The following is a 144,179-nucleotide window of genomic DNA, read 5'->3' as shown; positions in this document are numbered from 1 at the left end:
AGGATCCATCATTCTTAATATAGTGTTAAACAAACTGTGCTACCCAGTGTTGTGTCTAAAGAACTAGAATCTAGATACAAAACAATTGACAGTGACTTAACGAGTGCAGTACGTGTGAGTGTTGCATGACGCTTGGTGCTTAGTATTATGGGCTATGCTGGGTTTTATTTCTGCCACTATTAAATCATGCTATAGACATGGATATGAATGTATTTGATGACTAAATACACCTTCTTCTTATTTATTTTTTTAACTTTAGCGGGAGGAACATATGGAACTCCACATCAATAACATGTGCAAGAGAAGCAACAGCACTCTTGGTTTCCTCAGACGCAACCTAAGGAAATGCCCGCCACACATAAAGACGTTGGCTTATAAGACCTATGTAAGACCTACTCTTGAATACTCCTCCACAGTCTGGGACCCTCACACCAAGGAACTCATCAACCAAATCGAGATGGTACAACGACGCGCAGCCCGTTTTGTTACCGCAAACTACGCACAACAAAGCAGTGTTGCCCTCATGCTTCAACAACTGCAGTGGAGATCCCTCTTTGAACGACGAGCCCAAACAAAGTTCCAGATGATGCTCTACAAGATCATGAACGGTTTTGTAGCCATTCCAGCTGCACCTCCTTACATGTATCCTGCATCGGGTACCAGAGGTCATGATCTCCAACTGAGACAGCACCACTGCCGGATCCAAACCTACCAGCATAGCTTTTTCCCAAGTGTGGTCCCGCTATGGAACAGCCTACCAGCTGCAGCAGTAACGGCTCCTTCTGTTGAAGCCTTCAAGAGCTGCCTCACTCAATTTACGATAGTCCACCAGAATATTGGTTTTTACTTGCACGTTAGTTAGTTTCATGTTAATTTCTGCACCTCCACATGCGTGTTTCTGTGACGGCACTACCCTTTTTGTACTCAAGTGCGACAATACTCTGCAAGAGGGATGCACTAACTTGGAAGAAGAAGAAGAAGAACTCTAGGCTAGGCCTCACTCCAGACCCAGCCATGTTCTAGATGCACCCTCCTGCCGGGTTCGACGTTCCACATCAAGATCACAGAGACTCCAACCCCAAGCACCTTCTGATCCGGAGATTCTCCCGCCTGAAACCCCTTGCAAACGGGAGACTCCAACTTGATGTGCGCAAAGTTCCTTGTGGCTGGGGTCCAGTTCTCTAGGGGTCTAGATGCTATCTCATGCTATCTATGGCTTATTTTTCAACATGCGATGACACTAAGTAAGAAATCATTTCAAGCGGGAGAAATTAAATCTCAAGAGGGAGAATAGGAGATTTTGCAAAAATAGGCTTTCGGCGGGAGATCTCCCGTCGAAAGCGGGAGAGTTGGAGTCTCTGTAGACAGAAAGATCCGTCTGTCCGGAGGACTCTGATATTTTGCCATTACGCTGTCCTCCGTATACGGAGGGGATCCGTGAAGCCAGACGCAGTCTCCACGGAACATTCCCCGACGGACAGATACAGACCGATCTTTCGGTCAAGAGTCTCTGTTGAGATCATACTGTAGAACTAGAAAGGGACCAAAAGGTTCGACTTGCACAGACACTCGGTTTTATTGTACATAAACAGAGACATGTGGCTAAATCGTGATATCGGTCCCCTCTTGTTCTGCGTGTGCGTCTTCACTATGTACAAAGTCTAGCTTTAGGACTATGGAGGTTGAAAGCCAGTGAGTCACCGGCTATGACGAAATGAATGGCGGTGAATGGTAAACGTAAAACACAGCCTGTCAACGTAAAACACAGCCTGTCAACGTAAAACACAGCCTGTCAACGTAAAACACAGCCTGTCAACGTAAAACACAGCCTGTCGCGTCGTCACATTCAAACTGCAGAAACATACACTATGAATCTATTAGCCAATCACATGCGAGGTAGTTTCTACGTGTTTGTTTTACTAAAACACGTACCTCGCGTGTGATTGGCTTAGCAATTGTTACAGATTCAAAATGGCGACTTACTGCTCGCGAACGGCGATGTTGCGATATCGATAAAATTTCTGCATTATAACCGAGGTTATGTGAGTATTTCGATCGCACAATGTGAGAAATTTATCCCAAATATTGCTGCATAATGTGTCATGTCATGTCATACTTGTTTGAATGTAAAAAAGCTGTCTGAAATTTGGTTTATCGTAACGTTTGATCTGTGCGCGACTGCTCCACACAGGAGCCGCAATCATTGACTTCGGTCTGTATACGGAGGGGATCCGTGAAGCCAGACGCAGTCTCCGCGGAACATTCCCCGACGGACAGATACAGACCGATCTTTCGGTCAATATGGAGTGGTGCCTGGTCAATGCTGGTGGACTATTTCACGATAATGCCAGACATGTGCAACCTTGTCACTTTGGCACATCCATTGATACATGGCACGATTTGCATCCCAGTATAGCTTCCTTGGAGCTGCGATTGGGATTACTGCAACAAGTAAATTTAAAGTTAATTCCAAATGCCCGATTCTGCTGGTTGCGCATAACGTACAATTCAACACGTGGGACCACACTTTCACAAACGCGATGACATAATTTACTAAACACGAACACTGACTCGACCCTAGTCTAGATCGTTAGTTAGATCGACGTACACAACTACTTTTGGCTTTAAGAACGTCTAAGTCTAGCCGTAGAACAAAAGAACACTGCGCTCCCCCTCCCCCCAAAAAATAATAATAATGACCGAAGAAATACATTATCTTACCCTCGACTGTACCCGTGAACGATAATCTTCTGCTTTCATTCACCTTCTCTCAGCCATAAATATTGCACCATAACAATAACATCATTGATAACATCATCACGTTTACTATAAAAGGCTCCCTCTCTCGAGCTCTTCCTGACATGACAGCAGGCAAAGATAGCTGCAGAGATGCAAGCCAGCCGGTCATTATAGGGGATGTCTTCATACGGGCCGCGTCACTTGGGAATAAACTTCAGAGCCATAAGCCTAATGTTCTCTTAACTGAGAATAATGATACATATAATAATAAAAATCCCGTCTTGATAGATATTTAAGCTCTTCCTAATAATGTTAACAAAATCAATGGTAAACGCTGTCTGAAAAAGGGTATGATAAATCCATCGCAAAATCTAGGGTGTATACAATATTCTTATACCACTTTTTTTTTTCTGTGTGTGATATAATAAATGTGTATGAAATATTTTTGTTAATGACATTAATATTATTCCTCATATTCTTCGTAAATTGCACTTGCTATTCTAACGCTGTCACTGTCACTGTCCAATGTGACAGTACAATGTATGTAAATAAATGTAGGCCTAAATATAACACACTGTGCAAGAAGTAAGGAGGCGGTCTTAACCAGAAGAAGAAGAAAAAGAAAAAGAAGAAGGAGGAGGAGGAGAAGAAGAAGAAGAGGAAGAAGACGGCTATTCGTATTTTTCGTTTTCAGTTTAAAAGGAATCATTCGCAGATTGAAGCCCGATTGAAATGGTAATTAAGTGTGTATAAGTTCAATGTCACTTGAAAGTCATCTTGATTCATTATCCTGCAGTACAATGACAGCATATTACTGTGGTGTGCCCCGCTGCAGACGTGAGCAATGAGGCGATGTTCTGTGCAACCGGGGGCTGGCCAATTGGGGGGGGGGGGGGCACTTTTTCAGAAAATATAAAGGCGTGACCTTTATTTTTTGGGGGGGGGGGGGTGTCAGCCGATTTGGGGAGGGAAGTAGGGAGCAAAAAATTTTAAAACCTTCTTTTTTTTTTCTAGCGTAACATTAGTGGCGGCGTAGTTCCAAAAGTTCGTTATTCCAAAATGAAACAAGGGTTGTTATTCTGAAAACTGAATAATCTGTGGCGAAAGAGAGAGTAGAGTGAGAGAGAGAGAGAGAGAGGGAGAGAGAGAGAGAGAGAGAGGGGGGGGGGGGTCGCGATCGTTCATGGCGAGTTTAGAAGGGGCTGATCAATCATGACCAGGGCCTATAGGGGAACACACATCAAGGTCCTTTCAACGGAATTATATTTAATGATCAGCACACGCAAGTGTGATTTCTTTCCCCCTGACATTGAGGGGTTTGTTATTTAGGGGTTTGTTTTCCATCATTGTGACTATTTACTATTTTTGTTGCCATGGCAAAGTCCATTGTTTCTTTTTTATGATATCATTCGTGCATATACTTTATATTGTATTTGAAAAAAAAAATCCTTTATCAGACGAGTGTAAAAAAAATGAAAAAATTGTATCAGTTTGGATTATGTCAGCTTTTTCTTTTATTCTATTTATACTATATATACTATTGAATTGAATTGAATTATGTCTCGCTTGTTTATGTCTTGTTTATGAGCCATGCGGATGCATGGCTCAGTAGAAGGGGGGGGGGCATTCCGCGAGGATCGAGGAAAAGAAAATACCTCTTTTTTCATCAGTAACACACTACTATTACAAATTATGGTTGTATTTCAGTTCATCAATAAGTACGTATACTAGTATCGTGTGTGCTTGTGTGTGCTTTTATCAAAGAGATTATAATCTCTTTGGCTTTTATACATGTTTGTGAGTGAACTATATGTGTCTTTGGCTTTTATACATGTTTGTGAGTGAACTATATGTGTGTGGTGTGGGTGTACGTGTATTCTTTTCATTCAATTTTCCTTCAATTCTTTTCTTTAAAAAAAAGGCACAACAAAGTATTTTGTCACTGACTTAAGTTTATTTTATTTTCTGATCAACAAACCTCCAGAATAACGACTCTTCGGAATAACCCCACAATAATGTTCGGATTATAAACGAACCCTTTTTCAGTTTCGAATTACCGAACAACGGGCAGTCTGTCGGTCTCATGTATAGCATGATAAGGTTCCTGTTCGAAGTCCACTCACTAGCAGTGCGTCAATGGAAAAACAAAGGAGGGGGTGGACTAGGAACCGAAGCGACAAGTGTAATTTTCTGTCCATTCTTCCTGTAATAAATCATTTTATTGCTTTCAACAACTGATAACATGAATAAGGGGTGTAATAAATTAGGTACTACTATCCCAGTATGATAGTCCAAGAAAGGATATCGACTTCTTGAGCCAACTGATTGGTATTGATGTAAAAAGTGTTGGTCATTAGTTGTCCCTACTCTCGGTGTAAAAGTTGTTAGCTTTGTACAATGGCGGACTTTGATATAATCTTTGTAAAGGGTTCAAGTTTTAGTTGCGAACGTTTTCTAAAGCAACTATCGAATTTCATTCTACGTGTTCATAGACAATTGATATACCGCGGTGTTAGGTTGACTGTTGAGAATGTAAACATTACGTGAGTCATTAGCTTTGGAATCACATCCTCTGTGTAACACGATGCGATACATCCTTGTGGGTCACGTGATTGGTATGAATTTCGCTTTGACCGGAACTATTTCTTAGTACACGTGCCAATAATCAATCTGACACGTGCTTTTTAAGTGCCCAATTAGGGCATAGAAAAAAAAAATTCTTTTCATTTTATTTACTCATTTTCATTTTCAACAACACAAAATTCTAGTGTACAAAAATAAATCAGGAAAAGGAAGAGGAACATTCATAGGCCCTATTCTTCATTTTGAAATAGGCCTATACTGTATACACATGTAAGATAAATTGTGAAGCCTATGTAATATGCATGCTATTTACTAAATGATGTTGACAATTTTGAAAATGGAGGGGAGGCTATCGAGCTTGTAATATGCATTACCATAAAAGCATTACTAATATAAGGTATATACAGAAAATGTTATAGGCCCATTATGTGCGGGCAGAGAAACACGCGGTTACAAGCTTTGCACACTGCATGGATGACACCCGAATTGTGTTGGACGAATCGTATTAATCAAAGAAATCAGGTTAAAAGGTTTGGATGATTGAAAATTTCAAATAGTTCTCAATAGTTCTCTGAAGACCAAGCAAAAGAACTTAACAGAAATCAGTTCAGATTAGATTTAAAGGGATGGTATCGTTTTGGTTTAGATGGGGCTTTAGGATGGGGCTTCAGGATAAAAGGTGGGTCCCACCTTTTATTATACTTGGTGCAAATTCAGTATTGTCATCACGGGAATTCCCAAATTCAGGAAAAGCAGATGTAAAAACAAAATGGGTGTAAGTGGTTCTTGTTAATGACAAGTGACATTGTTTGGAATGACGGTTTGGATACTTATACATCGATTTTTTTTTAACATGTTGGAAAAAATATGAGGTAGAATTTGATATCCTATAGCCTGTATTGGTCTATAGTGCTCACGGAATAAATAAAAAAAGTTCTGCATCTTATTTTCAGGAAAATCACACATTAGAAATAACCAAACCGAAAATTGGCAATAAAATGTGAATGATACAAGAACACTAAAGTAATGTTGTCGTCTCAAATAGGTTTTTTTTTGTATTTGTTTTTTTTTTTTCACTTTGATTTTGCATTTGTCTTGGGGTATTTTTCTGGGGAACAAATGTCATGGAAGATTTTGTTTCAATATTGGACCCAGAAAATTGGCGGATTGCCTTTGTGTTGGAAATCTAATTGCAAGAAAAATGATATATTAGGAATATGCAGAAGGAGAAAAATACCTGACTTTTATATTGACCTTTTCTGTTCATGGTCTGAGTTAAAGTACATAGATATGTTTAATGTTAATGATATAAAGAAAGAAGTTGTTTGGAATGACAGGAATATTAGAGATATGAAAATGAAATGTTATGTTTCCAGAGTTGGATAAAGGAAAATGTTATTACAGTGAAACAGATTATAAATGATGGGCAATGGAAAGACGTTACATCCATAAATGAAACCGTCCGAGATAGGCAGCTGCTCGCCTCATTTGAATTGTCTAAGTTGAAAAAAGCATTTCCCAGGTTTTGGTTGGACAAGTTACGTAATAACATACAGACTCCTGTACTGCTGAAAAAAGAAGAATTTGATGCTATTGAGCTGTCAACAGGTGATAAAATCAGTGTAGAGAAAACGTCAGCTAAACATTATTATGCATAAGAAAAAACAAGAACCTTCGTGTTTGTACTTCTGGCAAGGTTATTTGGATTTACCATGTGATTTTGATTGGAAAAAGGTATTGCAATATAAGTTTCATCAGATTAATGATAATAGAATAAAGCAATTTAATTTCAAGTTTTTTCATCGAATATTGCCCAGTAAAGACAATTTGTTTAAATGGGAAATTTTGAATGATAATTTGTGTATTATATATAATTGTAAAGAAACCACTTGTCATTTTTTTGCTGTAATGTAAAAAAAAAAAATCAAAATGTATTGGAAAGTGGTCTCGGTTTTAATTCGAAATATTTTCGATCTTGTAATTGATATCAATGAAAACGACCTTTAGTCATTATTCTCGGATATGATATAGGTAACAAAAAGATGAAATTAGTAAGTTTTTTTTTTGAAGTATGCCCAATTCATTGTCTACAGGAATTATGTCAGAGAACGTAATGAAAGAAACAAATGTTTGTTCAATGTACACCATTTAGTAGAAGATTTGAAAACGGAATTAAGATTTTATATCAGTTTGAAGCGCAACCAAACAAGATTCGATGATTCAATTCAATTCAATTCAATTCATTTATTTTTCATTCTTCTTTTTTCAACAAAACATAAAGCATGATAAATTTGGAATTACTTCATTAACATAAACATTCGACTTTGCAAAAGATAAATGATACAGATAAACAAAAGAATGCATACTGGCAAAAAAGTACAAAGTTATGCTTCAGTTGAGAAAAAAAAAACTGAGAGGTCCACTAAAAGGCAAGCTTGTATGTTGTGAACCACTCAAAAAATGAAAAAACTTATGAATTACTTATTTACAAATACTTATCACAGATATGATTTACGACAGAACAGAACAAGACAGGAGAAATGCAAAAGACATGACACGACTTGACAAAAAAGACGGAAAGAATGGAGAGAGAGAAAGGAAAAGAAAAAAAATGATATTGGATTAAGAAGAATACGCAACTACTTTGGTTGGTATCATTGATGCACTATCTTCCTGTCAAAATGATTGCATGTATCCAAAAGGCATTCAACATACAAAATTGTACTTGCGGATAAAGTGATTGTAAATATGTGAAGAAGAGTTATGTGGAAAATAAAGTACCTCGGATGAGGAAAATAGAAAAAAATAATTGTCTTGGGGAGAATTAAAGTTGTTACATCATCTCTCTGCAATAAACCATAAGTAATATCATACAAGTTTTATAAGGTGATAATTTCTGCAGTAAAACTACCTCTGGCCTTGATGGGGACAATGCAAAATGGCGATTATCATACTAAATAAGGTGATAATTGGTTTGAAGGAAGTCTATTCTAAACACGATTTACATGATACTTTTGCATTTCGCTCTCATAATGACTATACATAATTACCAACTGTGACTGAAATATTGATTATCTAGCGGTTCTGACTAAACATTTTCTCTGCAGTGATCACGTACATCACACTATTTCTACGTAGGCCTAAGTGCATAAGGTTTATAGATGTAAAACACGATCAGGAAGAAGAAGATGAAGAAGAAGAAGAAGAAGAAAACGTATTATGCGCTGTATGATATCGAAACAGCCCGCGGATTGATATGTATAGCGCGTGAAGTAAATCGGTCCCCCGCAATGTGCATATAGACATAAACCTCGGAATAATGAGCACACAAAATATTAAACACGACACAGGTTTCTGATAAGTAGTTCGTCGCTTTTCGACAAGTCACTATTGGCGCATGCCAGGATAGCATTCTCCTCTGTTCTCTCTTTCATCGGGTCTGTAAACACCTCATTCTATCATCTCCGCATTTTCCTTTCTTTTTTGATTTTTTTAAAATAATTTGAATTTGGATTGCATGTCTGATTTAGCGTCATTATGTTCACCATATAACTCTATAAATTGACATTCGATTCCGACAATTTGAACTGTGACAGGAAATATTGTGGATGGCGACAATCCATGTCATTTGGACCTAGAGTAGGATCACACTGTGCTAATAGGTTAATGATTGAATACTCGGTTAAACTCTTTCAGGAAGAGTTATCACTTTGTGACATCAACATATCCGATTTATACCACATGCAAGCCTATATAAAAGAAGGATTTTATTCAGTATTTGAATTAGGCAGACATTTCCTAAACTGATGTGGTGTACTCACGCTTATCATAAATCTTGTGATACCGTACAGGTGGAGTGATCCTCATCATGGATCTACAAGCTTACTGCATTCTGGGATTTCTGCTATCTAGTGCGTTTATGAAAGGTAAGTGAAGTGTCTGTGTGGTCATACTTCCGTGAGGGGTCGTCCCACTAGACCGACACCCACGAGTCATACAGCCCACGAGTTCGACATTGAAAACAGGTCCATGAGTTATACAGCTCACGAGTCATACAGCCCATGAGTTCGACACTAGGCAAATAAAGCCCATGAGTTCGACACAAATTAAAAACAGCCCACGAGTTCGACAGATACAACACGCGGGTAATGTTTCGGTCTCGTGGGCCTTGTTGGATTAGTGTCGAACTCATGGGCTGTATGACTCGTGGATTGTATGACTTGTGAGCTGTATGACTCCTGGGTGTCGGTCTCGTGACGTGCGCCCCTTCCGCGATCCATTGTATGCATAGTTTTCCTTTATGAATTCCTGCACAATTTGAATGTTATGCAAACGCATACAAACATGTAATTTTGCAGTGTGTTCATACTTCCGTGATGTATGCACGGCAGAGGCTTCAAACATTCCCTTTGTTAATTTCAAGTTATGAATACACACCACTAAACTGTAAATAACGAAATATTACTTCTCCTCCACAGCCGACGCTACAGTCACCCTGACAGTAAATACCAACGAGCTGCGAGCCAACCGAGAAGCTACGGCGACATGCTCCACTCAATACGTGGAGGCCTCGGCAGCACTATCGTGGTACTTGGATGGTGTCCAACAAACTCAAGGAATATCAATGACGATAACACAAAGGACTCAATATGTCTACATTAACTAGAAAAAACTCATCAATAATATAATATTACAAAATACGCTCAATGCATGCAAAAACTGAACTTATTCAGTCTAAACTTACTACAAGTGAATATAGTCGCGAACCTTTTTCCTTGTATGTTACATTGACACAAGAAACAGTGACATAATCATCCGTCAATTTCTTCCCAATGACACACATTAAAGTTATGGGCTTTTCCATAACGCTGTGTCTTTCTAATATCAATCTACATGAGATAACCAACAAACAATCCACTTAATGGCATTAAAAGGCCCTTTAATATGTTATTTTGGGGGATATCGTAACATGATAAAATGGCTACCATCATACTAACAATACACGAAATTCATAATGAACACCTCAGTGTCTTCTTGCATGGTATTTGACTATAATAAGATGTTTTGAATTCCTTTCTGATCCTTATTATTATTCTTTGTTATTGTTTCTGTCGCCAACAGGGAGCCTTAATTCGTACATCCAGGACAATCAGAAATAACGAAGGAATGAAAACAGAAAAAAACCTAACATAATATTATGTGACCTTGGAAGGGGACGGGATGTTGATGCATAACATTTGTAAAAATGGAAAAGTACTGAAAACATACACAAACATTGCAAAAAAATTGATGAGAAATAACAGATATATAATCAATATTTATATCACAAAATCAAGTTTCTTCATAAGAGACATCTCTGACCTTTCACCTACTTAGACGACAATCTCTCTTGTTCCCAATGTATTTCTTTTGAAAATCAGTTGGCATCTACGATACTCTTGATATAGACTAAAGGAATAAAACAGCTATCAGGTTGTGGTAACGTATTTTTACACGAGATGTAATTTTAGCTGATACCAGAGAGTCAAAACTCAAATTGAGGTTCAATACGCGACTGACACAAATAGACGACAACTTACCTTTTTCAACGGACTCCCTAAGGACGATAGAGAAAACTGCTGAAAATGCACATTGCTATTCTCATCAACGTTTTGTCCGTCATAAGGTAGCGATGACGTTATACTAAGCTCTATAGGGTATTTTGGTCCCTTCTAAGCTTATCTGTTGGCATAATAATCATGTTGAAATTGCGGATTTGGGCTTTCTTTTCTTCCATGCTCGCTTCGGAAAGATTCATGAGTCTGAACACGTGCGAGGTTTTCACAAACGGAAATGGAGTATTATATATGATATGGTCTAACCAAAATTCAAAAGACACCAGAGTGGGAGAAAAGTTAACTACATTGTAGTTTAATAGTATTATTATGAAATAATACGTTATACCTTTACTGTGTTGCTACGGATGACAATCAATATGAATTAACAGAAAAGGGTTATAAATCTTATGCCATATCTATTCACCATCCAGTTTCATTTGTATATTCAATAAGATGGAGATATCGGTTTGAGGAAGTGCTTGGCATTGAATCTGTTACGAGTCTTGGGTCTGTTTACACTTGCAATTGGCAGACGGATGTACACTCTCGCCTTGGTTTTGGATGGCTTACATAAAACCTCGCCTATCGATTTACTACGGAATGAAGCCGCGTTTTATTTCCGTCAACTGATTTTCAACACTCGCAGAACAAGTCTATTTGTGACAGAGGTAAGAATTACTCTGAATGTCTGAGGCAGATACATCATATAATGTGAGTGTGTCCTAAAATTTCTGAAAATAGTAAGTGGCAGAAAGCTAGGATGTGCACATCGGACGCCCTAGGAATGTTAGTGCATCCGACATAAAGTAATCACCGATAAAAACTTCTTTGGGAATATGAGCTCAAATTTGGTTTTTCTCTGAATAATGTATTGCATATAGTACACTATTCACTATAACAGGATAAAATTGGTAGATTAGAAGCGAAAGGGATCAATTTGATGTCTTCTTTCTTCCCTCATCTTATATCCAGATAAAATCAATTGAAGACTAAACTAAATCGGTATTAATCAAAGTCAAAGATGATCACATGCCTTATTCATCATAATGACATAGACCTCATTATTGATTCGCATTCAGACAGTCAGTACTCAAGTGGTCATTGCAATATGTGTGCAGTTTATGCTACAGCAAAAGAAACGCACTTTTTTTCAGGAAATAATATAGGGTAGTATACTAAATTAGCGAAATCAGTGATGTCATTGTCAAGTTAGATCAAGACTTTGAAGATGAATAAAATTAAGTCATTAAAATTTCATGTACCGGGTTAAATGACATTTATATACCTGATAAGTTTGCAGATTGTGGGAATAATTTGTTTGCTATACCTTGACAGCAGATTGGCAGAAAATGATGTAAAGGAGCCGGCATACCTAGGTATGTTAGTTATATCAGTTGGGAACACTGCATCAATTCCTGCAACGGCGGACGACGTGAGTACAGAGCGATTTGAGGAAGTGTTCTGTTTTTAGATAAAACAAAATTTCTTCTAACAGTATACATGCTCAAGGTTACTGACTTTCGCTTTTAATAATTCATATGTCCTTAACGGCAAACATAAAGCCTTATTTTCTGAACAAACTGTAAAACTGCTTTATTGACAACGTCTGACGAGAGCAGGTTCTCATAATGCCTGATATATACCTCATTTTGTGGTAGTGTACAAAACAACGAAAATAGTAGTATTGTTTGAACTAAATGTTAATCCACATGTTTTATTTCGACATGTCAGGTGAAAAGTGAACAAGAAATCTATGCAGTTTAGGTTGTGTTTGAAATATTACAATAATATTGTACATGTCTTGTGGCAACAGACAGGAATAAAAAAGAAATGAACGATCTTATCAAACTCTCAAGTTCTTTCTATCGAACTACATATGTACTAACATTGTCCATCACATAATCGTATCACTGATGTACCTTCACGGTCTTCCACAGTAAGGCTCGTCAACGGAGCCACATCATCTGAGGGTCGGGTGGAGATATACTGTAACGGTGCTTGGGGGACGGTGTGTGATGATTACTGGGATATCAAAGACGCCCAGGTTGTGTGTAGACAGCTAGGATTCCAGTCGGCTTCTCAGGCTTTCGGCAGAGCATACTTTGGGCAAGGTTCAGGAAGTATCTTTCTGGACAACGTGCATTGCCGCGGGGATGAGACCTACCTAGGAGACTGTGACCATCGTGCATGGGGATGCAACAACTGCGATCCTGGCGAAGACGCAGGTGTCAGATGTGTGGGCAGAGGTCGTAAGTACACATTTTACCCAATTTATCAACGACTTCTAGTTTGTGTGTTCATTGTTATTCTGTTTCGTCTTTAGGTCATTGCCTTCAGTCCAGGTCGATGGAATTGATTTTAATGTGTAATATCTATATTCAACAGTGACGTATTTGCAGTAAGCTATACTCTTCGCCAAAAGCCTAACGGGAACCACATCACAGAACATCTAGTAATCTAGTTATTGTATTTACACTTTTCCGAGAATTTATGCTTTCTGTTCATTGTCAAATATACTACTTAGTTTTAGAAAGATATATAACAGAACAAATAACATTACCGGTCACGGTTACATACGAGTTGGGGATCGATGCCGATAATGAAATTTAAGTTTAGATGCAGTCAGGTTTTTCAAAGGCTTAGGCATTAAGTCCAAGCACTATACATATACCAGAGAAATAACGATAAATTTAAAATGAGGGAATATGTATAGTGACAAGTCATACAAAGTTCTGAGACGCACACATCTTGTGATATCGGCCTACCAATACATATGAATATATATATATATATATATATATATATATATATATATAATATGCATATATATTATGGATGTATTATGCAGATTTTCGTGTTCATCCGTTATTTAGAATTTGTGAGAATTTAGTTAGATTTCTGGAAAAGACTTTTAATTAGGCGCTAGCGTCATTTTGTAGTAAAAATTGGGCACCATACCTTCAATCTCAGATGCTGTAAAGAAAAATCCATTTCCCAATCCAACTTAATTGATCTTGACCTTCGAATTTATATACAAAAAAAAAATGACTGTAGGATTATCAGACATATAGCAATTCTAGCAACAAATTTACAACAAAAAAATTGCCTAATGTACGGAATCAGTTTATTCTAAAGTCTTTGCAAATTTTGGAATGGAATTAAACGCTTGATTTATGAATATTTCATCGACATGCAAGCTAATTCTCAAAATAATGCGCAGATTAGTAGCATCAGCACGGTAGCCTAATTTCCATAATATAAAAGGAATAAAGTAATAACACATTTACGTAGGACTGTGTTGGCAAAGCTTAATGAGAAACGCAGGTTTTAGACGAGCATCTTCATTATCGCCTTAAACAAAACTCTGAAATCTTAAATCTGTGTAATACAAATGTGTTTGAGGTTCTCAGGAGAAATACATACTTAGTGGACCGGCGTCTGGTAGAGTAACTACAGAAAGACTGTTTGCACCAAGAAAAACAAAGAGAAATGTGGTATTGTAACTGCTGTTGAAGCTGAAAATATAGTGAAATAAAATGGTTCTGCTAAGATAAGTGCTTTGGCTTTTCCGGGAGTGTTTTTTGCCAACTTTTATACCGAGGACGTTTGTATTACAGACAACTTCCATAATGAGTCACAATTAACTTATATTTGTGTGTTCTTCAAATAAACTGTTGGTATTGACAGCATGATATATACCCATTTCTGCATGGAGTTCTGGTCTATTATTGATAATGGACTACGAATAATTTGACATATATTATATGTATATCTTGGAAATTTCCACGTGTTAGACTTCGAATATTATTTTAAGTAGAAGAACGCCATTTGTTGTTCCAACAAGGTTTTTTGGTTCTTGGTTGTTGCATGCAGGCACGATGTGTCATTGTCCAAGATTTATAGTGACTTGTTAGCCCCTATCCACTGGGCTTTCTTTTTTTAAGATACAGAATTCACGTTGTTTTAAAGACTACGTTGATCACTTTGAGAGAATACATTGAGACATTAGAAGATGAGTAAAAAAGAAAGATATTGAAAAGTGAAATAAACAAGGGAAAAGAAAATATCGCTGATAATAACCAAATGATACTAAACCAAATAAGCCAAAATAAATGTATGCGATACATTAACATTATCGACATTTATAATTCTGCAATAGTGGCAAGAAATTAAAATTTTAAACCGTTTTGAACAGAAGTCCTCACCCCGGGGCACACACAATATTTGGGAGACCGTGATTTGCTACAAAATGAGTACCATTGACGTTTCAGCAATTCAAAATATACAATGCAATAGTTAATATTTTTAGTTCATCTTCACGTTTGTCTGTAGCATACAATTTCAACGGAAGAACCTCAGTGTACACGGATTACAAATACAAAGTATATGATATCCGCAGCCAGCTTACCTTCACACCCACCTCGGACTCCAAGATTCTACAGTGTCTGACCAACAACAATCTTACCTCCGCTGCTATTCAAGTAAAGTGTAAGTATCGTCACTCGCTTTGTCATTGAATATACGAATCACATACTTCACAGACATCTACAAAACATAACACATCTTGCATGATTATCTTACTGCTATGATTATGACAAACAATGATTACAGTAAGTTTTTTTCTGTAAAGGGTGATATCAAATGACATCCAACTAGTTTATCATCAATGTTACAGTCATAGACTACAAGTTCTATTATTATTCTTATTCATATCCTTCTTGTTATTTTTATTATTATCATTCTTATCAATCAATCTCCTTTATTGTCTTTCATCAGTTTGAAAAGTTATCTTTTCTCGAATACAATGGACAAGGCATAAAGAGAAACAACATCTGAATAGGAAATAAATCTCGTCACAATCAGTACGTCGATATGGTGTTTCATGTAATAACCCAATGTGTCATGATCATACTCACATGAATTGAAAATTCACAACTCTTTGTTCGCTTTAACCAACTCTAGCTATCTGCTTTTAATCTTTCACTTATGTATGTATCAAGATATGAAAGGATGAGTCGTGCTATACCGAAGTTGAATACTGATTAAACAGTTGTTGATATACTTTTCTTGAATCCTTATATTAGTTGCTATCATAAGTAAAATTGAAGTAAAGAAGTGGAGAGTCCTAGAACTCAACAATTTAGGCCAACATTTGATTTTTTTAGTCAGTTGACATTTAGTCTTGCACGACGTATCTTCACAAACAAAGCTCCTTGGCATGTATTTATTTTGAATTATCACATTGCAGAAGACATTGAACAAAATTTACCTTGGCTTCATTCGTGCGTAATCATGTTCTCAACAATCTAAATGAAATTATCTAAACAAAGAATGCGTGTTACAGTGATCGATATTTCCGTTCCGTTAACTATGTTCGTCTTGGGCAAACAGCTGCTCCTGAGGGGAACATCATAGCGATCCAATTCGTAGATCGTCCAACGGAGGGCGAGCGAGGATCTGTCATCGTCACGTGTCAGGTGGACGACGACGATCAACCCTTTCCTCCCCTCAACGAATTCGTCATCGAAACCGAAAATGGAAGAGTGTCGTCATCATCGTCTCCGACGGCGACGCTGGAGCCACGTCCAGACAGATGTGTGAATGTGATCTGCACAGCGGGCAACGGGTTGGGCAGGGTAACATCGGAAAGAATCTTTTGCCCAGAGGGTAAGTGTCAATTTTCAGTTACATGTTCAAAACACCAACCACATTGAAACCTTATCAACATGTCTATGTACATAATAAACTTAAAGTTTCGTTGCCGAGGGTCACTAGAGAGTCGAGTGATTAATTTGATATTTAGCTTAATTCTCTTTATAAACACACAAGCATACATACACGTATATAGGTATATACATATGCACACACACATGCACTTATACATACATATATGCATACATTGTACATGTTAAATTATGTATACATATTCCATTTCCTATGGTAGATCCTCCGAGGCAGAGTGCTTTGTCGGTTATCTTCAACGAGCAAAGGCGAAATAACGGCACAACTGACCTTACCGTGACCTGCCATGTGGACAACAGCGAACCTCTGCGTCCCGCTATTCACACGTTCGTCATCGAGTCGAACAATGTCGCTCTGTCATCGTCGAGTTCGTCTTCAGTGACTATATCTCGTCCTGCGGAATGTATCAATGTGAAGTGTACAGCCGTCAACGACATCGGCTCCGCAGAAGTGCAGGGGACATATTGCCCTACAGGTGAGATCAAATGATAATGATAATAATACATGTACATACAATTTCTATAGTGCCGTTCTCCACTTAGATTAAATGCTCAAGGCGATTTACATCAAAGCAAAAAGACTGAAGATACAAGCTAATCACCTTAATAGAAGAAGATGAAGAAGCAGAAGAAGAAGAAAAAAAAAAGACATGAAAGTCTGTCTTCAAAATGCACTGCTAAACAAATAGGATTTTAAATTACTCCTGAAAGATGTTATGGAGCTTGAGTCTTTCAACTCACGAGGAAGTGAATTCCACAGTGTTGGTCCAGCGTCAGCGAAAGCTCGTTCCCCTCAAGATTTCCTAGAAAACGGAATATGTAAGAGACCTGAAGTTGAGGATCGAAGAGTTCGTGAAGGTTGGAATTGACGAAAAAACAAACACTGTAATCAGGAGCTGTTCCCTAAATAGCGTGATAAACCAAAAGAAGTATCTTAAACCGAATACGCTCCTGTACTGGCAACCAATGAAGACTCTTCAGGATAGGGGTGATATGACTGCGTATACTTGACAAAGAAACAATACGTGCAGCGGCATTTTGTAGCTTTTGTAATTGGGCAATTTGTGAGTTTGGTAGATTGAAAAACAAAGCATTACCGAAATCAAGGCGTGAAGAAATAAGTGCATGAGCATTTTTTTTTCCGTGGCGGAGCGAGTCAAATACTTGCGAATAAAATCAATATTGCGCAATTGATAACGGACTGATTTAGAAATGTTGTTGATTTGATCAGACATAGCCATGTGAGGGTCAAACATAACACCCAGATTGTGACATGACTTTGACAGAGGGATATCATTACCTACGATCGAAATGGAATTGATATCCAACTTATTTAAGTGAGATTTAGAACTAAAAAGGATAAATTCACACTTGCTGTGGTTTAAAAGCAATGAGTTAGACTTCATCCAAGCATCAATATCAATGATGCAAATTTCTAGACAGCGCAGTGCATGAGATGCTTGGATTTGATGAGGTGGAAAAAATACAAAAAACTTGTATGTCGTCTGAATATAGATGATACCAAACAGAATGACTTTGAAATATTTTCTTCCACCCGATCAAATAGATAGAAAAAAAAAGGGTGGGCCCGCCAACAGAGCCTTGAGGTACACCACAGCCTAATGGCTTTGAGGACGATGTGACACCATTCAAAAGAACAGACCGTGAATGGTGTGATAGGTATGATTTAAACCATTCGAGAACAATGTTCTCGAATGGTTTAAATCATACCATTGTGAACGATGCCCCCGTTTACAGTGCGGGGCCGGGCTCGGCAGCGGCTCGGCCGCGGCCGAGTCTACCTTCATTCCAGTGTAAACGCGCAAAAGGCCAAATGCGAGGCCAAAATTGGCCTCGCATTTGGCCTCGCTCTGGAGGTGGTCTCGGCCGCGGCCGAGCCGCGGCCGAGCCCGGCCTTTTCTTGGTGTAAACGCAAACTGGGCCAAATGCGCGGCCAATTTTAGTCTGGCTTCCAAACCCTCTGCCTGTACTATTTCGCTGTTCAGGATATTAACCCCCTCATCGTCGAAAACTAGTATAGTCTAAGGTGGTTCTGTCCTGCAAAGGATTTTTTTCCTTCGGCAAAGGCCTTTGTCCGAACGGCGACTTCGTCGCCACGGAATTCATTTATTTTGGCAAAGGGTCTGAAAAAACATAGATGTCAAGTTCAAAAAAATTTTATGAGTGAGATTTTCATGACTCTGCATCTCGGCGTAGGTGCGTAGCATCTGACGGAGGGGAGGGTGTGGGAGGGGGGTGTCTGCCCTCCCACGGTTAGGAGCTTTTTCAATTTTTAGCTCTTAATGGTGCAAACTGGTGCATACTTTAGTGACTATTTTTAACTTATTTTGAAAGACAAAAGGAAAATATGCCTTCAATTACAACTCTTACTTTAATCCTTTAAGCTATGCTCCCAATGCGTGAGAAAAATGGGTGCCATGCGTCAGACCGTGAGACAGACCCTAAATGCTTGAGTCTCACTCACAATGCGTGAGACTTGGTAGCTCTGTAAAAACCAATTAACGTTCTAATAAAGTGCTTCTCTCTTTGTGTCGGAGTCTACATTATCTATCGATTAAAAAAAAATGTTTGCCTTTCAGTCACATTTTCATCGTATTTCTATAGGCTATAATAATGGAAAGAAATCCTATCTTTACGTCTCTCCATTGCTATCAGTCTTGTTTCAGACATATGTATATAAGTATATATATATATATATATATATTTATATATCATATACAGTACATACATATACAGAATATATACACTCAGCAAAAAAAAAAGCAAGTTCCCCCCTAACATTTTTAGATGTATCTCAAAAAGTATTTTACGGATTTTCATAATTCAAACGGGAATGGATAGGGAATTTCATTACTCATAACATGAATGGCATATCATTGCCACCAGATATTATTATTGGTGTAAAAAACGCATTTTATGTCAAAAAGCATGGGAAAAAAAAGTTGCACTTCTGGCGAAATGAAGCATATTATATACATTTTCTATGTAAGTTAGCAAATGACCTTTTTAAATTGTGCAATTCTCAGGAATTTCTTCAGGTACAATGTGCTTCCCTATTAAACAGATGTTATGCATACTTTTTAAACAACAGCCTTTTCAATATGAAAATGTTGGTAGAAGCCATGTGATTTGTAATTCCAATCTGGGTTGATCACATTAATGTGCCTATGGCCATTTTGCAGCATGCGCTCAAGTTGTAGATCAGTTTGTTGAGGGAAATGGCATCGAACGTATGGAGTGGCCTGCAAGATAGCCTGACTGTAATCCAGAAGAGAATCTTTGGGATGTCATTAAGCGGAAAGCGAGCAAGAAGGTGAAAGATGACACTTCACTGCAAGAATTTAAGCGCATCTTGCAGAGAGCATGGGCCAACATTGAGCAGTGACAAGTAAACTTAAGTTAACAGTATGAGGAAGAGATGCCGGCTCATGGTCATTGAAGCGGATGGTGGACATATCAATTATCAAATACTTCACTGTATGCTCATGAAAAGAAAGAGATAGAGAAATATGCAATCAACCATGCTTAAATGTTCAGAATCATGAGTGATTGTTTGATTATTCGTGTAAAAGTCATTGCAAATCACTAAAGTGCAACTTTTTTTTCCATGCATTTTGACATAAAATGCATTTTTTCACACCAATAATGATATCTGGTGGCAATGATTTGCCACTCATATTATGAGAAATAAAATTCCTTATCCATTTCCGTTTGAATTGTGAAAATTGGTAAAATACTTTTTGAGATATATCCAAAAATGCTAGGGGGAACTTACTTTTTTTGCTGAGTGTATATAGGTATATATATATATATTTCTTTTTTATTTTGAATTGATTTGAATTGAATTGAATAGACGGTTATATACAGCCTTCTGTCAAGTCAAGGGGGCACTGATGCATAGCAGTAGATGGATTCAAAATGCAATAATCTTTTGGGAAATGATGTACCCAACATTGGATAGCTTGTTGAAATCAAGCTTGTTGAGAGCTTTTTTTAATAGCGTTTTTTAAAATTTGTTTTCTTGTTGCGTTGCACAATTCCTTATACAGCTCTGTGTTGAGACTTTTAATTTGAACTTTTCTATCAAATTAAAGGCTGCGATAATAAACATATTACCCTTCCATAGGGTCTTATCATTGACAATATATCTTAACCTCCAGATCGTCCCACAGGGGGTGTCTCTATTGGGTTGACGGAGAAACGGTGACAGGATTGGCGAGCTGGGATTGCCATCGTGGTAGCCAGATGCATAATGCAATAATCTTTTGGAAAATGATGTACTCAGTACTGGATCTTGTTGAAATCAGTCTTGTTGAAAGCTGTGTGCATTTTAATAGCGTTTTTTATTGTTTTCTTGTTGAGAATTTTCTTGTTTTCTAGAATTCTAATATTAGTCGTTATTATAGATAAGGTGGAGTAAAGAACTGAACAGTCATGATACTCAACAATTTGGCCAACATCTTATTTTATAATCAGTTGACATTTACTTTTGCCCGACGTCTCTTCACAGACAAAGCTCCTTTGAATGTATTTGAATCATAACAAAATTTACCTTGGCTTCATTCGTGCGTAATCATGTTCTCAACAATCTAAATAATATCTAAAGACAAGAATGCGTGTTACAGTGATCGAAAATTCCGTTCCGTTAACTATGTCTGTCTTGTGCAAACAGCTGCTCCTGAGGGGAACATCATAGCGATCCAATTCGTAGATCGTCCAGCGGAGGGCGAGCGAGGATCTGTCATCGTGACGTGTCAGGTGGACGATGACGATCAACCCTTTCCTCCCCTCAACGAATTCGTCATCGAAACCGGAAATGGAAGAGTGTCGTCATCATCGTCTCCGACGGCGACACTGGAGCCACGCCCAGACAGATGTGTGAATGTGATCTGTACAGCGGGCAACGGGTTGGGTAGGGTGACATCGGATAGAATCTTTTGCCCAGAGGGTAAGTGTCAATTTTCAGTTACATGTTCAAAACATCAACCACATCAAACATATAAAACCCTACAACATGTCTGCATAATAAACTTAACGTTTCGTTGCCAAGGGTCACTAGAGACTAGAGTCGAGTCATTAATTTCATATTTAGCTGATTTCTTCTTTAAAAACACATTATATAGTACATACAATTGTAGGTACATGTACATACAGATACGTACACACATGCACTCATACATACATACATACATTGTACATGTTAGATTATGTATAGACAATACCTATTTCACTTGCCATTGTAGATCCTCCGAGGCAGAGTGCTTTGTCGGTTATCTTCAACGAGCAAAGGCGAAATAACGGCACAGCTGACCTTACCGTGACATGTCATGTGGACAACAGCAAACCACTGCGTCCCGCTATTCACACGTTCGTCATCGAGTCGAACAATGTCACTCTGTCATCGTCGAACTCGTCTTCAGTGACTATATCTCGTCCTGCGGAATGTATCAATGTGACGTGTACAGCCGTCAACGACATCGGCTCCGCAGAAGTGCAGGGGACATATTGCCCTACAGGTGAGATCAAATTGTGAACAATGTTCTCAAAGCCGGTTATAAAAGTTGCATTTTCCTTGAAGCAACATGTTATATCTTGTTCAAGAGAAGTTTAATTTGTTTGTTTGTTTGTCATTTTCCATTTGAGAAGATGGCTGGATAGCCCATATTTAGCTATGCTAAGCTGGTCTTTAAGATGGTTGTCAAGGATTTACGAATTCTTTTGTAATAATCTAAATCATATGGAAAGGGAAAACTATAACTAGCAAATGAAATTTAACAAGTATGCAGTTTGTAGTTCTAATCAACATGAAATAAAAACCAATTAACGTTGTGACTATAAAACAAAGCGGTTCTCTCTTCGTGTCGGAGTCTACATTATCTATCGATTAAAATAAAGAATGTTTGCCTTTCAGTCATTTTTTCATCGTATTTCTATAGACTATAATAATGGAAAGAAATCCTGTCTTCACGTCTCCAGTCCTGTTTCTGACATATGTATATATATATGTATATACAATATATATATATATATATATATATATATATATATGTATATGTTTCATTCATATATTTTATTCATTTCAAATGTAAAAAAGCTGATCTACCAGAATACGAATTGTATATTGATGGTATATCTCTTGAAAGGAAAATATCTAATAAATTTCTCGGTGTGTATATAAATGAAAACCTAAAATGGGATGATCATGTAAAACACATCATTTTGCCCATATCCCGAAACGTTGGCCTGTTAACTAAGCTTCAGTATTTTTTACCAACTCGTGTATTGTTTACCCTGTATAATGCCTTAATCTTACCATATATATCGTATTGCAACATTATCTGGGCAACCAACAAATGTAACACAGACCGTATACTTCTCCTACAGAAAAAAGCAATACGAGTGTGCAGTCGAGCACGCTCTCGAGATCACACCGACCCATTGTTTTTCCAGCTTAAATCCCTTAAGATAAATGATATAAATTTTCTCAAAAAAGCTGTATTTATGTTTTGTCTCAAGTCAAACCTCTTGCCTCCAATATTTAACAGAATATTTCGATCAAATTCAGAGATTCACTCTTATCCAACCAGACAATCCACAAATATACATTTATTTAACCCCAAAACCGCACTCGCCCATCATTCTATCAGACACTCCGGCCCTGACACTTGGAATTCCCTTCCCATCGAAATTAAAAACATGACCACTATATGTATTCGTTTAAGAAGGCTGTAAAACTTCACCTCCTTAAGCAGTATTCCCCAGGATAACATTCCTATTATAATCAAATGTATATGAATATGTACGTGATACATAATGCATGTATGTGTGCATATATATATCGATCTATTTATCTATCCATTATTATAAATATGAGTATGTATATGTATGTATAGGAGAGGTACATCATGTATATGATATGAGCATGTATGTGTACGATGTGCCTTACCATTACTGCGTACATAAAATAAACACGATATATTTTATTACGATATTATACGATATACGATATATGTACAGGATATTTTGTATTCACACATTATTATTTTCATTGTGCATATTCGGTCAATAATCCGGCAAAGGCAACTGAACGTGTTAACTTTAATATAATTATATTATTGTATTTATCATCATTACTATTATTGTAAAGTAATTGGAGTGGTACCCATACACTCTGTAACTTTCCCTTTTCCCCCTACCCTTCCCTATTTCTCTCTTTCTCTATTCCCTATTCTATTCAGAGTAGGTAAGAATATAGTCTCCATACCGTCAAGCCTCGGCTTATTTTGGAGACCCTTCTGCTTAAGTTCCATAAGCTGTTTGTATTTGTCTTGTATAATTGTACTAAAAACTATGTGTCGATATACTGTTTGTCATAAATGACATGTACATAATCATATCTGATGTAACGGAATTAAGAAGAAATAAATCAAATCAAATCAATTCAAATCAAATCAAATCAAATATGTATATACAGTATATAATATTCCTACATATATGTATATATATATCTATAGACGGTTATATACAGCCTTCTGTCAAGTCAATGGGGTACTGATGCATAGTAGTAGACGGATTCAAATGCAATACTGTAATCTTTTGGAAAATGATGTACCCAACATTGGATAGCTTGTTGAAATCAAGCTTGTTGATAGCTGTGTGTATATTAATAGCGTTTTTTTTAAATCTTGTTGAGTTGCACAATTCCTACAGCTTTGCGCTGAGACCTTTCATTTTAAACTTTTCTTTCAACTAAAAGGCTGCGCTATTAAACACATATCCCTTTCTATAGGATCTTATCATTGACAGTGTATCTTAACCTTCAGATCATCCCACAGGGGGTGTCTCTATTGGGTTGACGGAGAAACAGCGACAGGATTGGCGAGCTGGGATTGCCATCGACTGTGAAACAGGTGTCGGTGAGGCGCAGTTTCGTCCCCCTGTCACCACCTTTACCATTGTAGTAGATGACGTCATCGTGTCCAACTCTACGTCTCCGCGGTACCTCCTCGCCCCTGTACCAGAGAAGTGTGTGACTATTGTATGCTCGGGGGATAACGGTCACGGTGTTGAGACCTCGTCCACTTTGTACTGTCCTAGAGGTATGAACTGGATTGAATTGAATTGAATAGGACGAAATTTACTTAAATTTGACTCGACTTAAATTGACTTGCATTGAATTGAATTGAACTGACATCAATTGAATCGACTGAATCGGCTACATAAACAATAATGCAACATTATGCATTAAAAGTGTTAAAGGGTTGGTAACTTATTAATGCTGCTAATGCTGCATTAAATCTAGTAATTACTACAACTCTAAACAATACACTCAGCCAATTTATTGCACAGATAATAAATCAACTTGCACGGAAATCTTTCATATTACATTAAAAACACCAATCATTATTCTACCTCAAACTATTTCGAAGAACAACAAATAGCTGCTTGATTGTATAATATAATTTGAAGCTGTTTAACATGACCGGGTGGGTGCACTAGGCAGCCGTACCAAATGCGTTTTGTCAGCGTAAGTATTGAACATGTGGTCGGAGTTTGTCTAAATGTAGATGGTCATGTTTGGTTGAAAAATTGAGTCAGTCGATCTTACTGATCTTAAATTAGATCATGTTTGAGCGCAACGTATAGCACATTCTTTGACATGCACTACTTTAGCCAAGAAATACGGTTGCATTTTTCGCTATCCATTTTTTGTCCACATTACAGTGGACATGCTTGAGATCGAGTTCGAGGAGCAGTGGGAAGATGACCAGGTTTCGATCACCGTCTCGTGTTACATGCCTGATCGGTATCAACCTCGCCCTCCAATTCACACGTACGTGATCGAATCTGAGAACGTAACCAGCTCGTTGCCGTGTTATCCCTCGATCACATTGTCACCACGACCAGCTGTCTGCATCAATGCCACGTGCACTGGCACCAATGACCACGGCTCGACAACAACCACCACGTCTAACCATTGTGCAAAAGGTACGGATGCATAATGCGTCAATGAATACCCAAGGCTAAGAACTTACATTAAAATCATCTTACAACAAGTTAATACGAATAACTCGTAATCCTAATTTCAATAGATTCGTGATTCATGAAAACTGGGTAAATTTTTTCATGACTGTTGGTGCTTCGTTACGATATTTGTCAGTGCTTGGATAACTGCTCTATTTTGTTTAATCCACGCAGATATGTCCACTCAGTATTTCTCCAAGCATATTTAGGGACATGAGTATAAATTTGTCGTGGCACACGAAATCTGTGTAAGTTTACATATGGCAATCTTAGATTATATACTGATAAACTTTTCCTGCCTATTCATTGGCGTCATGAGACTTTCCTTCCGTCGCGTTTTATCGCATTTTTCTTGTACTTCTTTACACAGGTAGTTAACAATCATTTCAACAATTCTTCATTCATACAATATAGTAAGCACGCTTAACGTTCACATAGATTTATCCTTTAAGGTATACATCATACCCTACTGAAGTGCCGTCTCTGTCTTCTTTTCTCTTTTTTTTTTATAAAGAGTCACTTACGCTAGTCATAAAACATATCATAAAGGCCTCGACACCAACCTTTTTTGTTTTTGTTTTTGTTTTCTTTTTTGCTGGTGGCTTGTTCGGGCCCGAAATAAAATCAAAAGATCGGGCCATCAAAACATGAATTATATGAAAAAAAAATAAAAGTGGCCCGACACCAATTTTGAGTGACCGCGGACCATTGGGCCACTGCTAATGTGGAACCCTATACTGACATTTCTTAAGTCATCATTACTTTGCTCTGATATATAGTCAATAGATACTGCAATATCAATTCAAAACAATCGTATTCCTGACATCAATCATTCGTATCACATCTTCTCTAGCTGCAGTCGATATCATTGGCAGGCCGTATACCAACAGGAGGTTCTTGGAGGAGTCCTCGACAACGGCTGCCTTAATGACTGTCGTCATTATTCTGTTCGCTGTCGTGATCGGAATCTTTGTGATGAAAAGAAAGAAGAACTTCTGAAAGTAATATTGCAACGTAAGAGGGAAGAGATGACAAAAAAAATTAGGTTCAACATAATATATATGGCTCCATTCATTTGTTGTTGTTAATCGGGAAAATCACTTATTTTAAGACTCATCTGTAGCCAAGTAGATGATAGTCGAAGGAAGGTCGGCAAGCTCCACCCGTAAAGAATTTTAGTGTTTAGTCTTGTGTTACCGCTGTGTAAATGGATTTCTTTAGATACATGTATGGTTATAAGATTTTTAAAATCAAAGACAAACGGCGAAACTACTAAAATGTGTAAGAGAAGAAGAGAAAATGAAGGGAACGAATCCACTTATTCTATAAAGGTAGTTTACCTTATCGAGCTTAATCAATGAAATAATGTCATATCATCGTTGATTGGAATATGTGGTAAAGACAACCTAAAATCTAAACGAGCAGCAGCCCCGTTCAACTGTAAAAATCCTAAAGAAAGCCTAACTACTAGTAACTGTCTCGCTGCTTTATTCTAATGGTGTCTGTTTCTTGGTAACAGGTACGTTTGAAGCTTTTACAATCTGTGACAATTTGAAAATTACATATATACCAACCTGAGATGATGTGTCGTAACACAGTCACACTGATGAAGTTGTAGACACGTACTCGAAGGATCACCATGCACTCAATAGTCAGATCTAGTGAACAGTACTCCACATTTTCGTTCCCAAAAGTCTGTCTTTGAAATCTAAAGCAATTCGTAATCAAGATGAGAATAAAAATAAAAGTTTTGAAACAATGAAACATTGAGGAATATTGGAATCCTTTTTTTTTGTGTATTGAAACACAAGATTACAACAAAATATTAAAATTCCATTCATACACTAGATAAGCATGCCAACATAAAAACAGTGTAAATGTATAGAAATCTACGTAATTGGCCACTAAAATAGAAAAGAGAAAAAACTGACCGTTCTAAACAGATATATGTAGGTCCTTAAGCTGCTGGACACAGGTTATCACACACATGCAAACGTTATCACATGACTGCAATTGGACACAAACGACTAATACTGGTTTATGAGTTATTCGACTGTAGTTCCTTTTACTGTTTTAACACTCTAGGTAACCCAAATTGGAGGCAGGCGTGTATAACTGTGTGTGTGTGTGTGTGTGTGAGGCGGGGGGGGGGGGAGTGGTGGTCCCCAACCCTTCTGTTCACCTATCTGACAGTGTATGGCGTAGAAAAAATAGCCGAGTTTGATATTAGCAGCTTATGAGGTTTTCAGTTATACGAGAAAAAGAAATATCACAGTATCAACATGGTTTCTGGGACATGATTTTGTCATACATAAGAATCTCATAGTTTCTGATGTTCTATACAGCAAGATTTGACATAGTTGGGTCTCGTTTTCTACTAGAAAGCACAGATACTTGAGGCATCTGATGCAAGCAAAGCGTATGGCATTGCAAATGTGAGCACATGTCTGAACGTATAGTGCCAGCTCTCTCCCCCTCTTCGCACAATCACCCACCCACCCACCCCCCCCCCCCCCACCACACACACGATATCGACAAACACTGCAATAACACATACCAATGCAAGTGTCAGTGTGCCTCAAGGGTCGGAATGACATAAAGATCCACTTCAAAACAAAGCCAATATAAGCTGAATTGCTCTGTTCTCTGATGTGCATCAAAGTATTATGTACAAATACAATGTATATATAAAATTAATATGATTATAATTATATTACACCTGTCTCCGTTGGGTATATCCGCTGGGTATAAGTGAAAGTCAAAGTCAGTCTGCCTGAAGATCGCCCCAGCGTGAAACCGTCGGTAGCGGACAAGACGACAAAGCACATGCAGGTACGCATATATATATATATATATATATATATATATATATACGTGTATTTGTATTTTTATGTACATCATATTTACCAATAAAGACTTGATTACAACAATCATATTAACACAATGTTTATTCAGTTTCTTATTAATATCTTCTTCCTTTATTTTTCTACATTCCGCCTTCTCTGTTTCTCCAGGTTATATGCCTCACATGGAGCAACATACTGACGTAGGACGTCCCCTTGCCTCACTCTATGAACGATCAATTTTTGACTTTATTTATAACAGTTATTCGCGAATAAATACAATTACGTGATTGTACCTCTGCCAAACAAAAAGCAGGTTACAGATTCGAGTCCATCTGCCTTTTCCTTTCCCTGTTTGTGGTCCAATTGTCTTCTTTAGAGAAGACAATTTATTGGACAAGTTGGAGTTCAGCTCAAAGACGTGAAATAACATTTCATAATAGTTTTGTCATGCTGCCAATCGAAAGCTTGTCATACAAAAATCTGCAAATTCTTCTTTAGAGAGATATGAGGTAAGATATGGCTGTGAAATAGAGCTGTGCTGGGCCCCAAGTAATTACAACTACAAACCGGGAAAGGGAAAGGCACATGGACTTGAATCTGTGATGCTGTTTGTTTGGCAGAAGCACAACCACAATGTTAAACCATATGTTGCAAACGCAAACGGCCAGTCCTTTGATCTTATGTATCAATGATAGCATAAATAGGTTCCTATTTGAAATTCACAGTATACAAATAATGACTGCTATGAGGGGCACAGTTAAAATTATGGGTCCAAGGTGATGTGAAAACCGTAACTTTGCCCGAAGCGAAGCTGAGGGCATGGTTATGGTTTTCACATTACCGAGGGCCTACATAATTTTAACTGTGCCCCGAATATTAAGCAGTCATTATTTGTTTTATATATCGAAAATATAGATTCTAGTCTCTTTTACAGCACTCGTAATCAATGCTGATCGACAGCGCGGCGGTCGTATCATTGGTACGTACATGAGTGATCATCTCTGTGTACATAATGTACGGGGTACAAACCAGACCGCTAGTCTCTTTTACAGCACGCTGATAAAATGTGCGGCGGTCGTATCATTGGTGCGTACATAGTGAGCGATCTATGTGTACGGGGTCGCGACTGTCTCCAAACCTATTTACTAACTGTGCCCGTGCCGCGCATTTCCGTTTTACACCTTGGCCTAGGCTTTTCTCCGATATATTGCAGTGAACCTGCTGGATTTAACGTCTAGGAGCTAGCGGCGCGCCCTTTATGAAATCGTGCTGTCGGCGATCGCCTTGAAGCTTGGTATCCGTGTCGTCTAGCTGGGTTATACCCACCATAACTGTACCAACAACAATTGCGGGCAATGCTCTCGGTGTTAAATTTGTTAACTTCGTACAATATCATGGACTGTAATGAAATACTGGTGACTTTTGTAAAAGACTCGGGTTAACAAGTTACTAAAGCAATTTTACATTGCTTCCAAATGTTATTATCCTGAAATGCTAACAAGTCATTTTTCATTTTATTTCGTGGGAGTGAAACTTCGGTGTCGTATATCAACTGATCTACAAGATAAAAAGAAGATCAAGAAAAAGTACATTCGGAACGGGGTTGATCACTCATTTTTTAATACATCAACTCTCGATTTAGATATTGTGTTTCTGATAGTTCAATCGAAGATTTGATGGCGTTAATATTCTAATTCATATCCAAATAAATTCGTAGGAATTGTTGAATAACTTTCAATTATTGTTCATATCATTCATTCACATACATCCCGCTTATTCTCATTGTGTATTATTTCATTTCATTGTTTATGATAGAAAAATAATAATAGCAAATTCTTATACAGTGTACAGCGCATTTCAGACTTTAAAAGAATTTCAATGCGCTTTACAAACAAATCATAACACAACAAAAATTACAATTTACCAAAATGATATATTACTTTACAATAACCAATTTCCTATATATTGTTGATCTTATATTTCTTGCTGTTGATCTTATAAACGTGAATACTAGTATTTGTTCTTATAATTCTTGGTATTGTTGGTAATAAAATAAAAGTCAACTTTAAGCATGATGACAGACAATTAATGATATACCGCGGTGTTAGGTTGACTGTTGAGAATGTAAACATTGCGTGAGTCATTAGCTTTGGAATCACATCCTCTCTGTAACACGATGCGACGTATCGTATTGGGTCGCGTGACTGGTATAAGTTAAGTTTTGCCCGGAACTATTTTTTAGTAGAATACAAATCTCCCACGCGCGTTGAAGAGCTCATTTCCGGTTCTTAAAGATAGAGACTCTTCAACGTGAAAAAAAGAGAAATAAAAGAAAATAGGAAAAAAGAGAACATCAAAGTACCCAGACGAAATGTGTTTTCAATTGTCATCTGAATAAAGGATTACAAAATAATAACAAAATAATGATAATGGCAATAATAAAAATGATAATAATGATAATAATAATGATGATGATTACGGGATAATAAAACTACTAGTAATGATAATTATGATAGCAACAATACTGCTTTAAATTCAAGTTCAAAGTATTAACGTCATCTCCAAGAAAAGTAGATACAATGAAAATGTTTGGATACACATAATGGCACGAAATCAGTACAGCAATGTGATAAAAAACAAAGAAACTGTGAACTGAGATACAAATATATGTTGTAAATTTATGGCAACTTCCGAAACAAAGTTGTTGGAAATGAAGGGGACTGCTATAAAGCAGGGTCTGAAGTTTGCAGTCCCCTCAAAAAATATCTAATTGGAAAATTAACAAAATGGGCAAATAGCCTAAGAAAAGACAGGAAAGAAAAGAGAGACAGAATAGTAGAAACACACACACACATACACAAGCTCATCTCCACCAACAGACACGAGGCAGCTCTCTTCAAAAAGAAAAAGAAAGTAGTTATTAAAGTGTGGAAGGAATGACAGACGGAAAAGATTGAGATGGACTGGGAAGAGGGAGAAGGGAGAGGAGATGGCTGGTCAAAACCAGCAGGGCACAAAGGGAGAAGGGAGAGGAGATGGTTGGTCAAAACCAGCAGGGCACAAAGGGAGAAGGGAGAGGAGATGGTTGGTCAAAACCAGCAGGGCACAAAGGGAGAAGGGAGAGGAGATGGTTGGTCAAAACCATCAGGGCACAAAGGGAGAAGGGAGAGGAGATGGTTGGTCAAAACCATCAGGGCACAAAGGGAGAAGGGAGAGGAGATGGTTGGTCAAAACCAGCAGGGCACAAAGGGAGAAGGGAGAGGAGATGGTTGGTCAAAACCAGCAGGGCACAAAGGGAGAAGGGAGAGGAGATGGTTTGTCAAAACCAGCAGGGCACGTGAGGCACGAGAAGCATGGGCTCACCAAGGTACACGGAGTTGTAGGGAGGAGATTGCATTCAAAGAAAATAAACAATTTTAATAAAAAATCATTAAAAGTTAGACTCTTTTACAAAATGATAACTAATTGGTTGTATGAGAGTTTTAGTTCTTAAGAAATTCCTTAATTTTAAAGTAAAAGTATTATTTTTTTTCTTTTTTTTTAAACTGCTACCAAGAGAATTTAGGGTCAGACAAAGAAAATATAGATTTGGCAAAAGTATTCCTAGTCAAAGGCAAGTGAAATTTATTAGCATACTGGGTTGTATAATAACAATACAAGGTACTTATAACACGTCAGTTCCACATGAATTGTGTGCCCAGGACACAGCGGGAAAGAACGAATTATAAACTCCAAAAATCATTACATATGACGTAAGTTACGAATATTCTCATAAATCTATTCCAAATAATATTTTCCTGTATAGGCTGTACATATGCTATCAAAAAAAAAATGCCTCTAACATTTTTTTTAAAAACAGAAACTGCCAATGGAAAATAATTCAGTTAATATGCTGGGGTTTGTAGACGTATTTGTAACACATTACAATCTGTCAAACAAACATTTGAACGAGGTTCATGGACAGTAAACTTTACGTACAACATACAACACTGATTTGTGTTCGTATTACCAGACATTTCTGTGCTTTGGTGTTGTATCTTGTAATAACGTCTTACGCATTGTTAATATTGCATGGCACAGAATCGAAACCTCTTTTTCAACTCGAGTTCGGTCAACAATTTCTCGAAAGTCGCTAAATCTCCTCATTGATCCTAAAATTGGAGACCCATCTTGGTGGATTAATGTTAAGATTGTTATCTCAATTTGACAAAAAAATAATATTCATATTTTCATTTCTGATTTGTGCAGAATTCATGAATTCAAGCAATTCTCCCCTCCTTCATTTTCTTAATCAATATTTTTTCCTCTTCTCTAAAGTAGGGAAAACTTATAAAAAATTTTACAATTCTTCAAGCAGTGTTCATTTTTAGGATGTCCAGTCCTGACAAAACATTTTTGTCTCTGATCCTGTGTTCAGATCACACTACGCCGGACAAAATGCACACGTAAACTTAAGAGGCAATCACCGGAGAAAGGTCTAACACTGTCCGTCTGTATATTGTAGCAGCCTACGCAATGATACGTTAGCCGTGTAAAGTAAAGCGGCTTTTCTATAATCTACCTACGCGTTAATCGTATCAAGTTGCTTCAAACACAATGAGCACGTAAGATATCAAGGTGCAGCTTTTATTCGATAGTTTGCCGGGCATACACTACTTACATCTCAGGACAGCATTTCTCCTCTTCTCACTTTTTCTGGTTTGTAGACATTTTTAATTTTGTCCACTCTGCATTTTCCTTTTTCCAGCGATAGGAATTCATTTTTTCCTTTTTTTTTGTGTTCATGTGTAATTTTAGCATTTTAAAATTGACATATATTTAGAAAACATAAGGCTAGGAGAAACGATCGCCATTCGATTTCAATGATTTTAAGCGTAATGAAAGATTGGGCATGGCAACGCGCTACTCCATCGCGACCCACAGTGGAAACACACTCCATTTAAAAGTGAATTAGTCAATGCCCAGTTTAATCCTAAAAGAATGGTTAGCTGTTCATGAGATCTACAGTATCCACATCCAAATAGTCTCCTGTCTAAATCATATATCGGTGTATAAAGATTTTTAGTCACCTTTTAAATTAGACATAATAATTTCATGAACTGTTGTGTAATATTTATTTTTATTATTTTTTATGCAATCGTAACTCACAGGTGAAGCGGTTCCCATCATGGATATAAGATGCTTCTACACTCTTGCATTCCTGATATCGAGTATGTTTATCAAAGGTGAGTGAAATTCATAAATGATGATACTAGATCTGACTTTGAATGTACACACATGTGATTTATTTCTAAGTGTTCATACTTCCTTGATGTTGTGTATAGATTCTCCTTAGACAGCCTATTTGTGAATTCGAAGTGAAGAAGTACCAGCAACCTATCAGATGCTGATAACGAAATATTACTTCTCTTCCACAGCTGACGCCACAGTCAACCTGACAGTGAATACCAACGGGCTGCGAGCCAACCGAGAAGCTACGGCGACATGCTTCACTCAAAACGTGTACGCCTCGGCAGCACTATCATGGTACTTGGATGGCATCCAACAAACTCAAGGAATATCAATGACGATAGAACAAAAAACCGAATATTACCTCATTTACTAGATACGATTCATAAAATGATATCATATAACGAAATTCGCTTGACACGTGAAAAGCTCAATTGTATCTGTCAAAAGTCACCAAAACTTGACAGAATAAGTAGAATTTCTCTTTGAATATGATATTGTATCGGTAAAAACTTGCATAAAGTCTGTCTATTTTCTTCCCAACGATACACGTGCTAAATTGTAGTTAGTAATAATTTTCATGACACTGTTTTCTTTTGAATATTCATTCAAGCTCCACCAACAAACCATAAACGTCCTACTTACAAGCAATCAAATAGCATTTTTTTAACCATCGTTAAAATTTCAGAGCATAATAACACATTAAAATGGTTACCATAGGCAGACAGTAACGGTGACAGAAATCAAACTCACACTTCCTTAACGATGTGTTGCTTTATAGGTTCGTGGTGTCTGCACATATTATGTAGCTTAAATTTCTTTATGATTTTATTGTTAGTTTCTTTTTTTTTTGTCTCTCTCCCACACAGTGCCCTTCGTATTTCCATGACAACTAAGAACTAGCTTAGAAAGCTGAAAGAAAGGAACGGGATTGTATGTGACTGTTGCAAGGGATTAAAGTAAAATATTTAGGCCCTATAAATACGAAAAAACAGGAATTGACGAAACTCTGACAATCACATACAAACTAGATAAACGATTTAACGAAAAATAACAGATATGTAATTTTCTTCTATTCCACAAAATCACGTTTTATTCATCAAAGACAACTTTGATGAATCACGTTTTATTCATCAGAGACAACTTTGACCTTTCACCCACTTAGACGACAATCTCTTTTGTTTCCATTGTATTCCTTTTGAAAATCAAGTGATATCTTCAAAACCCCGATGTACACTAGGGGAATAAATATGCCAACAAGTTGTGGAAATGTACTTTTACACGAAAGACGATTTCACGTAATAGAAGAAAACAAAAACTCAAATTGAGATTGAGTATTTGACTGACACAAATGGACGACAACTTGCATCTGTCAACGGACGCCCTAAGGGATAATAGAGTCAACGGCTAAAAACATACATCACTGTTCTCATCAACGAGTCATGTTTCGTAATGTAGTAATGGCCTAAAACAAATCCCAAAGGTAATCTATTGCCTGTTTAGGTTGGCTGTTTGCATAGAAAATCATGTTAGATTGTATGTTTTGGTTCCTTTTTTCGTCCAAATTCATTTCGGGAAGAAACTGTTTAATTCACAAGTCTGAACACGCCTGATGTCAACAAACGAAATATCGAAATATGATAGCATGACTCTCAGCTATATATGCAAAAAGAAAAAAAAATAAGGAAATGGGAGGGGAGGGAAGTCTGGCATAACTCATATGTGTTTGAGAAAAGTGTCCTTGAAAGAGCAAAATGAATAATAAAGGAACAGGATCATGTGTTATGTTTTAATTTTAGTTGTGTGGCGATGAGTTACGGCAGAAAGAATGATATTCACAATGACAGAAATTATGATAACAGTGATTTGCTGTGGAGAAAAAAAATCCACATCGTAATAATGATGCAAATCTGAGATGTTTAGAATAAAAAAGAAGATATATGAAGTGACGTATATCATCGTCCTTTACAGTCTACATCGTCCTTAACAGTCTCTAGAGTCTCATTTGTTTATTCATTGTATCATTGCAGAAATAAGTTTAAGGAAGTGCGTGGCATTTGAGTGGGTCTGTTCATACAGGTATTTGTTAGACGGATGTGGACTATGACTTAATTTTTGGATGTCTTACAAAAATCCACGTCTGTCGATTTACCGTCGACTGCATTACGTGTTTCACTAACATGAAATTACTTTTCGAACTCCCACCAAAATAAATAACCACAACAGTTGTAAAGCAGTCTCGAAATGGCTAATCTAGAGAAGGAATAAAAAATGAGTGTCTTAAGATTTTGACGTCAGTCAAAGACAGCATGATAGTTGCGCACGTCGGACGCCCTACTTTACGATAGCGTGTCCGACGAAAAATTTTCCGAAATACAACACTCTTGGAAAATCTAATGCTGAATTTTGTTTCGCTGCGAATAATTCATCGCATGTAGTATATTAATCATTACAACAGGATAAAGTTGGTAAATCAGACACGGAAGGGATCATATTAGTGTCCTCTTTCTTCCCCCAATTTTATATCGTAGTAAAATGAATTAAACTTCAAACCCTATCGTAATAGATCGAAGTAAGAGATGATTAGATGGTTTATTCTTCTTAAGGGCACAGGCCTCATCACTATATCGCATTTAGACAGTCAGTAATCAATTCACTGTTATATGAAATAGGAGTTTTAAGCATGCAACAGCGGAAGAAAAATCGCAATCAGGAAACAATGTATAATTTTAGGACATAATACGAGATTGCTAAAATCAGCGACTTTAAGTTAGACGAAAACATTAGACAGGACGACACCTTTCCATACAAATATCATGTGCCTGGTAAAGCGGCATTCATAATTATGAAAATGTGCAAATCTTATGAACAATATGCTCTCTACCTTGGCTGCAAAACGGCAGAGAAATATTAAAAGTGGGCGACATGTCTAGGTCTATTGACTACAACAGCCTTGAACACTGCGACAATTCCTGTAACGGCGGACAACGTGAGTACAGACCGAGCTGAGGAAGTGTTTTGTTTTTAGATCAAACAAATGTCTTCCAACAGTGTGTTCAAGGTCACCGTCTTTGGCTCTTTGAAGTACACTGGTTAATGCCTTCCTAACGACAATTTTAATAATCTGACTTTCAAACAGATTGTTTTACTATATTATATCGGGTTCGCAGAACATAGTGTATGCATTTCCGATTCCGTAAACAGTAAATATAATATTATTTGTTTATTTGCTTATTTTGTTAATGCATTATCAACATTTCAATAGGAAATAACATAATTGATAATGATTTTGCAAAAGATCTGACAACATCAATATAAGAAGTAAACAGAACTTTCAAACTTATTATCAACAATGGGTGCGTTTATCAACTTATATTACTGGCGTAGAACATGGGGCTTCTCTATGCGCAGAATTCACTGGAATGGTTTCTAAACAACTTTCAGGGACTTTTTGGGCTGTTGATAAACTAAAAATTCGTTTGATTATTGGGTTAGAAAGTAGAAACACATTTCTGAAATGCCGAAAAGAAAAGAAACACGTTTATGTGGAGATGATAAAACGCAAAATCGTTTTGAAACGCGGTTTTAGTTCGGACCTGCATGCCCACACCTATATAGAGATACTATATAACGGTCGCTAACCACTGCCATCCATCTCCGCTCATCGGGTCAAACTGCGCAATGGGGCTGCGCAGTGACAAGACCTCCCTCTCAACTCACGATATACAGTATGTCCCCCAAAAAATACAATCGGATTTTTGCATTGATAACTTCCAATATGATTAAACTGTCTGAATGCTATTTCAGGGTCTAAAAATATAACATCTTACCTTTAATTTGCAGAAAACCCAATTCAATTTGGTTAAGTGGTCACAGAGAAATGTGAGTCGTTGTGAAGCATGTCGTGGATGTGATTCTTCAAAGTTCAGCACTTGGATGCTCTTGGAACTGCATATTGATGTGTGAACACAATGTGCAGAACTTGGAGGAAAGGGATTCCTGACATGCTCTACAAAAATCCTCATTTCTCTTTGACCATTGAAGAAATGGGATGGGGTTTTCTGCAAGAAGTGGGTAATAAGTTATATTTTCATACCCTGACATTGTATTTGGATTGATTCACTATTTTTAAAGTTATCATTGAAGAGGGTTCCGTTGTATTTCTTTTATTTTTTTGGACATACGGTATAGATGATAAACGCAACAAGTCGAATCAGACGATCCGTAAGACCTTTGCAAATGCGTTTTGATAATGGGTATTAAACATGTTTCAAACATGGAAAAGATGACTAATTAATGTCAAATATAAGGAATATCCATGAAAGGAAAAATGCATCACACCAAACATAGTAAGCATATACTTGAAATGATGGTGACCTGAGAACGGGGTACCGAAAAGAGGGGACACGAAAATGGAGTGGAAAATATTGTGCCTGAAGTCATGCAAGGTGCATCGTGCTGTGTGTGAATGTGCATGGAACGCACAACAATACTTAGTTATAAAAAAAATGGATGCTTATCATGATTTTAAAGAAATCTCATTTAACAAAAATCATTAATGAATAATGATAATGAAACGCAATTCACATATGATTGAATAAAAATCTAATACAAATGAAATATTTGAAAATAATAATCAATTCAATCAGATTATCAATTCAATGTGACTGTGTATTTAGGCAGTAAATAATTTTGAGTGGTTACTAGGAAAAAGCTGTTTGTGAGTTTAGTGTGTCTGCTAATGAGTTCCCGTGATATAATTATTTTGTCGTGTCTGATGAAAATCAATTAAAAATGTATTCAATTGAATCCAAACATTGATTCTGCAAAGTGCACCATAAAATTGCAACAATGTCTCATTTTCGCCTTCCACAGTAAGGCTCGTCGACGGAGACACAGTAAGGCTCGTCGATGGAGTCACATCGGCTGAGGGTCGGGTTGAGATATACTGTAACGGTGCTTGGGGAACAGTGTGTGACGATATCTGGGACATAAACGACGCCAAAGTTGCATGTAGACAGCTAGGATTCGAGACGGCTTCTGAGGCCTTCAGCAGCGCACACTTTGGCCAAGGGGCAGGGAGCATCTTGCTCGATGACGTGCATTGCCGCGGGGATGAGAGCTACCTAGGAGACTGTGACCATCGTGCATGGGGGTGCGAAGACTGCGACCACGGCGAAGACGCAGGTGTCAGATGTGTGGGCAGGGGTCGTAAGTACATACCAGTTGGTAATACTTTTTTTTTACGCCTTAGTGTCTTCGCAACTGGTTTCAGCCATGATCGAAAGGATCGTTAATGTAAATCAAATACTATATTACATTCATGAGTGCAAGATATTAAAGAAGAGATACGACATAAATGCGACTCGTCAACGCTAATCATGAAAGCCGGATAAAGTCACAGAAAATCCACTTTCTGATTGGCGTATTATTTCTAATTGACAGGACCATACGCATTTTAATGACTGTCCAAAGGAATTTCTGAAACTTAAAGGTACAGTTTACCATTGGGAGCAGTGATTTAAAAAATGTTGAGTTGTCACATTTGATGCATATGTGTAGGTCAGTTGTATCACAGAACATATAAAAATGTTGCAATAAAGCCTAAACCGTCAGGAGATTTTTCAATAAACTATAACTGTAGCCGGTTTAGTCTGGAAACAATTTTATCATAACTATTGTTCACATTTTGTATATTTAACAAAACATAGCATAGATTGTACTGATTAGCTTTTTTTACACTGGTTGTTTCTACCCCTGACTCACATTTTACACGTTTTAGAGCTATTTTGAAGCACTAAAGCTGGGTTTTTGTTTCATCTGCAAATGGCTAACAATGCCTTTAACACATAGTGTACAGGCCATTCAACAAACACAGATTCAAGGAAATCGGCAATGACGGTTAGATGCAGTCACACGCGCGGGGATTAGGCATTCAAACACTATGAATCATACAACCACACCAGGACGCCAGGGCAATAGTCTACGGAAGAAATGAAAACATTGAGATTTTGAAATTTTCTTATAGATTTCGAGATACACATGATACAGGTAAGAGTTAAGATATCAGACTTTGAACAAAAATATAATCAACACATCGAGGTAATTTGTAATTTTCATGCTATCACAAAATATTTGTAATGTTCTCCAGTTCAACCATACAATTATGCATAGTGTTAGCATTGTTTATTGAAAACAATCTGCTCATAGGGTCAAGTATTTCAGCAAAATGTGACAAGGTTTAGATTTAGATTTCAGACAACAGTCTACGATCCAAACTGTGAAGTTATCCCAAATGAGTACCATTGTTTGTCATGCAGTTTAGAACACAAAAGTGAAATAGCTGAAGTTAACTGATATTTCTAATTCGTCTTCATTTTTCTGTAGCATACAATTTCAACGGACGAACCTCAGTGTACACGGATTACAAATACAAAGTATATGATATCCGCAGCCAGCTTACCTTCACACCCACATCAGAGTCCAAGGTTCTACAGTGTCTGACCAACAACAATATTACCACTGTTGCTATTCAAGTTGAGAGTAAGTTAATGTATGAATACGTGTAGACGCAATAATGTACTATTAAAGTCAGCTAGTGCAGAAAGATACTCCAGTGAGGGGAAAAAGTCAGGCGAACGTTTGAGAGATATCAGACAAGGATATGAATTGTTAAAATCTGTATGATTGCATCATATATTTGTCCAGATAAGAACCCTGCATCAATTCCTGTTATTACAATGTGAAAACAACATTAATTCCTGTTATTACAATGTAAAAACAACATTAAAAAGGCTTTCATTAAGATTAAAAGTGAAATTCATAACGGCAAATATCATTGTTTGTGCTTTATGAAGGAGCTGGATCGGGGGATCTTTCAATGTATCCTCCCCCCCCCCCCCGATCATGGATTAATGCCTAATGGTTGAACAAGATAGGTCAGTCAACATTTTAGAGGAAACGAAAAAGGCGTCTGTGAGTTGCGGTATAAGTTACAATTATCAGTCTTGCAATGCAAATAAACAAACATTTGAAAAACGTGCAAAGACGAAATGGATTCCAAATGAATAGAGATCATTTCATTTCACTTTGTGTGCATGTTTTGTGTTCGACAGGCCCGCCTCAGGGTAGCATTATATCCATCCACTTCCAAGATCGTCCAGCGGAGGGCGAGCGAGGATCTGTCATCGTCACGTGTCAGGTGGACGACGACGATCAACCCTTTCCTCCACTCAATGAATTCGTCATCGAAACCGAAAACGGAAGGGTGTCGTCATCATCGTCTCCGATGGCGACGCTGGAGCCACGCCCAGACAGATGTGTGAATGTGATCTGTACAGCGGGCAACGGGTTGGGTAGGGTGACATCGGAAAGAATCTTTTGCCCAGAGGGTAAGTGTCAAGTAGAGGCCATTTGAATTCAAAACATCAACCACATTTAACCCTATTAACACGACTGCATAATGAACTTGACTTGTGCTTGCAAGTGATAATTAGATAGTCGAGACATTCATATTTGGTTTGTATGTACGCATATTCCTCTATCTTTGATAGACTCTCCGGGGGAGAGCGCTTTAACGGTTATCTTCAACGAGCAAAGGCGAGATAACGGCACAGCTGACCTTACCGTGACCTGCCATGTGGATGAAACAGAGTCTCTACGTCCCGCTATTCACACGTTCGTCATCGAGTCAAACAATATCACGCTGTCATCGTCGAACTCGTCTTCAGTGACTATATCTCGTCCTGCGGAATGTATCAATGTGACGTGTACAGCCGTCAACGGGAGCGGTTCTGCAGAAGCGGAGAGGACATACTGCCCTACATGTATGATTCAATAGAAAAAGTCCTAGAACTCACATTTCTCTTTCGAAGGCTCTTCGAAACCTCTTACAGAATTGTATGCTCTTTGATATCTTATAAGTGGTTTCATAATCATCTCGTAAAAAGTTTAAAGCTGAATCCCCATCTCAACCAAACCTATACCATCCCTTTAGAATATGTTATCAAAGGGCATTTTGTAGTGATGACATTCATATAAAAAGTGAAGTTAAACTTGGAAATAAAATGATTGTACTTCTAATGGTCATGAATAAAAATCACTTGAGAATCAAGCCAGTGTATTGATATGTCCTATATTTCTGTGTTACAGATACCTACCACGGTTTTTTTTTTTTGTAATGATATCAGATTGTCTTTTTATCATTTGCTCACTGAGTAGAATTGGATAGAAGTCCTCGCTTTGGCTTTATTTCTTCCTGTTACATGCAAAGGCATAAAATATACTCTGAGTTCGTGAATGATAAAAGAAAAGAAAACAAACTATCTTAGACATATTAGTATCATCCATTTTTGACATTTGTTAAGCTTGTTGATAGAATTATGTGTAGTTGTGCATATATTTACAACGCTTTTAAACTGTTTCCGGTTTTAGTTGCAATGGTACGAATATGCACAGTTTTTTCTTTGATCATTAGTTGGGAAAATATAAGGCATTTTGAATAACACTACCTGTGTGTCGCAATCTCCAGATCGTCCTACAGGAATCATCTCTGTCCGGCTGTCAGAGAAAAACCGACAGGATTGGCGGGCTGGGGTCGTCATCGAGTGTGAGGTAGACATCGACGGGGCGCAGTTTCATCCCCCTGGTAACACGTTTACCATCAGAGTAGATGATGTCATTGTGTCCAACTCTACGTCTCCGCGGTACCTCCTCGCCCCTGTACCAGAGAAGTGTGTGACCATTGTCTGCTCGAGGGATAACGGTCACGGTGTTGAGACCTCGTCCACTTTGTACTGCCCTAGAGGTATTGGACTGTCCAATGTTTTAATGTTGATATACTAGACATAATATATTATCTTATCGGTTGAATGGGACCATCTTAGCCCATTTTGACAGATGACAGAATCAATTAACACAATTATCAAAACTATATGTTGAATTTGGTTACGTTTCGCATTGAAAAAAAAATGAAAGGCTGTAGGTAAGACATTGCGATGTTTTATTGTCGTTAAAGTGAGAAATCTAGAATAATACTAAATCTGAAAGTGGTAATGATGGTGATGATGATGACAGAGAAGGTGATAACAAGTGATTTATCACTGGAACACATTTCATTTTGCTATCGATAGACTTAGAGTCTGTACGAGAATTGTCGGGAGTATGAAAACGAACAATCAAACAATCATGACTGTAAGGACTAGTTCTAGTGACTTGATTATTGACTCGTTGCCTATATTCTCAACACATGAGCCAAGAAACGGCATTGCACCTATGCAAATATATATACAAAGAATTCTACAACAACAACAAAGTTGATAAAAACAGCAAGAACTCTGTGAAAGCTCCGTTCTTTGATGACTTTTTGTTCTCGTGAAAATAAGCAACATAAAGACCTTCAGGACAATCCTCCTACCATGGCTTACATGTCTGTGGTATGAGGCACAGGATTTGAAATACAATGTATTTCTTTTTCTGTTTCTGCGTCTTAGAAATATTGGGAGGGTCCAAAGTTTTCATTCTGAATACAAATTTGTACGTGTATTCATCCCCGCCCCTGTGCAAAAATGGCAACCACTTGACATGCACTATTAGCCGGGATGTTAGGTAGCGTCTGTTACCTGTTTTTTGTCCACATTACAGTGGACATGCTTGAGATCGAGTTCGAGGAGCACTGGAAAGATGACCAGGTTTCGATCACCGTCTCGTGTTACATGCCTGATCGGTATCAACCTCGCCCTCCAATACACACATACGTAATCGAATCTGAGAACGTGACCAGCTCGTCGCCGTGTTATCCCTCTATCACATTGTCACCACGCCCAGCTGTTTGCATCAATGCCACGTGCACTGGCATCAATGACCACGGCTCGACAACGACCACCACGGCTAGCCACTGTCCGGAAGGTACGGATGGTACGGAAGGTACGGAAAAACAAAACCAGAAATATTCATAATGCGTCAATGATTACTCAAAGCCACGAACTTAGATTAAAACTATCTGATCTAAAAAACAACAACAGAAACAGAAAACAATAATCTACATGATGCATTATGTTGTGATTTCCTAAAGCAATAAACACAATCGTCATCTATATAGAATAAACGAAGAACTCGCAATTAATTGAAATGCTATCTATTCTAGTAGATTTATAATTCGTAATTCATATCAAACAGAACAAATAAAATGAAATTCCATTGCGATTCGAACCCGACGCCTCGGGATTGATAGGTCGATGCTCTTACCGACTGAGCTGTGGAAATCAATAGTCCTGTTTTCGTCCCAGAAACGTCCCATAAATCCCATAAACCTGAGATAAACCCGAAGGATAGAAATCAACTTTATAGGCCTATCCTTTGGGTTAATGTGAGGTTTGTGATTCAAGTCAGGTTTATACGGGATTTCTGGGACGAACACCATTTGATTTGCTCGTTCTCTTTGCTCATTTTTATTCATATTTCTTGTCAGGAAATCATACCACACAGGTAAGTTTTCAGTGAATACTTTATTTTGTTTTATCCATGCAAAAAAATTCCCACAGTGTCCTCTCGAGCGCCGTAGTGTTTTCTGATATCCCATTCCATTCAATTCAGTTATACTTTATTTCCATCAAATAAAAGCAAATTCATCATACAAAGTGATGCATTTGTTAATTCAACTGTTAAACAATTTGAATGAAAGACAAGTCATCAAGAATAATACAAAATATATGCAGGATGACTATATAACGAGAATACAATGCACACTTTGCAATTGTAACAAAAACAAACAAATGTAGCGATTAAAAGAGTGATGCACAGAAAAGCAGGACCAACATTACTTCAAATCGCAGCACCCTCAATGACGAACCTCCGGAGGTTGTGCGTTGTCAACCATTCTCCCTTGAGAGTTTAAATGGTCTAGAGAGAGAACGAACAGACAAAAAAATGACGCTTTGGTGAGTCTTGCAAGGATATTTCCTTCTTTCACTGTCAAAAATGCCCCGCATTACTATATTAAACATTCAGATCGAAATGCGTTCGTCCTCATCATACCCCTGACATCAATCATTCGTATCACATTTTCTCTTCCTACAGTAGATATCATTGGCAGGCCGTTCACCAGCGGGAGGTTCTTGGAGGAGTCCTCGACAACCGTTGCCTTGATGACGGTCGTCTTTGTACTGCTTGTGGCCGTGATTGCCGTTACTGCGATGAGAAGAAAGAAAGGCCTCTATAAGTAATGTCGCTTCATGAAAGGGTAGAGAATAATCTGATGTGGATAAATGCTATGGTCCACGTCTTTGGATCCATTCCTTTATTGAAGTTGTTTTAATCTGGAACACCATTTAGAATGCTTAAAGTGCTGAAAATGATTAGTCAAAGTCAAGCCGCCAAACTCCACCCTCACGCGCAGTCGATGATGATGATGACGATAGAGACGATTTATTATCATTATTATCCTAATCATTATTCTTTAGTAGAGGGCTCGTAACGATAATGATGATGATTTAGCATAAAAAAAAAAAAAACTAAATACGAGACACGATCAAAGTTGGAAAGTACTAGAAAACAAGGAATCCAGTGATGATTTCTGTTTTGAACAGGAGGTGAAATAAGCCAGTAAAACTTGTGAAGCATGACTCACTATAATTGATTTTTTTTTTTTGCAATTTCATTTAATTCTTTGGGCAAAATTATCCTAGGAATATTTGAACGAGCAATGTTATTTCTAGCCTGATTCTCGAGGTATTATAGAATGAAGAAGAGAGAGAAGGACGGGGTGAATTGCCTTTTGGGCTGCTCCATCCTAGTACAACTATATTGTAAACAAATTTACACCGATATCAGATAAACTTTTTGGGCAATTATGGTAGTTGAAACAGGATTGATGTTCTTTGACGACATGTCTTTTAAACGATATCGAAAAATCTGATTCTTATAAAGACATTAAAGGAATAACATAAACTAAATCCGTCAGCGGTTCAGCAATGTGACGTCAAAATCATGTATTTGTTTTTACATATTAACTCTTCCTTTTATCGCCGTGAAGAAAATTAAGATTATTAATCAGTTGTATGTGTTCATTGATGTTTCATGATGACGTCATATTATGACACCTTTTCCCTTCTGTACAAATGAAGTATACTGGCGTATTGCTATTGTAGAATTACAGTCATACTAGTGAATTTGAGAAAACCCGCTTGGTGGACATGTATTTAAAGACTATCAAAACTAAATAAATGCATTCATTAATCAGATTGCACGAGCGGAAATTACGCCCTTAAGAAATGTCTGCTTTTCTTCTTTACTTGAACAGAAGTTTGTGCCTTTGATACTCAGAAATCTGTGTTTTGAAAGTTCTTAAAGCTCTTAAAATTCTGTAAGCAGATTGTCAGCATTTACAGTACTGTGAAGTCTTACTTGTAAGAAACCTGCAATTGTGTGTTGTGTGTTCTTCCCCTATAGAACAGTCCTGACATTTGTCGTTTTCCCGTAATGTCGCAATGCATGCTGATGGGATTTGTTGTTGTTGTTGTTGAATGTTCTTTCAGTAAAACTTTAAGAAAAACTTTCTTGAGACTTTATAGCTCATAGGCTCCATCGAATTCCTGACCATGACGTTGCATAATGTTAGCCAATTCCAGAACACGTTGCTATATTCTTTGAGGTAAGGCCTGTATACTACACATACAAGGGACATTCAAGTTCTCCTCCATCAGACTCGATACCTCTCCCATATGCAAAATCATGTTGTATTATTACCACTATTATGCTATTACTTTTTTATTACTACTGCATAACACTGTAATGCTTGTAAACTGATATGTTCCTATAGCTAGCTTTATACATTGCACTTCCGCACAGACCGAAGAAAATGGGTCTTAGATTGGAAATATGAAAATGATACGTTGAGTACTTCATTTCATGTATTTAATCTTCGCATCGATGAAATAAGCTGATTACAGGTGATCACTTGGTAGAACACCTCCTTGACAAATAACATCATGATAGCTTCACACGAGTATCAGCTTTAATTGCCAAGTTTGCAAATCAAAATTGCCAGTGTTTGGAATGTATGATCTCTCCACACTCTTCACAATTTCACAAATGTGACCAAATGTATATAGCATTAACACCTTTAGGAACCTTGAGTGCCACTCGTGTTAAATTTCACTTTCTATGGCCATGGACATACAAACCCCATGGACCTGCTACAAACATGACAGGTTCATGTGTCCATGCTATGACAGAGACAAAGGACAATTCCAGTGTTTAAACTGATTTGTACCATGACAGACAGTGACAGATCGCCTTGACGTATATTGTATTTTTTCTTGGTCATTGTTGATACCACTGTATCGTGCAAAATGTAAAAATTCAATATCACACAAAATGACTCTGCATGTCTGAATTTATTTGAGAAGAGTTAATCTGTATGATTAATTTTATTCTTCATTAAAGGCACTTCAGAATGTAAAATGACAAGTCCTTATATATTAGTCGTCCTTGTATCAATGTGTATGTAGCAGAGAGTCACTGCAAGAGATCTAGATAAAAATCTTAGCTCAACACATCAGGCACAAATCGAAGAAGATATGAGAATGAACAAGAAAGTTACGTGACATTAATACTTAGATACTGTACGTAAAAACGTGTCACCCACTGTATTCGACAAACAACTCCAGAACTTCTATGAAATACTTTGTGACCTATACATTATTCTCCTCAGTATATGAATCTTATCTTTCGACAGGTTCTCAAGAAGGTTAAGTATGCCCGCTCGTTACAGCAAGTTAGTATAACTTATAAGCACGGTACGTAATGTAATCTCTTTCTCATTTTCCCATGTTAACACGCTCTTTGGATCAAATAACATATTCCTTGCTTTTGTTTTCTCGGTGCAATTTGAAGGATGATCCTTGTGATCCGCCCAAATTCAATTGCTGCTTTTCAATTGAGCAAAGATTGCGTGCGAAGGGTCTCCAGCTAGAATATAACAGCATCATGCCGTTATACTACAACAGCAATTGCCCGCAATTGTTAGTTGCAAAGTTAGGTTACACCTACAGCCAGGAGAACGAAGGAATACGATATAACTTGAGTGTCTCTTCGCTTGATATTGATATCAAGTAGTGCTTCGAAAGAAGTTAAACTGATGATTATTTATGACTCTTACTCTCACCTGACAATTGTCATCCTTGCTTGAGTTTCTGAAACTCTAGAACAGTTTGATACAAAGGATATACTGTAGGCCTGATTACAGTAATGTGAATAGGAGTCTAATGAGACCGTGATATCATCGCCTCATTTGATTTGATTTGATTTGATTTGATTATTCATCACCGTTATAAATACAAACTGTACATGAATCAAAATACAAATCCTGTGATCACAGGTATACAATATTATTTTGTATCGTATAGAATAATGCCTAAGAGGCTGAAACTTGTGATATAGTAAGGAAACATATAAGGTACATCTTGAGAAAGGCTTGATGTGTTTGAACGATCTCCTTCAACAGCTTCATCACCCCTATGAAATCAGTGGAAATGTAGAACTGTTCATAGCGTGCATAAAATAAACATGTGTGACAATACAGAATCAGTTGAAACCATATCAGACATACAGACATGACGAGGTCATCAGCTATTCTAATTTGCGTTAGTGGTTGCTGCTGTTATCACTATTTGATGAAAGCGCGAGACTTTGACAAGTCTTTACTTTATTATTCCTTTTGTCTTATTTGACACTATATGCATTACAGTCAAATAAAACGTGGCGAGGAATATTGTACTTTCAATGTTAATTTTTGGAGACAACCAATCAATATTACAAGCAACCTTTAGTTGCTCATGGTCATACTTAGTATTTCCATCCTGGTAACAATCCGTACAATTTAATTCCGTTCCACTGGGTACTTGTATTCTCTTAGAGCATTGTTTCAGTGCATTAAGCCGACTCTTTGGATATTAAAGTCTTTGATCAAGTGTTGGTGCTGCCATGCGGTGCTGCGATCGTACGCACTTCTCTCATTTCTCTTCTAGCCGCATTTCCCGGGGTCATCCCATGAGCCCGATACCCACGAGTCATACGGCCAATGAGCTCAACATTGAAAAAAAGGTCCACTAGTCAAACAGCCAATGAGCTTGACACGAGGTAACAAGGCCCACGAGTTCGGCAATGGTCAAAATAGGCCCACGAGACCGACACATCAAAGGCACTGTTTACCATTGGGAGCAGTGATTGAAAAAGAAAAATGTTTGTGTTATCACATTTGATGCATTTATTTAGGTCAGTTGTATCACAAAACATCCAACAGGTAAAAAAATCGCAGTAAAGCCTAAAATATAAGGAGATATCACTATTTTTTCTCAATAAACCGTAACTGTGGACGGTTTATTCTAGAAACAATTTTTTTTTACTATTGTTCACATTTTGTATATTTAACAATACTTAACATTGGTTATACTGATTAACATTTTAAATTGTTTGTTTCTATCCCTAACATGCCTAACTCACATTCTAGAACTATTTTGAAGCAGCAAAGCTGGGTTTTTGTTTCATCTGCAAATGGTAAATAAAGCCTTTAAGCCCTGTGATGTAATGTCGGTCTCGTGGGCCGTTTTTGCCCAGTGTCGGACTTGTGGGCCTTATTTAATTACCTATTGTCGGACTCATAGGTCTTATTCACCTTGTGCAGAGCTCATTGGCAGCCTGACTCGTGTGGCACGCCCTTTCACATGTTTACCCATGTCTTCGTTAGAACTTGGGAGTCATGTGCAAACTCTGTGGGATTCTAGAAAAGTCCGTAGGGAACGAATCATTTTTTTTTTTACCTGTAGTGTTTCTGAAGTGGTTATGCCGTATCTAGCTTGACCATGATTGAGGGCGTTTCCAGCATAAATCAAATCGAAGTAAATACATCTCATAAAGATACGAGAATTGTCTCCCTGTATCAGATATCAGTGTTAGATGACTGAAGATGACCTTCGTTCTTCAATTATGCCGATGGTCTAGCTACCAGGACATTTTGCTGTTAACCACACCTTTTAGCCAATATAGCTGCTTCTGCTAAAACGAAGATTTCTTGTTTAACCTCGCGCTGTTCTTTCTCGAGAGAATCTTGTCTGAGAGAGCGACCTGAGAGCGACATCAAGACAGCCTAACAGCCAAGAATCAAACCCAGCATTTAAAGGATTTAAGAATTATAAGAGAAACCGGCTCACCTTGAAGAGAAGAAGAGGTAAGACAAGTCACTGTAAGTTTACTGTGACTAAGTTTGCAAAGTCTTACGAATTCAATATTAATCGAATGAATGAATAAGCATATTTTCTGTGATACATATGCGTATTTTAAAATAATTATATTCAAAATATGGGTATGGAGGTCCTACCTACCTACGTAATTGAATAGAGATCAAATTCAGCCGTTAAATTTTGGCAGAGAAAATGATTTGGCCGAATGTGGCCGTAAAAATAAACTGATATCCGTTGTGAAGTCTTCAGATTCAATCTGCAACCGGAGACACGGCGGCTAACTTAAATGCATGCAGTTATCAGGGCCTCGAGTAAAAACGACAAACATACACATAGATTTTTGGGTGGTCCGATATCGGTCCACAAAAATATATAATTTCTTATAAAGTGGCGGCCCACCACTATCTTTGGTGGCCCTTGCCTACCGCAAATAATGTCCAGCCTTGTATACATAATAATCATGTAGAACTAGACAATGTTCCTTTTCGGCGGAGAATGTCTAATAACCCTAGAATCGTGACTTTTACATACGGGGATGATTCTATTTGTTGGTAACAGCACAATACTATCATTCGCAACGTTTCTTTTTTTAAATTGTATTCGGACGACTGGGAGAGCTGTTAAGAAATGATATCATCAAATGCGTGTTCGGTCGTGTATGGTTGAGCTTCAAAACGTTCTTTATTTTTCGTCCCCTTCTCATGAATTCTTTATGATTTTGTTTGACTGATTTTCTCCCCTGTTCATTTTGGTCAACTTGAACAAAGCGTGGAGTTGCATTTCAATAGGATGAATTAAGTTGGCCTCTATACCTGCATTGAATTGCTTACTTAACAGCTTTGGTGACCACGTAGAATGAATCGATACTCAGCATCTGAATACCTGGTGTGAGTTTGGAGAGATCCGACTAAAGTTTTGTTTGTTTGTTTGTTTGTTTGTTTTTTCATACTTCATTCCTTTGCCTTCTTCATATCCGGACAAGCAGTTTCGAAAACTATAAATATTATCTTTACGATATTTCATCGCAGATGAAGGTCATTGGATGGGCAGCCCTCTTCCTTGCCCTCTACTTCGGCTTTGCTCGTGGAACTGTCCCGGTGAACAGACGTTCCTGTCCACCTTCTTGGAGTGAGTTCCAGGGTCATTGCTACCACTACTTCTGTGACCGGCTGCTGTGGAGCGAGGGGGAGGAGCAGTGTCAGCAGCATGGTAGCGCGGCTGGTGGGGTGTCACACTTGGTGTCGATCTCGAGCGAAGATGAAAACACGTTCGTGTATCAGATGTACCATGAATCCCTGACCTTCACTCCGCCTGACTGGCAGGTAAATAAAGATGAGTGTCTCGACTCTCAGGAGGCAAATCTTGGCCTCCACTCGATGATGCGGGTCTGAATTGTCCCGCGAGTGTGATTGTCAAATTGCAAAGTTACATTTTGCATATTACAAAATTGTACTTGAAATAACCTGGCAAGCCCTTTCTTGACCACTCCGCCGGATGAGTTAAGATAGCAATTATTGAATTACCTATAGTCACTTATCTGTCCACCTTTGATGTATTGTCCCACAATATAGATGATATAATGATAATTACAAAACAATATTAAACAAGACCTTTAACGAAGTCAAAGGGGAGTTGCTCAAGTCAGCATTTCTCTGGTGTCTGCGAATAGGAAGTATATACTGAGTATTGTAAAATAAAAGGATCCTTCTTCAAAGCTGATTAATTCTGTCCAAAAATTATTTCATGAGCAGCCCTTTGTACAATTCTAAAGACATAATTATAACGAGACATTCTGAATCCAATCTGCAAGGACTGTAATATATCAAGACAAGTTATGTTGTTTTGAATGGACTTTGTAGCTGAGCACTACATAGTAAATACTGAACAGAGTAACAGCTGAGGGGTTTGACACAAAAGACTTAAAATAATCTATTTTCGAAGTATAGGTTTTCCCGTTCATTTTCAAACTTTTTTCATTCAATTTGATAGATTTGTAGTTAATTTCGTCCCGAAAAATCTGGAATTTGCCAATCCTATCAGTTTCAAATTCATCTTACGTAGATCATTTTCGAATAGAGTCTTTTCAATTTAGTAATTTGTCACTCATTTTCGTCATTTACAATTATTCAACTTCGTCAGTCACACTCGCTGCACACTTAACAGCAAAAGCAATTTCATCTTTGAGCGATCATTTTTGCCAAATTTTCATTCACATTCATCTTGTATCTTTTCTACTGTGATTTCTTGGTTATTTAATTTTTTCAGCACCGTCCACTTTTTCCACAATTATGAGTAACATACGCACACCTGTAATCCACCATCCTAATAAACAAAACAAAGACCCACATACACACAGACACACACACGCATGTACATATGCAAACACACTATAATCAGAGTACACACGGAAACAAACAATGCATGATACTGTCATACAAACGAAAACAACAATTATGATATATTTTTTTAAACGGGAAAAACAAAACGAAATGCCTGTTCCTTTTATATTTTCATGCTTGTTTTTAACCCTAAAAAGGGCTTAAACTCTGCATAATGCAAACTTGTCTTTAACCATTTGCTATGTGTCTGGAAATCTTGGATCACCGTTTCGTTGTGTGAGAGGACATTATGTTTGTCTCCTTGTGCATTCTGATTTGGATGTGTTTGTGTGTGTGTTTGTGTGTGTGCGCGTGTGTGTTTATTTTTGTCTGCGTTTTGGGGTGGGGTGGGGTAAACGTGTGTGTATGTTACTTCATAATGTGGAAAAAGTGAACGGTTGCAGGAAATATGAAGTTACCAAGAAATCACAACAGAAAAGATACGAGATAAATTTGAAGGAAAATCTATAGAAAATGATCGCTAAAAGACAAAATTTCTTTTGCTGTTATGTGTGCAGCGAGTGTGACGGACGAATTTAAATAGATTTTTTTTTTCTGTAAATTGTGCATAATGAAAGATTGTCTTTATTTTTTTTATGTTCTCTAACTACCGTTTATCGTTCAATCACCTGCCATGCAGGACATCGTGTCAAGTACGTCTGAACATGATTGTACCACCGATACTGTCTGACTAATTTGCTTGAAAAGTTCATGAAATAGTGCAAACATAGACGAAATTGATGCTTACATCATGTACATTCCCCAGTCGATGGGCCGCGGGGACGAATTTCAATGACAATTGACGATTTCGAAAGCGATGTCTTTGAAAATGGTTGACGAAAACAAATAACCTAAAGTCAATTAACGAAATTGAAGTTAGGATTTGAGTGTCGTGTGCTTCTCGGGACGAATTTGAATTAAAAACAAATCTTTGAAATTTATTTTTTAAAAAGCGAAAATGGACGGGAAAACCTATATTATCATTATAGTTTGGCTTACCCACAGTCGATGATGATGTATCAGCACATGATATTGTTACGAATGATTTCTACTGAATGTTTTAACAAATTGCAGCTCAGTTTTATTGTGACCTGTACATTGCCCATGTGTATAAAGGGCAAGTTAAAAGTGCTCATTCAGTTAGCAACTGGTTAGTGTCTATTCACCTCCGTCTTACAGCCTGGGCATGTCTTCGATGGATTCTGGCTGGGACTGCGACAGAGGACTAGGAACGGTCCCTGGCTCTGGTCCGACGGGTCTTCGTCCATTTACACCAAGTGGATGGAAGGGGAGCCCAACGACTACGCCGGTATCGAGGATTGTGCGATCATGTGGCGCAAAGACAGCGAAAGCAATGCTCTCCAGGAGTGGAACGACATCGAGTGTGACAACAGGCGGCTCGCTATGCCCTTTATGTGCGAAATCTCGTTTGACGAGAACAATTGTTCGGGTGGAGATAGCCCACTAGCATAAGGGAGCTTATCGTGGTATACCAACAGGGAGGTGGTCACCTCCCTAACACCATGGTAATGTGACAAATGATACCTGGTAGTGGGTATAGTAACAACCAGAAATACCATGGCTCGTGTTGTCTGTCGAGATTTCATACAGGGCCTAACAACAAAGACGTTCGCAACTACTTTCTTTGTTGTAATCTTTTGTTTTTTGTGTTTGTTTTTTTTTTGCTTTTTGCTTTTTTGCAGATCTATCTCTCCGCCTTGAAAATCCTTGAAATAAACGCCGAACAAGTTTCTCTGTGATTGCATGATTTCTGTTTTATTGCTTAGATCTCACTATGAATCTAACTGTGTCTGTACTGTCCACACTGTAGCCATCGCCTTGATATCAATGCCGGCTCACTCGGTAAACATCTGACAATATTTAATCTACGATCGCAACGTGATTATACCAATAATTGTCGGATGTACCAATTTTCCTGGAATGAAATGTCATGTTACGACTTCATTGTGCTTGATTAAATGGATAATTGTGAAAAGTGTTGAACTCAAGCAAAACATTGAAAATATTATGGAATTCAAAGTTTCTCACTTTTCAAAACAAACAAACAAACAAACAAACAATGAACTGTAATATCGGCTGTAATCACAATTTACATGTTGGCATAATTTCCGGTCTGGGTAATAGCACAAGGCGAGTCTAATACCTCCTTGTGTTAACCAAGCCTTCTAAATGTGTTGTTTACCATTGGGAGGAGTGATTTTCTTTTCAATGTTAGAGCCATCACATTTGATACATAGAGTATGTGTAGGTCACTTGTATCACAAAACATCTACCATATAAAAAATTCGCAATGAAACCTAGAATATAAGGAGATGCATTACCTTTTTTTCTCAATAAACCGTAATTGTATCTACTAGACGGTTTATTCTAGAAACAATTTTATCATAATTATTGTTCACATTTTGTATATATAACAATACATAAAATTAACTTCACTGATACTGCAATTTTTTACTTTTTTGTTGTTCTATCCCTAACGCACATTTTAGAACTCTTTTTTAAGTACTAAAGCTGGATTTTTGTTTCATGTGCAAATGGTAAATAATGTTTTTAATAGCCAATAGCCGTTTCCGTCAAAGCGAGGAGCTTGGCTAATTTTATGTTTGATGATCATATAAATTAACCTCACGCTGTTCTCTAAAGAGAGAAACTTGTCTGAGAGAGCGACTTGAGAGCGACATCCAAGAATCGAAGCCAGCGTTTAAAGGATTGAAGAATTTCAGAGTAATCGTTTCATCCTGAAGAGAAAAAGAATTAAGTTGGACAAGGCTTCGAATGAAAATGGCTGCCCGCAATGTCTGCTGACATTTTTTTTTTTTTTTAATTTTTTGCAAACGAAGCTCTGAATTTTCGGCAGCGTTTATTTTGCTGAGTAATATAGATCTTTGATTTTTTTTTCATTGTTCTTTTAAGACTTTGTACACGCAACTACACGGGCATGTAACTTCAATGCGATAGTTGATTATATTCAAAGTTTCTCACTAAAAAAACCAAAAAACCCCAAATACTCAGTAAACAGTAATATCGGCCTTAATCACAATTGAGGATAATTTCAATTTTACAACTCTTCCACCAATGGCTACAGATACATATTTTGATCGACACTTCATCATCTATCAAAACCAACTACTCCTCAGCACTATACTGAGTTATTACATTATAACATGATTTAATGAGGAGGATGTAATATACTTACCGAAATTTCATTAAGATTTCTTTCAAAATCCTAAATAAACAACCAAACGCTGACACGCACACTCATACATACATCATGCACATAGTCTATCACGTAGTATCCTCCCTTCAAAAGCTATGTCTGTCTATACACCCTCACAAGCCAGGAATAGTAGGCCTAATCATGTGGTGTCTCCATCAAGGGGCTCTTCTTCAGTATTGCTTCAGCGCTATTGACAGGACCCATGCTATTGCTTCTTCCTTAGCATCGCCAGATACCCATTATACACATTAGTCGAAAGGAGTATTGTACAGTGGAAAATATCTTTAACAAGAATCTAACCACTTAGCGGGATTTGACCCTGGGCGCTCTTTTTGAAAGTAAAAATATTAAACGTTGCAAATACACTGTCAACAAGTGACAATTGGAGTTAATTAAACATTACAGTTACTTCTCACAATTCTCTTGGTTTGTATCGTGGGCTTTATCGAAATTACGCTTTTTGGTCGTTGATTTAGTAATGAAGTATGGTTGTACAACTCCTATATTGCTTGATGCCATGCTTTATATGAATAATTTCACGTTTTAGCTTTCATTGAAAGAACCGAAATTCGGTAACAGTTCGCTGGCTGGACAAAAATTGCGTGGAAATTAAAGAATTTTCCAAATTCCTTGTATCCGATAAAGTTCTATTATTATGTTTGTTCGATACTATAGGCTGTCTGTCTAATCGGTATAACAGAGACTCCAACTCTCCCGCTTTCGGTGATCTCCCGCAGCCCATTTTTGTAAAATCTCCCGTTCTCTCGCTTGAAAGGTAATTTCTCCCGCCCTGACTCTGTGTCTCCCGCTTGAAATTCTTTCTGACTTATTACCACCGTATGTTGAAAAGTAAGCCTCTATAGATAGCATGAGAGAGCATCTAGAACCCTAGAGCTTCCAGGGCCCAGCGGACCCTGGACCCGGGCCGCAAGGAAATTCACGCTTCGCGCTCGTGATGTGCGCTTCGTGCACATCAAGTTGAAATCTCTCGTTTGCTAGGGGTTTCAGGGGGAGAATCTCCAGATCAGAAGGTGCTTGGGGTTTGCGTCTCTGGTATAAGCCAGTAAGGCGAAAGGTATAGGAAGATAGAAAGGTAGACTCATTAAATGTATACATCAATAGACAGCAAGAGTTAGAGAAAGGGTTTGGGTATCAGACGGAGTCCGTGAAAGTGAGAAAGATATATATGTATATATATATATATATATATATACATATATAGATAGAAAGCGAGACTTAGAGAGATTGGGCTTGGTATTAAAAAGTACCCGTGCAGGATAGAAAGGAATAAGTATGGAAGATAGCGAGAAAGAAAAGAAGAAGAAGAAATAGAACAACCGTTGGTGGAGAATAAATAGATTAGAGGGAAAAAGTGGAAGGTAGGTGAATAGTAAGATGAGAAGAGAGAGAGAGAGGGAGAGAGAGAGAGAGAGAGAGAGAGGGGGGGGGGGGGGGAGGGAAGCGGGGTAGGTGAGGGAGGGTTAAGATAGATTGCGATATCAAACTCTTTACCGAGCAGGCCCCTATACAGTATGTCCTACAAAAAATTACAGTCAAATTTTCGCCTTGATAACACCCAATATGATTAAACTGTCTAAATGCTACTTCAGGGTCTTAAGATAAAACATCTTAGCACTATTTTACAGAAAACACCGTTCAATTTGATTAAGCGGTCACAGAGGATGTGGAATGTTGTAAAGCATGTGGTGAGTCTAATTCTTCCAAGTTTAGCACTTCGATGCTTTTGTGTGTGAAAACAGTAGACAGAACTTGGAGGGAAGAGATTCTTGACATCCTCTAAAAAATTCCTCATTTCTCTTTGACCACTGATGCAAATCGAATGGAGTTTTCTGTAAAATGTGGGCAATGAGTTGTAGTTTCACACCCTGAATTTGTAATTGGATTGATTAACTATTTTTAAAGATATCCTTACGGAGGGTCCCGTTGTAATTCTTTTCTTTCTTTGGGACATACGGTATACTCGGTTTCGTCATTTTGTGTTCTATACTGTGTGGAACTTTGACGTAGATGGCGCAGTTGTAATCCAGAGCACAGAACTCTTACATAGTAGAGTTCTGTGATCCAGAGCGTTCTAGGGCTCACACCTGTAAATAAAATGGAATGTCCCAGACCCCTTCACAAATTCGTACCAGTGGTACCAAAAATTACCAAAATAAATGAAGAAAGAAATTAATTAAAAATCATGTGCAGTTTGGCACAAAACTGAATAGCTACAGATATTGAGTATGAATTTCTCTACAAACTGCATTTTGATTTGAAGATGAAAGCTTTTTCTAATTTAATTTGAAGGTACTATATTTCATTGGGTACGTGTACGGAAAATAAGTATTTTTATTTTTTGAGCGACAAGAACTCGTAGTCTGGCTTTGCGGACCCTTGGACAGAGTTTGAGCCGAAGAACCTGCCTTGGAAATTTGATGGATAGCAGGGTATAGCTCACTTATTCAGGTTAGTGAAGATGAAACACCTCGTTTCTTGCAGCTATTTTACAGAATTTTTTTGAAATCAGAATTTTTACACACGTTAACACACGTCTCTATGGGACGTAGATGGCGCAGTTGTATCGAGCAATCCAGAGCCTTCTACTACAGAGCCTTCTATTGTACCTTTTCATATTTTTTTGGAAATTTTCAATCATCATTTACATGATGTAATTCCACACACACACAAAAATAGGACAGATTACAAAAAAAAAAACAAAAACACCCATGTTACCTTGGATTTCAAGATCAATCCTTCGTTCAGTTAATAGGAAAAATCGTCTGTATTATAAACATAAGTTGGAAAAAAATGAGCGATCGAAGAATAGATATACATTATACAATAATACTTTGACAATGATATTACGTTCAGAAAAGAAAAGATATTATTTCAAGCAATTCTCGAGATATAACTTTGATATGAAAAATACTTGGAAAGTTTTAAAACAGGCCATGAATGTTCCGAGTAAAAACTCTGACATTGAAAAAATTAAAATGAACGATGAATTGATTAAATGATTCTCTTCATATTGCAAATATCTTTAAAGGACAAGTTCACCTTCATAGGCATGTGGATTGAGTGAATGCAGCAATATTAGCAAAGTACATCATTGAGAGTTTGAGGAAAATCGGACAATCCGTTCAAAAGTTATGAATTTTTGAAGTTTCTGCTCACACAAGGCTGGATGAGAAGACTACTACAGCTTCTGATGTCACATGAGTACAGCGATATAAAGAAAGAATAAAGAAAATTCAACATATTCTCACTTTTCTCGTTAACAAAAGAACACTTGACTTCTCTCTTTCATAAGGCAGGGGAAATGATATTACCCTTAACATATGTCAGTAACAAGTCGAAGAGATGTGCACTTAATTCAAAAAGTAAAGTTTTGTGAAATTCTCTTTTTATTTTCTTTATACGGTTGTACGCATATGACATCATACACTATAGTAATCTTCTCATCCAGCAGTGACTACGCAGATACTTTAAAAAGTCATAACTTTTGCATCGATTGTCCGATTTTCCCCAAACTTTCACTGATGTCTTCTAATTGCTGCATTCACTCAATCCACATGTATGAAGGTGGACTTGTCCTTTCGTTGATTCTTATTTTTCAAAAATAGGTGAAAATTATGCTCAAAATATTCCTGCAAGAGAAACTCATTTTACTGATTTTTTAGGCCAGCGCAACTCTGATTCCATATTTTTTTTTTTTTACACCAACTAATAGATTTGAAATTATTGATATAGTTTCCTCTTTTAAGAACAAACGAAGTTCTGGTTATGATGATGTATATAATTTTATACGTAAGGGTGTTCTTTCCTCGATTGCTGATCCACTTGTTCATATATTCAATTTGTCAATCCTTAACAGTGTGTTTCCCGATGAAATGGCATATGAAATGGCTAAAGTAATCACAGTATTTGAGAAAGGCGATAAACTTGTAATTATCGCCCAATTTCATTATAATCCTCACTGTTCAAGGTTTTAGAAAAACTTATTTACAAAAGAATGATCATTTTTTTGAAGGTACATGAAGTTTTTACGAATTCTCAGTTTGGTTTTCGTGAGAAACATAGTACTTCGCATGCTCATGCACATTTCGTTGATAGAGTAGTTCATGCAATAGATAATCACTCTCATTAGTTAGTATTTTCTTGGACTTCTCCAAGGCCTTCGACACCATCAATCATGACATTTTACTTTAAAAGTTATCGCATTATGGAATACGTGGGAAGGCCTTGGAGTGATTCAAGAGTTATTTAGTTGATAGAAAACAATTTGTTACAATAAGAAATAATGATTCAGTTATCAGAGAAGTTAAATGTGGCGTCCCACAGGGAAGTCTATTAGGGCCGTTATTGTTCATTATTTGTACAAATGATTTCTGTCGCGTATCTGATGATCTCTCTTTTATTCATTTTGCAGATGATACAAATGTATTTTTTGACCATAATGATATTTTCATTTTCTCGTTCACAAAATCAATATTGAATTGAATAAAGTGACAAACTGGGTCAGAGCTAATAAGTTATCACTCAATGCTAAAAAAACGAAATATATGATTTTTAGTAATACTGTTGATAGTTTAAACACGAATATATAGTTTTAGATGATTCTCATTTACAAAGAGTATCAAATATTAAATTCTTGGGGGTCATTGTAGATGATAAACTTTCCTGGAAATCACATGTTGATAATGTTTGTAACATAGTATCGCGTAATATAGGTGTCATAAACAGACTGAAATTTTATATTCCACAAAAATCATCTCCTATGTTATATTCGTCGTTGATAGTGCCTCATTTGAATTATGGAGTTTTAGTTTGGGGCAACACGCATCAGTGCCTACTTGAAAGAGTGTCCCTCTAGCAAAAGAAAGCTCTCCACGTTATCTGTCATTCCCCGGTACGATCTCATACAAATGCGTTGTTGGCCTCTAACAAGCTCTGAAGATTAAAGATCTGTTTTTGTATAATTTAGGGCAATTTATGTACAAGTATAGCAACAATTTGCTTCCGTCTATTTTTGATTCTATGTTCCTCAAAAATCAATAATTTCATGAACATCCCACTGTGCGTTCCAATGAATTTCATTTACCCCTTTTACGAACGACCCTTGCTAAAAACACACTTATTTATATAGGCCCAAATTATTGGAATTCTTTGAATTATGATATAAAATATGCCCCATCCATATATTCTTTCAAGAGGAGATTAAAGTCCTTTCTATTGCAATCGTATGACTCTGCAGCACTGACTTAGCCATTTGGTCTTCTTTCTCACATACTGACTTTCTCACTTTTTCTCCTCTTTGAAGAATAAATTGTAATCTTTTGGATGTTTGTTGTCATCTATGCTATTGCCCAAAGCGTCAAAGAGTTGAATTTCCGTCTGCTACTCCTGTTCATACGTCCCTCTATTTCCTTGTTTTTCTCTTTTCAGGCGTTACTATGTCACCTTTTTTTTCTCTCCACAACTATTTCTCTTGACATGCTTCTGCCGAAGATCGCTGTCTCTGTTGTGCGTTTTTCGTTTGCTATTTTGTCTTCTGTTTGTTAGTCTTGTCCATTCCGTTTTGTACCTTACAGGCTTTTCTTCACCAGTTGCTTTGTGGTCTAGTCTTGTTTTATGTTTGTTCGCGTCTATGAAAGTAAGTGTATTTATTTGTGAATCTAATTCGATTTTTACATTTCCCCACGATTTTACAAATCCTGGCGAGACGTTTCTACAAATCCCGGCTCCACACCCCTACACGGTAACCAATCTTGACAGTTTGAATCTCGATGGGGATGAAATAACGTCAGAAAAAGAAAAGACAAGAAATGTGATCAAACAGGCAGTCCCTGTAGTCCTATTAAGACAAAACACATCTGATAAAGATAAATGTTCTCATAGTTATGTATTCATCGCACAAATCTTATTGAATTAAATCAATGAGATATAAGAATAATACAGCTGTGTTTTCCTTTACTCTGTTACAATGGCTGAAGGGAGGTATGGAGTCCCGTAGTAGAATGCTGGAAGAAGCCGTGGGAAGAAATTGTGTAGTGCTGTTACGACTGACGTCGTGATCACGTGCATTGTGCTGAGTGAGGGGAGAAAAACTGCGTTGCGTAGCATTACTAGAAAAACAACAACAAAAACAAATGAGGTAAATTACTGGGTCTCGGCAAATTACCCCCTGAGCAATAACCCCAGACCCTTCCCCTGACAATAACTCTAATCCTAAATCCTGAACCTAAACCTATTCCTAAATATACGCATACTCAAGTACGCTATGCATGTGGGGGCTGTCGGTCGCAGTTTGTTTCCCTAACCTAATCATGCTAACACAACAGTAACACAACAGTTTGAGTGAAACGCTAAACGAATAAACTAACGCAGTAACGGTAGGTCCTATGTTTACAATTACACGCCCTCTCGTAGTCCAGATGGATGTATTCTAGACATAGAACAAACTGGTAACTCGTAACTTGTTGGTAACTTGTTGGAAATGCGGGTAGCATTTACTTACTCAGTCAGCAGCAGCCCTGCGAAGTCCCCGTCATTCGAGACACGGCACTTCCCTGGCGAACCTCCATCGACGACGGATTACTAGTAGTGTGTAGTAGTGTGCATGCTGTATACAATGATTCTGTACTTCTGCGATACGATTGAGTACGATCGCAACGCGATGTAAACTTGTAACCGTTTCATTATCATCACCGTTGAGGGAGCTAAACAACTTTTTTTTCAAACCAAATTCGAATAAATTCGGATAAAGTTGGGGCATGTCGTCTTTTTTCCGTTCGTTCGTTTATTCATATTTTGGCCATTTCTGACCCAATTTTCTTCAAACAAACGGCCCCTGTGCTTTAGATTCATAATTTCACATCAATATGCATAGCTATTTTGTTTCCAGCTGACGAAGTAGTTAAAATCCAAAACGCCACCTCCCCCACTTCTGTACACGCCCTTTAACCTAGCCCTAAACATAATCTGTATTCTAACCTTATCACTAACTATACACAGCTCAGTCGTTTTTACAGCGACTGGGCTGTGAATAGTTAATCACTAACCAGTATTTAGCCCAGTGGCGGATCCAGAGGGGGCGCCCCTGTTTATTTCTGTTAAAACAATAGAAACCAATAGAAAAAAAGGGGGCCGCGTGCGCCCCTTTAATTTGGTAAAAATGCCTCCCCCTTTACGGAATTCCTGTATCCCCCCCCCCCCCCCCCCCGGTGGGGGGGGGGGGGACGGGTAATCGCCCTCGCGGGATAATAATTGTCCTGCAGATACGAAATCACTCGGTACTCGTTGCCTACCAACCCACCATTATTTTGTGAAGTACTTAGTATTGCGCGCTTGACAGTGAAGTTATGATTGCAGCGGAAACGACGTGAGGGGTAACAACTTTGAGCCAATGAGCTGTGGCGTGCATACTGCCCTCTCAACCACTCGGGCCTCACGCCTATCCGAGTCGCTGCGGGTTGCGCACACTTCACCCGTATTCCAGAGCACGCTGTATTCTTGGAAACGGTATCTCGATGCGACTGAGTGAAGTCGCCTGCTCGGTTTCGTCCGCCTTTCTATTGTCTTGATTGCATACCGTCGTTATTGTGTTTGAAAGCATCTGAAACCATTCGTGCATTCGTCGCCCTCAATAAGGGAGCTGGTCGTTGAATTTAACAATAGCGATCGCGACCGACAGCCAAAACCAGCCGCGTTTTACTACGCCTTGCAGTCGTAGTGTGCGAAGGATATCCAACCAAAATGTTGGCGAGAATGTTGCTCGTTCTCTCGTTCTTGCTCGTTTTGCAGAGAGCATCATCGCAAGCATGTCCGGCCAATACACCTTCAGGGTGTCGCTGTGAAAATCGTGTTTTCAACTGCTCTGGAGTTGGCTTGAGGGAAATACCATTGTCTCTTTCATCAATCGCAACGTCCACAGACTACGACGTAATGTAAGTACACGTCTTTGCCGCATCCGAAACTCGCAGGCTTGAAATTGTAATGGGCGTGAGCGAGTCGATCATATCGACAATCCAATCATCTCATACACCCGTCCTTCGAGTTCACTTCAAGGATATTTTTCCGTCATTGCTAATCATCCTGGGATACGGCCTGCTGTATTATTTGTATGGTTAGAAATATATGTACATTTTATGAGTACTGCTATATTTGCCGCTCGCAGCTAGCAGCTAGACATTGTTTTCAGTGGACACTTGGTACATGGACACAAATTTATGCACCTAATTAGCCCGACCAGACGCCGTGCGAAGCACTGCTGGGCTGCATGTGTATAGTTATATAGTTTAGCATCGTATGGATGCTGTGTACAAAGAGGTATTAATGGGATGTTAGCACCTATTCATTATAAGCAATGCGTATATCATTTGTAACTACAACTGTAGTAACCTATGTATTATGAAACCCCTCACATTTCCTCCTTTAAATTGTGACACGTCCATTTTCAATGTCTTTTCATGTATATACTACAGTAGTAATAAATGAGTTAATATACATGTACATGTAGGGCCTGAATTAAAATGTGTCTGCTTACCTAAGGTGTATCCATGTTCTTTTTTTTTTCTTTTATACAATTCATGTACTTTTATACCCACTGACTGACAAAATGAAAAGAAAAAAAAATTATTATGGAAGCCAGGCATGACCATATAGCTCAAGTGTACAAATTTTCCCTCTTCAATCCCTCAAGCTAGCGCCAGAATCGTGAACCATCTTGCCAGGCCCTGTGGTTGAGATTATACCAACCTATCAACATTCACAGCTAGGCTGGCTGCTCTTCCACTCATCCAAGTGATGCAGCCTCTTGCTGGGTCACACAAGCTCGAAGCAATGAGTCATAATGTTGCACTGTGCTCCCTCACTTTTTGATGTAGGTCTACATTACTGAGATTTACACAAGTTTTTTCACCATGCCACCTCTCACAGATGCACACAATTTCACCATCCCTGGATAGTTCCACCAGGAGCTGCTGAAAGGGATTAGCAGGTCAAAGTTCAAGGGATTACATTGGAGAATGTCATACCATAATCATATCCTTCATATCTCAAACTTAATTCATACTTAAGGATTTGTTAAACAGAGTAATGATGAGGCCAGTTAGCATCAATATATGATGCACTAACATATTCCTGAAGTTTGAACTATAGCCATAGGCCTATAAATTGGAGATTATGTTACATTATTAGTGGTCAGATGAGGAGTGATTTCATGAGGTGACCTGGTGTTTAAAGTCCCATACATGTAGATCTCAGTGAAGTTGATCATCATAGTATAATGCTTCAAATTATTTGTCTATTAACTTTCCACTTGATATTTTACAAATATGCTGTTCATTGATTATAGCTTTTACCTACAACAATTTGCTACCTGTTGTAACTTGCACCAACTGTAGGTTGAGCAATAAGAGTGATTCACAAAATGTCATTTGACAGTGGCTTGGCTACATTCCACCAAAGGGAAGGGAATGGTTGCTTGCACCCTGAGTCTCAGTATGAAGGGGCTGTATGTATCAACAGGAACCAAACTTCTACACAGCCACCTGTCATGGTAACTCTTGATAGGTCCACACAACTGACAAGTGACACATGAAGGGGAACCTTTTGGAATGATGGGAAACACCATTTATTGACAAAAACCTAGCACACCCTATGGGGCTGTTTGAGCTCATGCAGTAGAAACTTTGCCCGTTCATTCACAGTTTACATGTTTCCCGAGTGGCCAGAAGCCAGTAAAAACTGCACATTTTCCTCCTTCTCTAACAGGAATGTTTATACATCATTGTAGAATATTTATTTTTTTATGAGACCATAAAATCACATTGAGAAAAACTACTCATGAGGCTGACTTTATATATCTGAAAACATCTGCTGTAATAACAAAGATAAGCTGTAAAATAAGCTACAGTACATGTATATCTCAAAACCACTTTGGTGTGCAACAATAGATGCAGTTCATCACATTTTGCCTGATTACCAAAGTATCACAGGATGATTGCTGCATATTGGCTTCATGTCTGCTTTGATGTCCAGTGTAGTCATGGTTACAGTAGTCTGTGCTAAATATAAACATAGGCTCATAGAGAGTACTACTAGTAGCTTGTATTCATCAACCAGGTAATCCCACTTATGAGATGAAAACTTTGAGTGTTTGGTTTAACTGTTGTTTCTGTAACATTTCTAGGATGATATAGATTCCCAAATTGATAGGAGTTCTCTGAGTCCTAAGGTAATTTTGCTATCAGAAGTGTGTTAATCTTGTCTTCATAATGATTATAACTGGCAACTCTGAATCTTACTGTGTATCCTATACCAGAGCTACTAGTAAATTGGACATGAATGGTTCAGTTCATTAAATCAGCCCAAGATCAGAAAGTGGAGTCAAAATGGGCCTGAGCTTTTGATCTTTTATAGCAGAATCTTTGTCAGCTAGCAGCAGAATGACAAGTAGGGAAGGTAATGACATAAGGACTACACACAAAAGGCACAGTCAGGGGAGGGCTATAGGGACACAGAACTGAGAAAATAAGAGGGGTGGGTTAGCAAGTGATAATTTCCAAGGATCATAGGTGGCGACCTGTGAAGGATGGAGATGAATAGCAAGGCAACATCAAACAACATAACAACAGAAGGATAAAGAATAGGAAAAGAGTGAAATAGTGACAGCATGAGTGAAAGGGGGGGGGGGGGGGGGAGGGGAGGGCTGAACAAGCAGTGAGCCCTAAGCTGGTGTACAAAGATGTGGCTACATACAAAAAGAAAGTGAAAGTCAACAAACACAAACTTGTACAAAACTTGTCAACATATAGGCCTATATAAACCATTACCGGTATATGAATATATAGATATCTAAACACACACACACACAAAAAAAAAAATATATATATATACTGTATAAAGACAATACATACTATTTAGGAGTTGATTGATGTACAAACATTTTGATAAAAATCAGAAAGAATATAAAAGTTTGCCATGTTGAGGGAAGAACAGAAACTTTAATTTTCTCAGATGTGTTGTCAATTTGTCAATCTAGTGAATTTGGTAGACCTGTGATGATCAGTGTGATACTTACGTAGAACTGAACTAAGATAACTGACAAAAGAAATGTGTCTTGCTATGAGACTGTTTTTGCTTTCGGGGGGGGGGGGGGGGGGAGGGGGGGAGCTGGGTCTGGGAAAGGGAGTGGTAAAAAATAATATGATTTGAGAAGTTTCTCTTCTAATAGCTTGATATCATGACACCAAATAAACCTGTTATAAACTGCAACCCTCTGATGTAGGTTGAATACAAATTGCACATTTACCACTAATGTTTTGATATATTTTGCATTGTTTTGATATATTTTGCAAATGCACCCAAAACTAAGAGCAAAGTAAGACTGAAATGTGAAGTTCCTCTCACAAGTGTTTTGCAGTCATTCAAGAGAGTTTGAATGTCTTACATGACATCAAATGGGCACTGCAGAACAACCCTCATGATGAGACAGCTGTGTCATCTTTCTACTTCTCTCCTTCCTGGTGTGCTAGGAAATGTCTGTAATTTCTATCCATGATACGGCCCTGTATTTAACTATACATTTACATAACACATACCACGGTGACTTTAGTCTCTATGACTTTCAAGCTGTTATAAAAAGGAAAGAGCCATTCCTGTAAAGTCACAATTTTGTCTTGACTTTGCCAATGATTGTTAAAGAAAATCATCAAACTCAAAACATACACTTATGAAGAAATGGGAGATTGATTCCTGTATGTGGCAAAGCAAACAAATATAGTATAATGCAGTCTTCATAGTAGATTCTATACTTTAAACCATTAAATCACAGACACTACATTTCTGTGGTTTGATTCTATAAATAGAAAAGCATCTTTTGTTCATATTCTGTTAGTCTATTCTTATCATAAGTCTGTATTTCATTTTTACAGAAGTTTTCAAAAGCCTCTGTGTTAATGGTGAAAAATTTAATATTGTACTATGTAGTAGCACCCTCCCACCCCAAGAAAGAGAAAACAGGCTTACAAAGTAGCAAGGAGGTATGATTACTTATAGCGAGACACATTTTTCTTGCAAGTGTATTCTTTGAGTTCTCCGTGGGCATCAAAGGTCTAGAATGTGAGACTACACAAAAGTCACGCATGAGAGAACACTCCTCAGTGTCTTATTCTGTAGATAAAAACGTCCAGACAAATAAGATTAGAATAGCTAATTCATTGACCTGTATCAGAGTCTGAACATACCTGGAATTCCTTCTTAGGAGAAAGAATAGGACAAATAAGATGAATGAGATATGTTCTCAAGTCTTCCATGTGCTTAAAGGGAAACCTGACCTCATTTTGAATTTAATGAAATATTCCGTTCAAAGAAAAAGCGCACATAATTGATAAATTTTCATTAAAAGTGGACAAAAAATGAGAGATTTGAAATTCGAAGTTGTTCCTGCTGTTGTAGAAAACTAATATGAGTCACAATAACACAAATACATGGAGCAATGATATACCACAGCCATAGAAGCACAGCTTCCTATACTGTCTTTAAATGTTACTAAATTTTTTGTTTCTTGACAGGATTCAGAAGAACCACATGATGTGAATCAGATTAATCTTATGTTACATATCAGATGTAGCAATAGTTGCATTTGAAAGGCGAGGGTTTGACTATGATTATATGAATGAATCCTTGACAAAATATTCTTCATGATGCTCTTTATGTACAGACATACAAAAATTTTTGTATTTGTACAGTGTAGCATTATCAATTGCACAATGAATGAGGAGTCTTTCTTTTTCTTTCTACTTCTTTCTCTCCTGTTCTTTCTCACCATCCTCCATTATTGCTATCCCTATCTTCTTTTTTCTTTCTTATCTTTCTTAGCCTCACCTGTGTACATGATGTACATTACCTAGTATGCTTGTTGGTGTGTATGTGTGTGTGTGAAATAGTTTGTTGTATGCTGTTAAGTAAACTTGATGAGGCCCCAATATTAAGCTCGGCTTACAAGGGATCCTCCTGTATGGTATACTTTGATTTTTTTTCCTCTTATCATATATTATATCTGGTCTCTGTCACAATGATTTCTTTGATTTTTTGTACCCCGCAGAAACAATAAATGAAATGAAAATGAAATGAAATGATGTGAGTAGATTATAGGAAATTTGTCCAAATAAACAGAGGTCTGTGTAGGGATTTATTCCAATTGAATAGTCTACAGACGATATTCATTTTGACTTTTATCTTTCAGTTTCCATCAGTTGTGCTGCAGTTTGCCTGCATCAAAGGCACAACTGAAGAAATGAATTCTCATTATCCTGTTAAGATAGAATGATGAACTCATATGGGTCTGTAGCAAAATAACAAGTTTTTATTTGATTTATAAAATTCAAGGAGGCAAATTTGAATTTTTGGTGCATTTTGTCATGAATTTCACATTCATACCGAAGGTTTCTGATTTTCTACCTTTAAATTATCTTACAAGGACCTATGACAAACTATTGCAGTCACGTCTATTCTCATAGCCAAAGGAATACAGCTGTACAATATGATCTGTGCAGTTCTTGAGATCTTCAGTCACAGGCAGTCTAATGTCATTCCCAGTTGAAAACCCAAAAAATTTATTGAAGAAAATGCCAAAAGATGATAATGCTGGTTGTCATCTTCTGCAATTAATTTGTCAATCCTCGTTTTACTTTGGCTTATTTCATGAGCATGCTTTCTTCAAAGCAACTCCCAATCCAGCTCAAGATGGCAAAGAACTTGTATATAGAGGAAAAAGTGAGCTCTTAAAAGTGATTAGTATTACTTTTATCTTTTAATCATATCAAAAGAATACCAGACAGAATATCACTAATCAAAGCAGGAAAATAAAAAACACATGACAATGTGAAGTGGTGGAAACATGGTGAGATTTGAACTTGGACAACAACTTATGTCATATAAATACAAAGCATCTATGGCCCTGGCAGAGTCTCCAGTTTGCTAAGGGGTTCAAGCAGGAAAATCTCCTGTTTTGAGAGATACATGGGTTTGGAGTCTCTATACAACACATAGAAGTATTTTAAACATAATATTACAGTCACTTATATGAAGTGAGTCTGAGGTAATAGATAAAATGTTTGGAAGAAGAAAGACAAAACTTAAACACTGTATTTTTAATTGAAATGGTGTAAGTTCTGATTCATCCAGGTAACGATCAAGGTACAAAATTAAATCAGTTCATCTAGACTTACTGTTTAATTCCGAGAACGGTTTCACATCCGGTCCTGGATGCTTCATCAGCTCGTCTGTCATTCGGAGAATTCCTCGGCGACTGACTTTGGACAATAACGTCGGTAGTGCGTCTGCGCTGATTGGCAACGACGCCTTCTCGCCATCAAATCAGACGAGCTGATGAAGTGTCCAAGATCGGACGTGAAACCGTTCTCGGAATTAAACAGTAAGTCCAGATGAATTGATTTAATTTTGTACCTTTATATTTAATTGAGTTTTCCATCTTACATAATAATGTAATCTCTCATGGCAGTGTGTGTGTTTTCATGGGAATTTTTTTTAAAAGGACAAGTTCACCCTCATATACATGTGGATTGAGTGAATGCAGCAATGATAGTAGAACACATCAGTGAAAGTTTGGAGGAAATCGGACAATCCGTCCAAAAGTTATGAATTTTTAAAGTATCTGCACAGTCACTGCTGGATGAGAAGACTACTACAGTGTATGATGTCATATGCGTACAACGATATAAGGAAAATCAAAAGAGAATTTCACAAAATTTTACTTTTTGAAAAAAAGTGCACATTTCCTGGACTCATCACTGACGTATGTTAAGGGTAATATTATTCCTCCTTGCCTTTTAAAAGAGGGAAGTCGAGTGTTCTTTTATTATACGAGAAAAGTGAAAATATCTTGAATTTTCCTTATATTTTCTTTATATCGTTGTACACATGTGACATCACAAGCTGTAGTAGTCTGCACATCCAGCAGTGACTAAGCAGAAACTTCAAAAATTCATAACTTTTAACGGATTGTCCGATTTTCCTCAAACTCTTACTGATGGGTTCTATTAATATTGCTGCATTCACTCAATCCACATGCCTATGAAGGTGAACTTGTCCTTTAAGGATCCACAATTCTTTTGTCTTGCTTTAGAAACTGACAGACAACTTTCAACAAGTAGAGAAGTAAACAGGAAATGACTATAAAACAGTGTGTCCTTGACTGGTAATTAAACTTTTGATATTATTACCCCAAGGTAGAATATATCTTCTTCACGATTCTGTCATCATCAGAGCATAGCAGTCAGTGGTTGCACAGGCATCCATGCAGATCTGATTTTATATTACTACCTTGTATGAGAACTTTTTTTACATGTGTGTTTTAGTTAATGTGTCAGTTTAGACACATTTGCAAATTAGAATACACACCATTCTTAATATGGTGGTCAACTTGTAACAGCTTGGATTCTTTTTCAAGCAAAACTCCTTGACATTGTGGTATGGGGTATTCATGGAATAGCTTTGTTCAACCTATAATTTGCTAAACTAGAATAAACTGAATAACAGTGAAAATTGCAAGTACATGTACCTGTAACCCTTTTGTAGAATAAACTGTTCAAGGGACACACCACACACTTACTCTCTACATGTAGCATTTTCAATATGACCTGAATGTTTCAATGTCAATACATTGAAGGGCAATACGACATGTAAATTTCTGATGAAAATATGACCCTTTTCCAGACATTTCAAGATGAGGCGTGTATCAGTGGCTAATGTTGGTGAAGATAAAGAATTTGATTTTTTTTAAAAACTGGTTTGATATAAAGATATCTCATGAAATTTCCTTGTTTTCATACCAGATGAAGGCTGCTTGATGTGAGATTATTTTGTCAATTAAAACAAATCATGCACAGTGACTGCTGCCTTTAAAACTTAAAAAGGCATGTCATATGTACAAGTTGACTTTAATGAAAAGAGTAAAAACTGGAACCACAGTTAGAAAGAACTTTACCATGTTAAGCCGTTATTTACCATTTGCAGATGAAACAAAAAACCAGCTTTATTGCCTTGAAATAGTTCTAAAATGTGATGGTTAAAAATAGAAACAACCAATGTAAAATGATAATCAGTATAATCCAAATGTGAATAGTTGTAATGAAGTTTTTTTTTTCGAGACTAAACCATCTACAGTTATAGCTTATTTAGAAAATAGTGATATCTCCTTGAATTTTAGGCTATCTTGCAAAACGTTCATATGGTAGGGTGTTTTGTGATAAAACTGACCTACTCACATGCATCAAATGTGATAACTCAAACATTTTTTTTGAATCACTGCTCCCAGTGGTAAACAATATCTATAAGCACAAAGTCCCAGTATAGGCCTACATTGTCACTGTAGGCATTACAATGACTTCCACAATGTTGACATGGGTCATGTACAAAGTAAGTGAAAATTCAATCATGTGAGCTTTTGTAGGGTGATATCAAATGCACAGAACTGTGAAGTTTATCAAAATATGAGATAGAGAAATAATGTTAAAAGCTTGTAATTGTGTATATTTGCTACCATAAGTGAAAGGCAGATGAGCTGATGATATTACTGCCTCATAACTGCTGATCTACAGTATACCAAAATTTGATCGTAAAACTCAAAAACGAAGATTTAACAACCCCTCCCTAAAAGTCATCATTGTCATATCATTCTAACTCTTCAATCTCATAATGTAGTGGAGCGAAGTTATTCTAAACAAAGAGACTTACAAGAAAATAAATGAAGATTCATGTGTACATTGACATGATTACTTCATTTGAATAAGAATTACTGTTTTGTTAAAACAAACTTCATCATTCAGAGATTTCCTACCCTGTCACATCCTGACAATATTTTTACTTCTCTTTTGGTTTCATTTTGCCCTTTTTACAGTGGACTCCCATTATAACGAAGTCCTCGGAACCAGCAATTTTCTGTTGTCATATCGAAATTTCGCTAAACCAAACAAATAAACAATCAAAAACATAGAGTAGCTATTGTAGCTTAAATTTTCATGTTGTTGTAACTGCACGAATCCCATTATAACCTTGTTCATTATAATGGGAGTGCACTGTAATCATTTAAGGATAAAACTTTAACATTAAGTGCAATGTCCTTAAAGGACAAGTTGCAGGTGACATGAAGTTCAGTGCCTTCATGCCTCGCATGTTCAGAATAATGGCATGTGAATAGGTGATTGATTGTTGAGGGAAAAAAAATGCAAACTTTTCACCCCATGGGGATATGAATAAAACCTCTGATTGTGACTTGACTAGACTTTAATTCTATTGATTTTGTATTGTTCAGTTACTAGTGGATACAGTGAGAAAAAAAAAAACAGCCAGTCATCCTACCGTGACAATTGCTCAGATATTTCAATGGAAGAGTGAGTGACTGCATGGTCATTGTGCAGTCTATGCAGTTTGGTTGCTCTTTATTAGTATGCTTTGCTGCTAGGTTTTGCTTTTCTACTGGTGGGCTGTTGGGGAAGTATGTTGTTTAAAGATGTTCTCTGTTAACAGTGTATCATAACAAATCCTTGTATCTAAAAAAATTTAAATGTTCAGGAGAGCAAAAAAACAACAACAACAATTAAACAAACAAAAACAAAACAAAACAAAAACAACTCCCAAAACAAACAAACAAACAACAATAACAAACCATGGCCACCAAAGCACTATAGAATGAGATTGTCTTTCCTTTGACATACCATGGTGACTTGATTTTTGGGGTGAGATGGCCAGAATTTGGACAGTGCTAATCCCCCCCCCAAAAAAAAAAAAAAAAAAAAAAAAAATGATTCTCACCAAAATATGAGATACAAAGTTTTGTCCCCCAAGCAATGATATGATATAAAAGTAGGCCCTACTGCCTGCTTCTCATTGAAGCAAGAATGAACACTATTTGCAAAGTGTAATCTTTACAGCTGGCACATCATGCTACTTAGGCCATGGGGTGAAGCTGAAAAAGAGGCTTAGAAAATGGGTTTCGTTCCAGCAACACTGGCACTACTTTCTGAATGCGGAAATGTGATGTTTTGTACATCCTAAATATACTGTAAAAAGTTCTCCTCGAAATATCCTGCAGTTTTTGCGAAAATCCATATATTTTAAACTGCGACCAGCAGCCCAATACACATATCGTAATGGGGCTGCGGATTGTAGCATTTAGGATCATGACAGGGAAGTATCGCGGACAAATGTCAACCTTAAATCGAACAAAAATTCTTCAATTTGAAGACTTACAAGTAAGGTTGAAGTATTGACAACAGGGTTCGTGCAAGGTTTGGTTCTACATATAGTCATTTTCTGTTCGATTTGATGACTTAATATGACTAGGTCGAGAGGAATCTGGGAGAGCTACGCTGAATTGACGGTCAGCGCAGGCGCACACATCACTGCGCACAAATTTCGTATCCATTGACTGGATATTAGATGTCTGTCTGTGCATGCGCTGGCCGTCAATTCAGTGTAGCTCTCCCAGTTTCCTCTCGACCGAGTCACATTTAGTCATCAATTTGAACAGAAAGGAACTATTTGCAGAAGCAAACCTTGCACGAACTCTGTTATCAATACTTCAAATTTATTAATAAGTCTTCAAATTGAAGATTTTTTTCCGATTTTAAGTTGATATTTATCCGCGATAAAATATCAGTCATGATCCTGTATGCTACAGTTCACAGCCCCATGACGCTATGCGTATGGGGCTGCTGGCCGCAGTTATGCGTATGGGGCTGCTAGCCGCAGTTATGCGTATGGGGCTGCTAGCCGCAGTATAGTTCCCATAGTGTTTCTAAGCTGAAATGCATATACACATTTGTAAAGCACTGCTTTTAGCCATATACCAAGAAAAAAAAGTGAAGTTTTGGTTTAATAGTTGCATTATATCTCATGTTTCAGCTTTTCCTGATGCTGGCTATGCAAAGGAGGACAAGAGCAAAGTGGTTCAAGACCATATGAGAGAGAGCACTGACTGACCGTCAGAGGTCAAGGCAAATGCCTTATATTCTGTTCAAAGACATGTTATTAATCAAATGACTAATCATTCAAGGCAAAAAAAAGAGAAAAAAATCAGTGTGTTTGTTTGTGTGTGTGTCCGCGTGCATGTGGGAGAATCTTATTGTATACACACACACACACACACACACACCCTCACATACACACACACATACGCACACACATAGTTATGAAGATTCAATATACCCAAGTGAATTAAAATATTATTCTACATGCCTTGGCCATTTATCACATCAGCATCATAAAAAAGATTATCATAAACATGAACACACACAATGATATAATACATGTACTGATCAGTGCATTACACATACACAGGTGCATAAAAACGCTGACATATTATATACACTCACACGCACACATACAAACTCATTTACACACATGAGACAGTACTATTAAACAGATCATATTGTTTATCAGTAAACATGTTTTTCTTTTCTTCTTCTTCTTCTTCTCAAGAAGCTTTAATATACTTAGATCACATAGCAATCACGTTGTTCATGAAATATTATACATTACTTTAGCACTAGAAAATTTAATCTTCATAAAATTTCCTGAAGTTTTCATTGCTATCATTAGGTTACAACATGGTGGGACACTACCTCCTTTCATGTAAGATAGCTCAAAATGATAATCAGTCAAATTTTCGAGTTTTGATAAATTTCCTGAAACATTCCATGGTCCAAATATCCTTGAAAGGGTGTAAAAGTTTTGAAAAATGCCAATATATAAAATAAAGGCAAAATTATAGTTTACCCAATCATGAGTGAAAACTGTTGGATTCTGCATTGGAGGCAATGTGTACCTGAAAATCTTGGAGAGAATAAAACAGGTTTGGCATTAAAAATTATGATAACATTGCAATTAACATCCAATATCAGAGGATCTGTGCAAACCTGACTCAACTTACGCACAATTTTCATTTGGCTGGTGTGTATTAGTTTTAGCAAACTTATTTTGTACTCACACCTACATTGTACTGACCTTTCTACATGAACATTCTGTTTCAGTATTAATAATAGTTACATATTTTTTTCCCCAGAGTGGGAGAAACAAATTTTAATCGTAGTCATTCAGTTTTATGAAAAAAAAAACACACTTAGGAAAACATCTTTGTTCTTAGAATAATTCAACCCTAATCAAATCATAATAGTGGGCAGAAATGTTTGCTAAAGGGCGAACAATCACATACTGAGGCAAGGAGTCAAAACATGTTGCATAAACATTGACATTCAAAATACAGGAAGCAATCTGTATTACAAAGACATTTGATCATGCACAACTTTGGTAAGATGTCAATTCTTGAATATCAATCACATTGACCAAAGCATTGGTGCATATACAGTACATTCTGTTGTTTCTGAACTTTGAACTGAAGTTCTTTGTGTATGTGTGTGAATGTTTCAGTGGTGTATAGGCCTATATATTGCTCCATTTCATCAAGGACAACTTATAGTAACATGACAATGTTTTCATGCTTCAATATCAATCATATTAACCTATTTCCCTTGGCAAGTAATGAGCAGGTTGACTCTGTTGCAAATGATGTATTTCACAGGCAACACAGCAGAACCTGAAGAGCTTCCAGAAGAAAATCTTGATCTTGATGTGAGCGTCTTAGGGGAGGAAACAGATGCTCCTGCTGACGGACCAGGCTCCTCCTTCAGCTTTCGTTTCCTAGCGAGATTCAGGCGTTTGCTATCTATAAACCTCTTGTAGCACGTTTCATGGAATCCTATTTAATACAATGGAGAAATGAACAGCAATGATTACCCGTTGGATTTTGTTAGGGGAAAAAAAGGCTAAATGCTAGAGGGAGGGGTTGAACATTACACTCAATATATCATTAAATGTACGGTAGACTATTGACTGCCAATATTTGAATCTTGTAATTACCAATACAGAGGCCCTAGTACTATGCCAGGTAATCATTAACACCTCATGATCATTGTCATCATCAACTACTTCAACTTGTACTTGCAGTGCAATTACTGATTTTAAATTACATCTACAGCTTTCAGCACCTGATCACATGCAATATCAATTATCATAATTATGAATACAACTGCCTTATCATCATTAATACTAAAATCCTTGGCCTTTCACTATCACCACCACCCACTGCTTTATAGTTTGGCACAACATAATGGTAATCATATGTTTTAGGGAGTTTAATTGTTGCAATTATGTTATTGTCATTGTTGGTCTTTTAGATCTATTTATATCAAATATTAATAAGTTAATTTAATGAGATGCTAAATGTGTGTTTTGAGGGAGGATTCGCCAATTTCGGGGTGAGAGAAACAGGATGGATTTTTAATATTAATACTCCATGGCCATGATTATGAAAATATAAATTTACATGCAGTTTAGACCTTTTTCAATCCAATCCTGTGTGTCAAGACTTTTACAAAACAATATCACCGATCAGCTACATCAACCTAACCTGGGCTGTACATAGAACAACATGTAAAATTACATCTAACGTTAGGCGACATTATAACAGCGCTATGCCATGCCAAGGTGAAATTCAAGATAATTTATCTAAGTAACAGACACGCTAACGGCTAAGCTACTGCATTAGTGCCCATTATAACATACACAAGCAACGTTCATAACATAGCTATTAAACGTTGAACAATTGTACTTGTAGTCATCATGGTCATTAACATTATAAGTGAGACTGCACTGCAGTGTCGACTGCTACGATACGACTCGACTGTACGCACGTAAACTAACCTGTAAATTATCCTACTACGTAGGTTGCAGTAACATGCAGTCAGTCCCCCTGAGCAGCTGAATCACTTCGTTCTGGTCTGCGATTTCACGGTCTCCCCCACTCAATTTGATCCACTCTTTGGCACACAAAATAGGTTTCGTCTATCGGTAGGTTTGTCATAGCCGTGAAATTTTCAAACTTCATCGATGTTACATGCATAATAACGCATAATAAGTTTCGGCTGAGCAGACGACGTAGACGCGTCGACAGGCTCACAGGGGGCGGCCATTTTGACTCGTAAACAATAATTCTCGAGGGACGATTCGGATTGGATAACATACATCACATGATCGTTCGCGAATGAATATCGTACACGGCAAAGTGTACATATTCAGCTCCTCAGTGACAAAAAAGTTCACTGTTTCCCCCTAAATTACCAAAATACTGCAGGAGGGTTTGTGTCGAACTTTTTCCTGTAGCCTTTTTGGTTATTTGTTTACACGTAGCTGTGGAGAAATTTTAGTGCCGCAGTTGTCGGAACGAAACAAGCGAAAAAACCAGCTCACCCCATGGCCTAACTGGTGTACTTTACCGTTGTGTCAGAGCTCACCTGCTAAAGTAACCTCCCTCTGACCTGCAACCACCTTGAACCTTGAACCTTGAACCTTGATGAGTCCCTGAAGCAGCTCTCACCTACCTAAACTGGGACGTGATGTGCTGTGACAGTTTGTGATGGTGCAGTGGTAGTATATTTACAATAAGAATAGTGATGTGCACACTAAAAATTCTGTAAGATTTACAGCAACAAGGAGGCCACAGGAGGTTTCAGCCCTCTGATGGCGGGAAGGGCAGCCTCCTGGAAGACAGCTACTGTTGGGACAGTAACTGCCATGGTTGGCACTTGAACAGTTGAACTTTGACTTTTGGTCACAGTTCTGACTTCTGACTCTTCCAGTATTACATTATAGTGTAAGGCCTACATTATAAAACTTTTCCATTTATGTCAGCTAAGATGGTGAGTGCGTGTGTATGTGTACTAGCAGAGGATTTATGCTGTCATGTGGAATCTTGCATGTGATACATGACAACACACACACACACACACACACACACACACACACACACACACACACATACACACACTTCTACTTCTACAGGTACTCATGAAGGCTGAAGAGTTTCTCACCAAATAATACAATACAGCCCATTTCAAGCTTCCTCACAGCAATTTATGATCCTCTTAACATTATTAAAGAGCAAAGTACAAGTTTATCTTAGTATCTGAATAATAAAAAATGCTTTCGGACATGTCAAAATTTTAGAAATATTGGTTTCATCATCAAGGGATGTCTTCCTTCCATCACCCATTGGTATCATTGAATTCCCAGGAGTCATGTAATGCATGCTGTGGGCTAGGTCAGGAGCTTGCATTGATAGGATTAGAGCAATTAAACAAAACACAGAAACAAAAGAACAGACATTTTGTTTGATTAGTTTTTTGTTGTTGTTGATGGCACTATTAAATAGATAGTGTTTACAAACCATGCAGATTGCTGATAGCATACCAGGAAAGTCTACCCAAGGAGTTATCACCCATACCTCCTTGGTCCATCAAAACTTCTGTTAACCCATTGAGGATGAGCTGATTATGCTATAACACATTCCCATAGACACCTGCTTGAGTATACTCAGGACTAGCATTTAACGGGTTAAAGTTTTAGTTACATCCCTCAACAGATGCCTAATCAATAGGGAATAGAGCAATTTGTTCTTTCCTGCACTCTACTGTCTGTCATCAATGAAATATATATATATCAACTATAATCTGATTTACAAGCCTTGTTGCCTCCAGTCTCAGAGGAGATTAAATTTCTCTCAACCCAGTTTGTTGGTAGAACACATAATGGAATTGCGAGGAATATGAGGTTAGTAAGAAATTATCCCTTGTGCAAGAAAAGTCTGGGAATTTCCCTTTCTGTATTAAGTTGGAAATTATGTATCTACCTCTGGTGTAACGATTTGAGCAGGGAGGTGGACTCACTGGTTTAAGGAAGCTTACCATTGATGGATGATTGTGTCATCCTGGACATTGTCTTGGAATCTAGAGGTCATTGACCCCAAAATGGCTAATTTGGCATGAATTCAGCCTCTCAGACTGATGAAGTAGTGATTGGCATTATGAATGTTGTTCATCTGTGTACAAGCTTCTCTTTCTCTCTGTGTAACATACTGTACATCTAAATCACACAACCAGCAAAGACTCAGCCAATAGGAATTTTCAATAAAGATTTCATTCCATTAAATTTTTGGTGCTATCATTCATAATCTCTCCCCCCCCCCCCCCCCCCCCCCCCCCTCTATGTGGGAGTGGAGGGAATAACTCTTTGGAAGATCCTATTAAGTAATTGAGTACTGAGTACATTAACACAGACTTTGAATGCATATTAACACAATGTGCAAGTTGGTCCTAACAAATACCACTCTGTACATGTAGATTAAAGTCAGACAAAGACAATAGACAGTGCAACAGGTTTCATCAGAATTTGTACAGTTTCATGTTTTTATAAACAGGGATATCAGTGGAACTACATAATCAGTTTAGATGAGGGTATTAAGATACATTGTAATGATAATGCCTCACAACTGGCCTACACAAAAATATTGGAAAACTATCAGTTTTTTTTAAATATAAAAGTATAGTTTGTGTGTTTGCATCAAGGTTTTGTTGTATATTAATAACCTACTGACAATTTTCAGGTATGATAATGTTAATTGTACTTGCAACTTTATTGACCAAAAATACAATTGTAATGAATACATTTAAGAATTGTGTATAAACTAATGGGAAATTTGTGAGTTGATGACACTGTTACGTCATCTAATGAGCATTATGTGTTTGCCACCAATGTTTAAAACATGTGAAACTTTAAATTCCTTTTAAGTCGTCATTTTGAGTATGATGACACTTCTACTGTTCTGTTTGACTGGTTTAACTCTCCCTACTTCAACATGGTGTAGGATTACTCTTGCAGTTCTCTGAATACTAATACCATCAAATAATAGCATGTCATGTTTTTCTCAACCTCTGCCAACTCTTGTATTTTCTCTCTCTATACAGCGATCTCTCAGACAACAACTTGGTTTCCGTGCCAACAGAAGCCTTCAAACTGCTGGCCAACATCCAGTCCATGTGAGTGATGTCAAGATGAGGAAGGCACATGTGTAATGGTTCATTGATAAAAGTCTAATGGGGTGTTGCAAGAAAGTTGCAATCAATTGCAACTTGCAACAGATTGTCACTGGCCAATCAAAATCATTGTTGCATGCATGTCTTCTTAATAGGGCAGACCCTGAGCCAATCAGAATGGTTGTTTCAAAATTAGCAATTATTTGCAATTGATTGCAACTTTCTTGCAACACCCCATAAGTTATGGAAGGGGATATATGAATCATACCTATCAAGACAAAATGCAGGGTTTATATCTCTAGAGGTTTGTTGGTAGTTTGAGAAGTTCTTTGATTATAAGATATGTTAAAAAAAAAGGAAAACCCTCACAAATATCAAACATGATGCAATCTTCTCATTCTATACATATTCATATAGGTACAGTACAGGATGCTTATCACATTACTTGTCCATGACAGTGGAGCAATCTGTATAAAAGCCACATTATACAATTAGAACTGACATGGAAATATCTTTCTTATGAAGTATTATGGTCCTATATCCAGGGCTCGACACTAACGGTGGCCTGGGGCCACCAAAAACACACGTCGGGCCACCAAAATTTCAGAAATGAAGAATGTGGTGGCCTGATCGGGCCACCAAAAAAGATCGGATATTTGCCTTTGGGCCATCAAAAATAAAAGTTATTGTGGAGCGCTGCTATATCTCATCAGAGTAGAACTCTTTTATCAAATCTGTGACAAATTTCCTTTATACCATTGAAACTGATGTCATGTTTACAACTTATATTTCAAATCCTATGCTTAGTCATTTGTGCAAAAATGATCTGTTTGGTTTACATCCCAGGATGTGAATGTGAGGGGATGAATTGTTCATCTTGTATTTGGTATTTGGCAATAGATAAACCCTTTCATAATGATTTGCAGTCATTTATGCACTTTCTGTGTAGTGAAGGTCAAAGGTCATTGTGCCAAGTTGGGTGTCTGACAGCACACAGTGTGTGAGAATCTTGATGTGTTTGACACTGATTAGTGATGAATATCTTTATATGCTCATTTATCAGTGGGTATTGTACAATATTTGTTTTGATTTCTTCTCTAGAATTCTGGCCAGGAATCAGATAACCACAGTCTCACCTGGTGCATTTGATGTCTTGGCCAGTCTGACAACAGTGTGAGTAATATTAGGGAATTAATGGCAAAGAGAGCTACTGCCCCAGATTCTACTTGTACATGTATGCACTTGCGTGGAATAGTATTGCTATGTAATGATGCATTGATGATGGAACACTGAACTGTGACTGACTTCCCTCAGTATTAATGGGAACTTGATGAGAGGGTAAAGAGACCTGAATATTGTCCAGGATTTACCTACATTTATTAGTGACGTGCAATGAAAATATTTAAAGTAAACGATAGGATTAGGCCTATGTGACTTTTGAGTAGTATCTTTTTTATTCATAAATTTGATAATTTTTGATACTTAAAAAAAATCATTTTATAGACTGATGTACTTCAACTTGTTAGCGAAGCTTGACTCAATACCATGAATTTTTTAACAGTATAGGAATCAAATTCCAACCCTTCGTAGGATTCAGATTACAGACAAATACAATGTGCCTCCATGCGATATCATCACTTAATATCATTTTTCACTCTTGCATTACATACATATTACATTGACACAGTACTCCACTCCGTGGAGTGGTCCCCTGCAAGGCTCACTAAGCTCATAAAACTTTCAGTCAGAGCTGCATCCACACACTGTTCAGCCATGAGTGGCGGATCCAGAGGGGGGCACACCGGGCGCGCACCCCCTCTTTATTTTTGGTTAAAACAAAAGAAATAAAAAGAAAACAAATGGGGCCAGGGGGGTGCGTGTGCCCCCCATTTAATTTTGCAAAGGTGCCTCCCCTTTACGGAATTCCTGGATCCGCCCCTGGCCATGGAATGCAGAAAAGTGAACACTTTGGTTACAGGTTGTTGATCCTGAAGTTTGCTCATCCAAAAATGAAAAAAAAAATGACAAAAAAATTGTAATTGCTGAGGTTTGTTAGTAGGCTGTACACTCTGTCTTTATGTTTACAGATTAAAAAACCTTATTACGTTTTTCGATCAACAACATTCAGAATAATGAAGCTTTTTTCATTTTAGGAATTCCAAACCTTCAGAATAATTCCAGAAATGTTCTGCTTAATGAACCATTTTTCATTTTTGGATTAAAAACCTGTAGGTAAGTTTGGGAATAACGAACATCACCTAACAGTTTTGATGATATATATATATATATATATATATATATATATATATATATATAGTAATTTCTTATAAAGCGCTATGTCCAGTTACAAACTACTCAAAGCGCTTTCTGCTCTCTCTTAAGAAAATAGAAAAGGTACAAATAAATAGTACATTACAATACAGTGCAATACCATACAAAACAATACAATACAATGACAATGCCTAACAGAAGAAGAAAAAAACACACACAAAAAAGAACCCTAATCATATGATTGAGCAAAAAGGTATGCCTTGACATGTCGTTGAAAAGTAACTAGGCTGTGCATGTTACGAACATTATCCGGAAGTTTATTCCAAAGTGAAGGAGCCAAATGGAGGAAGGCGCGATCCCCGTAGGTTGTCCGAGTTTTGGGAACATGTAGCACCGTCGAAGACGAAGAACGTAGGCTGTAAGCTGACTGCTTTACTGTGACCAAGTCCTGAAGATACTTCGGAGTCATGCAATGTAATGCCTTGAAAACAAGGGTAAGAATCTTGTACTCAATCCTCTTCTTGACTGGAAGCCAGTGGTATTGTCTTAGTATTGGGGTGATGTGAACATTCTTCCTCACACGAGCTAGAACACGGGCGGCACTGTTCTGTACTCTTTGGAGGCGACAGATAGAAGAGTTAGGCAGACCAGCTAATACTGCATTACAATAGTCAATGCGTGACGATACTAGGGCGTGAATAACCTTGACTGCATCAGATTCAGACAAGAATCTGCGAATTCTTGCAATGTTCCTCAGATGGTAGTTGGCACTCTTACAGGCACTTGTGATGTGGTCATTCATATTCAATCTGTTGTCTAGGATCACTCCAAGGTCACAAACTGATTCCAAGAGCGACAGATTCTGGCCATTCAGGGAAATGTGCTCCATCTCAAACACAGAGTGTTGGTGTCGGGAACCAATCAGGATCACATCAGTTTTGTCATTATTTATTATATCAATATGAATTACACAACTCTGATACACTAATTATCTCACAAAAAAATAAATCCTGAATCCCCTTCTCAACCAAAATTATACTATCCCTTTAACAAGGTGGAACTTCCCCCACTGGCTGAGGGGTACCTTTCCTCCCAGCGGGGGTGCCCTCCAGTAGGTGCTCCCTCATCAAGTGAAATATGTTATGATGCCTACTGCCACTGTGAAATCCAATATTTTATTTAGTGCCTATTTTATATTCCATAACTGTCCTTGCCTCCTGTCAAGGTTATGGATTAAGAGGCACAGCCATTAACCTTTCAATAGGCTCTGAAATATGTGGCTGTTTTAATTAGTGAATGATATCAATAAAATACACGTTTGTGCATGCATGTGCGTGTGTCTGCACATACAAATCTTTTGTTAGATTATAGCCTTTGCAACCAGACCATTCCAGATACCTGCACAGCCTTGTCAATATTTGTATTCCATCTTTAGCATTCTTTTATCCAAAAAGGACCTTATTCTGCATTACATAATCTAGCATTGCTCACAGGGCCCATTCATGATGCTCTATTTGATGACATAAATGGTATCCCGGGGTACCAAAGAAAAATCAGCCATTTTGATGAATTATTTATTTTTTTAAAAAGGTTGTATCTTGGGTTGCCAAAAAAAGAGGAAATTATTTTTGAGCTGGAGCTAGCGTGCGCTAGCCATTAGCTGGCACTGCACCGCACTGAAGCACACCTAGGTTGTACGCATGCTCACATGCTGCCATGCATGCATATAGTATAACCATGAGACTCCAACTCTCCCGCTTTCGACGGGAGTCTCCCGCCGAAAGCCCATTTTTGCAGAATCTCCTGTTTTCCCGCTTGAGAGTTAATTTCTCCCGCTTGAAATGATTTTTTACTTAATTTCATCGTATGTTGAAAAATTAGCCTTAATTAGATAGCGCGAGAGAGCATGCTAGAACCCTAGACTGCAAGGGATTCGCGCTCGTGATGTGCGCTGCGCGCACTTCAAGTTGGAGTCTCCCGTTTGCTAGGGGTTTCAGGCGGGAGAATCTCCAGATCAGAAGGTGCTTGGGGTTGGAGCGATCTGTATAACATGCAGTGGCATGGGAATTCAATGACTATGTACATGCACACACAGTGCATGCATTTCTCTGTGGCTGTCCTCAAGTGGACGTGAGGTGGCGCTACACAACGTGGTACCCCGGGGTATTACGGTACCCCGGGGTAACACGTGATGCATCATTTGTTGTTGGAATTACCTCCACGTGCATGTAACCAATGTAATCACAGTTTACATGTTTGTTTGGTGATGTACCAGGGGTCGCACTTAACTTTTTTTTTAACTAGCCAGGCGGACTACTTAGAATAAATTTTGACACTGAAGCAATATTTTGGCTAGCCAGACGGACTAGTAACTTCAGAATTTTACAATTTTTAGCTAGTCCGACGTGATTTCGGGTGGCCAATGGCCAGCGGACCATCGCCAATTTCGATCCCTGTGTACTGTATATGTGACCCTGCACCACAAAACCAACTAAAAGTCGCTGGACATGGAATTTTCGTTAAGGGCAGATACTGAAAGAGCATGCCAGACTCTAAACTTTAAAATGTAACTCAATTCAAATGGACTTCCGTAGCCTCCATGTATCTAAATATTGGAAAGAAAGCACACACTCTGGAAAAGTGTGAACTGAGAAAAGAGGCTCTGAAGTACAGTGTCTATTCAAGCGCTTAATCTTTACTAAGCCGTACTACCTGTGCAATGAATGGGACAAAACAAGATGTAAACCACGGTAGCAACAACAATAAAGGGATTATCAGATTATGCCAAAACTGAGAATGTTCTATCAACACATTCTGTCCATGATTAATTTCAAGTCTCAAAGCAGTACCATCATTCTTTCGAAAGTTATTACAGTTGAAAGTGAAGAGTCTGTACAGGATTTTCAAGAAATGAAAATAAATAAGAACTCTGTCTCTTTGTTTCAGAGCTGCGTACCTTCAGGTGCTATAGCCAACAATGAACACGGTATCTGCAGGTTGAAAGAGAAGGGCAGATGCACTGATGAGTAATGTAATCCTCTATCTCCCCCCAAGTCTTTGGCGTGAAGAAAATGTCAAGAGTCCAAAACGTGACAAAGACTGATCCAGTAATACCGCGGTGTGGTAATAATAACGCTGGGAATACAAATGTAGGTCCATAAAGTTCCGTAGGCAAAAGAGTAAAATCCGTAATAACAACGCTGAACGTAGGAACGCAAAAACAAACCAAAGTTAGAACAATGTTCAGAATCCAAAACTGCTGGTAAGCACAACTATAACGCAGGAACACAACAACAATTTCAAGGGAACTGCATGGCTGAAATCACATGGAGTAATCCGCGTGCCAAGCAGGCTGTCTGGTGCGACGGGCAGAGCGTCGGGGTGCAGCAGGGGTGCCAGGCGAGGGGGAAGCGACGAATGCAGGAGCTGGAACCAGGTCAGGAGGTGTGGGAGGTGTCTCGCGTGGCGTCCCTGGGCAGTCAGCAGTAGGGGGGATGGCCGTATGGAGATGACGCCGTCTAGGAGAAGCATCACTGGTTGTCATCTGAAGTGGAGGATCACTGGGAACTGGTTCAGGGTTGCAGTGGGGAACATCAGCAGCGCCGGTTGGGTGTGGTGAGGGTGGTACGCATCTCGCAGGGTTGGAGAGGGGTATGGGTGCTGGCCGGTGAGGAGCAGAGATGTCGACCTCCATAGTCAGTGGGGGTGGGCGCTGTTGAACAGGGACATACTTCCGAAGAAATTTCCTGTTACGGAGGGTGACCCTCCCAGAACCGTCAACCCGAATGACGTATTGGTCATACTGTCGGACCTCAACTACAGTCCCGGTCCTGTCCCACTTAAGTGGATGTGGTCCTGTCTGATTCTGAATCCGGACATGGTCTCCAACAGCAAGGGGGAGGAGTCGTTTGGTATGCTCAGCCCAACGTTCCGCATCTCTCATGTGGCGGGTGCGAAGTGCCTCTTCCCGAGCTACCAGGGTTTCACGCCATGCCTGGTGCGGTAAGTATTTGCCAGGAGCAACAGGGATGAAGTCTTGGATGGCATGGCCAAAGACACACATAGCCGGAGACAACTTGGTGTCCCTATCGGGCGTGTTTCGGTACTGTAGCATGGCACGTTGGAAGGCGTCAGTGTCCAGGGCACCTGTAGGGCTGGTGTTGGACAGGATAAGGCGCTTCACAGATTTGACGGCTACCTCAGCCCGACAGTTGCTATGTGGATATGCGACAGAAGAAAGTCTGTGATGAACACCCCAGTCCTTGAGGAAGCAGCGCGTGGTAACTGCCGTGAATTCAGGTCCACCATCTGATGCTAATTCGTCTGGAATCCCAAAGGTGGCGAATGTCCGTCGCAGGCAAGAAATGAGTCCAGGTGCTCCCTGAGTGGATCGCTCAACGATTGGCCAATTGGAGTAGCGGTCTACAATGACCAAGTAGTTGCAGCCTTTGTAGTGAAAGTAGTCTGCGCAGACACATTGGAAGGGGTAGGCCGGAGACAGCAGAGGAGTTGGTGGTGCGCTCGGGTTGGAGGGTGCAATCCTGTTGCATTGGTGACACTGTGCACGGAGGGCCGCGATGGCTGGAGTGATCCCAGGCCAAAAGACGGAGGACTCCGCTCTGGCAGTCATGGAGGTGACACCTTGGTGTGCAGCATGCAGATGAGCCAGGACTTCCTCCCGGAGAGATGGTGGAATGACAATGCGATCCTTGTAGAGGATGATACCATCAACTGCAGAAAGTGCATCACGGAAAGGGAAGTATTCCCGGATAGTTGTGGGGAGCTCATGACGAAATTCCGGCATGCCAGCTTCGATAGCATTGAGGAGCGCCTGCATGTTGTCATCACTGGCTGTGGCAGTACGGACCCTGTCCCACGTGACTGATTTCAAGTGGAGTGATTCCAGGGCACATGTGACAGAGGAGAGCATGCAAACCTCGACAGAGTTGTCGTGGGGGGTCATGGTGCGGAGACCCGTCATGAGGGTTGCGGAATGCAGGAACGTGGCGGGGGTCAATGCGATCGTGGCAATGTCGTCAGGCAGGTGCAGTTTTTCAGGTTCACCAGTTGGGTGGCGAGAAAGACAGTCTGTGGCACGGTGCCTGACGCCGGGAATATGAACCATGCGGAACCTGTAGCGCAGGGTTTTCTCCTTCAAATTCCTCAGGCGGGGATTGGGGATGTCCTGAAGGGCACGGTCTGCGAAGATCTTGAGGAGGGGTTTATGATCAACCGCTATGATGAGGTCCTCACAGCCCAAGACAAAATATCTTGCCTTGTCCAGGGCGTCAGCGACAGCAAGGGCTTCGCCTTCCACTGGAGCATAGCGTGTCTCAGCGGCATGAGTGAACCTGCTGCCGACGAGGGTGATCTTCCAGCCCGAATTGCAGCAGAAGGGTTCAACGTCGTTGCAGCTGCAGTGTTTTTGCAGGAGCCAGAAGCCAATGCCATCCTTGGACCAGTCCGTGGCAAGACAGGTGGGTTTGCTTGGGTCAAAAATGCGCACACCTTCTTCAATCTCACTGGCAATAGCAGCTTTGGACTCGTCGAATGCTCTCTGGAGGGCTGCAGTCCACACGAAGGGTGTTTTAGGCTTCAACAGTTCACGGAATGGTAGCATCTTCTCAGCCATACTGAAGGCATAGGACACTTGATTGACGAGACCAAACCAGGAGCGCACGTCCGTGATGTCAGTAGGCGTAGGGAAGTCAAGGATTGCCTGTAAGTACTTCTGGCATGGGCGAACACTGTCTGGAGTAATCTCAAATCCAGCGAATTCCACGACATCTGCACCAAATGTGAACTTCTTGGGATTGAGGGTGATCCCATTGCGGCCGCAGATATCCAGCCATTCGACAGCCTGGAAGAAACTGTCCCGCAGCGTGTCAGCCCACAGGAGGACGTCGTCGACACATTTCGTCCTGTTGTGGATGCTGGAGACAATCTCATCATACCGCCTGGTGTATCCGTCTCCAGAGGCAATATACCCTTGAGGGGCTGTCTTGTAGCGGTACCTGCCCCACGGAGTAATGAAGGTGGTGAGGTGTCGGTCCTCAGGACATAAGGGGACACTGTGATAACCGTTCCATGCATCAAGTACGGTCTTTTTCTTGCCATGAGGAACGGATCGTGCCTGGATGAAGGGCGATGGTGTGTGATGTGTTTCACGGGTAGCGTGTGCGTTGAGAGCCTGGAGGTCAACTGTTCGACGTGGTTTACCATCCTTCTTAGCACACACCACCATCCTGTGGCACCAGGTAACGGGCTCTCCAATGGGGACGGGTTCCAGTACACCCAACTGTACATCGTGATCTAAGCCAGCCTTGACGGCATCCCGCCAATGGAGCGGGACTGGCACAGGCGTGTGATGGGCGACTGGCTCCGCATCTGGGTCCACCATCAATTTCATAGGGGGGCTGTCCATGAGCGGCAGGGGTTGATGCTCGCACGTGTTGAATGTGCTGGACTGGTAATAGTCAAGGAGATATTGTTGGAGCTTCACCCGGTTTGCCTCAGTTGCAGGGAATGGCAGTGTGGTAGGAGGTGGTGGGGGCAGTTGGCGTCGAGGGCAGGTACAGGCGATCCGTTCGGGGGCCTCCTTAAGGGTGGCGGCCTTGTCCAATTGGGGTGCACCTGGTGCCATGCCAAGAGTGGGGAAGCTGTCAGGGATGATCCCCAAATCGATGCAGGCCTCTTTGCTGAGGAAGAGCTTGTCAGAATTGTCTGTGATGTAAGTCAGTTGCCGAGACTCGACGACGTGGCCAAGGGGATTCCTGCCCGATAGGCGTAGAGGAACAGCACCAAGGATCGTAATGCCACCATTAGTTGCAGTGTGCATCTCCATGGTAACTGGAATGAGATCTTGCTGGCGTAGCCCGAGGCGGTGGAGGACCTTCAGACCGGCGAGGCAGCTCTGGCACCCAGTGTCTGCCATGGCTGGGATGGCACTGGTTTGCGAGGGGGATGAGAGGTTAAATCCGAGAGCTTGGTAGTCCCCTGGGACAGCCTGCACGGTCACGTTGAGGTAAGGTTGAGGTTTTGATCTCTTCCTGTGCCATGCTTTGGAAATGTCGTCATATACATGGTGGTCAATGGGGAGGCCGGGTGGGTGTCCAACATCGCGAATGGTGCACAGGGCGTCAAAGATGGCCCCTTCCTGCTCGCCCAATGAGGGCGACTGTGGGACCTTTGGCTTGCCTTTGCTGCGGCAGACATCCTCGACATGATGAAACTTGTCGCAGTGTCCGCATTTATGTCCGTATGCTGGGCACTGCGACTTGCGGACTCGAGTGGGAGCGCTCCGTCCGTGCCCCTTCTTTCCGCAGTAGGCGCATAGTTCTTGCCGTTCCTTGGGGTGTGCCTGCTTTGCTTTCCTATAGGAACTGCTGGCTGCTTCCACCGTGTGCGAGTCAAGGAGTGAGGAGGCAGAGCGTTTACCGGCCTCTTTCGCTTCAATGAACTGGAAGACTTCTTCTAGGCCCATATCTTGTTTTTTGTCGCCTAGGAGATCGAGTTGGATTTCAGAGTCGGCGATTCCCCTGGTTAGCACATCCCGCATAATTGTGTCAGTGTAATTAACATCTGCACCACAGGAGGGGCAGGCTATGATGAATTTGCAAATGTCTGCCTGACCTCGTAGGCGAGCTCCGAAGCTGCGAACTGTCTCGTCTCTATCTTGACGCATGTTGTGGAGCGTTACACGGGCAACCATGGTGTTCTCCTCACGAACCGCAAGCTTCTTGATGGCTGCCAGCACCTCGTCCTCAGCTTTGTTGGTGAGGCTGCCACCAGCGGCTCTTGTGAGGTCCTTCCGGAGGGGTTCATCGCAACATTCAAGGAGCTGTACGACCCTGTCTTTCCCTGTGATCTTGGTGGCATCCACATAGTCGGACCACCTTGACGTGAAGTAGTTCCATTCCTCGCTGGTACCAGCAGCAGCAACCGTTGGCCTCTTAACCTTCTCTACCTTGGCAACTTGTCCAGAGGTGTGAATGGCAGTGTGGGCGGTGAGGAGGGCAGCTACGATGGCGGCGTCAAGGTCTGGTGTGGTGTAGTCACAGTTGGGTATGTTGGCGAGTTGATCGAATTAAGTTCACAATACCGTGTTCATAAATAAGAACTCTGTCTCTTTGTTTCAGAGCTGCGTACCTTCAGGTGCTATAGCCAACAATGAACACGGTATCTGCAGGTTGAAAGAGAAGGGCAGATGCACTGATGAGTAATGTAATCCTCTAGAAAAGGGGTCCTCTAAAACATATACCTGACCGCACTACTTTACCAAAAAAAAAAAAAAAATTGGTAGAAAAACTGCTGAAAATTAATTTTCCCATGCACTTTATGATCCCAAGCTCAAGAATAATGGAGAAGAAGAATTGCTCTTTTAGAAAATATGGAAAACTAAAAATTGACTTGGTTGACCCATTTCATCTTTGAGTCCTGACTTTCAAGGGGTGCGACTTTTGGCTGGTTTTGTGATGCATGGTCACATGCATCAAATGTCAGATTATCAAACAATCATAACTTGAAAGGCATTCTCAGATTCTTCAGAACATATCTTATGAATAATATCTGGACATTCAAGAAGACAACAGAAGTTTTCAGGGACTTGTCATATATATAGCTATCATAACTTTATTAGAACTTACTGATTATTCACAACCTTCTTTAATGACAGAAATCTCCAAGCAAACAGCCTTACAACTCTCCAACAAACTAGCTTTAACCTGGTCCAGAGTCTGCAGAATATGTAAGTAATTTGAATTGATTCCAATGTTTCTCAGAACTATCATGTTGTTACCATAAAGCTTTATGTACTCTGACAGATGGATCCATGGTTGTCACAGTTTAGTTATTACCCATGACTGATTATGTGTTTGTTTTTCATATGATGTGGTAATGAGAATAATACTGTTAAATGATTTCCTATACACCTATCACAATTTCTAAAGCAAATTGAAAGTATGAAAATGAATCTATCTTGACTTGAGGCAGTAAAAAAAGAAAATTATCTAATATGAATTCAATCAAATTTGTCAGTACAGTATTTGAAAATCTCTCAAGAAAATGTTGGCAATAAGGTCAATTATGATATGATTATGAATTTCACGAATTTGAAAGATTATGAGAGTCAATTGTATAATTCTCATGGATGTGTTAATCAAACTCTCATTCTAACAGCTATCTTGATGACAACTCCATTGCGTGTGACAGCGGTATTCATTGGCTGAGGACATGGATGGATACCTTGACAGTCTCCTCCTCCTTGACGGGAGACTGTGTGTCTGGAGGCACTATTTCAAGCTATGTGTGTATGTACATCCCTACAGCCTCTCTTAAAGGACAAGTCTGCCATCATATACCTGTGGATTTAGTGAATGCAGCAATATTAGTTGAACACATCAGTGAAAGTTTGGGGAAAATGAAGACAATCCGTTCAAGAGTTATACATTTTCTAAATATCAGCACAGTCCCTGCTGGATGAGAAGACTTGTACACTGAATAATGTTACATGCATATCGATGTAAGGAAAGGGCATAGAACATTTCACAAAATTTTATTTTTTGAAAAAAGTGCACATTTCCTCGACTTGTCACTGACGTATGCTAGGGTACTATCATTCCCCCGCCTTCTGATTGAGGCTAGTCAAATGTTCTTTTATCATGTGAAAAAAAAAGTGAAAATATGTTAGTTTTCTTTATATTTTCTTTATATTGTTCTACTCATGTGACATTACAAGCTGTAGTAGTCTTCTCATCTAGCAGTGACGAGCAGACACTTCAAAAATTTATAACTTTTCATCAGAATTTGTCCGATTTTCCTCAAACTTACACTGATGTGTTTTACTAATATTTCTGCATTTACGCAATCCTCATGTCTATGAAGGTGAAATGTTAGTCCTTTGTTCCATGCTTTAGTGTTCATGTAAAAGCTTTAGTGTTCATGTAATGAAGCATGTGCAAGGTTTGTGATAATTAGGGAGTAACCTTATCCCTTGAGTCACAGAATTTACATATACTGAGCATGGAACCCATTTTCTGTGTTTTTCCTTGTTTGTGAATTTCTGTTTTCACTTTCAAATTTGCAGTTAGGTAAGTTAGGCATGATAATCAGATTTCCAAGCCTGCTTCTGTTGTCTTCATTAACACATGAGGCAGTTTCAGTGAGTTTAGGAGTCAGAGGTTAACGAACTCTTTTTGTATAACCGGTGTGCTCCACTCTTATCATGTTAAAGTTTCAATGAGCTGACCTAATCAAACACTAGTATTAATTTTGCTTGAAACATCTTTTAAGTCATGTCTTACTTGAAATTCATCTATAATTCAATAACTTAATGATAATAATAATAATAATAATAATAATAATAATAATAATAATGATAATTATAATAATAGTAATAATAATAACAGTAATGATAATAATAACAACAATAATGATGATAATAATAATAATGATAATGATAATAACAATGATAATAATGATAATGATAACAATAATGATAATAAGAATAATGATAATAATGATAATAATGATAATAATGATAATGATAATAATAATAATGATAATGATAAAATGTCTTATTCACCCAGGGTAGCCTCTTAGTGTTGCCACTGTTCTACCAGAGGGCCCTGCTATTATTGTTACCCTAGCGGACGTTGCCAGGTACCCATACACCTGGGTCGAGAGGGACATAGTGGGTAAAAACATCTTGTCCAAGGAAGTAAGCACTGGGTGGGATTCGAAGTGGGGCCCTCCGATCGGGAGTCGGGAATCATATCCATTATGCCACATTAGATGAGAGATCACCTAATTCGTCTAAAGAAATGACTATATTCACAAGGTCACACGAAGAGCATTACCTAGTGCTACTGTATATTTGCTTTGTGTGGTGAAATGTTTTATGCCATGGGAAAACTACAATGCTTGAATTTGAATGTGTAGTCTACAGAGCAAAGTTTGTAACTTGTAACTTGTTTGTAACAAGAAAGATTGGGGGAAAGGGTTTTAAACATAGGTAAATGCAAATGGTGACCACCAAATGATTTCAAAACTATGGTAGCTAACCTTGTTCTCTTACATGTGACTTCTTGTCTCCTTCCAGCTGCACAGACTGTTGATGGCACAGCCACTGTGTCCTTTGAAGAGGCTGATTTCTCAGCCTCAGAAGGTGATGGGGTTGCAGCTGTGGTTATAGTGAGGACAGGAATGACATCAAATCAAATTCGGTATGGTAAGTGTATTTGAATGTCTTTTGCAGTATAGTGGCCAATTTGATTATCAGGTGATTATTTCCATTTGTGGGTTAATTTCTCAGAAAATTATCAGTTCTTGTGTAATCCAATCATCTTTATACCCCCGCCAAACGAAGTTTGAAGGGGGTATATAGGAATCAGCGGACGGTCGGGCGGTCGGTCGGGCGGTCGGTCAGGCGGTCGGTCGGGCGGTCGGGCGGTCGGGTGGTCGGTCCGTTGCAAATCTTGCGTCGCGAACTACTTCCTCAGTTTTCAACCGATTCCCATAAAACTTGGCACAGATGTGTGCCTTGGGTTGTAGATGTGCAAGACGTATTTTTTGACAGTACCCAAAAGTACGTTGCCATGGTAACGGCATATTATGGGCAAAAATGGGTACAAATCTTGCGTCGCGAACTCCTCCCACAGTTTTTGATCAATTTTTGTGAAATTAGGTACAGATGTTCATCTGAATATGTTAATGTGCAAGACACATATTTCCGCAGTGGCAAAAAGTGTGTTGCCATGGTAACGGCATGTTATTGGTAAAATATAGGGCAAAATGCTTCATGGCAAAACTGCTTCATCAGTGTTCTTCCAATTCTCATGGAATTCATATTGAATGTTTGTCTTAGGATATAGGTCAGCATGACACATTTCTTGACAGTGACAAAAAGTATGTTGCCATGGTAACAGCTCACATATTATGAGCCAAAATGATGGAAAATTTTGTGTTGCAAACTACTTCCTCAGTTTTTGCCCAATTTCCATGAAACTTGGTACAGATGTGTGCCTTTGGTTGTAGATGTGCAAGACGCATTTTTTTACAGTACCCGAAAGTACGTTGCCATGGTAACGGCATATTAATGGCAGAAGATCAAGGAAAGATCTTGCGGATTTAACTACTTCCTCAGTTTTTTGGCCAAAGCTTATGAAATGTGGCACACACCTTGATCTTGGTGGGAAGATGTGGAAGACATATTTTTCGGACGTGTCGGAAGCTGCGTTGCAATGGTAACGGCATATAAATGGCAGAAGATCAAGGAAAGATCTTGCGGATTGAACTACTTCCTCTGTATTCGACTGAAGCTCATGAAATGTGGCACACACATTGGTCTTGGTGGGAAGATGTGCAAGACATATTTTTTGGACATGTCGGAAGCTGCGTTGCCATGGTAATGGCATATTAATGGCGGAAGATCAAGGAAAGATCTTGTGGATTGAACTACTTCCTCAGTTTTTGACAAAAGCTTATGAAATGTGGCACACACAATAGTCTTGGTGGGAAGATGTGCAAGACATATTTTTTGGACATGTCGGAAGCTGCGTTGCCATGGTAACGGCATTTAAATGGCAGAAGATCAAGGAAAGATCATTCCTTGGGTAAGACTGTCGTCACGGGGCGGGGGTATTAATCACCTTCAGTGATATTTCTAGTTAAAGTTGGGAGCATGCAGATTGAAAATTTCAGAAGAAAAGTGAGCTGTAATAAAGAGAATTGGATGGGAAGTATGACTGAAGTAAAAAGCTTAATAGGAAAGGAGAAGGTTCTGATATAAGTTTTGACACATTGATAACATCTTAAAAAGTAATCATTCCCATTATTATAAGATGGTCATTTAACATTTAGTGTAATGATTGTTCAATTTTGATGCTCTCTTTCACATCATCTCTCATTACCAGAGACCCCAACCCCAAGCACCTTCTGATCTGGAGATTCTCCCGCCCGAAACCCCTAGCAAATGGGAGACTCCAAGTTGATGTGTGCGAAGTGCGAAGTTCCTAGGGTTCTAGATGCTCTCCGGTGCTATCTAAGGCTTATTTTTTCAACATACGATAGCAATAAGTAAGAAATCCTTTCCACCGGGAGACACAGAGCCAGGGCGGGAGAAATCAAATTTCAAGCGGGAGAATGGGAGATTTTGCAAAAAAGGGTTTTCAGCTGGAGATCTCCCGCGAAAACGGGAGAGTTGGAGTCTCTGCATTACCTGAAAGTACATGTCCTATACAATGACTAGCTAATGCCTACAGTTCATTCACATAATCATGTACCTGCCATCTGTCTGACTGTATTCCAGTTATATTCCTATCTTTCAAGGAAAGAAGGTTAGAGCTCTGCTTATTGAGGAGTTCTTCAGATCAAACATCTGGTATACCATAATTAGAAAAGCACTTGTAGAACACAGACCTCTGCCATGTATGCAGCTCATTTCCACCCATTATTGTACACACATGATTTTCTATTGTACATAAGTGCTGAAAATTACCCTAGTTTCCCAATATAGAAACCCTTTGTGTATGTCGTCACCTTCCAATTACATGGCGCCTCACCTGAGCAGAGCATGCGCTTTAGAGCGTGTATGCAAACCTCAAATATGTACAGCTTGAACTCCTAATTAAATTCATTGTCCCTGTCTGCAAAACCATAAAAAATCCTTCAAAAATCCATGGGAATTCCTGGACCACTACCAAAATTGAATCATCTCTTTTTTGTGTCATTATCAAATTTCCCTGCAAGTTCTTTTTTTCAAAGCTGTTTACAACTTTTTAAGTAGTTTTGCAAACAGACAAACCAACGCCGATGATCACTTAACCTCCTCCTTCCTTGGTGGAGGTTATTAGCAAAGTTCTTACACTCTGTAATTTCCGTTTGTTGTGATTTAAGTTTGTCAGGTAGGTACACATCCAGAAACATCATTTCTGTGGCTTGATGACCCTTTGAGAAGAGAGAGAGTGTGTGTCAGCTGGAAACATGCCAATGATTACTGTGTGTTTTGTCACCATAAGCAATGTTATCATCAATAGATCATTGTAGTCATAAATATCTGCTCCCTTGTCCATCCAAGAAGTCTTGATAATGTGCAAAGTCAGGTGGCAATGTAATGCTATCAAGCCTCTAAGGCATGGCTGTAATGCTGTTTTGCCTCTAAGACATGGCTTTAATGCTGTTTTGCCTTTACCCCTAATCCCACCGGGTTTTTGAAGAACTTGAAACCATTGGAGGTTGGGGGGGGGGGGGGCTTTTATGGCCCCCCCCCCCCCCCCCCTTCAGATCTCGGTCGTGGATCGTGCGATCCTCGCGAAGATTTGCACTGAGGTAGAGGCCAATGTAATCTACAAGACTGTTATAGTTAGATTTATCAAATTTTAATTCATGTATTTTATATTAATTAATTTATGCTAATTTATGCTAAATCTTTTATGCCTCTGCCACAAAGTGTCACCGGAGGCATTATGTTTGCGGGTTGTTCGTCCGTCCGTCCTTCCGTCCGTAAGTTTTTTAGATATGCTGTCAACAAAATTACAATTTTGTTGACAGCGTATCTAAAAAACTATTAGAGTTATCCTAATGAAACTTGGCATGTATATGTATGAGTGGGCGAAGTTATACCTATCAACTTTTGAGCACACATGCTCAAGGTCAAAGGTCAAAAGGTCAAGGTCAAATGCTCAAAATTTCACTATTTCCCCTATATCTATACAATGCCTGGAGGTATTTTCTTGAAACTTGGTGTATACATGAACTACCAAATAAAGATTCCCCAGAGAGAGATTTGGGTCATGAGGTCAAAGATCAAGGGTCAAAGGTCAAGTGAAAATGTTAAAATTTCATTTTTTTCTCCATTATCTCACAAATATTTCAAGGTATCTTCATGGAACTTAGAATATGTATGTACTGACTGGCAGTGATCATATAGGGAATTTAGGGGTCATGGGTTAAAGGTTTGGGTGAAAGGTCAAGGTCAACTCATCAAAATGTCATTATTTCCCTCTTATCTATGCAATTCCCGCAGGATTTTTTCTTGAACCTTAGTGTATGCATATATTACCCAGTACAATTCAAATTCTCTCGGAAGTTTCTTGCCTAAAGGTCAAAGGTCAAGTGAAAGTGCTAAATTTCACTTCTTCTTTAAACTTATAGAAGGGTCAAAAGTTCGGTACAAATCCTCAAATCCCCAAATACCTACACTCTATATAGCCATTCATCCAAATAAACCTAGTTCAAGGATAGTGAACACTCAATCCATTCGTGACACACCTGTCATTTTAATATTTTGCCAGTTATGTGAAGCTGTCATCAAACATTGTCAAGACATTGTGCTATAGACCTATTCGGAGAACCATGCATTATGGCGGAGGCATATCATAGTCGCCACAGCGACATTTCTAGTTTTTCTTTAAATTAAAAAATAAAGCTCCAAGACTTCTAATTTTTGGTGAACATATTCTTTTCAATATCCTCACCAGTAATATTGAAGCAAAAATTCGGCTTCATAATTATTTCTTATGTATTTTATTGTTTATTGAATTTCTTCTGTATTTCTTTGTTTTTTACTTTTTATTTTTGTTGTTTTTCGTCAAAATTTGTCGTAGAAACTTTTTAAAGCATAATCAGATAAAAATAAATCATTATCAGCCATTGAAAGTGAAAATATATATTTTCATATGAATTAATTGCAAAAACACAATTTTCATTGGATTTGTACACAAAATCATGTTTTTGAGCAATTTCTCGATCGACGAATTTTTTTTCAAAGCGGAGTGGCTTCAAAACGGTCTCAAAAGCTGTGCAGTACTTGAAATGTCAGACCAAGAGTGAAACAAAAGTTTTTCAGAGTACAGACAGATATTTCATGAACAGTAAACATTTCTTCTTTTTTTTTTGGGGTGGGACTGAAATAGATCTGACATCGTCTGACGGGAGTGCTGTTGCCAACGTAGACTTCATACCCCCAGCCTCATCCCAGCTCCTCTTAGAGGGACAAACACGCGCGACTGTTGAAATCCAGCTAATCGATGACAGTGACATAGAAGCAGATGAGACATTGACCGTTTCCCTTAGCATCACACAAAGAGGCGAAGGAAACCAAGCTGTTGTGGGTGCCTTGAGCTCAGCGACTGTCACAATCTTAGATAGTAAGTTATTTTTTCTCTATTCTCTACTGGAATTATGAAAAATGGAAACAAGTTGGTACAACATGAAAAATCTAACTTTGAAAATCATGCATGTTTTATAGGTTGCAAAATGTATGCTTTTTATTTGCCAAGTCTATTGTTTATAATTTGACTGGACCATTTTGGCAATTTGAAAATCTTTGATTTTCAAATCCGATCCAGTATACCTCTGGGAAACTTTTGTATTCTCCAGAATTCACCAATGCTTGTAGAAAGCTTGCTGCAGATGACAGGATTTTTTCCCCAAACACAACTCTTTGTCAGTAGTTACACCAAGGAATTGTAAACCATCAAAAGAATTCAGAAAATATTACAAAGACCAGAGTTCAGCTCCCGTTCTGTTGCTTATGTGTACTATAATGGTACCTTGTGAACTCAAACTGCAAAAGCTTACAAACCTGAAACATAGTTTGACTGGCTTTCAAATGATGAGCTAGATTTAAATCAAAGGCATGATAGTTTGTTGTGAAGATTATTTCAGAGGTAGCCTGCCTGTTTTTGGATACATAAAATCTTTTGCATTGATGCATCATCAGGGGAAAAAAATCATTGAACTTTTCACTGTAGCATTGCAATAATATCTGATGTATGTAGCAGATGCAGAGCAGCACAATGATGAGAGATGCTATCTTTTGTAGATGATGCCACACCCAAACCAACGACCACACCCAAACCAGAAACAACACCCATCAAACCTGAGCCAACATCAACACCTTCCATGACCACACCCATGACGACCAAGCCTCAAGGCACAGCCAAGTCAATCAGCGCTGGAGTCAGTAAGTACACACACAGTAATGAGTCTTCCAGGGCGGTATAATTATAAGTGCATTGACTTACACTGTAGCAATATTCAACTGTCCACTAGCTGTGACCATGGTCATCTAAACTTTGTCATGAGACTTGTGGGGAGACTCTGCCAGTCGTGAGTTAGCCTTTAAACAAGGCGACTCGCTCTGCGTGCCCCCGTATAGCGCGTTTACCCCACAAACCTGTTGGCCGGCGAGTGGAGCGAGCCGCCTTTATCCACTCGTTCAGGGATGTGTACTTTTGTCGTTGTTGTTGCTTTATATTCTTTGACAAATTTGCGTACAAATTTGACGCAGAAAATACACACGGCACCAAGGCAAGCCTCGTTAATATTAAGTAACTATTCTTATTCTACTTAATATTAACGAGGCTTGCCTTGGTGCCGTGTGTATTTTCTGCGTCAAATTTGTACGCAAATTTGTCAAAGAATATAAAGCAACAACAACGACAAAAGTACACATCCCTGAACGAGTGGATAAAGGCGGCTCGCTCCACTCGCCGGCCAACAGGTTTGTGGGGTAAACGCGCTATACGGGGGCACGCAGAGCGAGTCGCCTTGTTTAAAGGCTAGTCGTGAGTCAACATCGGCCAGATATCTGGTGAAGCAAAGTGTTTAGATATGCTCATGGAACTGTGACACTTGTGTGTATCTCAAGTGTATACGGCTACATATTTCATTGATTTATGTAATGCACAGCTTCGTAACTTCTGCTGGACCTACAAATGTCCATAATATGCAAATGCATTAGAAAGACTCAGGATTTTTTAGTGGCTTGTTGGTGGGAGGCAAACACCGCTCCCGGACTCAGAATATGAAATCTACCTTTTGTAATTTTATCCTTACTCTATACCTTACCGGTACATCAAGATTGGTCCCTGCCAGAAGATGAAATATCAGACAATCTGTCATGTCAAAATGTGTCTTTTTTTATCTCAACTTATATCTTGTGTCATTAGTTTCTCTTCATCTGAAATATTGAAGAAATATACACTTCTTTTCTCTTAGTCCTTCTTTGGTTTTGGAAGATGTAGTGAGATTCTCTATAAGGGTTGGGTTTATCCTCTTTAAAAGACCTAGCTATTAATTGATGCCACACTTGATATATTTTCTTCCTTTGACTGGTGATCTTTGTAGTATTGATGGTTGTATTTGTACTTACTTGCTGTGCAATTTGCCATATTAATGTGGGTAATAACAGCTGTAGAGTAATAGTGGTAGAAAGAGACGTTGGATGTTTAGCTCCTTTAGGATCTTCACAATTGTAAAAGGAAATGAAAACTCTTCTGATAGTGATATAGGTATTAATAGTAACAGAGCTTTGTCAGAGGTTACTCATAGTATACAACAGCACAATAAACAAAGAGTACTTTAACTAGCAAGCTGCTGATAATCAGTTAAAACAGCCAAGACAAAAACAGGATACAATCCTAACTCAGTTTGTATAGCTGTTGACTGGTGCAGTGTTAATATATGTTATCATTGTCTTGCTGTGTATAGATCCTGCTGCCATCGTTGTCCCTATTCTCCTGGTTCTTGTCATCATTGGTGCTCTTGTTGCCTTCTACATCTACCGACAAAGGCAAGTTACACCAAAGACCACTGCAGGGGTCCGTTACGCTGCTGTCCAGAACAAGGGAAAGGTTTATGGGGATGTGACTGTAAAAGCTTGAAGCCTTGCAATAAGACTAACAGCTCCTTGCATGCTCTCCTGCTATGGTGTGACAAGCAGAAGCAATAAACCCCAAGCATGTGCCATAGTCCCTTTGCTGCATTTAGTAGGAAGTGAATGACATGTATATAGTGTATACTTGTCATTTGTTTCTTCTGTGTAACGTTACATTATCAAATCTCTGTAAGAAAGTTATCTTTCAGTACTTTTTTTAGCAGTATTTTCACAACAAAGCTGATACTTGGAATGGCATCCAGACTTGAATATATTGGTGGTATATGAAACGCATTATATAGATGATGACTGGCGGGGAAGGGAACGTACCAAATGTTCCACCCAAAGGGTTTGAAATGCTATTGAGGGAGGTTATAGCCTCCTGAAATAGCATTTCAAACCCTGAGGGTGGAACGTTTGGTACATGTTCCCGACAACAAAAGTCATCATCTGTTATATTATATGGGTTAGTCAAATATCATCATAGGCAAACTTATCTGATCGATTGCTTGAAAAATATGATCGTTCAATCGTTTGGTATTGTTTGTCATTTGTTACGTTAAAATGTTTTCCCATGGGAGAACATTACAAAAATGTTCTGACCATGGGCGAACATAACGAATGTGCCTCCATCACGTGACTGTGTTTAGCCAATCACTTACCGGTATTTGACTAACCCATTTAATATTCTACAATGTCACCACCTTCCTTCTAAATGTACTTGGGCAAGTTTAACAGCCATCATACAAAAACACATGCTAGCTAAAGTGACTGGTGATATCATGGATATTAGCATGAGACAGTGTTCTGAGTCGTCTTGATGCATCCTGCTTCTCAAAATCTGTGTAAAGGACAAACAAGTTAAAGAAAACCATCCAGGACTACAGTCAAACCAGCTATTACACATTACCAGCATTGGACTAGCCATTAGCCTTAAATGATAGACAGTGTGAGGCATTTATGACTCACTGCATGAAATGCAGACAAATATTTGCACAAAATTGCAGTTATGTCATATTTTGCAGAACATGGGAGATGATCATTACATAATTTTATGTCACAACTCAAACATTCCCTATGGAATCCCATTTTCTTTGCTTAATTTTCTACTAACTCAAACAATTATCACAGAAGTACTTAAGATGAGTATATAATGTAGCATAAAGAGAATATATGGTTAGAAAAGTGAGTTTATATTACTGCCTACATTACTTGAAATTGCCTGTAGAAATTCATAAAAACTGATCACTGTATGTAGATCACTTACCTCTTGAAAGCTGGAATTATTTGGTAGCTAACTTCAGACAGACAATAGTGAGTACCATTCTCTTCGTATCTCCTGTGAGATATCATTGCTGATGAAATGAAACTTTCTAAACATTTTTTTTTTTCCAGATGCTCGTCCAGGAGCTCAAAATTCCTTTCCCTGTTTTAGGCAGAATTGGAATAAGCCAGTTTTATGCTTCTGTACAGGTAATAATACAATTACTGAAAGACTCCATTGGTGTATGAATTGCCAGTGACTGAGAGTGAACATTACTGGTCTCTACAGGGTTATATTAAATGCAGGAAAATATAATACACTTTATGTCATTTGTTACCTTTTACATGCAGGAACTCTGTCACACATATCATGGAATAGGGCTAGACTAATTCATATGCATGAAATTGTGTCATGATCAAATACTGTTTATCAGCTAGCTATCATGTCATTACTTTTCTCCAGTAAAGTGAAAGTAAAGGTAGCCTATATCATGGACCCTACCACATAGGGTCCATGCCTATATCTTATTCAGTTTTACAGTATTTATTTCATTTAGTGTTCTTTTTTTTTAAAGAAAACTTGTAATATAGACATAGTCACTGTGTTTTCTTGTAATACTCCCAGATCTGTGTAGTTCTGGTTGGACTAGTGGCTTGACTACTCCACACTTGTAATTTTTACTTTAATGATTTCATGTTTCTTTTATCTACTGGAGTTATTAACCCTTTTCTTACAAATAACTTTTCAAAATAGCCCAAATGTCTGAAAGAAATAGGAGTAGTACATGTCATTGGTGCTTTGACGATAGCAACTAGAAAAATAAAACAAAACATTATGTGCTGCAATTAAGTTTCCTCAAGAAAGTTTACATGCCAGCAGTCATGGTTTTCAGGATTCCCCATCATCGCGACATGTTTCAGTTAGTAAGACAAAGAAAAATAGAGAGTGAGTGAGAGAGAGAGAGAGAGAGAGAGAGAGAGAGAGAGCTTGAGTTGTGTGTATGTGGGGATGGAAAAGAAAAATATCTATGGAATAATGCAGATTTCCTCATACAGGTAGTTAAATCCTTGGAGTGTGATCATTTTCTTACACAGATTTAAAAGTGACTACCTCAAGATCAAGATCATTAACAACTTATCACCAATGGAATGTCTTGTTTCTTTAAGATGGATGGGGTAAAATAATCATTTGGTTTCTTTCCCAATTGTCATTCTGTCACAGTTATAAATTGTGTCTTTATGAACAAAATAATATATACACTTCATAGCAAACAAATACACGGAGATACAAAGGCCCACTTAGTCTGTGCTGTTTTTCCTCGTAAAGATGACAGATGAGCATTAGTTTAATGATTTGCATGACTTTTGTTGGCGATAGTAGAGTGGGCTCATTTATTTTATAACCTAAAATCGTTTGTATCACTGCCGTTTTGTTCAGTGTTTTCCCTTAAGGATGTCTGTAAGTTCAACATGAAGTGATCTGATGGGTCATGAGTGGCCAGAAATCTCTAGATCCTAGAGAGGATAGATACTCACAAGGGGTATTTTGATAATGTCAGTAATCTGATGATTCGATGACAAGTTTCTGCCAGTTCAAAAAGGGTTGTATGCAAGCTTTCATTATCTTTTTACCTCTGTCTCAAGATTGAGGCAAAGAGGGAGTGCTTGTTTTTAGTGTTGGCACCGTGCTCCCTCATTAATAGTCATAAAGTATGTCTATTTGTGAATTGGTGCTGAATGATTTTAAGGCATTTTGCGATTGTGTTTGAAAGTGAAGTGCAGCTATAGAGTCTACAAATACTATTGGATAGATTACAGGGGAAAACCTGGCTATGTTTTTCATGAAATTTCGTTAGCTAAGCTCTTCTCAATTCCCTTTTATTGTCAACTAACTTTTCTTTTTCATAAATCTGAAATCTTTGTGCCTATTAAAGTATATTTTCATGTGTCAATAGCATAATAGTGCAGCTATATACGTAGTCAAGGAAAAATGTAAATGATGGTTTTGAAAGATGCACAGTTTATGAGCGCTATTTGTAGTGAATTCAGAATCCTTATTTCGTATTTGTAAGATATTTTTATGGCTTGTGCTAAAGAGGGAATATTTTTATGCTATTCTATTTTGAACCTGTTTGCTGTCACAATAAGTTCTTGTACTCAGTTTTCATTGTCATCTTGTATATTCATCTGTCCATCAGTGTTAATTGTTACAGAATATCAAGACCTTTGGTACCACAGAGCAGTTGACATTTTCAGTGTATCCAGTGTATTTCTCACTTCAGGGTTAGTAAGCTTTTAGATTTTTTTGGTGGTTTCTGTTAGCTGTAATTTCTATTACTTTCTATTATAAGTTCAAATAAAAGTTGACAAATGATATCTTATCAGAAACTCAGAAGGAGAAAATGTTTTCTCTTGATATGTGTTTATATTACAAATGATAATACAGAGATCATGGTAGGACAATAGTTGCGGATCTTGAAATTTGGGAACATAGGATTTTGGGAAGAGATGCAATAAAGCAGGCTTCTCCAACAAAATAATGATTCGTCACTGAAATTACCTTTTTAATTATTTGTGATAGATATATATGTATGGAATTCACTCAAATTTGTTATTTTATAGTAGAGTAATTTTCTTTTTGTTTTGTGTTGTGAAGGAGATGTGATTTCTGCATGCATATTTTTTTTTTCTGCCAAAACCTTCACCTACGTGTTATTCAATTTTAAATTTTAAATGCTGGAATTTTTCAAACAATAGTGCAGCTTTTGTAAAGAGTATGTGCTATTTGAGAAGTGCATATTTGATCAATACGTATGAGAAGGCCTGGGTGTTTATGGCTTGAATAATGCTTGATAGAGAACATCGAAGAATATGACATAAATTGAAATTTTTGAATGATTCATGAAACTATCAGACCGGTGACATGAGTGATAATCAGAATTTAGCCAAAGAGAAAATCCGAGAGTGGAGATTTTTCTGCATTAAAAATATATTACTTTTAATCCTATCACATAAGACAGGAATGATATGAATGGTGTTTTAATGTGATGATGTTTATAATGGTTACTGGTGTTTTATGTATATACTGACTCAAGTGGCTTTTTATATGTTTATATGCACACATTTACGTCTTGTTTGAGTTTGTTATTCTCTCTGTGCAACCAAAGTAAAGTTCTACAAGATACACCGATCCCTGCATGTTTGTTTGCTTTATTCTGTGCTTGGGTGCAATCTATGACACTGTGGCATGTTGCTTGCTCTATGAGTGCATGTTATTAACCACCCCAAACTAGTAAGCCGCAATCCACTGCCTACAGGAACATGTTCATCTTGTGCAATGTCTAATGAAATTTCAAACTGTCGTATAGGGAATGCGGTAACTTTTGTAGTAAACTCAAGTCATTTGATTATTACATGCCGTTAAAAAGGTTTAATACACGGAGAAGTTAAGGGGGCCGGCAAACAGATAATAGCAATGACAGATGAAGGGTGCTGTTCTATTTTGATGCCTTTGGTATCCCTATTTGTAGCGGTTTTATGTGATAGGGATTTATATTGAAATGTTGAAATATAAAATATATATGGTATAACTTTCTAAAATGTATATGCAATTACTTCAATTATCTATACTTCAAAGATATATTCCATAGTTGTAAAATAAAATAACCGCTATTAAAACTGAAGTCAATAATTTTGAGTTCACGTTATTGTTGCATCAGGTGCAATTTGTGACAGCTGCAAATTGCTTGCAAGACAATAATTGGACCGTATAACCTCCAAATATATTCTATGCCAACCCATTTTTTCTGCATTAACTTAATTCTTTTGTAGGGCGAGCCAGTAGAAGTGAAAGAACCAACGACGAAGCTACAAAGCCTGGATTCATTTTCTGCCTGCCTTCTTTGTTTTAAAACAAACAAACGATTATATTACTGTTCCGTGCAACAGAGACAAGCACTGTTGTCCGTGATTATTCCAGAAAATGAAGTATGACTAACTTGTGCCAATCAGTATAGTTTATGTTTTATGTGTTTGTGATTCATGACCTGTTTTTAGAAAGGAGTTGCGTCTTTAAAGAAAATTACTTTGGGTCAGTGTGCTCAGATATTTGCTAGAATAATTCAAGAAATGAAGCAAATACATATATTCTGAGCTTTGGGTCTTTCATCAATAGACACTCGTGGAGGAATACGCAGTGCCTTTCAGATTCCGATGTAAATACGACGTATTTTGATCTGATTTCTAAACTTCCGAAATAATGATTTCTTTCTTTTTTATCAGAATGGGAATGTTTGTTTGTGCGAATTGGTCCTTTTTTTTTTGTATTTTGCTCGTTGTATAATAATTATAGAAACAGTGAAAGCTGAAGACACCAACGGCATTTTCCAGCGTTGCGTTAATGGTGATTGCTTGACACAATGTTCAGTTATGATGAACTTAACGCTTTACGAATCACGAGTAAAACGGGCTGATGAAATTATAATTTAGAAATGAAAATTTATTGTATAGAACGTATCAAAAGAAAGTTGATTTAGTGGGGTTTTGCAATGCAAAGAAATGGAAAGTTCTTAGTTGTTTACCACCGAGAGCGTGTTGTGTAAATATCATTCTTTGTTGCGTTATGAATGGCTGAATATATTTCCTCTTTGTGTGAAGGACAGTACACAAATTAACATGCGATTCATCTTATGAAGTTGTTCTATGAAGTGACATGGAACTATTTCAAAATGAGCTATATGAAACCTGATGACCTTTTTGCGTGGGTGCTCTGCAAGATGATGCAAGTTATTGTCCTTGCTTCATAGAAAAACGTCATATTCATTGGCGAGAGAACGTGTCTTATAATGTAATACAGCCGGTTAATGTTTCGATTTTAATACACCTTGGACTTTTATTGTACAGTGTATATGATTTGAGTGGTGTTACTGGCAGTATATACCACCAAATATAATGTATACATTCATTGTATCTGATATTCACCTCTTTGCCGTGAGATACAATCGTTCGCGACAACCGTCAAACCTTTGCCATCACACTAGGTATACTGTAGTACAGGAGCTAGGGTGGATGGGCACTGTGGAGGACCAGGGGCCCGTTGCATAAAACTTACCGTCGAATTTCAATGGTAACTACCGTCAAAATTAGGTGTCACTGCCAATCAGCATCAAGGATTATAAAATTTACCGCTAATTAATTTGAAGACTTACCGCTAGAAAGGAGCGGTAAGTCCAGCGGTAAGGGTTTTATGCAACAGGGCCCAGGACCAACCGACGTTATCTGCAGTGGCGTATCTAGGGAAAACGGCGCCCGGGGCAAGCGCGAAAATTGCGCCCCTAATTTCTGAAAAAGTGTTCAAACCCAACCCCATCCCGGTAGGGACTTTAAACAAAGTCCACATGATATGCTTTTTCAAGCACTTTAAAGGGGTCCTTTTGAGGGTGATTTAAATGTAGTGAATTTTGATAAATTTTGGCGAGCGAGCGCAGCGAGCGAGCCGAAAATTTTGGTATTTCAGCTTACAACACATGGAATTCTTGTCATTTTTTGCTAATCAAATCTTACAATTGCAATCAAGATATAGTGACGGCTTTATAGATAACGATTTATACCAACAAACTGCATGAGGAATTTCAAAAGTACTCTAAATTAGTACGCGCGAGTTATCCGAAATTTGTATATTTCCACGTCATCATCACGTTTTGTTCTTATCTCTTTTTTCTTTTTTTTCTTTTTGGATATATATTTTGGCGAGCGAGCGCAGCGAGCGAGCCGAAAATTTTGGTATTTCAGCTTACAAAACATGGAATTCTTGTCATTTTTGCTTATTAAATCTTACAATTCTAATCAAGATATAGTGACGACCTTATAGATAACGATTTATACCATCAAACTGAGGACTTATAACACTAGTACTCTAAATTAGTACGAGGCGAGTGAGCCGAAATTTGCATATTTCCGCGTCATCATTACGTTTTGTTCTTATCTTTTTTGATTTGTTTTTTTTTGCGTCCCCCCCCCCCCATTTTGTTCGAAACTGTTGGCGTCCTCTCTTGATCCAATCGGCGATCGCTTCAGAACGAATGAAATTGCAGCCGCTGCTCCGTGTAATATTTTTCCTGCTTAATATAAGATGACATGTGTGAACACAATAGATATTGTCATTTTGTGCGCGTCATCGTCACATCTTCTTCTTTTCTTTTTTTTTTTTTTGGATAAATTTTGGCGAGCGAGCGCAGCGAGCGAGCCGAATTTTTTTTTGTATTTCAGCTTACAAAACATGGAATTCTTGTCATTTTTTACTTACACTGTATTTAATCTTACAATCCTAATCAAGATAATAGTGACGGCCTTATAGATAACGATTTATACCAAGAAACTGTGGATTTGAAAAAAATACTCTAAATTGTACGAGCGAGTGAGCCGGAATTTGCATATTTCCTCGTCATCATTACGTTTTGTTCTTATCTTGCTTGATTTTTTTGCGCCCGCTCCCCCCCCCCCATATGTGCGAAACCGTTGGCGCATTCTTTTGATCCAATTGGCGATCGCTTCAGAACGAAAGAAATTGCAGCCGCTGCTCCGTAAAACATTTTGCTTGCTAAATATAAAATGACATGTGTGAACACAATATACATTGTCATTTTGTCCGCGTCATCATCACGTTTTGTTCTAACCTTCTTTATTTATATAAATTGTGGCGAGCGAACGCAGCGAGCGAGCCGAAAATTTTTGTATTTCAGCTGACAGAACATGGAATTCTTGTGTGAACACAATAAACATTGTCATTTTGTCCGCGTCATCATCATGTTTTGTTTTTATCTTGTTTGATTTGGTTTTCTGCCCCCCCCCCCCCCTCCGGGCGAGTTTTTTTCTTCTTCTTTTTTTCTTCTTCTTCTCTTCTTTTTTCTTTTTTCTTCTTCTTCGTTTTTTTCTTTTTCTTCTTCTTTTTTTTTTCGTTTTTTTTTCGTTTTTTGCGCCCCCAAGGAGTGGCGCCCGGGGCACGTGCCCCCCTTGCCCCCCCCCCCCCCCCCCTAGATACGCCACTGGTTATCTGTCAATATTCAATGTTCGTACCGTCTTTGTTGATATCAACATTACATACATCGTATATACGCCTACATTTCATCCTCTTACAAAGCAAACAATAATAATTTGATGTGTGATACATTCATGTCACATTGTATACAGTGTATATGCACCGTGTGTGAATTACTGTTCAAAATAGAAATTGATTAAACATTAGCTACTGAAAAATATTTTCTGTGTGTCATCTTTCTTAGTTTTGAGAAACGTAGGCCTATCATATCACTTCATCAACATGATATTAGAAAGTGGGCATCCATGATTACGTAACAAAGTGTGACGGAGGCGAACAGCTGATGTCTAGGGATGTTACCAGCGGAATTTAGTCCCGGAATTTAGTGTATCTCTGGGAGAATGCACAAAAGACACAAGTAAAGGAGCATAACATCTGCACACACAAACGACAAAATAACATTGCCTCACTTGTCATAGGTCTCGAACAATGTTCTTAGTCCGATTTTCTGTCGATGCATGCTGTTTTCATACATTCGACTTCCCTATAGAAACCTTGTGTACAGAAGAATTTAGGAAGTGTCTTAAAAACGGGAACAAAAACAACAATGCGAATACAGAAGAATGAAAGACTCATGGACCTGTACGCTCTGATACCATCGAAGAAATCTATAGGGAAGTGTACACTCGTTGATCTTTGCTATTTCACGGCTTAGTGCCAATTCCATAATGTTTGCCTGTCGATGCATGCTGTTTTCATACATTCGACTTCCCTATAGAAACCTTGTGTACAGAAGAATTTAGGAAGTGTCTTAAAAACGGGAACAAAAACAACAATGCGAATACAGAAGAATGAAAGACTCATGGACCTGTACGCTCTGATACCATCGAAGAAATCTATAGGGAAGTGTACACTCGTTGATCTTTGCTATTTCACGGCTTAGTGCCAATTCCATAATGTTTGCCTGTCGATGCATGCTGTTTTCATACATTCGACTTCCCTATAGAAACCTTGTGTACAGAAGAATTTAGGAAGTGTCTTAAAAACGGGAACAAAAACAACAATGCGAATACAAAAGACTGAAAGACTCGTGGACCTGTACGCTCTGATACCATCGAAGAAATCTATAGGGAGTGTACACTCGTTGATCTTTGCTATTTCACGGCTTAGTGCCAATTCCATAATGTTTGCCTTTGAAAAACTGCACAAGGTTACCGAAAATACGCTAAAAAGAGAAGAAGGCAAACCAAACCGAACCAAACCAAACAATAGAATATTATATCATTAATGAATGGATATAAAGATAATGATAACAATTGAAGAGTAGAAAAACAAAGGCCAATATTGAAAACAGAGTTAATAATTAACGATGAGAGTCCAAATGCGTGAAATGACTGATCGTATTGTATGCAAATGCAGCATTTGTATGAATAGAAATCGAGCGTTCAGCTGTGGTCGCTATGGAAACCGTGTACAACCGTGGAATAAACTAGCCAATGGCAAAATTTTGGCTGTTGATAGGCAACATTTAGGTGTGATGCTCACCTATTCGCTGGAAGAAACAATAAAGAAAAACAACAACAAAGATCCCAGTCGGAAAATTACATCGATCGCACAGTATAGACAGCGGGCGCTTGGTTTACAGGAGCTAGGGTATCATTGGCACGACGACAGTTTCATGGTTTCCTATTTAAAACAACTATCAGGGGCGGATCCAGGAATTCCGTAAAGAGGGGGCGCGTTTACAAAATTAAAGGGGGGGGGGCGCACGCACCCTCCCCCATTTTTTTCTTTTTATTTCTTTTGTTTCAACAAAAAAAATAAGGGGGGGGGGCATGTGCCGGTTGCGGTCCTCCCTGGATCCGCCCCTGACTATTGTTACATAAATTTCCCAACGCGGGCAATCCTTTCTTGGTAAGATATCTTAAAAGAATTCCGACCAAAACACGAAGACGAATACAGGGGTGAATAATTTAAAATAACAGTTTAGAAAATTAACACGGAGTCATAACTTGTGTCTGCAACATAACACGTGAGACCTCCTATGGGACACTACGACAATGTGTCAGCGTGTACGAAAAAATATCGGCCATTAAAGGGTGTGTACAGTTCTGGTCTAGGTGAGAATTTAGCTTTTAATGTTTTGCGAGATATTCAGAAACCACTCTATGAGATGTCAAAGAGCATGCAATTCCAAGGGGTATCAAAAGTTTATTTGATGAAAATCGATTTTGAAATGGCTGAGATATCCAAAAACAAGGTGAAACAAAGAGATCCTAATAAAAGGCGTGGCCTGTCGCCTTTTATTATTATTACTTTTTTGGATATCTCAGCCATTTGAAAACCAATTTTCATCAAATAAACGTTGCATCCTTCTTAAAATTACATGCTCTTTCATATTTCATAAGAGGTTGCTCATTATCTCACTTAGGAATGTTCAAAACATGAATCCCCACCTCAACCAGTACTGTACAGTACCTTTAATCAGTCTGCATTAGAAATCAGACAATGGATTGTCATGCTTCGTATACAATAGAGAGTTTTACTGCTCAGACTTCACTGCAAACCCCCACAATCTTTTCTGTTCATTTATAGTTAAAGACTGTTATAATTTCAAGGCATAATGCTCAGAGGCTGTTATCCAAGTCAAGCGATTTGCTTATTGATAACGACCCCCACTTGTAAATTCCAAGATTTGTAATCAAATTCATGTATCATTTCACATTATCATATACTTGTAATGTGAATTCTATTTATATTTTCATGACTTGTGAAAATATGTTTTACATTGTTGTATTTACTTTATGAGCTGTTATGTACAAGTAGAGAAATAAAACTTACTAAAACTCAAACTGAAACAATGTAGTTAAAGGGAACTTACAGTTTTGGTTGAGACCTAATTTCAGGTTTCTAACATTTTTAGGTGAGATAATGAGAAATCTCTTATGAAATATGAAAGAGCAAGTAATTCTATGAGGAATTCAACGTTTATTTGATGAAAACTGGTTTTGAAATGGCTGAGATATCCAAAAAAGAGCGATTCTAATAAAGTGTGGGACCCACACTTTATTACGATTGCTTTGTTTTACTTTGTTTTTGGATGTTTCAGTTATTCCAAACCCGATTTTCATCATATAAACTTTGAATTCCTCTTAAAATGGTATGCTCTGTGCTATATCATAAGTGTTTTCTTGGTATCTCGCAAAAAGTTAAAAGCCAAATTCTCATCTCCACCAATACTGTACCATCCCTTTAATCATTGAATAAAAAGAGTAATAAGTGTATCGGAAAACAGAATAATAGAAGTTGCTTCAAAACTTGTGTTCAAAACCAGACATAAACCAAATACGTTATGAATCATGATAATCGTTCCCAATGACAACACGCAAACTGAAAGGCAAACTCCTAGTCTACTAACTTAAATCTCTACTTTTGGTTTGTACAAAGATAAAGTACATAGACATCGAAATTATCTATTGTGGTCAGTGATTTAGTATCTGCAACCTCTTTCTCCTTAAGAGCCGCTGTTGCTGGGTAGGTCTACGGATACATGTATCTGCAATAATTATTTGAGGTAGAAACGACATCTTATTCTCATTAGTTCAATGTGGAATGACTGCTTCTCCCTTTTTTATACCAACAATGTTCGTTAACGATTAACTATTTGGACTATTTTGACTATTTTTATGATGTCATTGTTTGGTAAATAGACTGTAGTTCATTTCATTCCATTTTATTTCATTTCATTTCATATTATCAATGAGACATGTGTGTATTGTTATGATACTTGACGGTCATAGCTGACAGCATGCCAATGATCACAGTGCAGAAAGACTGCAAGTTGCAAGTTGTCTTCGACCGTTTCACGCCCTCTACGTCTGCTTTCGTACAAGCACCACTGATCGAGAGAATGCCGAGTTACGACGTGATGGCTTTCTGTGAACATTTTTGGTTTCATCCTTACACATTTAGCAGGAAAGAATAATAAGATTGACCTGAACACGAATCCTGTCCTTGGTCTCTTGACCCAGGTGTGTTAGGCAGGTACCATGCACTGTGCACGGCCATGATAGAGTTCAAGTGAACGCTATAATAGCCCTCACGGGAGTCAGCGGAGGGAGAGTTATTAAACCTTGTAATTGGTGGAAGTAAATATCGTGTAGAGAATTAAGTTTCAACCCTCTAATCAGCTCAAAGCCGACTGAAAACTTGATAACTCGGGGAAATTCAGAAGATGTACTACCGGTACGCGTTCACAATGTAATCACATTCAGATATGATCAACTGTGATTTGAAATTGTTCACAAATTAATTTCTTGAAACTGTCCAACTTGGCATAATGTATACCTTGCAGTGCGCAGCATCGTACCCCGTTACCTAATGCAATCTTGGATTTGTTCTTATTGTTGACAGAAACAGTTTGATTAAGGTTCAACACCGATAGTAACAAACCCGCAACAACAACAACAACAACAAAAACAACAACAACAAACAAACAAACAAAACAACAGAAAGCAAAATATCTGATTGCTAGTCCGTGTGTTGTTGTTTTTTTTTCAATAGAGTAGCTGCATGCTTAGTCAAGATGGATGTGACCAATGGGGCCCTGGTAGAGAGAATGCTTACCTCTTTGAAAGAGTCTCAGAAGCCCAAACTCTCCCTTACCACTGATATTCATGTCTGCTTTATCACAACCGAGGTAGAATAGGAAGCTTGCATTCAGTCTGCAATATCAGAGATTATGAATTCAAAAATGTATGCCTGATTATGTGAATTCTTATCCTAGTCAAAATACACTTATTGCATCTTGTTGTTTGGAGGAAATAACACGAACTATGAATTTTCACAAGATTCATATTATTACTATATACTTCAAGGGCTGAAGGGATGGAATAATATTGGGTGAGATAGGGCCACTCATGTTTCAAACGTTTTTGATGATGATTTTTTATTTTCATTTTAGAAAATGAGAAACTTAACATAGAATATGAAAAGCATATAATTTTAAGAGAAATTCAAAGTTTATTCAATGAAAATTGGTTTTGAAATGACTGAGATATCCAAAACAAAGTGATACTAATAGAAGGTGGGACTCACCTTTTATTAGTATCGCTCTGTTATACTTTGTTTTTGGATATCTCGACCATTTCAAAACTGATTTTCATCAAATAGACTTTGAATTCTTCATAGAACCATATGCTCTTTTACATTTCATAACGTTCTTTCTAGCTGTATCTCGCAAAAAGTTAAAAGCTGAATCTTCATCTCGACGAATTTATACCATCCCTTTAACAATGCAACAAAATCTACAACGATAAACCATTCAAATGTTATTTTACTTGCATCTTCACCTTATGTAGCATACACACGGGCCAATTGTATCAAGAAAAAAAATACAAGTTTGATACGTTAATGTAGTCTTTGGGGATTTTTTCCTGTTCCACATCTCAGGTAGCCATGATTATTGCTATACACGTTGTCTACTATGTGTTTTATGAAGCAGTTTGATGGTGGATATAGGCATGGGCCTCTCATTAAAGGAATTATAATGTATTATACCCAAATATGGATCTAAAGCATGCTAATTAGAACACACCAGTGAAGACGTTCAAAAATGTTGCGAAAACAGTATGTACATATTTTTAAAGGCTAATGGGCTGTTGTCGGTAGATGAGAAATCTATCACTGTTTGTGATGTCTATGCAGGAGTGAAATGTAATGAAGAATTCCACATACTATAATTTCTCCTATAGCGTAATGGAAGAGCAATTGCCTTTCACAGCAAGCCAAATAACATAACAATTAACATTGTTTCAGTTTAATTTCAGTTTGTTTTATTTCTCCATTTGCATGAAAGAAATCAGTACGACAAAGTCAAACATTTTCACATGAAAATATAGAAAACAGTATACTCGTAAGAAATCTATAATCATGCGAATTGTATACGCACAAATTTTCATGGTATAAGATGTACAGTTGGAGGAGACCGTTATATATAAGCTGTAAATCGCTTAACTTGGATAACGGCCTCCGGACATTATGGTTTCTTAGCAACGAATTGAGGGGATGCGTATTCTATTAAGATATTATTATCATCATTATTTTTCTGCATTCACTAAAATCACATACTCGGGAGAAAATAACCCATTTACTTTTTTTTAATGATCTACAATGTATTTGTTATTCTTGTGTGTGTGTGTGTGTGTGTGTGTGTGTGTGTGTGTGTGTGTTCGTGTGTGTGTGTTTTGTCCTTGACATGTTTAACAATTTATTAGTATATTCGCAGTGCACCAGGAGAGATTAACCTCACAAACATTTCCGAAATTTATCACCAACTATAAAAAACACCAAAAATGAAGTCGCATGTATACATTACCTTTCAGGTTAAAACAAGCACACGCGCAAACCGAATGCCTGGTATATTAGTCATCTTGCCGTACATTGTAAACTTTTATGATCGTGCAGTATAGTAGTATGTTTTTAGACCTGCCTTTTTAACAAAAAATGTACGAGAAAGAGAGAGAGAGAGAGATAAAGAGGACATGCGGAAAAAAATAGTGAGTTGAATGCAAATGGAATTACAAACATCAGGACTTTCGCATGATCGGTTCACGCCCCTATCATAAATGTGTAGTTTCAATCTTTATTTCAATGGTTTATACAGCTTGAGTTGACCCATCTTGTCACTTTCATGTCTCACAATGTGCAGAATTTGTCCCGTAAAATATGCAAACTCTGAAAATCAGTAGGATGGGGCAATTAATGATGCTCGTGTCCCGTGTTGCTGTTTGCTGCCCTGATTGACATTGTTTGAGACTGACAGGTATTCTCTCCCCCTCTCACTTTTTTTTTTCAATCGATATTGTTAATTTTTGCCACGCTATTTCTCTTCCGCTATGACACCTAGATATTTGATATGAACAAACAATGACCTCTAATACCCTTAGTTGGCTCCCGTCTCGGTCTTCAGTCAAGGACATCAACATAAACAATTTCTGATGAACTTCAACAGATATCAAACGTGACAAAAATATATTTTTATACACAGTTAAAATTTGTATCAAGGCTACATAACACTTTGAATAAGGACAGATGTAACCGATACAACCGTGGAAATAGTCCTTAGGAAGATTTTTCACTGATCGCAGAGAGCATCGCACTTCAACGCCCCAGACCTAACACTTCACTGTTCTTCAAACTTGATCGGTGGCGACAGATAAACTTGAAGAGTAAATTATGCAGGTATACAGCACAATCCCCAGTGTAGGCCTACACGACTTTAGTACGTTTGCCACGTGGTAGTTAGGTGCCCCAACCAACATCTTTTATACAATCTATACTCATAAATTAACAATTTGAGAAAGTAAGGTATCATAATTAACACACTTCGTGTTATGATATAGTAATGACGATTGATGAAGCTAAATGAATAATAATTGAACAATGATAAAAATCAAGTATCCATGCCCATCATTGCCGACGGAAAAAACCCAGATCATTATGAACAGATTGCTACATGCGGTAATAGGGGGTCCTATACATACAAATGGATGGTATCCTTCATTAACAGAGACAGAGAAAGTGTGTGTGTGTGTGTGTGTGTGTGTGTGTGCTGTGAGTTTGCTAGCTATACTCTTCAAGCAATCGAATCGACTCTTTACATAAAAACGATAAATTTATGCAGGAAATTTCATATACCTTACGGTTTAGTGAGTGCTAAAACTACTCTGATCATGATGAGAACACACTAAACGCACTAAATACCACCGAAGAATTTTCCGTTTAAGTCGGATGACCAAGTTGGCTGCCTATCCATTGCAGAGTCGCTGTCATCACCTTGACACACAGGGCATCTCTACATTTATTAACACATGGTCCTACAAGAAAGTGATAATTTCTATGTCATGATAAATACCGACGTTGTACACAACAACAACAACAACTTGCAAATAGATAGTGATGAGAATGAAAGGTATCACATATTCCTGTTCAAATAATGACTAAATGCTAACCTATTTAAACATTCTCATCAATTCCCTACAAAATGTATAATAAATGAGTGCATCAGATAGGACAGTGAGAAGAACTTAACCTTGTTTTTTTTTTATCGCAATAGATATGATCCTAAACAACCAACAAGTGTCGGAAATAAGTAATTTTACTTGTCATAACCGCGCATCCGTCAAATTCTCCCTGTTCGCGCATTCTAATTGTTTGCCTTCATTTTGCAAATGAACGACACGTTGTCGTCGCAGTATTCATCGTTCATTTGCCGCAGGTCATCGTCCATGTCGTATCGACGCCACACCATGACGCAGTCTTCGTCGTGGAGGTCGTAGTAGTTGTCGTTTGGCTCCCCGCTCATCCAGTTGATGTAATCGAAGGCCGTCCCGTCTGTGTGTACCCACGGTCCATCACTGACCTGCTGGTGAGCGCCAGTCCAAAATCCATACACCGCCGATGGATTTCGTCTGTTTAACTGTCAAAATTGATTCATGGATTAATCAAATAAAAGCCTGTGATAGTTATATCTTTATTTATAGCTTACTAGAGAAGCTTCACACAAATCTGAATCACCTATATGCTGTCCAAGCCACAGTTACATCGTTGCACCATACTTGCACGTATGTCAAATGACGTAGCTATGAAAAATCAGACTAACTTTGCTGAACATTCTACACTGTAAGTGGTACACTAAACCTTCCAAGGAAACTCCAGTAAAATAGTAATACTGATTGAGAAATACACAACCGCGCATAAAACGTTACCTGATATATCATACAAACAGCGACAATTATAATGAAGTATGATGCAAAATGAGAAAAATGGCCATAAAGAGGAATGATGATCATAAAAAAGAGTGTAATAATGAAAGCAAAATTCGAAGTCAAAACCAATAATTTTATTGGACTAAATTGATGCTACGTAAACATTGTTAAAGCCATTTGGACAGCTTGAAAAGCACGAAGTCTAGATACAAAGTGGACCAAAATTGAGGTTGTGGAATTCAAATTTGTATAAACTTTCACTAAATAGATACAAGCGTCACACTCAAAGACATGCAACAATGACGCAATGATGTTATCTTTTTACAGCTCTGGAATCTTTTTTCTTTGTGAATGATTGCAAGGGAGAGAAAGAGAGACTAATGACCTTCAAGCGAAGGACTTTCTTTTCATTCATCAGATAGAAAATGTGATGTACTCTCTTCTATATTCTGCTCAAATAATGTAAGAACTTTGAATTGAGTTAAATCAAAGCAAATTGTAAGTGTTGTAAGGTAATGACATCAATGCCTTGTTATCTGGATATTGTAATCATTATCATCGACATTAGCGTTTCAGGAAAGGACAGAGAATTGCAAATTTTCAGAGCTCTCATGGTATTACGCAATTTACATAAACTCACCGTTCTATTGTTTAATTTTATTTATTTCTTCAAAGTCAACTTCAACATGTAGTAAAATCTCTTTTGTCGAGAAGAGTTTTGCAGGAAGATTTGAAGGAAAAGACTTATAGAAGCAGATAGATCGCATCAAAAGCACTTTTCAGTCGACTCGACACGGGGTCAAACTCTCTCACCCTCCAGTCCGGTGTGTCTCCGGCGCTGGAGCGGAACAATTCGTAGGCGAAGTTGTTCTCTTCTTCGCTATGGATGGATATCAGCCGAGCCATACAGCCTCTATTCGTTAAGTATTTGTTGCACTCGGCCTCAGCCGAGGACCAAGAGACTCTCTCACCGAAGTAACGATAGCAGTGGCCTTGAAAGAGATGCCAGAACTGCGGGCATCTCTGCTGACAGTGAGCAAGACTTGTAGTTGCCATGGAGACCATGGCGAGGGTAACGATGATGATGATACGCATCTGAAAATGATTCGAGCATTAGTCAATCGAAACAAACAGCATAAAATGAATATGTCTACAATTGTCATGATGATGCATGGAGCATAACTAAAAAAAAACTATTAATAATTATTTTATGAAGTGAAATTTTTAGTGAATAACCAGGAGATTGAATGTAAGTACACGGCCTTCAGTCTCCATCTACAGACTTTTCTTCTTCTGCTGTGGCCGGAATTACAATTTTTGTTTCATCTAAATTTCGTCAAAATGTATAGGACATAATTAGCAACAAGAACCGTCAATGTTGTATATAAAGCCAGCCATATCTATCTCGTATGTTCGTTCCTTTATGTACAAAAAAATGAATGATGATTCAAAATACCAACAATCTTTTGAAATGATCAAAGCATCTCTTACCTCTTTTCAATGTTATGATCTCGCAGCATGAAATGAATGGTGGCTCTCCGACTAGTATGATTGTCACCGCGATGAAACAACCTTGAATGGTGGAGGGCTCCAGAAACTCTATTTTTATGTGTTCTGCTCTTGATTTGTACAAAGTCGAAACTCTGAAGGTGCTATTAACATCTGAACGATGTGCTCATCCAAACCATGGGATGAAATGGATACACCTGTATACGACGAGTGGGTGTAACATTGTAATAAAATACTGTTGAAGTACCTGATTTAGAATATATATTTTGGCTCATTTAAGACAACAAACACTCTGCTGGTTTATATTTCAAATCGGTTTATATCAAAGAAAAAGATGTAAATGATGACGCGAGTATTTGACGAATACAACCTGGACTGGTTTCGTAACCTAAAGCTTGTGAAGTGAAAGGGTGGTGGCGGTGGAAGGGGGGGGGGGGGGGGTAACGATTTGTCAGTAGAGACTTCTGAACGATAAACTTAATCAGCAATAATTGACGTAGCAATGAAAAAATAGTTGAGAGAAAATAAGAATGTGGACATGCATTATTTTGGTGTGTTCAGATTCACAGCAAAAAATCCATGAAAAAGCCGGGAAATTATATCATTTCATTTCATTCAATAAGTTTTCACACAAATTACATTTCTTACATAGTCTTTATTCCTCTAGGGATCAGTGAACAGATACATATATTTGAAAATTCAGTGTGTGCAGATTATGAATAATATTTCATTATTGAGAATGGATTGATACCAGTCTAGAGTACGTTGCATTCATTCAGAACAATAATGCTCGCGATTAAGATATTGTGCAGGATCTTCAAGTCTTCAAAAAAGTAATAATGACAAGTGATTCAGTAGAGATACTATCTAGGTGGAAGGGATACTTTTTCACCTTCCACATTATCTATCTTTCTTTGCACCTTTCTGGTCTAAAAGGTGCAAGGTTGCATCCGCAAAGGTGTTCTAAGCGTGACATGTATAAAAGTGCAAAGTTGAATCTATTTTTCTATGTAAGGCTATTGGAAAAAAGCAACATGAACTAATAAATCAATTGAAAGGTGCCTATAACTGAACAAAGAGATAAAAAAAAGAGATGATGGGTGGGTGGGGTCCCAAGCCATGCGTGCTCTTTGTTTTTATTAACTGAGTTTCATTAGCTGTGTTTACTGAGATAAGTTGCTGAGACCAGAATTTCTTGGAACAAGACATATGTACATGGGCAGGGACCAGGTGCAATATTTTGATTATTAGAATATGCGTATTTGATGTGCTTTGTTTAGTGTTATGTTACTTGTCTTTCAGTTATTAAATATTTATTTTCCTTTACATGTGGAATTTTGAAATGGAGACTGTTGAAAAGATTTTTATGCATCAGTGCATGATAACAAATGACTTGACTTGAATTGATTTGAATTGAATGAAGACAATTTTAATAACAGGATATATTATTATAAAGTTGGATTGCGTTTTAATGCGAAATTCAAAGAGTGGGTCTTCATTTGTAAATAATTGGACAGCATAATTACCAGGTTATTGGACAATGGCCAACATGATCGTAAACGTCATCTCCGAGCTCTGGTTATAATTAAGACATCTTATTCACCGCTGAATGAGTCGAAAACATATCTTTGTTCATTTTAGAAGTTGCTAGTCTTTGTATACACACAGTTACTTGCTTTATTGCAGAGTCCACCTCTCTTTTGACCTTCATTCGTTTTATTGAATGAACATGTTTCGTCAGCGCTTCTGTAAGACAGATATGCCTATAGTAACAAAACACAAACACTTTTACCCTTGAAGATAATTACTATATAGGAACGAGCCTGACAGCTTATACACTTTGTATGCATTGTATGTTATGTTGGCAAGAGTCGAGTAGGCTTGCTGGTCTCAGCAAATCTTATTTATTTATTTATTTATTTATTTATTCAGTCTTTTTTCAACAGGGTAGCCCCATCAGTAGGCAGGTACTGTTCTTACTGGGGGCCCTGCACAAACAAACATTACAGTTGACAAAACAGAGACATATGCATCAAATATAACACACTGTAAGTGGACAGGTACAATTCTTCCACCGAGTCCCCTACATACAGTCACACAATAACTATTCACTGACAATTACACGCTTACTAGTCAAACAAGCAATAATAACATGGTGGGCCTACGTATCTATCATAACCAAACAATTAACCATAAATTTCATCAAAAATTAAAACAGTCACTGAAAGTGATAAACACCCCCACCCAAAGCGGAAAGAAATGAACTCAAACCAGCAACCGATTATTACTGATAACAAAGTTATTAACGTAACAATATATCACTCAACATTAAATAAGAATGCACTGCCCACTGGCATTCACATATACAGCAGCATATTGCCAGTATATCATATCTCTTGTCGAATGCTCAATATCTGAGTAAAAGAAACATATCGATAATTTCTGTGTTTGTCAGTGAAAACGCTGTTGCCATGGTAACACAATGTATAACATGAAAAACAAAATGAATTCTATACAGCTATGATATCATGGATCATATCATATCCCAAATTTCAAATCAAATACCGGTACTAAAAAACTCAAAAAAAAAGAAGAAAAAAAAACAGTATTATTCTATAATTTTCATTCAAATGATGTTGTTAACATGGCAACACACTTTTCAACTATAAATAACAAAAATTGTAAACATCTAAATCATATAATAATCACATATGCCAAATTTCAAACCAAATACTCAAAACTCATATGATCAGTTAACAAAATGCATAATTTTTAATATAATTTTTCATTTAAAATATACTGTTACCATGGCAACACATTGTACAACTGTTAACCAGAAAGCCTATCTCATCCACTGGCAATTTGAATGACCTTCAAAACAGAGAAAGAAAAAAAAAAGAAAAGAAAAGAAAAGAAAAGAAAAACAAAACCTGTCACCACCGCACATACTCTCCGACAACTACAAAAGGTGGGTCTGCATTCCTACACACTTGTACATACCATAGGGATCAAATGTGTGTATATATCTTCAAGTCTAACGCTCAAAAAATATGTGAGCTCAGAGAAAAAAATCATTTATTTGCATGATCTTCAAATAAAAAAGTATACCATTACCAAGACAATATTGCTTGTGAAAAAAAAAAAACATATACCAAATTATCAAATGTAATCATGTGTATGATAATCACCAATACAGCATCTTAATATTGCCGACTTTTCAGAAACTGAGTACAAAATGTTTGCTTTGTTTGAGCATTTCTCACTTCACTTGGAAAACTATTCCAAAGTATTGCACCATCAAAAGAAAATGCCTTTCTGCCACTTTCAGTTTTTACTTTGGGTACAACTAATCCTCTACTTTGAGCATTTCTCGTACTGTATCGATGTACACTCATGGCAGCTGAAAACATACTCTGCAGATATACAGGGGCAGAATCATTCAGAATGTCAAACATAAGATTTCCTTTCTGAAATTTCCATCTCTTCTCCATATCTATCCATTTTAGACGTGTGAACATTTCATTCGTTGAGGTGCGAGTGTTTGTCTGCAAGACTATTCTTGCTGTTTGTTTGTGTTGCTTGATAAGAATATCCTTTATTCTTTGACTTGAGTTTGTCCACACACTTGAGCAGTAATCATAGTAAGGTAATATCAGAGCATTTGCTAATAGCTTAGCGCTCTCCACAGTCAAATACTTTCTTACTCTACGGAGCAAAGCTATAGCCTGGAAGCATTTTTTGCAGATACCTGGGCAACATGTTCATTTCAAGTCAAGTATTGATCCAACCAAACACCAAGATATTTGACCGTCTTCACATGTTCTATCGACACACTTTCAATTTGAATATCAATGTCTTCCATGATACCATTTACTCTCTGTGGGGTGCCGACTAACAAAAACTTTGTTTTTCAGTGTTGAGTGTTAAACGATTTGAGTTCAACCACGTCTCTACTCGCCTTAAATCATCATTCAATACAGTCTCTAATTCTTTGGGACTTGAAGCGCTATACATAACGGCAGTGTCATCTGCATACAGAACAATTTTGCTGTGTTTAACAACAGAGGGTAGGTCGTTAACAAAAAACGTGAAGAGCAGGGGTCCTAAAATAGAACCCTGCGGTACTCCTGATTTGAGAGCCAGTGTGTCAGATTTTTTTCCCTTGTTGGATCATTGTACTTTGTTTCCGACCTATCAAATATGATTTGAATCATAATAGTGCGTTATCACCTATACCATATGTACGTAGTTTATGTAATAACAGGCCATGATCCACGGAGTCGAAAGCTTTCCTTATGTCGAGGAATACCAAACCTGTCAATTTCCCGCTGTCCATATTCCTGAATACATAATCACTGACATAAATTAAAACTGTATTTGTTGAGTACCCTTTCCTAAAGCCTGATTGCTGAGGTGTTGACAGGTCGAGGTCAGCCAGATAATCATGCAACTGAGTGTGAACAGCTTTCTCCAGCACCTTCATTATTGTTGGAAATCTTAGGTAAAATGAACGAAAAAAAAAATGAAAATCTACAGTTGAAAACCCAGTATGAGTTGGAAAAAAATTCCATTGATCAGTGTATGCAAAGGACTAAGTAAACGGGAAGACACCTCAAAAATTCCTGTTAATATATCCGAGCAAATTATTAATTTCATCCTCCTGGCTTGTAACATGCAATATGCGGTTTTACTTTACTTCATGTCACACTGGGGATGGGTGCGGGTTTTGAGGGAAATTGAAGGCTAGATCGAAATCCACTCGATGATTAGTATGTGAAAAGGCAAAATATGGATTTTAGAAATAGTGTCTCGTGACTGTACTCTGAAGTAGACTACTAACAAAGTTACAGTATAGATAAATATGAAAGAAATGAGAGCATATGTCATGTTCAGGTATAATGCAATTTAATGGAACTCATCCGTATATCAATTACGAGGAACTAAGTCTGTTCCAGTGGGCACTTTCCATTTTTTAGAATCCACCACTCCCCGACAGATTCCATTGTGTGGCTATTTAAAGCCATTTGGTTCGAAAAGCTTTATTTTCTTTTTTTTTTCCAGGAGCAAGAGATGGAAAACTTCTTCTGTTTGGCAGTTGTTTAAACTTGGTAATATTGTCATAATATGGGAAAGGATAATGGTTATACATGCGATTGTGATTTCTTAACAATGTATGGTCATAATATCCGCATATCAGTACATTTTTGAATTAAATATGATTTGAAATTAACCTAAGCTCAACTTTTTTTTTCTTCAAATCAACGTCAAGCTTTGATGGTCAACCCATCTTATTCCCATGATCCAAAGTACACATTATCACACAGCTCACCTAAACACCATATTTCCGGCTGTCCTCTTTGTTTTCTCTAGTATTTCCAAGATTCTCGAAAATTTGAAATATTTTCGTGTGATCAATTATAGTTTCTAATCAAATGCAATTTATCGCTGCTTGCTTATATCGATAAAGTAGCCCAAACTATTGACGATTTATCACATACATGAGTGGTATTATTCCTGGACCTGTCTAAAAGGCCTTCTACACTATCGATCAGGATAATTTGTTATATAAACTGTTGGGAAAGGCCTTGGACTGGTTCAGGAGCTATCTTAACAACTATTTGTTAGTATGAATGGCTTTTGTCCTAGTTTGAAAACATTATCTTGCAGGATAACGTGACCTCAAAGATCTCTGTTTGAGCCGCTTTGGTTCATTTTTCAATAATATCAAAATGCATCTAACATTTTGTCTTTCCTTCTGTTTGCCGTAGGTTCCAACATATCATTTTCACGTTGAGTCAGTCAGTTCAGATGTGGATTCAACCAAACAAGTTGTCTCTCAATATAAACAAAACCATTTATATGTTATTTAGTAACTCTATCACTCATTACCAGAGGACATAAAAATGAATAATAAAACATCTTTAATAAAAAAAAAATACTCAGCAATTGTGATGTCAATCACAGTCATGAATGAAATAACTCTTGAAATATGGGACTGAAATAAAGAACATGATTCTCTAAAACAATAAAAAATAAATAAACAGAAGATTCATTTTGATAATCAAAGCCAATAACTCAAGAAAGCAATTTGACACGATGCAGGATGTTTCCTAATGTTGATTTGCGCTAAAGTTACGGAAATCTTTACATTCTGTCAATATATGAACAAGTTCTACCAAAAAAAAAAAAAAAGAAGATTACACATTGTTCATTATTCATGGCAGTTGGTCTTGCATACACATCGCATCTGTTTTTTTTTCCCCTCTTTCTTGCGTAATATTACCACTGTACTCCCAAAGGGCCCTGTATTTTCGCTCAGGGAACCAGTTGCACAAAATTGGTCGGGGGGGGGGGGGGGTCTAGGTGGCTCACATATTTCAGTAGGTATCGATGTAGGCCTCATTCATATACCACTTACTTCACGTGTTCACCTGTGAAGAATTTATGCATGCTTTCTCTGTTAGTTCTGAACGCCAAATCATTCATTCTTATGGCAACTGCTCTGTCATCATCTTTATTCAGTGTGATTTGATCGTTTGTACGAATATATTTGAACTGGTTATAATTACCAACTAATAGATGTTCAAACAAGTCTAATAATCATCTGGAGGTCTCCTTTTAATGATTAGAAGCACTTTAAAAAGCACAGTAAACTTTTGGAGTGCAGCTTTTTGACCAACATCAAACATGGCGTGACACGTTTTGCGCCGAATGGAAGCTGGCTTGCCCTTTGCATCCGGGTTTTACTTCTTCATTTTCAATGAATTCTGCTGGGCCCTCCTTTGGGCACGCGAATGTGGAGTCTGATCGTAATGTGTCCATAAATAAGAGGCAGGTACAATATATCGGTCAGTCTTTGGAAGCTTCTGCAATTTGACAGAACACCGTGTCTCTTCTCTGCAATAGCTCCTCACAGCCTATACCTCAGCGGTGTCCAGCCACTACAGCTAGCTCCGTGCAAACAACGGTGAAGAAAGTAAGAAAATACGATAGGTGTTTTCTTATTTACCTGTATTCGTAAGTGCAAATTGACGTGTTTCCTTGGTTTGATCCTCCTATAAGGGAGGAGGATGAGAAGGCAATTAGTGGGGTATATTTAAGATATAACTGCATGAACGGAAGGGCAGAAGCGGGGATTCGACACCGAAAAAAAGAAATGTTAAAACATTGATATTGAACAATGGAACGGTTTAAAGTATTCGTTACTTATGACTACGCTTTGCGAAGTCATCGAGGTCGAGCTGTCGTGATTATTATCACAAGAACATCTAATCATTATTTTTATTTATGAATAATATCGTAGTAATGTCTCACATGACATCTTATCATCATTTTTGCATCATACTCCAGATGAATCTTTTGCTCACCATTCTCCTGGCAACGGTTGCCATGGCAGCCCTGACCAGCGCAGAGTCCTGCCCGCTCTTCTGGCACCTGTTCGACGGTAACTGCTACCGCTACTTCGGGAAGAGAGTGAATTGGGCAGAAGCTGAGGCCAGCTGTAAAGAATACTTATCGACCCAAGGAATGGCCCACCTGATCTCACTCAATACTGAGGACGAGACCGCTTTGCCTACGAGCTCTACCATTCAAGTGTGGGTGATACCCCCCGACTGGCAAGTGAGTCCTCTTTCTGCTTCTGCGAGGCAAAACGATGGGGTGTAGTGAATATGGGACTGGGATCTAGTAGGAGGTCCTGGGTTGTAAACCTCCATTCATTCTTGGACATTGTGGTCTATTTACCAGAGTCTCTTTCGATACGAGTGTGTAAATAGTTAGACTATGTTGAAATATGCATGATTGTATTCGTGACTTCATTTCGGCGTCCTCTATAAGGTTATATAGTTTTAACATTGAAGAGGCCATTGATCTTGGTCAACACTTTATCTTCTCATAGAAAGTCGTGTATGAATTCAGAAGTAATTTACAGCTAAGATTATTTATACGTAGCGCACTTTTTCTATTTCAATTCCAATGCATTTCCATAGGCCTATTTCTCACGAAAATGGCACAGAAAAATGCAATTATAGTAATACCACAATTTACCACACATAAATTAGGAGAAACTTCACCTGAACGTAAACAGTATGTCTCTTTAACACAAAGGTCTCATCACATATTGGTCTATGCTAATAGTACGAGAAATATGAGTCATTCGGTATTTTTATGAGATTGCTTTTTAGGACGACTGACTGCTACTCAGTAGGTTCCATGACATTGGCGTCCGTGACAATATTCATGATATTCCCATGAATTAACTGTACACTATATAAGCCAGACATAAATTCTACCCACAAATATAAGTCATAGCCCAACCCAATCCTCACATTAAACTAAACCTAAAACCCTATCACAACCCTTCTCGGAGAAACTAAGACCGGAACAATAAGCCAGTTCAGAGCTATACTCTTGCGAATGAGCAGAAAAAAGGTCATTCGTACCGACAGGCGTGTTGGTGTTTAAATTCACTGGGATAAGCACCTAATATAATGCTTATTTTTGTAATCTTTACAAACGCTGCTCGCCAGCACATCCACCTGACAGCAAAAGTGGTATTGGGCAATATCAATAGAAAGAGATTGTTGATACATTCAATGCAAAATAATGAAATGGATGCCTTCCCTAGTGTTAATTGACGAATCATTCTGGACATCTGGTCTACACAAGTCAATTCTTTGTTTGAACAGGATTGATGAATCCCTAAATTGTTACGTAAAGCTTATATGCATTATGTCGCTCTGAAAACGAGTGAAGTGCTTTTACCGACTGAGAAAAAAAGGGTCATTCGTACCAATGTGCCAATGAGCTAACTCCGGGAGCAAATGTGTCACGACGTCAACACGACTCAGTTCTATCAAAACAGGGCGATATCGTCAGGGCACCCTTATTTGCTTGTCCATCCCCGATAACTGCGCGATCTTGCGTGGAACTGTTGCATAAAGTGCCATATGTGGCAGGTCAAAATTATTTTGAGCACGGTACCAAAACTTCTATGTGAAAAGTTACATGTACAGTTACAAGTTACTTTTGCTTCCCAGAATATTAACGTCCTCTAAGGAGAGGCAAGGTTAGCTGGACGGCAACAGGGAGGTGTCTCTTTTCACCTCCCTGATAGTAACCAACCCTATGCCCGCACACCTAGCGTCCATAACGTGGATGGATAGGAAACACTGGTATCTACAGCGAATGATTGAATTTTAATCAATTTTATAAATTCATTTATAAACTTCTTTCTCACTATTGCAGTGCATATCATGGTGTCCAAGTTAATGGACTTGATATAAACTAGACATTAAGACTGGAATCGAGAAAATAAAATGAAATACAGTGAGCCTGGAATACTCGCTTATTTCTCACTCTTCTATCTATTCATCAATCAGAACGATAATGCCAACCGGCGACCGTTCAACGGATTCTGGACCGGTCTGCACCAGAACGAAGCCGACGGTCCGTGGATCTACACAGATGACTCAGAGTACGACTATGAGAACTGGCTGCCCGGTGAGCCCAACAACAACTACTACAATGAACAGGCCGAGGACTGCGTCCACGTCTGGCGCCGCAACGCCAACGACGACAACATCCGGGGATGGAATGACGTGTACTGCCAGGAAGTCATGCCATTTATCTGTGAAGTTGAGGCAAACGACCCATAGCTCGAAGGTTTTTACTGTGAATAGCTCTTTACCGCATGACAGTGTAGGAAGTTATCAATATGTCACTTCATGGTATATGTTCTTTACATTCAAGTTCGCACTCTTTTGTCCTCTATGATTTCACTGGTTTTTGGTTAATTCTTACGCAGCCGTACCATCATGATTAAATCTAAATCAGCGTGCCAATTCGGCAAACACGTACGGACATAACGATATGTGGAAATATGCAAAATGAAGCTTTTTCCCTTTATATTGAATGACTTCAAATAAGACCGGAAAAGGATGGATCGCGCCTTTTTGTGGTCGTATTATCATTAGAATGATTCTTTATTTGTTATCACATGTTAAACTGCAATAAGTTGAATATTATCATGTCTTTACAAACCCTGTTAGTAAAGTGGAATCAATGAGAGCTAGATCTCTAGATCAATGAGAGCTACACGCTAAATTGCATGTTTTCTCAGTTTTTTCTATGACAAATTGGTATAAAGAGTGCAATCTAACCTTCTTCTTACATACTTGATAAATATATCTACTGTGTGATTTCACAGAAGCATTAATACAATCTTTTGTAGTCGATGATCACGTCAAGCCAACTCATAATATTTCGTCATAGCGGTAAAGTAGACTATTCAGAGAGTGGTCGTGAGACTGAGAGATAAAGAAATGAAATAAAAGAATGAAATAAGGGAGAAGAAATTACAGTTTATCACGTGTTTGTACCATGTGTCAGGTTATCTGAGGTTTGGTGGCAGCATCAGCACTTAACCATGTAATGCGTGTCATTGTAGTATATGGATATGCGTATGAGTGTGTGCATGCGTGTTGGTTTTAACGATAGTAATTTATGCTGATACTGTACATAAAAAAGCAAAAAGGCCAAACATAGAAAGATGGACATCTACGAAAAGCTAAAGCTCGTCGGAATTTGCAGGTTTGTAAGGAAGTACATGTATGAGTTCTTAGCATCAATATGGCGATCGGCAGTAGGATCACCAAAACACATATCCAAATAATAATGATAATAATAATAATAATAATAATAGTGAGACTCTTATAAAGCGCACATTTCTACCTAAAAAAGATACTTAAGGCGCTATAGAACAGAGTACATATTGTGTCACGTTACAACAGTATCACAGAAAATAATAAGACAATAAACCAACAAACAATAGTCCTATATACGTATACTATACATACAGATAAACAATATTTTCAATTCAAATTAAAAATGTATGTCTTGAGATTCTTTTTTGAAACTATCAATGGAAGATGCTTCTCTAAGAGATTTTGGTAGGCCATTCCATAGTTTTGGGCCCATATATGAAAAAGCCCGATTCCCCCAATTATGCTTGATTCAATTATGCTTGATTCAATTATGCTTTATAATAATAATAATAATAATAATAATAATAATAATAATAATAATAATAATAATAATAATAATAATGATAATGATAATAATAATAATAATAATAATAATAACAATAATAATAATAATAATAATAATAATAATAACAATAATAATAAAAGAACGTATGAGTAATCTTGTGTTGTAGCATAACCGTGATGTAGAGTATGGATAATTTTGTACTATTCACTTGGCGTTGAATTATAATGTTCTCGCAAGATATTTTTCTTAGTTGAATAATGACAAAAAGTAAGCAAATAGACTGGTCTCCGATAACACATAATCATTTGAAACAACGTATTTTACAGCCGGTTTACCAACACATCCAACGGTTATTCATATCATTAAACAAGCGCTGTACCTGACAACGTGAAAGCCTGCCCTATGACGACCCAACATAGTAATAGCCGATGCATACAAACCGCATTTCAAGTATTCAGATGTATTCATCGAAAGACTTGAACGTGGAAGTGCAAAGGGTTCTCGGTGAAGAAATATCTCTTCACATTGACTGCACGAGGAAACCAGACCAACCTGTAGGTCTATCGTCTATGAATAAACGAATTGTATTGTCGATTACACTGATATCAAGGCAGTAATATGGCACATTAACTTAAATATACTAATCTCTGTAGGATTTATATTTCTGCTTCATATTTCCCCGTAAATACATCAATAACTCGGATTTGTGTGACTTTTCACCCCCATGCACGCATGGACAAAAATTGTACCACCTACGTGAATTCGGGCCTATGTACGTGGTCAGTCCCACTTAACTAGAGGAATAAATTTAACTGGACTTCATGGGAGACCAGCTATGGTATACTGCAAGTGAAACTGGGGGGATCCCGTCGATTAGTGTTTGACACTTCATACTTGGGAGTTTTTCAGATTTCTTTTAGAAGGAATATAACACGTCCGAATCCCATCCTCTGTGTGTGTGAGTGTGTGTGTGCGTGTGTGTGTGTGTGTGAGCGTGTGTGAATGCGTGGGGGTGCGTTCAGCATGAACACTATTATAAAGACTAAACAGAAAGAAAGAAAGAAAGAAAGAAAGAAAGAAAGAAAAAGAAACAACCCATAACATAAACAGCTGAACACTATTATAAAGACTAAAAACAAAGAAAGATAAAGCAAACAAAGAAAGATAAAGCAAACAAACAAACAAACAAACAATCAAACAACCTAAAACATTAACAACTCAACTCAAAACCAAACAACTTATTAGAACTAAACATGAGCCATAATGTTCCGGTTTGTGTTATTAGAACATAACGGTCTCACTTTTGATGACATCTTTTCACGAAATATTTCCCCGCGATAAGTTTATCATTTTTTGAATCATGTTAAAAAGGTAGGCCTAGACCTTCACTAAGCAAAGAAATTTTCTTTGTTGTCTTGTCGAAATTTCAAACACACAAACACAGTCTCTGCCCCTTGCACATAAACACACACCGGCCCACAAATGTTCTTTTTTTCTGTCACTGTCACACGTACACATATTAATGAGACTCTCACACGGACAGCAGTACGAAAAGCGTGCGAGATCGATCTCGCGAGCACTCCTTTCCCACCCCCTCCCCCCAAAAAGAAATGGGGAAAATGGCAATTTACATGTCAGATTTTAACCTGAAACCTGAGGGCTGAAGGCATAGGGGCGGGTGGGGGGGGGGGGGTGCATGTTGGCGTGTGTGGGTGTGTGTGTGTGGTGTGTGCGTGTGTGTTCTCGCAAATGGCCTCGAATTTTCTCTTCGAGAAAAAAATAATGCCTTGAGCAAACTATCATGTCCCTGTTTGGAGGGCATTCTGCGAGAATATAATGTAAGTTAAAAAAAACCACGGATATCGTTTCTTTGGTTTAAAAAAAAAGAGTCACAATGTATGATTGACATTATTTTGCATAATGTTTGTGTATACTAGTACTGTATTTTGTCTTTGTATAATGTAAGATTGACATTATTTCGTACAATGTGTATAATGCAGTTTGTCTTTGTATAATGTTTTATTTTTATTCTGTGAACGTTTTTGTTTCGGTGATATGAAATTGAATGAAATTTGAATAAAGAATTACAAAAAACAATATACAAAAAACAAACAAACAAACAAACAAATTTCCGGAGCGATATCCGGATGAGGATTCTTGGGGACGGCTCACTGCATGAAACTGAGAGGTCAGTGGGCGGCTCCCTTCAGGGGCGCGGACCCTCACGGATGATGGATGTCCGCCTCGTCGTCATAGCAGCACGGCAATTTGAGGGAGTGCGCCCTCTTAAACAGTTCCTTTTTTATTTGGGGGGGGGGGGGGGGGGGATCTGATGCACACTTCGGATGAAATTTTAGGACAATATCAAATCCAAAGCATACGAAAGCAAATATTCAGGGAAAATGATTTGAGTGGCTACGTCGATCGAGGCATCTATTACCTTTCCCCTGCCATTTTGTGAGCTTCTACTGAATAGAAACGGTATTTTCGCAGCTGGACATGAATATAAATTGCTCTCACACATTCCTTCAAAGACGAATTGCCTATTAATACTGTGTCCTTCTAGGCACAGTGATCGAAGCGACTGACGGAGATGATGGGGTAGGTCCGTCTTACCCAAGGGGTCCGTTTTACCCCCACTTTCCCCTCGGAGATCTTGACAATGGTTATTATCAATGACATTATTGTTCAAACAAGTTTCAAACAATATTGATTCTGATGATGATCGATGAAACGCAGATGTTGTTGTTGCTGTTGTTGCTGTTGCTGCTGCTGTTGTTGTTGTTGTTGTTTTTTTTTTGGGGGGGGGGGGTGGGCGCGTTCGAAATACAATCATGGTCTTGTGACGCGAAAACCATTTCTGTGTCAAAGTACTGCTCTCTCAGAGGGTCCTGCTGAAATCATTACCGACAGCCTCTCCAGTTAACCACCTGTACAGATTTATCAAAGGGGCGTGTTATCTTCGCGTAAGCTTCCTGTGCAACGATGTGCTGCGATGTGCGCTCCGGCTAGGAACGTCCATGATCTGACCGACCCATGCAGGACCAGGGAGGTAAAGATTACCCCCTACTTTTCAAATGTACCATCGAGTTTCTATCGAGCATCTGTGATTGAAATCACATAAATTGAACATGACGTGACATCGCTGGTAAATGTTGGCTCGCCAGTGTACCCAGGGAGGTGGAATTCCACCCCTACACTACAGGTGTACCCCTAGCTGCAGGGATCACAGGTCACTCCCTCGTCATTTCCAAGGACTTCTACAGCGCATGCGGCATTGGTCTTGCGAGTATTTGGATGTCTGGGCATGGAATTAGCTCCATGGTATAAATCTCAATCTATGCATAAAAGAGGCAGACATCAGCCATATCAGTCAATCGTTGGAAGCGAGTTCTACTTACTTGAAACAACATTGTGTCCTCGCTGCCGGCTCCTCACAGCAGACCTGCAGTCACTTCAACTAGATCTGAGCAGATAACGGTTAGAAACTTTAAAGAAATATAGTTTTAGGTGTTCTCTTTATTCGGAATCACAAATCCGTGTGTTTCATTTTCTTGTCTAACCTCCTCTTCAAGGGACGGTGATAAGTGCGCATGTAGGGTTTTTAATTGAACGCATGGGTAGAATTAAGCCAGGATTGGACACAGAGAAATCTAATTTTATAAACCACGGGTATCGAATAATGAAACGGTTGCAACCTTCCTTGTAAACTTTTTATATGTGTGAAAATTGAGAGCTAGGTCACATTGCAGGAATCAATCTATAAAAAGTATCATAAACATGTCTGACATGAAATGTTTTGACTATCTATACAATACTTCAGATGAATCGTTTGCTGGCCCTCCTCTTTGCGACGGTTGCCATGGAAGCCCTGACCAGTGCTTGTGGTCCCCCTTGCCCGGTCTTATGGCACCTGTTCGACGGTAACTGCTACCGCTACTTTGGGAAGAGAGTGACTTGGGCAGAGGCCGAGACCAGCTGTAAACATCACTTCACGACCAACGGAATGGCCCACCTCATCTCCCTGCACAGTGAGAGCGAGAACCGCTTTGCCTACGAGCTGTACCACTCGAGTGTGGGTGACCCCCCGGACTGGGTAGTGAGTATACTCTCAAGTTGATTTGGTCTCTGAATTCAAATCGAGTTAATTAAAATCAAATTTGTTTCATTTCAGATCACAGGTTAACAAGGTATGCAGATGTTCAGAGATGACAATACATTGACGTCAGTTTGCAAGTATCACTCTTAAAGAAATATGGTTGCCATTGCAATAAAATATATAAATGTACAATTGTTAATGCAATACTCTCCCATATGAGACAGAATTGATGATCAGTTGCAAGAGGTGTAAGAGACGCCAGCCAAAACAATGTGGAGTAGTGGGTAAGGCACTAGCTGGAATCCTAGACGGGAGTTTCTGGTCTTTTTTTTTTTGTTCCTTCTTTTTATCATTTAGAAAAGGATATTTCAAGCCTCCACGTTAACAAAGTAATGTTACATTTATAAGATGATTTTTTTTAATAAAAAAAAAATCATTAACCATGTTGACAGAAAGAGAATATTGATATGGGAGGGGGGATGAGCAATAAGAAATTGTTATAAAAATGTCTCTCTCTGTAAATTAGAGATTGCAACTGCTGATCTACAATTCTTAACAAACATGTAAAAAAGAGAAACTAGTGGGATTTGGACCTTTCGCCTACTTTTTACGGGCTTTCCGCACTACCACAGTAAAATAATTTCGTATATATTCTTTCTCTTCTTCTGTCGTATGATGTAATACAACGGGTTGGGTAAGGGGTTGTAGTCTTAAGGGCTTTTTACACTTGTAAAATTTTGCTTAGCCCCGGACCAACGGTGGGGCTAAGGAGGGGCCTTAGCCCCACCGTTGGTACGGGACTATCCTTAGCCCACTTTCTGTTTACACTTGTTTTTGCCAAAGTGGGCTAGCCCCACCGATAGTACGGTACTATCTGGCCCTGCAAAATAGCAGGGGTTAGCACCGCAATTGCGGTGCTAGCACCGCAATTGCGGTGCCAAGCAAGTGAGTGTAAACAGAACGAAAAAATAATCCTGGGCTAAGCGACGGAGACGAAGTGCGACCCTCACTGACCAATCAGAAACGAGGTAATCAAGTGCTGCCGGTGCGTGCGTGTACGTGTACAGTACACAGCGTAATTATGAATATTCATGTGGTTTGGAAAGTCCGGGGCTAAGAAATACGAGTGTAAAAAGGTCAGTTTTCTCCTTAGCCCCGGACAAGAGATAGTACGGGACTAATTGGCGAGTGTAAAAAGCTGAAAAAATTGGTACGGGACTAACGATAGTCCTGGGTCAGAGAAAGTCCGGGGTTAAGAAACACAAGTGTAAAAAGCCCTTTATAGGTTGATATCTAAGCTGTGGATCCAGTTCAGGGCAGCATCACTTGCTTGAGCAAGTTCTTCAAGCCCGCCTGTTAGAACTTTCGCAGGTGACAGTCTCCGACGCAGGGTTTGGTCAGGATGACCACAGTCACGTACGCGGGGCTAGCCGAGAACCCCCATTATACCCCATCTCACGAGACGGCGATTCCACTACGATCATTTATTTATTTATTTATTTATTTATTTTTTTAAATTTATTTATTTATTTATTTCCAATCTTTTGTCAGGGTAGTCCATTCACCAATAAATAGTGGTCTTCCATGGAGCCCTGAATAATATTGATGAACATTATGTACATTAAATAGCAAAACGTATATACAGAAGATGACATATACAGTGTAGATACATACCAGCATACTGTACATTGCAAAGTAATATATAAAAAAAGTACATGCCACAGCAAGAGTGCAACAGAATGCCGAAATAACAATTAAAACGCTATTATACAGGAATGATAAAGCCCAGAATGAATTTCGTGTGTTACTTACAAATAGCAACTTTGCTGAAACAATTTCTTAAATAAATATATGGAAGAAGCTGATCTAATTGAATGATCTAGCCTTTTCCTTTCAAGTACAGAGGATACGATTGGGCTGCACTTGTGACAATCAGAGCGAAATCTTGGCACACGTAGATTTCCACTGTCTATTAGCCTTGTATGATGTTCATGTACATCACTAGGCTTAACTAAGTACACCTGAAGGTACGAAGGTGCTAAGTTATGGACGCATTTATATATCATCATAACGCGGCTGAAATCAAAACGTTTGTCTAGTGTCATCCATTTAAGACTTTTGAATAAATCAGCCGACGGTGTGTCATATGTTTTGTCCAAAATTATTCTTACTGCCCTCTTTTGATTTTTTTTTCCAGCTTAGTTGTATGGGATTGAAATCTGTTTGACCAAACAACAGAACAGTAATCAAATTGTGGTAACACTAGACTATTATAAAGTAATTTTAGGGATTGTTGGGGCAAAAAGGCCTTCGCTCTCTTTATCATGCAGACACTTTTTTTGGGTACGTTTACGTACATTTTCGATTTGTTTAGACCATTTCAGTTCTTCATCTATCAAAACACCTAAACATTTAGTGAACTGAACTCTTTTAATCCAACTACCATCTAATGAAATACTGAAATTTTCAATTTTCCCGAGATTAGCACGGGAGCCGATAATCATGACAGAAGTTTTGTCACTGGTTAAGGACGAGCCGATTTTTCTTAATCCACCCCATTACTTTATTTAGTGCAACAGTTATCTTTTCTTCTAAAACTGTTGCGTCATTAGCACTGACAGTGAGGGTCGTATCGTCAGCGTACATATCTATAACACCTTCTGAAGTACACTCGGGTAGACTGTTGACATAAATTGAAAATAAAAGGGGACCAAGAATTGACCCTTGAGGTACACCCAATTTAATAGTAGAAGGGTGGGACTTGGCTCCTTTGAATTGCGTCACTTGCTGTCTGTCACTTAAATAGGATTTGAACCAATCTACAGTCGTCTTGCTACACCCTATACACTTTAATTTATGTAAAAGTAGGTCATGATCTACAGTGTCAAATGCCTTCCGACGATCTATGAAGGCAACTCCAGAAATTTGATTATTATCTATATTCAAAGACCACTGATTCACAAGTTTTGCAAGAGCAGTTGATGTGGAATGAAATGGTCTAAAACCAGATTGATTAGGGTGTAGTAAATTATTCGCATTCATGAATTCGCTCAGTTGTTGATGTACGGTCCTTTCGATAATTTTACTTACTCACTGTTGGTAAGATTGAGATGGGGCGGTAGTTATTCAACGAAGAAATATCTCCTGCTTTAAATATCGGTACTACCCGAGCCTTTTTCCATTCACGTGGAACAACTCCCGTAGACAGGGATTTGTTGATAATATCGCAAAGAGATTCTGCAATAACATTCTTTGTCATCTTTAAAAGTTTGCAGCCGATGTGATCTTCTCCGGTTGCTTTATCTATGCCAAGAAGCTTGATCTGTCTCAATACAAAATCTCTCGTTATCATACTTAAATTAAATTGAGAATGAGATGGAACAAAGCCTTTGTCCTCATCTAATATCATTTGAGAAGTATTCCTCTGCAGGTCTTTTGTAATTTTAGTAGCATTAGATAATTATGAAAAAATTGTTGAATGCTTCAGCAATACTTGCGTTGTCCGATACTTCTGCATCATCAACTTTTATGGTATTGGGAGAAATGGGTGATGATTTAGGCGTAAGTTCCCTCAAGCTCTTCCACATTTTCTTACTGTTGTTACGATTTTGTAAAATTTGGTCAGTGTTATACTGTTTTTTTCTTATTCTCATGAGATGAGTAACTTTGTTTTTTTAGATATTTATAGGTATTCCAAAGATCATCACTATTGTTAGTTTTAGCAGCTTTGAGAACTTTATCACGTTCCGTCATGAGCTTAACAATCTCATCAGATATCCATGGACATGCATGTTTTCTTATCCGCTTTTTACGCAAAGGTATGTGCTTGTTGATAACATCATTGAAAAGAGTCAACCACATATCCCACGCATCATCAACGTCGTCTATATATTTTATGACCTGCCACGGAGCACTTCTCAAATCAATATAAAATTCCTCCTCATTAAGATTTTTGAATGAGCGAAATTCCGCACATTCAGATTTTTGATGGATCTTTGCACTGAAGTCCCGAATAGCATATACCAAATAATGATCACTAATGCTAGTCTCAAATATTCCCCATTCACTGTAAAGTTCTTTATCTGATACAAATATCAACTCAATTAAAGTAGAAGCAGTATTTGTAACTCTTGTGGCAGTATCAATTAACTGACTTAGTCCGTACATATTTGTATAAAACATAACTTTTTCGGCATTCACATCATGTTGGTGTGGCATGTAATTACAAATGAAATCACCTAATATAATACAACTCAAATGTTCCGAGAGAGCAGAGTCCAAAGTCCTGTCTAATTCGTCAAAGAAATCAACGTGAGAATTCGGAGGACTGTGAATGCCCCTACAAGGATGGAAGGCTTATTTGGATAATGCAATTCAAACCAAATGCATTCTAAAGTAGATGAATTCAAGTCGTCTCTTATTTTATAGTTGAATCTTTTGGAAATATATACAGCCACACCGCCATCATGTCTTGTACGGTCTCTACGTAATAGGATATAATCATCGATATGCAATTCAGAATCATCAATCATGGAATCACAAAATGTCTCATTCAAACCAATGACATCAAGTGATGTATGTCTCAGAAGTAGTCTAAGTTCATCAATTTAGAAATTAAACTACGAATATTCAAATGGCACATTTTAGACCCCTCTTTCTGAGTGGAGGAATTGAACCATTCATCAAATTATTAATTTTACTTTTGATTAGTTCATGTGGTCGCTCCTGAAGAGCATTTTGTGCTTCGCCAGTGTTAACACTATCAGTGCAATTCAAATCATCAAAAATAGACAAAGCGTGACGGATCGTGGCTTGATCGCTTTAAATCTTCTCCATCGTATCTTTTGCAGTTCAGAAGCGCGGAGGGTCGCCAGTACTCGCCACCGTATCGCCATGGTCGGCGACCTCGCTACGGAAGTTTTGAACATGTCCAAAACTTTCGTAGCGAGGTCGCCGTGGGTTTAGAGCGTATACAAATCGCTCACGAGCGCATTAAAAGCGCCACATTCGTAACTCTGACGGGGTAGCAACGCGTTAGGCGTAACTCAAGCGCATCGAAAGTGGCCCCCATCGCCCATGAAAATTACCACTTTTACAGTATTGCATAACAGGGACCAACCATAGAAAGTGATGCACAGACCAAGAAGGGTGGACTTCATGGAGAAAAACGTATAAAATTAATTTGCCACGCATATACTCAGTACGAATCTACTCTGTTTATTAAATTGTTTGTCATGTACCATTCTAAGTCAATGAAAGTAAATTAAGTTGTAATCTTTTCAAATATATCTTCATGAAAATAATAGTCTCATTCTAGGATACGATTTATATACTTTCCTCGTAAGCCGGTTCTTTAGTATTATCATTTTACCCTTTTAATTGAACGGATGACTTAACTAATAGACAATTTCGCATCATGTTCTAACTGGTGTGTTCTAGAATGCTAAGATGTAAGGGTAAAACCATATTCTGCTTATCCATGTCGGTGGGACACTGACATCTGCCTCAAGAAATTCAATCATTAAACCCATTTCATACCCCGATCGCTTGAGATCGTAGCATGAGCCCGGCGTAAACGTATCACGGTCGCTCCAATCGTATCACTGTTGTAGCGAGGTCTTGATAAGCGTACGAATATCGCAACACAGTCGGTTCGATCACAGAAGCAGCGCGTCTCGTCGGCCTGGAAATGGCAACACGTACGTGGCAGAGTCGTATTATCATAGTGGCGCTATCGCCCAGGGCCGGTGCAGTGTTTTCAAATGTGTGGGGACCCACTTCCGGGTTTCATGAGCTAACGGGAAACAAGAAAAAAGAAGAAGAAGGAAAAAAAAAGGTCCTCTGCTCATTATCTCCCCTCCCATTTCCGGGTGTTATAAAAACAAGGTCTTCAGGGAAAACACATAACCTTACCGCCGACATACTTCAAGATCTCTATCTATTGCTATTTTAGTGCCACTTACGTACTTCCGGGTTGAAAAAAGTGTGGGGGCCCGAGCCCCCACGGCCCCCACGACTGCGCCGGCCCTAACGCCTACAGCGCAGGTTGAGCGTAGAGAAACCGCAGCCTATAACCATCGCCTCGGAGGCCAAAAATGAAGACGGACGGCGATCGCGCCACACTTTGTTAAATCGTCACAGATTGCCATGTTCGCCTTCCTAGTGAGTGGGGCCTTATGACTGTGTAGACGGTGGCCTGTCCATGCATGTAGGGTTCGGACGCAGTTCGGGGTGAGCCGCCGCTGTTTCCGAGGGAGGTTGAAGCCTTCTGACTTTGCTGTCGGGTCAGTGATAGTGCTGCACTTTTGCACGTGACTAGAGTTGTGTTGGAGACAGCATCAGACCATAACATCTATAATACGCCATTCACTTGTGGAGTCAAAGTGTCCCAGTGATGGAAGAGACATCCATAGGGCTACTGGCTTACGGGATGCTATAGACGCAGTGATGGCAGGTTGTTGCTGCAGTGACGGCACTGGCGACCCTTGCTATTCTTTCCTTCCTGCGTATTTATAGGGGCCAATCCCATTATATCGACTCAAATAACTTTTTCACAACATTGGAATTTCAAGTTCTTCAAATGACTTTTATTACTCGTTCAAAATGAGGCCATGAACTTTCGAAATAATTTTCTAACATTGTACGCACCAAGTACACTGGAATTTTGCGTCAGGAGAATATTGAACTACAACCTCAAGATCCTCGCTTACAACTTACGTTACCAAGCAATTTCAAATACTAGTAAAGCATCTACGAATCTTTCAAAGTAGCCGTGACAATGAAATTATTTGTTTTCATCGATGAAATATATAGCTATCAAAGTTCCTCGCGAACATTGTGCTATATGGCGGGTTAGAGTACAGACAAATAGCTTTGATGAATATGATACAGTTGAGCTTTGGCCAAGGAATATCATTGCGTCAGTTTTGATAAGAATGTGGCCTTGAATGTTTTACACCTTCTTCAAAGAATGTTAACATTACGTGTTTGGAGAATTCACAAGACAAATATCATGAACTTTTCTTCACAACTACTGAGTGAAAAGTTCTACAAATGATGGTAACGTATGTTTCCTCTTCGGTTATGCGGATGATGTTTGTTTGTATGCCGGCAAAGTGACAAAAAACATAATATCAGGTCCATTATTCCAACTGTCAGTTACTCAAACAAACAAATTCGGTTCACTTTACGCGTTTTTAAGTTCAATAATACAATAGAAATAATCTATCCAAATTTAGTCGCGTTCTGACGGTTCGTTAATGCAGAGCTTGAAAAGACGTTGTTTGTGGGAAGATTTGTTAGTCTGAAAATAAAATAGGGTTCATTCTGAAGGTTTGACAGTCAAAAAAAAAAAAGTTTTTTGTACTCCTCAAGTATATATTTTTTTACTGCCCCTAGCTGTTACAGTGTTTGATGGTAATGGATAATGATCACCAACAGCATGATTAAAAGAGAAATATCAGGTACTTCCAGAGAACATTCGTACGTTACCGTTTACACAGATTGAAACATAGGCTACAGCGTCAAACTGCCTACATGTATTATCTCATGCCAAAGATGTTACATGAATGTATACATTTTTAGAATAACCGTGCTAGAAAAATGTCATATAAATGTATGATGTCTAAATGGCTGCTAAACCAAGTACTTCAGGATATTACTTTCTAATAGGTAATTAATGATCTTCCACCATACACACAGCAATCTGGCAATATCATCTCCGCCATAAGATAGGATCCTATACATGACTTTCCAACAGTATACATAAGGTTTTGTGGAAAAAATATTTACTCGTGGTGTATTATCTAATACACTTTTCAACTATTTCCTGTACATAGATGAGATTGGCATGTGTATTCACTCCTGCACGAGTGAGCGTCCAGTGAAAAAAAAGTGTTCACTTTCAAAACTTACAAGAATCATTTCTCCTGGTTTGGGTAGCAGTATGTTCTGTTTGTATATTCAAGCGCTGATATGTTTTTGCACATTTTTTCATAACTATTTGCTACTGTCTGGGGCGCCGTACAGGATAAAATTACTGGCTTTGCTGTTTTCATAACAAGTACACGTACATCCAAAGGACAATATCCACCAACTTTTGTCCATGACCCCCTTCGGCTGAATAAATGCATTTTGGGGCACTTTCTTGTGGCCCCTATAGGCTTACGGTACAGGATGCGACTTGCCAGTAATTCATTTTATTGACCCTAGGCCACATATTAGCAGGGCTCGACACTAACTTTTATTTTTGGTGGCCCGATCGGGCCACCAAAATCATTGATTTTTATTTCTTGGTGGCCCGAAAGTAAAATCTGGTGGCCCGAGAAAAAAAAATCAACAAAAACATAAGAAATACTAAATTGGTCCTACTGAACACAGAAAATGAAATATTAAGTATTACTGAAGTGATACATGTACCCATGTCTAAGATAAATGAACAGAAAATTCAATCATCTTACCGTTATTCTGAGTTCTAAGATTTAGCAAATAGGCTTATAGATTACTATAAAAGTTGATGCCTATTTAGGTGGTCAAAACTTACGTTTGAAACAATAGAGAGGGAGCATTTGCAGACGTTATTGTGAACATCCGACATCTGTTTTGGCATTATAAAGAGCACGAAGTTACCGTTATTCATTTCTGATTCTAAAAACAATTATCCAACATTTACTAGTACTTTAACACCGTATACGGAGCCGAATGTTACCATTATTTTTTTTCCCAAATGTAAAAGCAAAGATTTGACATTCATTTCAGCATCTTACGGAACTGAATGTTATCCTTATTAATTTCTGAACGTGAAAGCAAACATCCCCAATTTATTTTAGCATCCAACTGAGCCGATTGATACCGTTAATCATTTCAAATGTAAAAGCAATTATCTGTTATTCATTTTAGCATCGTACGGAACAGAATATTACCGTTATTCATTTTCA

The 144,179-nt window shown here is 38.3% G+C and overlaps 5 protein-coding genes and 2 long non-coding RNA genes across 7 annotated transcripts in view; 5 read left to right on the top strand and 2 right to left on the bottom strand.

The window, feature by feature from the left end:
* The first annotated feature begins 33,201 nt into the window (after window positions 1–33,201).
* LOC139718747 (uncharacterized) lies at window positions 33,202–34,106 on the top strand. Its single transcript, XR_011710048.1, has 3 exons — window positions 33,202–33,249; window positions 33,702–33,776; window positions 33,969–34,106. It is a non-coding gene; the product is annotated as an uncharacterized lncRNA (long non-coding RNA).
* Window positions 34,107–41,152: 7,046 nt separating this feature from the next.
* On the bottom strand, window positions 41,153–62,228 carry LOC139718746 (uncharacterized). Its single transcript, XR_011710047.1, has 5 exons — window positions 62,155–62,228; window positions 44,601–44,679; window positions 43,401–43,675; window positions 42,291–42,499; window positions 41,153–41,600 (listed from the first exon to the last, which is right to left on the bottom strand). It is a non-coding gene; the product is annotated as an uncharacterized lncRNA (long non-coding RNA).
* LOC139718714 (echinoidin-like) lies at window positions 49,777–54,831 on the top strand. The gene is made up of 3 exons (XM_071630176.1): window positions 49,777–50,005; window positions 51,047–51,340; window positions 53,576–54,831. The coding sequence occupies exons 2-3, from the start codon at window positions 51,047–51,049 to the stop codon at window positions 53,867–53,869; spliced, it is 588 nt and encodes a 195-aa protein (XP_071486277.1). The 5' UTR covers window positions 49,777–50,005; the 3' UTR covers window positions 53,870–54,831.
* A 1,176-nt stretch (window positions 62,229–63,404) lies between the features above and the next one.
* On the top strand, window positions 63,405–101,526 carry LOC139718809 (uncharacterized). Its single transcript, XM_071630274.1, has 9 exons — window positions 63,405–63,583; window positions 80,522–80,593; window positions 81,692–81,763; window positions 91,536–91,607; window positions 92,039–92,169; window positions 93,960–94,088; window positions 98,773–99,006; window positions 99,684–99,824; window positions 101,354–101,526. The coding sequence occupies exons 1-9, from the start codon at window positions 63,405–63,407 to the stop codon at window positions 101,524–101,526; spliced, it is 1,203 nt and encodes a 400-aa protein (XP_071486375.1).
* A 15,890-nt stretch (window positions 101,527–117,416) lies between these two features.
* On the bottom strand, window positions 117,417–119,677 carry LOC139718713 (C-type lectin domain family 19 member A-like). The gene is made up of 2 exons (XM_071630175.1): window positions 119,400–119,677; window positions 117,417–118,297 (listed from the first exon to the last, which is right to left on the bottom strand). Exons 1-2 carry the CDS (start codon window positions 119,649–119,651, stop codon window positions 118,025–118,027), a joined length of 525 nt encoding a protein of 174 aa, XP_071486276.1. The 5' UTR covers window positions 119,652–119,677; the 3' UTR covers window positions 117,417–118,024.
* Window positions 119,678–127,445: 7,768 nt separating this feature from the next.
* LOC139718808 (C-type lectin domain family 19 member A-like) lies at window positions 127,446–129,751 on the top strand. Its single transcript, XM_071630272.1, has 2 exons — window positions 127,446–127,715; window positions 129,476–129,751. The coding sequence occupies exons 1-2, from the start codon at window positions 127,446–127,448 to the stop codon at window positions 129,749–129,751; spliced, it is 546 nt and encodes a 181-aa protein (XP_071486373.1).
* A 3,540-nt stretch (window positions 129,752–133,291) lies between these two features.
* Window positions 133,292–144,179, top strand: part of LOC139718807 (C-type lectin domain family 19 member A-like) — a 13,249-nt gene continuing 2,361 nt past the window's right edge. The window contains exons 1-2 of the mRNA XM_071630271.1: window positions 133,292–133,420; window positions 134,968–135,243. Coding sequence (XP_071486372.1) covers window positions 133,292–133,420; window positions 134,968–135,243 — 405 coding nt within the window. The remainder of the gene's footprint in view (window positions 133,421–134,967; window positions 135,244–144,179) is intronic.

Source organism: Diadema antillarum, unplaced genomic scaffold (assembly GCF_040938485.1).
Source record: "Diadema antillarum isolate AM-2024a unplaced genomic scaffold, OU_Dant_1.0 scf00000099, whole genome shotgun sequence".
Taxonomy (NCBI): Eukaryota; Metazoa; Echinodermata; class Echinoidea; order Diadematoida; family Diadematidae; genus Diadema; species Diadema antillarum.
The sequence above is the reverse complement of the archived record's forward strand: the minus strand, read 5'-3'. Positions and strand labels throughout refer to the sequence as shown.

Coding starts and splice junctions, on each gene's coding strand:
- LOC139718713 (XM_071630175.1), bottom strand. CDS start 119,651: ATGGTCTCCATGGCAACTACAAGTCTTGCTCACTGTCAGCAGAGATGC. Junction 118,298..119,399: donor GAGACACACCGGACTGGAGG/GTGAGAGAGTTT, acceptor CAATTTTGACAG/TTAAACAGACGAAATCCATC.
- LOC139718809 (XM_071630274.1), top strand. CDS start 63,405: ATGTTGCTCGTTCTCTCGTTCTTGCTCGTTTTGCAGAGAGCATCATCG. Junction 63,584..80,521: donor TCCACAGACTACGACGTAAT/GTAAGTACACGT, acceptor CTCTCTATACAG/CGATCTCTCAGACAACAACT. Junction 91,608..92,038: donor GTCCAGAGTCTGCAGAATAT/GTAAGTAATTTG, acceptor TCATTCTAACAG/CTATCTTGATGACAACTCCA.
- LOC139718808 (XM_071630272.1), top strand. CDS start 127,446: ATGAATCTTTTGCTCACCATTCTCCTGGCAACGGTTGCCATGGCAGCC. Junction 127,716..129,475: donor TGATACCCCCCGACTGGCAA/GTGAGTCCTCTT, acceptor TTCATCAATCAG/AACGATAATGCCAACCGGCG.
- LOC139718714 (XM_071630176.1), top strand. CDS start 51,047: ATGAAGGTCATTGGATGGGCAGCCCTCTTCCTTGCCCTCTACTTCGGC. Junction 51,341..53,575: donor TCACTCCGCCTGACTGGCAG/GTAAATAAAGAT, acceptor TCCGTCTTACAG/CCTGGGCATGTCTTCGATGG.